Source organism: Peromyscus maniculatus, chromosome 16 (genome assembly GCF_049852395.1).
Source record: "Peromyscus maniculatus bairdii isolate BWxNUB_F1_BW_parent chromosome 16, HU_Pman_BW_mat_3.1, whole genome shotgun sequence".
NCBI classification, from domain to species: Eukaryota; Metazoa; Chordata; class Mammalia; order Rodentia; family Cricetidae; genus Peromyscus; species Peromyscus maniculatus.
In genome coordinates this window covers 25,053,869-25,198,047 of record NC_134867.1, presented here as the reverse complement: position 1 = coordinate 25,198,047, position 144,179 = coordinate 25,053,869, and the positions used below count along the sequence as shown (strand labels likewise).

Genomic DNA, 144,179 nt, shown 5'->3' with positions numbered 1-144,179 from the left:
CTAGGGTGGGGCACCTCACAGTTTGGGTGAAGGAAGAAAAGCTACATAATAATGCTGGTGGCATGTGAGAAATACATACGGATGTAAAAAGCATGCAGATGATTTGGTGTTTGTGATAAACGCTAGAAAGTGTATTCGGTCTGTGTCTGAAAACCCTGGGAATATCCTGGGAGGGGGAAAGAGTTAAAAAAATGGTGAAACACCCTAGCAGGAATCATGAGGGCAAAGACTCCAAGTCTTTCAAACTTTTAGAGACTCAGTGGATCAGGGCTGCAGTCTCAGTCACCTTTCAGTGCCTGTCTTTCTTTTTGTGATCCTCACACACACTAACCTTGTCTTCCAACTTACTCAGCCACAGGGGTCTATAGACTTACTTTTGTGAATATTACTTTATTTACTGCTTTAAATAAAAGCTATCACAGTGCATGCTTACAGAGAAGATAGTGTGGTGTTTGACTTAAATAGAGAATACCAATCAACATTTTATATATATATATATATATAAAACTTTAATCATTTTTATGGTGAGACATTTGAAGTTTGCTCTTAGTACTTTGGAGACACCCTTCATGAACTCTTATCACTATGCTCGTCAACAGATCTCAAAACAAATCCCTTCTAACGTTAACCTTGTGTTCTTTGACTAGATTTCCCATTCTCCATTCTCCCCTGGCCCTTGGTAGCATCCATTCTGATCTACTTTTGTGAGTGTAACTTTTTAGATTCCACATGTAACTCATGTGACATTTTCTTTTCAGTACCAGCTTTTTTCACTTAGCAGGATGTTCTCCAAGCTTACTGATGTTGTTGCAAATCACAGAACTTCCTTCTATAAAGGCTTATCAATATTCCACTGTGTCTGTATGCCACATTTCCTTTACCCATATATTTGTTAGCACTTAGGTTTATTGGCTTGCGTGACTATTGTGAATAATACCGCAATGAATATGGGAGTACAGAAATCCCTTCAAAATATTGCATATTTGTTCATATGAAGACACACCTAGGAGCTGCATTGCTGTATCAGTGCTATTTTTAAAATATTTTCACAGAACTTATATGTCATTCTCTATTTCTCTGATGGCTACACTAATGTAAATTTTCACCAACAGTTTATCAGGAGTTATTTTTCCATATCCTCATCAGCAGATAACTTTCATTTATTTTTTAACATTAAACATTCCAACCAGTATAAGTGGCATTCGTTGTGTTTTAAATTGTGCTTCTCTGATGATGAATGGTATTGAATATTTATTTTTTTCTCCTGTGCATGTTGTGGTGCTTCTGTGTGGATGTATGTTCACAAGTGTGTACCTCCATGCGTGCGCAGGTGTGGCATACACACTAACTTGGACATGTATGTGGAGGCTAAAACTGATCTTTGACGTGTTCCTCCATCACTCTCTCCCTCTCCTCCTTATGAACTGGGAGAAGTGTTCTAGTTTGGTTTCTTTTGCTGAGATAAAACACTCATCAGAAGCTATTTGGGGGATGAAAGCATTTTTGCTTGTTAGTTTTGGGCTTTAATTTCCATGTCATAGTCCATCACTGGGGGAAGTTAAGGCAGGAACTCAAGGTGGGGACCTGGAGGCAGGAGCTGAAGCAGGGAATGTGGAGGATCACTGCTTACTGACTTGCTCTCTGTAGCTCACTCAACTTTATTTCTTGTATACCACAGTGCTACTTGCCCAGGGATGGCACTGCTCATAGTGGAATGGGCCCTCTTCCACCCATCTCTACTCAAGAAAATGTCATGAGGATCTACTCACAAAGACAATATGATGAAGACCACTTTCCAGTCACAAGCCCCTCTTCCCACATATGCTGAGGATTGTCTTAAGTATGCAAAAACCAAGCAGCATGAACAGGGTCTCTCAATTGAGCACAGAGCTAATTGATCTCTGGAGATTCCCTGCATCCACATTTCCAGATCTGGATGTACAGGTTACCATGTTCACCCGGCAGTCATGTAGGTCTGAAGATCCCACTTCCAATTCTCATGCTTGCTACTTGACAAGCTCCTTAACTGTGGAGCCATCTACCTATCTAAATGATGAACATCTTAAAATCTTCAGTCATCTGTATCTCTGTCTCTCATTTGCTTCAGAAATATATATATATATATATATATATATATATATATATATATATATATATATATATATATATACACACACACACACACACACACACACACATACACAAGTATCTTTCTTTCTTTTCTATTTTTTTTTTCAAGACAGGATTTCACTCAGTAGCCCTGGCTGTCCTGGAACTCACTCTGTAGAACAGACTGGCCTCAAACTCACAGAGATTCACCTGCCTCTGCCTACCAAGTGCTGGGATTAAAGGCATGTACCACCACATTCCAGCTGTTTATTTCTTTTTACACTGAGTTATTTTCTTGCCATTGAGTTATTTGATGAGTAACAATGACCTGTTTACTCTTGATTGGGTAGATTTAAGGATTCTTGTACTCCAGGGACAAATCCCATTTGATTCTGGTAAATGAGTCTTTAAATGTTAAAGTAGAAACATTTTATCCATTATTTGGGGGAAATGAATAAAAATTCTAAATGGATTCTTTTATAATCCAGAGTGAAAGCCAAACTTTCTTTCTGTTGTCTGTTAGCCTTTGTGTGTTAGTAGGGAATAACAAAGAATTTACCTGTGAAACCAGAGAAAGTTTCAAAGGCCGGTATGATCATTTTGGTTTCTGGTTTGTTTAGAGCAGTTTTTATTCTGTATTTAATATATTTGCCAATATTGAAAAATTTTCTGTCAAAGTATTTTAACAGTAAAATATTATCTATGAACAGAAATTCTGTGAAGATGGAAATGTAAATAGTTTTATTTATGAAAGTCGGGTATCAGTGTGATGATTAATGGACACAGAGAGACACAAGAATAAACCATGATAAGAACTGGTCCGGTTTCTTCTCGGCTTTCTTAAATCCACTTGCAAATCTATCATTGGGCAACTGTGAAAGGCAATAACACGCAGTGAATCCTCTGTATTACTCTTGCCCAGAGGAGCCAAGGCTGCTCTCAGATTCTGCTGGCCCAGCCTACTCAATAAAGCAGAGCAGCCGCGTGACACAGCCCCAGCTAGCCTCAGAGTCCTTTCATATCAGAGACGACAAACACAAATCACATGAGAAATTGAGACACTGACCCTCCACTCCGGGTGACAGTACATTTCAAATCCGTACATTCTTCCTTGAATGCAATTCACACTTGCTCTCCTAATTTTAATGAAATCGTAAGGGAATAAGTATTCTTCCTGAAAATAAGATTTCTGGTTAGGTTTGACATTTGATAGCCTGAAGGTTTTCTGAAAACTGCTAAATATTACTCATCCATTGCTTTATGAGTCTTCGGGAATGATTTGACAAGTCTTAAGCCAAGTTCAGTAGGATTTCTGCATTGTAACCATTGGTTTCTTTTTTTCCTTTTAAAAATAATGCTAGCAGTTACTTGTAACAAACACCTTTTTAAATGTGGAATCAATTGCTAACAATGACTTCTTAAGGAGGCATGGCATCTTGAAAATTCACTGACATTCAATCATGAACAGGGCTCTTCGATTTGTATATTAAGACTTTCAGAGAATTCTAATGGATGGGTTCACTTTCTATTTTACTGTAACCATTCACAGGTATTTGGACTGAACATGTTGTCACCCTCTTGTACAGTTTGAGAAACCACCTAGCATGGGACCTTGCCAGGCTGTATTTGGTTTGCTCTGTGAAACCCTAATAAGAATCTCTCATAACTGTTCTTTTGAAAACATAGACCACCTGAAGGAACAAAGTGGGAAAAGATGTGAGATTTCATGACATCATCACCCCATAAAGAAAAGCAGCACCATAATTTGACAAGGATCAATGTTTTAAAAAATAGATTTATCTCTCTATATCTATCTATCTATCTATCTATCTATCTATCTATCTATCTATCTATCTATCTATCATCTATCTATTTCATATGTGAGTGTTTTGCCTGCCCACATACCTGTGCACTAGACATGTGCCTGGTGCATGTGCGGGTCAGAAGGGGGTTAGATCTCTTGGAACTGGTGTTAGGACTCTTATGAGCCTCCATGTTGGGTGCTGGGAACTGAACCTGAGTCCTCTAAAAAGCAACAATTACTTTTAATCACTGAGCCATCTCTCCATCCTCTGAAGGACCAGTTTTTAAAATAAGATTTAGAAGCCCAATGAAGATTAATCTCCCAGAACAGTATACACAGATGTTTACAAAATATGCATTTTAACTACCTTCTTTTGAGAAAAAAACAATCAAACAAACCTCCTTAAAGTAGGACAAGTAAATGCAGAAAAAAAAAATATGTTTTTCTTGGGGAGGGACCTGATAATGGTGTATGGAATCCAAGTCCTTTTAGGGATGTGTAGAGTTGCTGAAAATTCTCCACATAATTCTAAACGTAGATCCCGAAAGCTGACCTGGGTCAGGGGAACAGTTCACCAAGAAAATTGCAATGCAGTGGGAGAACATGCTGGATCCTGGCGGCTACAGAGAGCCAGCCAGGCAATTTATAGGAATAGCAAAGCAGAGGGCAGACCAGGAGCCACCTCTTACCACCAGGCTCCCTCTAAACTTCTGGGCAGTGTGAAATGGATACCAGCTGTTAGTTTCTGTGAGCATGAATGATGTTATTAATTAAAGTTTAGTTTAAAACTATATAAAACACTTGGAAATACTAAGCCAATAAATAGAAGGCTCTGCACTCCCCATCACAATGATTACTACTGTATTATTGTATTTCCTTTCAATAATTTTCTATCATTGTGGTTATAGCTGGATATATAAATGGATGAGTATATATGCACCTATTTTATCTTTAAAAGCAATGATTTTATATAACTTTATTTCCATATTAAAATTACAAAAGAGTCTTAACTCTGGGCTTTTCCTGTCAAGAGAAAGGTGATCTGGAAGGGTCTTAATAGTACATGAATATTTTAAACCTGTGTTCCATCCTGGGAATATAAGTATACTCAAAAGAAAAAAACATGCACAGAACAAAAACATTCTAAGGGTTCTGCAGCATGAGGTTGGAAAATTTAAGTTCTTTTTTTTTTTTTTGGTGTTTCTCTGGTGTGGACCACATGATGACCAGTGCTGCTTGACAAAGTTCCAGCATTTTGACTTTGTAGATCACAGTTCTCCAGCACCCTTTTACTTTTGTTTTTAATGATGCTCACTATGTGTTATGGGAGTTCCCTCATACCTTTTCCTTTGGGAAATTTTTGTGCAGGCTTTGAAGGATGAAAATGTATAAAATGGCAGCTTCTCTAAACAACAGAATTTTTTGGAAGAAATATCCACTACTGTGGAATCATATAGCATAACTCTGCCTACTCCCATACAAGTTAACACCAAGCTGCTCAAAGATTTAGATAAGGAACATATGCTTGATATATAAGGTATTACAATATACTACGTGGGGATCCCAAGGGTATCCTGAGCATGCAGGGAAACATGCTGGCATGCTGGGCAGATGCAGTGGTGGGCTGGTGGGTGATGCACTCCATGCGGGCATGTCTACTGGTTGGCGGGTAGACATTCACAACCCAGATGCTACATCCATGCAGAAATGGTTTATTATAATAGAAAGACAAAGAGAAGACAGGAAAGAAGAGAGAAAAAGAGAGGGGTCGAAGGGTGTACACCTTGTGGAAGTGGAGGGAGGGAAGAAGGGAGGGAGGGAGGGAGGGAGGGAGGGAGGGAGAGAGAGAGAGAGAGAGAGAGAGAGAGAGAGAGAGAGAGAGAGAGAGAGAGAGAGAGAGAGAGAGAGAGCGCTGAAGTTTTTCCTTAAAAAGAGGCTTTTATGTCAGGACACTTGGCAGTGCCAAGGGGTGGGTCAGAATATTAACATAAGGTGTATTTGATAACCAGCATTTATAAATTCCTAAGGTCTATTCAGGTTCACAGTAATATTTGTCTAGATTCATCTTTGCTCACTTTAAAGCTTTAGCTTTTGGATAAACTAAGCCATACCAAAAAAAAAAAACCCAAAACCAAAACCAAAACTGCAGTGTTTTATAATGGAGTGTCTGATCCCCCAAGAAAGTCCTGTTCCCAAGGTCAGGCATTTAGACAAACACCTCACCCCTCATTCTCTCAGGGGCTTGAAAACAGTTCCTACTTGCCAAAACCGGAGACATTCTTACCTCTGGCAAGAGGAATTTGTGATCCTCCATTAACATAAGGTGCCTATTAGCTTGTCCAGGTTAGTGCTAGCTAGATTCCTCTCCCCATTCACAAGCCACACTCCAGCTCACAGGTCCCCTTTCTCTCATTTAATTCTTTTATTTTTATTTTTATTTTTATTTTATTTTATTTTATTTTACAATACCATTCAGTTCTACATATCAGCCACGGGTTCCCCTATTCTCCCCCCTCCCACCCCCTCCCCTTAACCCCAGCATACCCCCCATTCCCACCTCCTCCAGGGCAAATCCTCCCCTGAGGACTGCGATCAACCTGGTAGACTCAGTCCAGGCAGGTCCAGTCCCTTCTGCCCAGACTGAGACAAGTGTCCCTGCACAAGCTCCAGGTTTCAAACAGCCAACTCATGCAATGAGCACAGGACTTGGTCACACTGCCTAGTTGCCTCCCAAACTGATCAAGCCAATCAATCTCACCTATTCAGAGGGCCTGATCCAGCTGGGGGCTCCTCAGCCTTTGGTTCATAGTTCATGTGTTTCCATTCATTTGGCTATTTTTTTCAATAATTGAGTAAAACCAAAATTTATTATAAGCCACAGTCGTCCTAGGGACCTCCATGCTATGTATATAGCCTCCATGGTTCTATGGGTTGTGGTCTGATTGTTCTTTATTTTATTACTAGAATCCACTTATGAGTGAGTACATACCATGACTGTCTTTCTGGGTTTGGGTTACCTCACTCAGGATGATTTTTTTCTAGTTCCATCCATTTGCCTGCAAATTTCATGCTTTCATTGTTTTTCTCTGCTGAGTAGTACTCCATTGTGTATATGTACCACATTTTTTCATCCATTCTTCCGTTGATGGGCATCTAGGTTGTTTCCAGGTTCTGACTATTACAAATAGTGCTGCTATGAACATAGCTGAGCATGTATCTTTATGGCATGAATCAGCATTCCTTGGGTATATGCCCAAGAGTGGGATGGCTGGGTCTTGAGGTAGTTCTATTCCTAATTTTCTGAGAAACCGCCATACTGATTTCCACAGTGGTTGTACAAGTTCACATTCCCACCAACAGTGGAGGAGTGTTCCCTTTGCTCCACATCCTCCAACATTGGCAACATTGGTGTTTTTGATCATAGTCATTCTGACAGGTGTAAGGTGGTATCTCAGAGTCGTTTTGATTTGCATTTCTCTGATGATTAAGGATGTTGAGCATTTCTTTAAATGTCTTTCAGCCATTTGTGTTTCTTGTTTTGTGAATTCTCTGTTTAGCTCTTTAGCCCATTTTTTAATTGAACTGTTCAGTATTTTGATGTCTAGTTTCTTGAGTTCTTGATATACTGTGGAGATCAATCCTCTGTCAGATATGGGGTTGGTGAAGATCTTTTCCCATTCCGTTGGCTGTCTTTTTGTCTTATTCACTGTGTCTTTTGCCCTGCAAAAGCTCCTCAATTTCGAGAGGTCCCATTTATTAATTGTTGTGCTCAGGGTCTGTGCTGTTGGTGTTTTATTTAGGAAATGGTCTCCGGTGCCAATGCATTCAAGAGTGCTTCCTACTTTCTTTTCTATTAAGTTTAGTGTAACTGGATTTATGTTCAGGTCTTTGATCCACTTGGACTTGAATTTTGTGCATGGTGACAGATATGGATCTATTTGTAATCTTTTACATATTGACATCTAGTTATGCCAGCACCATTTGTTGAAGATACTTTCTTTTTTCCATTGTATAGTTTTGGCTCCTTTGTCAAAAACCAGGTGTTCATATGTGCATGGATTAATGTCAGGGTCTTCAATTCGATTCCCTTGGTCTGTATGTTGGTTTTTATACCAGCACCAAGCTGTTTTTATTACTATAGCTCTATGGTAGAGTTTGAGGTCAGGGATGGTGATGCCTCCAAGGGTTGCTTTATCGTATAGGATTCTTTTAGCTATCCTGGGTCTTTTGTTTTTCCATATGAAGTTGAGTATTTTTCTTTCCAAGTCTGTGAAGAATTGTGTTGGGATTTTGATGGGGATTGCATTGAATCTGTAGATTGCTTTTGGTAAGATTGCCATTTTTACTATGTTAATCCTACCTATCCATGAGCATGGGAGATCCTTCCATTTTCTGATATCTTCTTCAATTTCTTTCTTTAGAGATTTAAAGTTCTTATCAAAAAGGTCCTTCACTTGTTTAGTCAGTGTTATCCCAAGGTATTTTATATTATTTGTGGCTATTGTAAAGGGTGATGTTTCTCTGACTTCTTTCTCAGCCCTTTTATCATTTGTGTATAGGAGGGCTACTGATTCTTTTGAGTTGATCTTGTATCCTGCCACTTTACTGAAGGAGTTTATCAGCTGTAGGAGTTCCCTGGTAGAGTTTTTGGGGTCACTTATGTATACTATCATATCATCTGCAAATAGTGAAAGTTTGACTTCTTCCTTGCCAATTTTTATCCCTTTGATCTCCTTTTGTTGTCTTATTGCTCTAGCTAGAACTTTAAGTACTATATTGAATAACTATGAGGAGAGTGAACAGCCTTGTCTTGTTCCTGATTTTAGTGGAATCACTTTGAGTTTCTCTCCATTTAATTTGATGTTTGCTGTTGGCTTGCTATAAATTGCCTTTATTATGTTTAGAAATGTTCCTTGTATTCCTGATCTTTCTAAGACCTTTATCATGAAGGGGTGTTGGATTTTGTCAAAGGCTTTTTCAGCATCTAAGGAGATGATCATGTGGTTTTTTTCTTTCAGTTTGTTTATATGGTGTATTACATTGACTGATTTTCGTATGTTGAACCATCCTTGCATCCCTGGGATGAGTCCTACTTGGTCCTCATGAATAATTGTTTTGATGTATTCTTGGATTCGGTTTGCCAATATTTTGTTGAGTATTTTTGCATCAATGTTCATGAGGGAGATTGGTCTGTAGTTCTCTTTCTTTGTTGCATCTTTGTGTGGTTTGGGTATCAGGGTAATTATAGCCTCATAAAAGGAGTTTGGTAGTGTTCCTTCTGTTTCTATTGTGTGGAACACTTTGAATAGTATTGGTATTAGTTCTTCTTTGAAAGTCTGGTAGAATTCTGCACTGAAACCATCTGGTCCTGCGTTTGTTTTTTTTTTTTGGTTGGGAGACTTTTGATGACTGTTTCTATTTCATTAGGGGTTATTGGTCTGTTTAAATGGTTTATCTGGTCTTGATTTAATTTTGGTATGTGGTATTTATCCAGAAAATTGTCCATTTCTTCCTGGTTTTCCATTTTTGTGGAGTACAGGTTTTTGAAGTATGATCTGATGATTCTCTGGATTTCCTCATTGTCTGTTGTTATGTCTCCCTTTTCATTTCTGATTTTGTGAATTTGGGTGCTCTCTCTTTGCCTTTTGGTTAATTTGGCTAGGGGTTTGTCTATCTTGTTCATTTTTTCAAAGAACCAACTCTTTGTTTCATTGATTTTTTGTATTGTTCTCTTGTTTTCTATTTCGTTGATTTCAGCCTTCAATTTGATTATTTCCTGGCGTCTATTTCTCCTGGGTGAGTTTGTTTCTTTTTGTTCTAGAGCTTTCAGTTGTGCAGTTAATTCATTGGTATGGGATTGCTCCATCTTCTTTATGTGTGCATTTAGAGCTATGAATTTTCCTCTTAGCACTGCTTTCATAGTGTCCCATAAGTTTGGGTATGTTGTACTTTCATTTTCATTGAATTCTAGGAAATCTTTAATTTCTTTCTTTATTTCTTCCTTGACCCATTGATGTTTCAGGTGGGCATTATTCAGTTTCCATGAGTTTGTGGGTTTTCTATAATTTTTGTTGTTGTTGAGGTCTAAATTTAAGGCATGGTGGTCTGATAAGATACAGGAGGTTATTCCAAATTTTTTGTATCTGTTGAGATTTGTTTTGTGGCCAAGCATGTGATCAATTTTTGAGAAGGTTCCATGGGGTGCTGAGAAGAAGGTATATTCTTTTGTGTTAGGATGGAATGTTCTGTAGATATCTATTAAGTCCATTTGAGACATAACATCTGTTAGGTCCTTTATTTCTTTGTTAAGTTTCAGTCTGGTAGATCTGTCTTTTGGTGAGAGTGGTGTGTTAAAATCTCCCACTACAATGTATAGGGTTTGATGTGCGTTTTAAACTTTAGTAGTGTTTCTTTTATGAATGTGGGTGCTTTTGTATTTGGAGCATAAATGTTTAGAATCGAGACTTCATCTTGGTGGATTTTCCCCGTGATAAATATGTAATGTCCATCCTGATCTCTTTTGATTGATTTTAGTTTGAAGTCTATTTTATTAGATATTATGAAATCTACACCAGGGCCTCTATCATCTTCTTAAAGTCATTTTTTAGGGTTAATTTCCTCTGTTTCTTCTGTCTTGATATGTTCAGGTCTTGCAGGTGTAGAATCACTACATTCTGATGTTGCCATATAGGTCTTTATGTTGTTTCTTAGGTCCATTTGCTTGGAAAGCCTTTTCCCAGCCCTTTACTCGGAGGTAGTGTCTGTCTTTGAAGTTAAGGTGTGTTTCTTGTAGGCAGCAGATGGAGGGGGTCCTGTTTTCTTATCCATTCTGTTAGGCTGTGTCTTTTTATAGGTGAGTTGAGACCATTGATATTGATGGATATTAATGACAAGTGATTGTTAATTCCTGTTATTTTTTGTGGTTGTGTTGTGTTGTCCTTCTTTGGTGTATGTTGGTGTGGGATTATCTATTGCTTGATTTTTCATGGATGTGTTTAGCTTCTTTGGGTTGGATTTTCCCTTCTAGTGCTTTCTGTAGGGCTAGGTTTGTGGACAGGTATTGATTAAATCTGGTCTTTTCCTGAAATGTTTTGTTTACTCTGCCTATGGTGATTGAGAGTTTTGCTGGGTATAATAGTCTGGGTTGGCATTCGTGGTCTCTTAGTGTCTGCATAAGATTTGTCCATGATCTTCTAGCTTTCATAGTCTCTATTGAGTAGTCTGGTGTTATTCTGATGGGTTTGCCTTTATATGTTACTTGGTCTTTTTCCTTTGCGGCTCTTAATATTTTTTCTTTGTTCTGTGTGTTTATTGTTTTGATTATTATGTGGTGAGGGGACTTTTTTTTTTTTTTTTTTTTTTTGGATCCAGCCTATTCGGTGTTCTGTAAGCTTCTTGTATCTTCATAGGTATTTCTTTCTTCAGGTTAGGAAAGTTTTCTTTTATGATTTTGTTGAATATATTTTCTGTGCCTTTGAGTTGGTATTCTTCTCCTTCTTCTATCCCTATTATTCTTAGGTTTGGTCTTTTCATGGTGTCCCAAATTTCCTGGATATTTTGTGTTATGACTTTTATGTCTTTAGTGTTTTCTTTGACTGACTAATCTATTTTCTCTATTGTATCTTCAGTGTCAGAGATTCTCTGTTCCATCTCTTGCAATCGGTTGGTTATGCTTGTTTCTGTAGTTCCTGTTCTTTTAGTCAGGATTTCTATTTCTAGCATTCCCTCAGCATGTGTTTTCTTTATTGTCTCAAATTCATTTTTCAGATCTTGGAATGTTTCTTTCATCTGTTTAATTGTTTTTTCTTGGCTTTCTTTGATTTCTTCCCATTTTTTGTTTGTTTGTTTCTTCCATTTCTTTAAGGGAGTTTTTTATTTCCTCTTTAATGGAGTTTTTCATTTTCTCTTTAAGGGAAGTTTTTATTTCCTCTTTAAAGGAGTTTTTCATTTCCTCTTTAAGGGAAGTTTTTATTTCCTCTTTAAGGGAAGTTTTTATTTCCTCTTTAAGGAAGTGTTTTATTTCTTCTTTAAGGGCCTCTATCATCTTCTTAAAGTCATTTCTAGAGTTAATTTCTTCGGTTTCTTCTGTCTTGGTATGTTCAGGTCTTACAGGTGTAGAATCACTACATTCTGATGTTGCCATATAGGTCTTTATGTTGTTGCCTGTATTTTTGCACTGGCATCTACTCATCTCTTCCTCTGCTCAGTGCAGGTGGTGTCTGTGTCTGAGAATGCCTCTCTTGTTCTAATTTTTAGTCTTGGTTTAGTAGGAGTTCTTGGTTAAATTGGTGCTATTGGGCTGTTTCTTCAGGGGAAGCTGATGCTGATCTCAGTCGGTGAAGTATACAGTTATGATTCTGGTGTTCTGGTTTGGTGGCTGGGCAGCGCCTTCTTCTGTGTTCCCAGGTCATGTTTTGTTCGTTTGTCAACTCCTCAGCTGATCTTGTTTCTTCAGACTTCAAACTGTAGGCATCTGAATCTTCTCCCGGATGGATTTCAGCTGAGTGGGGTAGTCTCACCAACACTTCCAAGTTGTTGGGTTTCGCAGGATCAGCAGCTGGGTTGTCCTCAGACGAAGTGTTCAGATTCCTTCTGGTTCCGTCCCACGGAGATAGCTTCTTCCCCCGGTGTTGGGGTTAGAGGCATCTTTGTTCCAAGTTGTGTCTGCTTGTCTCTGTTGCCGGGCCTGTCTACCTCTGCGGGCTGCCACTGGGCCTGTATGTCTCTGCCGGCTGCCGCGGTGGGCCTACCTACCTCTGCTTGTCACTGCTGCCGGGCCAGTCTACCTCTGCGGGTCACTGCAGAGGGCCTACCTGTGTCTGCTTGTCTCTGCCGCCGGGCCTGTATGTCCCTGTCGGCTGCCGCTACTGGGCCCGTCTCTCATTTAATTCTTTATGCAATTGTAGAGATAAACAATGTAACCTTTTTTTTACCCTCCCGATTCGCCCTCTCATGCATCAGTCTCCTCCTTCCCTTTGCAGACTCTACAGGTCGTCCTCTTTGGGACCGAACCACTCTGGAGCTGGACTACAGCATTTCCCAGAAACATATTTCTTCATGCACTTCAGCAGGCACAACAGCTTACTACCTATTACCATGACATCATAACAACAACATAGAAAGTTTACAATACTCGATTGTAAACTGGACAGTGTGTAAGAACAACTGAGTTGACTTTCTCCATCCAGCATGTTAACTATCTCTGTAGATGTATCCAACCGTCTTATTAAATAAGAAACACAGAAACAATGTAAAAGAGAAAGCCAAGAAGTCAGAGCTCAGAGCTAAAATCTCACCCTTCCTCCTGCTGTCCCAGCTTCGCGAAAAGAGACCTACTTCCTGTCGGTTCGTTTTTTTAAAGTATGTTGTTCTGCCTTCTCATTGGTTGTAAAACCAAACACATGACTGCCTCGTCACTGTCTGAATGTACAGCCCCCTAGGTCTTAAAGGCATATGTCTCCAATGCTGGCTGTATCCCTGAACACACAGAGATCTTATGGGATTAAAGGCGTGTGCCACCACCGCCACACTCTTGCTATGGCTCTAATAGCTCTGACTCCCAGACAACTTTATTTATTAACATACAATCAAAATAATAATTCAGTACAATTAGATTATCACCACATATCTCCTTGAATGAAAGCTATATGGACTTGTGGGCTTTTAAAGAACATATTGTGACTCTGATTAAATGTTCTTTTCCTCGTCATGAGTCAGAATATAGTTGTCTGATTTCCTTTCCAGAGACTGGTCACCCTGTCCCTTCTCATCTAGCAACTCTCCAGCGACAGTGAGAAAGTAGAACTCCTAATTTGGCTGTTGATTGAGTAGAGGTTTCTAAGCATAGGCTACTGCCTACACTTGTGATTTATGAGCAAGGTCAGGCATGGCACTCCAAGTATGCCAGTGCAATTAGAAAGGTATTGGATTTGTCAGCTAAGTGTAAAATACCCCGTGCTGCAGAGTGAAGCCTTCATTTTCTAGGTAAATTAACTGTAATAACTATCAAGCTACAGCTGGTGAGTAAGTCAGCCATCTGTGAAAAGGTAACACATCGACAGCAAAAGCCTTGTTAGACATTCCTTAGCGCTAGGGAGAATTCGAAGAGACAAAAAGAGCCCACGAAAAGCAAAGGACGACACAAAAATTTCACCCTATTACTTTACCTCTACACAGAAAACCAGCTTGGAGATGAGAGAGTAAGTGGCATGGGGAAGTTGTTCATCTAGAGCTCGGTGCAAAGAGAAGGAAACAGGAGGTGAGGGATGAGGACAACTCAAGTTCGTGGTTGCTGGAGACACAAGACTCACATAAGGAACTCTGCACCAGTCCAGTTTGTAGGGATTCTATGAAGTGTCCGGAGCAGTGTAATTATTTGCATATTTTAGTAGTAGGCCACAGAACTTCATTTATGAAGCTTTTTTTTTTTCTTTCCAATTTTCAGCACAGAAATTTAATGCAATACCTTGTCTTTTTCTTTATCTGGAAATGCCTTAAGGTGATATTCATATTTAAAGCTCTTCAGCCTGAATGGATCTGAAACTGGCTCTAACAGCTTTGCAGAAGAGGACATGCCACATTTTTATTAAGATGCTTAAAGAGATTTCTTATCCAGCAAGTTGGATGGCACACTCTACTAAAAGGAAGAAAGAGTTATTTCTGCTCATGGTTCCCAAGGACTTAGTCCAAGGCACAACTCCCTCCTGTGAGGCTCTACCTCCTACAGTTTTACCACCTCCCATACATGGCGCAGACGGGCAACCATGAAGCCTGTAGCATATGGGATTTTAGGGGACACAAAAGGCAACATTCCTCTAACTAAGGAGACATGTCTTACCTAAAGGACTTCACTTAAGGGCTCTTAGAGAAGAGTACAGACTAAGAATATGAAAATCAGGATCTCATTTGGGTCATGTTCCAATTATCTCAGTTGGGTCATTTCCCAATTATTAGGTCAGACACTTAAAGTGATTCTTACTTCTGCCATTTTTTTTTCCTATTCATGAAGAAACATAGTATGTCTTTTACAGGACAGCCATGAAATCATGCTACTGCTGCATGGGGGACTGGTCAATGGCAGGTTGTTTGTTCTATCTTTTTTTGGAAACACGACATAGTAGATTAAATTTCCCTACTCCCGAATGGCATTCACTAAAACCTTCCTAAGGTGTTTCCAAAAGGAAGCCATGGTAACACGTGGAAAATTTCACAACTGTTTAAGTGAAGACACTGTCAGGAAGCCAGTTATTAGTAAGGCATTAGAAACAAAAAGATGTAAGGGAAAGATTGGAAAACTCAAACCAGAGAACTATCATAAAGGCAAACATCTACACCGGCTACCAAGTGGAGAACAGCCTTTCCTAGAAGAATTTTCCAGATTTGATTTTATTAAGGGCGATGTATTTTCACACACAATGAGTCCCACCATAACAAAGCTCTTTATTTCTGCCTATATTACAAGATGTGCTGCAAATCATTGATTGAAAAAAGTCCTTGAGGCGTAATAACACTAAATAAATACATAATTATTATTTGGGGCTGTTTATTTCACTTGAGCAAAAAAATGTTGACAGCTTCATTATGTCAGGCCTGTAAAAGCTGGTAACTTATTCTGTGTTCTTTGAAGTTATTTATTTATTTTTTTTTTGGATTGTACTTTGCATGAGTTAATGAATGATGACTGGAAGCATTGTAAAAAGTGACACACAGTGAACATACCATTTTCTCCATCAAATTTCGTGTAAGGAACTTAGGCAAATAAAATGGCAAGATGGGAAGCCTGGCTGGGGAGCTGAATGCATGAAAAACACACAGAGCTTTTGAATCTCACAAGGCCAAGCTGACATATTTGTCAAAAAGCTAATTCTCAAGCACATTGTTAAAAATGGAACATCTTATTCCTGCAAAATGCTTGTCCTGCAGAATCCTATACCTGAAATGTTGCGTAAATTCCAAATTCCTCTTTCAGAGACTGACAAGTAGGTCTCCATTTCATTTGAAAAGCAACTCAAGCACCCATGAGTACAAAATCAGAGAAACCAATCATTTATTTGGACATGCATGATCCTAGCCGATGAAAGCCGATGAAATACTTCAGCTACGTTGTTGTAGATAGCAACCCTTTGACAAAAGAGAAATGTTCGGTTGTAGGAAGGGGGCACATGCCTGCCACTCCAGCATCTAGGAAGCAGAGGAAGGAGGTCTGGGTATTGTAAGACAGCTTGGGCTAAGATGCCCCCTCCTCCTGTTGGCAAAATTTGGGTCGAGAGAGAAAAAAAAAACTCCTAAGCCAGATGTTAGCAGGACCTTCCTGATAACTAGTTTTCTAATATTAGATGTATAAATTAGAACATTCTAGCAATGGTTCTTTTCTAGGTGAAAGGATAAAATACATCAGATTTTTAGTCTTAAATTTTAGATGCATCCTTAGTACATTACATTCATGTGTGAAAATGTGTTGAAATTAATTATTTTATGTAATGATTTATGTCAAAATATTTGAACACATTTTAATTTACCTGTTCTCTGTGTATGTGTGTATACCTGATTTTTATGCGTGAATGTGTGTGCAACATAGCATACTTTTGGAGGTCACCGAACAACTTGTGGGTTCCACCATGTGGACTCTGGGATGAAACTCTGGTTGTCAGCATTGGTGGCAAATATCCTTACCCACTGAGCCATCTCAAAGGCCCTAAAATTATTTTTAAATTGATTATAGAATACATAAAGTTTGCAACTCACCTGTATTGTTTGGGACCAGAAGTGGTTCAGACTGCAGATATTTTCAGGTTTTTGAATATTAATGTGTTATAACATGAATTGCTAAATGGTCTTATTAATTAAAAAAAAAAACCTGGAGCCAGATATTGAGGTGAAAGCTGAAAGATCAGAGGGATAGAACAAGCCAGCCACAAGTTCTTATCTTAGGAAATCCTCAGCCCAAGAGAGCTACTTCCTGTATACTCACATCAATATACCTTTCTGTGTCCTGTCATCTTACTTCCTCTCTCTGCCCAGCTCTATCACTTCCTCTTTCTGCCCAGCTCTATCACTTCCTGTCTGTCTGTATAAACCTCTCTAGACCTCTATGGTTAACTAGTGCTGGGATTAAAGGCGTGTGCCACCATGCCTGACTGTGTTCCCAGTGTGGCCTTGAACTCACAGAGATCCAGATGAACCTCTGCCTCCCAAAAGGTGTGTGCTACCACTGCCTAAGCACTATGTTTAATATAGTAGCTGGCTTTTTCCTTTGATTCCCAGGCAAGTTTTATTTGTTAGAACACAAATGTACTATCACTACAATGTATATGCTAAGGTATCTTAGAAATGAAACCTAAATCTAAATACAAGTAGACTTATTCATAACTACCTTGCACACACATGCTGAAGCTAATTTTGTGCAATATTCTGAGAAGTTCCTTGATTTGACTGTGGTCAAGCATGGGTCACTTATATAACCTTTACTTGGGCTGCTACATTCACATAGTAAAATCACAGATTTTGGCTTTCAGATTTAGAAGGGTTAACTGTTATTATATTTTTATATTCTGTAATTACCTGGTTTTATAATTTTAAAATTCAATTTTATTATTTAGATAAGCATAAATTTGCATAAATTGCAACCAGATTTAATTCTCTCTCAGGTCTGTCATAGAAGAGAAAGGTAAAGAGACCTTTTACAACTTTAATTATTATGAAAACAATGTATGAATAAGTGCACTCTTATTTATACTTTCATTGATTATTTAAAAGGAATGCACATATACAGCAATTTCTGCCCCTGTTCTTTCTCCAAATGCAGTTCAGTTCCATGTCAAATAAATAAATGAATGAATGAATAAATAAATAAAGTATCCCATAATAAAAGCAACAAAACATGAATATTTAAGCCAAGCCCTTCCCCTAACAAAAACAAATAAACAACAACTACAAATACCCTGACCAAACCAAACACAGGGGACTTTAGAAGAAATGTAATAAATCCCTGGCTTGGAGGCACATGTCCATATTTCCAGCACTTCAAATGAAGAGGAAGGAGGATTCCTGAGCCTTTCTTTGCTGAAGTGGGCAATAGTGTGAGTGCCAGATCAGCTAGTGCTATGTAGTAAGACTTTATCTCAAATAAATTAATAAATGAATAAGTAAGTAAATAAGGGAAGAGGCTTAAACTTAGAATCTCCAGCATTGTAAACCTTCAGCAATTCTATTTTATATGTCCTTTGGAATATTTTTACACCAGAATATAGTGACAATGATTTATTTGGTACTAAGTGTGCATAGTGAGACTTTTAGTTGTTTTTTTTTTTTAATTAAGTACATTACTTTAGAAAAACTGAAATCAGAAATGAAATGTTTCTTTCTAAAGCCAGGGCAAGATTGGGAGAACTGAAGGAAGAAAGCACCATTTCTCTGTAAGAATATTTCATTTTCCTTTTGTATCATATTTAACTGTCTAAAGTCAATCTGGTGACTACAGCAAGTTACCAGGGAAAAGTTTGAATCTCAAGGTTGAAGAATTGCTATTTGATGACTGTGATAAGAGGCAATGATACCAAACAATGACCAAATATGGACACTGTGTGCATCCTGATAAGCATGGAAACCACTCCCTAGGGCTACCTAGTTAAGTAGCAAGATCAAACTGAATCTTCTTGATTCTATGCAATTTGCCAAGGAAACATGGAACATTTGAACTATGTTATGAACTTAGTGTTGTAGAATATTAAGGTGTGTTATTTTTGTTTATGTTGTATTTGTTTAACTCTGTGAAGCTGTATTACTTTGCTTGTCTAAAACACCTGATGGTCTAATAGAGATCTGAATGGCCAATAGCAATGTGGGAGAGAGAAATAGGTGGGGCTGGCAGGCAGAGAGAATAAATAGAAGGAGAAATTTTAGAGGGAGAAGAAAGAGCAAGATAATAAGGAGAGGATGATACCACCAAGCTACACAGCCAGCCACAGAGTAAGAGTGAAAATAAAATTTATAGAAGTAAGAGAAAGGTAAAAGTCCAGAGGCAAAAGGTAGATGGGATCATAAAAGTTAAGAAAAGCTGGCTAGCAACAATCCAAGCTATGGTCAAGCATTTATAATTAAGAATAAGCTGGGTGGCAGGCCCCCCAAAAGAGCAAAAATAATCAACAACATTATCCACCACGTCTGGCCCTTTATTCTTTCTGCCTCCTTTTCTGCATAGATGCCTGAGTACTGTGAAGAGGGGTTTGATGAAGACTTACCTATTAAAACTGAGTGCTTCAAAGTCTCTTACTTCCTGCACCTTGCCCAGGTCTTTTCGATACCAGATTGATTTGATGTGATGTTCTGACCTATGGGTATAGTGATATGTCATCGGGAGTAATATTTCTGCTATTTTCCTTTAGTAGAATAATAATAGTGGGTTTTCCCATAGGGATCATGACCAATCTAGGCTCAGGTTCTTGGCCCCTTTAGCAGTGTCATATATGGGTTCCATCTCAAGCAGCAGGCTTTCAATCTAATAAAAAATGGTCATTTACCCCCATACCACTTTTGCCACTACTGCAGCAGTGGACCTATATTGCAAGCATAATACTATTTTATCTCACAGGATTTGCATCTAGGTGAGGTTGATGATTACTTTTCCCTTGCAGTAGCACTATGAATGCTAGCCAGTAGGGCTGAAGCTTCCATTTATGTACCAGATCCATATTCTATGAGGTAAATATGTGAGTTTTCAGCAATAGGATTCCAAAGGGTAACAAATATCTTTGACAATAACCTGAAAAGTTTGAGGCAGTCTATGGGACCTCTTTGGCCAATGATTGAAAAGATAACCCATTCTTCATACTATTTTTTGGGGGGGAGGGGTAGTATATGACAACTAATTGGGGTATTGGCTTCCCTATTATATGGTGACTCCAATTTTTTTTTTTTTCGAGACAGGGTTTCTCTATGTAGCTTTGCGCCTTTCCTGGAATTCACTCTGTAGCCCAGGTTGGCCTTGAACTCACAGAGATCCACCTGGCTCTGCCTCCTGAGAGCCGGGATTAAAGGCATGTGCCACCACCGACCAGCATGGTGACTCCATTTAAACTCCTTTTATATCTGCCTATATTTTAGGAAGATTCTACAGTAGTAGGTTTCCATAAGGCTTTTCAAAAGGCTTCTAATGTTAGTAATCCCTCCATATATTACCTCCTCTACTCTGCTCTCTCATCCCTCTCCCAGTTTAATACTTCTGTTCTAACTTGTCCTGTGTCCCTTTATAATACTGTATTCTATCTCCCCTTCCATGGAAGATCCCATCCTTCACCCTGGTCCTTTGCTAGCCACCTGTCTCAGTTATTTTTCTATTGCCATGACCAAAAACCATGGATGAGCAACTTATGGAAGAAAACAATAAATTTTGGGCTCACAGCTGTAGAGGGTTTGAGGGCAGACAGGCAGTCACGGCCCTGGAGCAGTAGTTAAGACCACATATCTTGAGACAACAACAGAGAGAGAGAGAGAGAGAGAGAGAGAGAGAGAGAGAGAGAGAGAGAGAGAGAGAGAGAGAGAGAGAGAGAGAGCTAATTAGAGATGGTTTGGGCTTTTTAAATCTCAAAGCTCTCCCTCAGTGACACACCTCCAACAAGGCCATACTTCTTAATCCTTTCCAACATTTCCACCAACTGGGGGCCAAGTATTCAGATATATGAGCCTATGGGGAACCATTCTCATTCAAGCAACCATACTACCTAACCTCTGTTTCTAATTGAAACAGACATCTACAGCTTAAAAGTTGTTATCCACATATAAGAAAACATGCAAGGTTTTTCTTTCCGGATCTGAGTTACCTCATTTAGGATGATCGTTTTTAGCTCCATCCATTTGTTTACAAATTTCATTTTTCTTAACAACTGAATATTCCATTGTGTAAATGTAACACATTTCATTATCCATTCATTAGTTGGTGGGCATGCCACCCTGAACATGCTCCATTTCATTTGGACATCCTTGACTTTTAGTCTGTATGCCGTGGTTAGACATTCAAATATTCTTAATCCGGAAGTCTAATGTCACTAATTTTTCCAATATTTTGTCATATCCTTGTATCACTTGGTTTTCTTACTATAGAAAACAGTCACTGGTTCATGGTGATTTACTCAGGAAAGTCAGGGGTAAATGGGTGTTTTGTGATCCAGTGTGCAAGTCTAAAAATGAGATTAAAAACCTGGAGACTACTAATATGGAAAATAAAGCTAGTGGTCTAACTAATACTATTCTACAGGAACAGCCGGGTGCAATCACAGCCACCAGCAGACTCTGGCTGTACTCGACAATGTGGATTCAGAAGTAGGCTCTCTCAGGTGAGTCGGAGAGCATGCTCAAACCACCTTACTTGCCATGTAGCTTAGAATCAGAATTCTGGGCAATACAAGCATGGATAAGTCATGTGTTCTCGCTCTCACTGCTTGGTATGGGCTAAACAGACTTCTTTTCCTAGTTTTTAATTTCATTACCTGAGATTTATGGGTCAGAACTCCCACAAGCATAGGACAGGGCTAGTATGCTGGACTCTCTAGAGCAATTCAAAGAAAATTAACAACATATAAAAATCATTAGAGCAACATACTATACCTTCTGTACCTCTCAGCAGATCCCCTTTCCCTTTCCCTTGGTAAATCTTAACCCCCATATCTACATTTCAGCATAGTTTGCAGCCTGCAGCATCATTTCCCCCTCTTCATTGTTATGATGTGCTTGCATAGCAAATGCTACCTAGCTGAAAATCACAGTGCTCAGCATCTCCCATCATTTTGTACTTTCTTATCTTTCTTGGCTTCCGTGTCAATGTTCTGTGCAAACCTTTCACTGTTTCCTTCCTAACCCTCTTTTGATTTCGGAGCATAAAGCCCCAAGGCACGCTCCTCGGCTTTCATTTCCCATATTATTTTCTCGGCTGAACCACTTATTGACACAATTGCAATTAAATTATTGTGTATTCATACAAGTATACCCATTCAATTTGGCTCTTGGGTTCCACACTCACATTAACAATCAGTGAGTACGTTCGAACAGATTTCATCCCTTTATCTCACAGCAGTTATATCCATAAGCAAATTTGTTTTTCCCATGAAATTTTTCTTGGTTGAGATTTTGCTAAGTTATTGGCCTTATTTCATTTTTTAAAACTAGACATTAAAATGTAAACTTAATCTTTAAAGTTTCCTTTTTCTCTGAAACCAAGCTTAAGAAATTACTAAGAAAAGTCAATTCTGCCTCCCAACATTTTTTTTTTTGCATTTACCTCCTCCTTCCTGTTAACATTGCCACTGACATGTCACAGACTTTGATTTCAATGGTTCAGACAACTGTAATAGCTTCCTAATTGTTCTTCCTACCTCTGGCCTCCAGGCTTCCCAATCAATACTTCCCACTGCTTTAAAAGTTTCTAAAATCAAATGCCTTATCATCTCATTTTCTGATTCCATAAACTTCAGTAACTTGCTCTTTATGTTCTTTCTCTCATCAGAGCTCCTTACAATCAGATCCTAATTGTCCATGTCAGCCCTACTTTTGCCCTTCAAATGTCCTCAGAAACGAGATTCACAGCCACTAGCCCCCGAGTCTCCATCCCGAGCCTCCATCCGTTTTCCCTGAAACTCTTCTTGCTCGTGGTTCTTTTCTCTAATTTTTTTTTGTAAAATTATGTCTATTCATCTAGAGCAGTCTTGCATTTTTCTGACATTTGATAGTGCTATATTTTATTTTCTTAGCTTCTAAATATAAGCTCTAAGTTTGCATTCCATTCGAGTTGTCTTTTACATAATTGATTCTTAAAATTCCACAGAAGCGAACCTTGGGTTCTTTTCCCACAGACCCACCCACCTACAGGATCTAGCTCAAAGTTTTCAAAATAGAAGGCATTAAATAAAGGTTGCACTGGACTGAACCTCAAAATGTAGACTGAATCTTTGCCTATTCAGAAGCAAAATCAATAAAACAGAAACCACTTTAAGTGTTTTGTGTATACTACCCTATTGTTTCCTTGTACTATTAGAGTTTTAAAAGTATTCCTCCTGCAATTTTCTCACCATTTACGTCATGATCAAGTAGGCAACAACCTTCTCATCGAGTGCACTGAAATATATGGGATTTAACATCAAGACATGTTAGAATATTAATCCTTTGCCTATTAGACATTTTGGTAAACAATATCCACAGCATTCATATAATTGCCAAAATTGGGCTGTGGAGGAAAATTGCACAAAATAATGACTAGTCGTCAATGCTGGGAAGTAAAGGTCTGATTGCTTGGGATTTAGCTTCTATCTTCATCAGTTACTTGTTTCAGCTTTTCAGCTTGTTTCTGATGGTGGCCAGCTGTCAATCCTTATGCTCTACCTGAATCGAAATTATGGGTGTACCAAAAGCTGTTTAAACACTGCTCTTGGCAGTCAGTGTTGAGGGTCTACAGTTGGAAACGGCATCCAGGGATGAGGGTCTGCAGTCGGAAACAGCAGCCAGTATTCTCTGATATTTACAAAGTACTCTCTGATACTTATCGGACTTTGAGCTTGCTTTGGAGGCCAGGACCCATAACTAAATGTTACCGTCTTCCTGCAGGCCTCAGCTACTGGAACTTCTGACCTCTGGTAGTGGCCAGTGTTTCAGCATTCAGCCTCGGGTCTGAGCCCTTTGGTTATTAAGACTTGATGATTCTCTGGAACTCTTCCTGCAGCCAGGGCCTGCAGGTTCTCTGGGTGCTTTTTATCAGACTTTTGCTCTCCTGTCCCTCTCTGTTTCTACTTCTACATTCCTTCTTCCTCCTGCCCATGGGAAATGACATGAGAGAGTGTCTCCCTGTGGGTGAGCCTGAGCAACGTACTTACATGGTTCCAGAAGTGTGCTCCTTCTAACCAAGGTGTAAATGGTCCATGAGGCTCAGGATTACAACTTGTTCAGCGCCCCAGTGGAGGCTGTGCCTTCAGGAGCCAATCAACTGCAATCTTTGCATAATTGTTTCAAGGCTTCAGGAAACGTTCAGGATGAGTGCTGCAGGTGATAGGGTAGTCTGTCCATCTGTATTGACTGACATCCCAGATGCTCAAGGAAGCCCAAGCACCAAGGACGAATCCCTGGTAATTAGAAAGTCAAAGTGGCCCATACACAGTGCTTCCTTATTTACAGGGGATTGAATATCAGAAAGAACAGTTGCAGCATAACCTTTGAAACTCATCATTAAACACCAGCAGTGATGCTAACAGGTTTTTAGCAATGCTTTATTCCTGCCCAGTGACCAGAGAGAGGCGATCCCTCCCATCTGTTTCATATGCATATATGAAAAATACTAATATAACATTTCTTATATATCATTCCGCACATTGATAGAATAAAGAATAATAATAACTAATACCCTGAATTCTGTTTTAGTCGTAGATGTTATATTACTAGGGAGGTGCGTTAGCATCTGGATATAGGAGAGAACATGGTTAGGATCCTATAAGAAGCAGGAAGGGCTATTTGTGATGGGTTCTTTCTCGGCAGAGGCCACTTCCAGGGTCAGCATCCATGGGCAGCATGTTGTTAAAGTTCTATGCACAGCTCCATCTCTCACTAGTGGTTTGATTTTGGACCAGACATTTCCTCTGCAACTCTTATTTCCCCCAGCTATAAAATGAGGTAATAATAGCACCTGCCACATAGAGATGCATAAATTAGTCGACAAATTTAGCAAAATCTGTCAAAGATTGGTTATTGAAGCTATGTTTCCTATTGTTGGTCTAAATATTAAACACATTTACTGTTTTTATTAGTTCAGTGACATTTATTTCAGCTTTTGAATTTGTTTTCCTGCCCGAAGCTTTATGAGAAGCACAAGAATCAATAGGGATTATCTCAACCAAATTTAGAGTTGGCTAAGAGTACTTCAAGGGTTAGGAGACCAAACAAAACAAGAAAAGAGGATTTGAAAGAAGAAATTAGATTTCAAAGTTTAAGAGATTAAGTGGGTGGATAAAGGCACTCAGCATGTACTTTAGATAAAAGCTGGAAAAACAGTGGTACTACTCCTCTTAGTCAATGGCTCCTGACCCCATTAGCAGTAAACGCTTCATCTCACTATCACTGAGATTTGAATTGAATTATTTAAATGAATGCATAAAACATAAAATTGTGCATATTTATGGATACCGTGTCATATTCTGATATATACTTCTTGCTTGTTTGCAGCAGGCCAAGAATGTGTATTTCCTCTTATATTTGATCATTCTTTGTGGAAATGCTTGTTAGACCCTGTCTCCTAATTTTCTCAAGTATACAGTGTACCATCAGAATCTCTGCTCACTTTTCTGTGTACAATACACAGGAAGTCTTGCTTTTGTCTAACTGTGATCTGGTACCTTAACTTTTCACCTTGCTCCCTTCAGCCTTGGGCTATTGCTGTTTCATTACCAACTTACATGAGAGCATTCCATGAATCAACGCACATATTATTTATCCTTCTGTGTCTAGCTCATTATGCTTAATGGTCATGTTGTTACAGATGATGGGATTTCAGGCTTTTAAATGGCTGAATAGTATTCCATTTTCATTATCCTTCCATCAGGAGACAAATGCTTAGATTATTTTCATTTATCGGCTGTTTTGCCTTAATGAACAGGAAAATGTAGATGTCTCTCTGATTCACTGATTTCTTTTCCAGCTTATATATCCATAGATTCGATTGCTGAATATACCATTTTTCCTATTTAAAGAGGCTTGGTTCTGTTTAGTTGTGATGGCTCTATTAACTTGCATTCTCACTAATGAAAAATGGACAGGTATTTAAAAAAACATATTATACATACAATTATGATTTCATCTTAGGAATAAAAACAACCTGAAATGGGGGAAGAATGGATATGAGGAAATAAAAAAATGTGTCAAAGAGCTTTTTTGGATATCAAATATAAATGCTATTTTCCATGGCAATTATTGTTGTTAGCATATGAAGGGGGTTAAATTTCACTGAAAGCTAGTCAATTCCAAAATAGAAATATAGAAACTTTTAGGGGAAGATGATGGAGAAAATAGAGAAATGATATCAGAGACAAATGTTGTTTATTTTGAGCACTGTTTTTGCAAGATTGGAGATTTCAGAAAGAAAGCTTTCTCTCTTGTTGAGAGTTTAAATCCAGCAGTAAATTTACAGCTCAACTTTCACAACTTTCGGGTTGTGTTATTCACAGGCTCTGTGTATGTAACCATCTCTATATATTGACCATCATCAAAATCATCTTCATCTGTGGGCTAAGTCTGCTTTACCTTTTCTTCCAATCTTTATTTTTCTTAACCCTTATTTCTCCATTAATTTTTATCTTGTTATACCGTAGTTGTGTTTACTAGTATTTATGGTGGTATTCTAATTGTACTGAAATGTGATTTTGATTGTATGTTAATAAATAAAGTTGCCCGGGGGTCAGAGCTATTAGAGCCATAGCAAGAGTGTGGCGGTGGTGGCACACGCCTTTAATCCCATAGATCTCTGTGTGTTCAGGGATACAGCCAGCATTGGAGACATATGCCTTTAAGACCTAGGGGGCTGTACATTCAGACAGTGATGAGGCAGTCACGTGTTTGGGTTTACAACCAATGAGAAGGCAGAACAAAATACTATAAATAGACGAACAGACAGGATATAGCTCTTTTTCGGGAAGCTGGGACACTGCAGGCGGAAGGGTGAGATTTTAGCTCTGAGCTCTGACCTCTCGGCTTTCTCTTTTACATTGTTTCTGTGTTTCTTATTTAATAAGACTGTTGGATACATCTACAAGTATTGTTTCTCATATGAAAACAAGGCAGAGTGTCAAACCCACACATTAACAAAAGAGATAAACATGTATTTAATGTTCTCTTCAGCTTTGGACTTGATCAGTTGCATTGGGGCTAACCAATACATCCAGGGTTCACTATAGAATAGTGGCAGTTATTTTAATATCAGTGAGAAGACATTTGGGGTAAGGTATTCCGTATTTTACTTTTTGATCCCCACATGAGGTTTTTGTTTTCTTCTGGAATTCTATAGAGGGAGGTTTCTCTGTGTCCCGCCCAGCCCTGTAGTCACGACAAATCTCTCCCACTCATGGTCCTGCAGCCACTTATAAAATAATTACAAAGAGGCTTATTTTAATTACTAACTGTATGGCCTGTGTCTTCAGCTTCTTGCTAGCTAGCTCTTTGATCTTAAATTAACCCACTCCTATTAATCTATATGTTGCCACGTGGCCATGGCATTACCAGTCTGCTGGCATCTTATTGCTCCTTCGGTAGCAGGCTGATGTCTCTCCTGACTCTGCCTTTCTTCTCTCTGTGTCTCTGCTTGGATTTTACTGCCTGGCCTAAGCTTTCCTGCCATAGGCCAAAACAGCTTTATTTATAATCCATTGGGAGCCACACATATCCACAGCATACAGAAAGACATTCTACAGCACTTCCCCTATTCTCTCTATTCAAAAAGGAAGGTTTTTAACTTTCACATAGTAAAATTATATATAACAAAACAGTTATCAAGCAAGAATTACAGTTACAATATCTAGTCTATTTGTACTTGGCAAAATTAAAGAAAATATTTTATTATCTATCCTATTTTTGTGAGTCTAAAGTTTCATATCTAATTTAGCTTTTACAATGACTAAGAAAAACTATAATTATAACTATCTAGGCTTCAATTCCATCAAAGACCCCAGAAGGATGTAATATTTCATGAGTAAACAGGAAGTGCATTGCAAGCAGCTTCCATAATTCTAGAAAGGACAGAGACATCTGGCTGCCCAGACAGTTATCCAAAGCTCCTATTGTAACATTGGGGCATCTATTTTCAGCCTACAGGTCTAGAGTCTCTGGCATAGCTTTCAGTGAAGCAGGGAATTTTAAGGACTGTTCCACCCATTCTGGCAAAGTTCATCAATCACTTTTCCCTGTGTCCTGTAGAATGTCTGGCAGTTTCCTCTGGGAGGCAGGAACCTGAGGGACCATCTCACCTTGCAAAGTTCAGTGGTCACCTTCTTATGGGTCCTGCATGTCCCATACTGTCAAACAGTCCAGACAAGAGCAGTTTCTCACCCAAATGGCTAACTTTTGCCATAAAGAAAGCAAACTCCATATGTAGTTTCTTAGATGCCCATCATCTTCTCTGAAGTAGATTGGTGCTGCCAGGAGCAGACATGTCTCAGTATCCAGAAAAGTCTAAGTTCTTAAAACATTTTAAATGCCATATTCTGTAGGTCTTTGAAGTGTTTGAAGATTACCTACCTAATTGAAATATATCTATATATAACTAGAAAACTTAAATAACATGACTATACGTTTGATTATCATAGATGACTAATTATTAATCTGTATTTCTTAATTATATATTACAATTTTTAATGAGTTGCATAAACATAATATCTTAAACAAGAGTAGAAATATATATGTAGTATAGCAAAATTAATGTTAAATTTGTAACAATAAACCAAAATACATAGCAATGTAAAACATTTCAAACAAGTTGTTGCTCTTTAAAAGTAGATTCAATAATCTACTCTTTTATCCTATCATATCTATATCCCCTTTTCTTTGTTAGAAAGAGATTGCATTTATAATCAACCCACTTTAAATAAAAATAAACATTCATAAACACTATTTTGGGAATTTGGGCATAGCTTCCCATACTACTTTCTGCTGATTGGGGGCACTGGCAATCTTATGGCGATACTGAGAAAATTAAGAATTATGCTTAAATTTTGTCTATAGTAATCTGTGAGGCTGGATCACCTCAACTAGTTGCTGTGAAGCTGTTTTGGATGTTGGATCATCTGGGCCATAACTGTCATTGGAGACCTTTCAGGGGATCTTGGTTGATCAAACCATATTAGCCTGAAAGCAGTCTATAAGTTCTCACCTTCTGTGGAAACAAAAGCAGAACCTCTTTTCCAAAGCAACATATCCTTAGACATAAATTTTGAAGTCACGATACCTTTAAAATATACATATTGGGTTAACTGGGTAGCCCCTACAATCAAATGTCTTGTTGTAGTTAAAAATCCCCCAAACAATATAATATGTAGTATCCAGATTCTTTGTGTAAATGTAATTTCCATCTTTATGTGGCTTAACTTTCATATTCTTATTGTCTCTTTAAAGATTTTATTTTTTAAAAACTGTTTCTTTATATAATTGTCTATATTTTTCTCTCTCTTTCAAGCCTACGTATATTTTTACATATATTGTAAACTGTTTAGAAGTATTTTTCCATCTGAATCTGCCTTATTGTGTTGATTTAAACTGTAGTGTGGCTAGGATTGAAGCGGCAGCCTCGGCTGCTGGCTCTGCCCACCTCAGCTTCCCAACATGGTGGAGATACATTTATCTCCAGCTCTGGGAGCCGTGCTCACTGCTAATTCTGGGAAGCAGTGGGTCTACACCTCCATCATCAGCATGTAGCCCCCCTTTTTTTTCTGTCTGTACTCGTAAAAGCTAAATCAACCATGCAGTGTGCTGCATGGCTTAGACACCTCTACGTACCTCGGCGGAAATCTGCCATGGTGTGCTCAAGTTTAAATTCCTTATCATCTCTGTACCGAGACCTGCATGAGAGACTGTGGGGGCCCGTTCTGGGGTTCCTCGTGGCTTTGCCCAGCGGGTCCGAGTGGAGGATGGTCGGGACCACGGGCCTGAGTGCAGGTGTCTGAGATGGTCTGCACTTGGCTGTGCTGGGGGAGGAGGTCTTTTGCTCCACCCCTTGGCGTCTCTATAAAAACCCTGGACCAGAGACAGTCGGGGCCCGTTGGAATAGGTTCCAGGCCCTCTCGAGGCTATCCTTTAATTTCTATCTGTTTATCTCCGCAAGATGCTCCGCTATAAATCCTTCTATCTAATATCTCCTGCTGATCGCACTCAAGAAAACTCTGGGAAGCTGTGGGGGTGGTGGGTAAACGCCCCACAGAATGGCGCCCGAACAGGGACTAAAGAAAAAAAGGGGCTAAAGAAAAAAAGGGGCTAAAGAAAAAAAGGGGCTAAAGAAAAAAAGGGGCTAAAGAAAAAAAGGGGCTAAAGAAAAAAAGGGACTAAAGAGAAAAGAACAAAAAAGAGGGGACTAAAGACAAATGAACAGGGACTTAAGACAAAGTAATAGGGACTAAAGATAAAGGAAAATAATAGTTTTATTACAGAGTTTTTGGTGAAAGTGCTGAGTCAGCCCTGCCAGTGGAAAGGCATGCCGGTGTTATGGAATATATATATTTTTATATATATTTTTTGGGAAGGCAGGGGTTTTATCCTCGAGAGAAAAGGAAAGCGGACTGGAAGGATGTCCGATGCTGCAGCGAAATTCTCTTCTGTCAAAATTTTCTATCTTCTATCCCTTTCTCAATTTCTATCTGTGAAAAATAAGTAAGGTATAGGGTAGTAATATAGTGTAGGAAAAACTTAGAAGTGTAAGATTGTGTAGGAATAAGTAAGGCAACTAGACAGAAAAACTCTTCAATTTTCTAACTTTGGGGGCTTTGAAAGCAAACTCGGGGAAAAAAAAATCTTTCTTTGGGCTTTACGGGAAGTAAAAAAGCTCTTTGAGCTTATGGGGAAGAAAAAGTTTCCTATGGAAGCTTTTGACCTGGGGACAGCTGAAATGCTAAGTCCAAGCGGCAGGAGAAAATAATTTCTCCCTGAGGCAGAAATGGGGGTGTAAGAAGTCAAAGTTTAAAGTTGGGAAGTTTTGGGAAAAGTTGCTCTTTCTCCTGGGGAAAAAGAATCTTTCTCTTAAACTAAAGTCTTTCTTGGAAAATTTGGGGAAAAAATCTCTCTAAAAAGCCTTAATCTTTCTCTCTTAAGAAACTTAAAAACTAAAGCCTCTAACCTTCTCTCAGAAAGACGAGAGTAGAATCACCTGAAGATATTAGTATGGGGACCACCTGTGATTAGCTCTAAGGGAAAACAACAAACTTAAGACAGCAAAACCTCTCTAAGTTCTCTTTCAAGCTTTAAAAATCCTCCCTGCAATGCAGGAGGCAGGGACAAGTTCCTAAAAACCTCTTCTAAGCTCTGAGGGAAACGCTTGGGAGAGTGTGGGTGAAGAGCTACAGAGAGCAAAAAAGGGCAGGAAACTTTACCTGAGAAAAGGCAAAAAGCCAAGCTTTTCAGTTACAGCCAAGCTGAGGCATCAAGGGTTTTGTTTGAATGAGCATTTCAGAATGAAAAGGTGCTCCTAATCATCCTATGCAAAGATCCCCTGAAGCAATGCAAACTGTTAGCATTGTATCCTCGCTTCTGAGCAAAAACCCAGAGGTGACTGGCCAGTGTCTCTGAGTTGGAGTGCATTTCGGGGATACTAGGGTTCCTGCAGTGGTAAACTTCCTGGAGCACAGAGATGAGGCAGGAAGGTGCAGAACCAGGGGGAAGATTGCTAATGAACAAACAAAGCTAAAGCCGGTGGGAATGGCACAGTTATCTGCTTTCCTACAAGTCCCGGGGTTGATAGGTCCACAGCTGCAAAAAGAAATCTGAGAAAAGCTTTCCTATCAGAGAAAGGACTTTTCTGAGAAAACAGTAAAGCTGAACTGTGTCTGAAGCAGTCGTGCTGCTGAGTCAGAACGCTGTCTGGGGAAAGAGCCCAGCCAGGGCAGAAAAGAACTATCCAGGAGTAAAGCTTTCTTTTCTGTCAGAGAAAGCACCTCTTTGAGAAAAGCTTTGTTTCAACTGACTCCCTGAGATGAGGGAGTGTAGCCCTGAGGGGTGATTGCCTCTGGCATAAGCTCTGTCCTTGAGCACCCAGACAAGCAAACACAACCCACTGGGGGACTGGGCCAGGTGAAGGCCTGATGAGGCAAAGCACCTGTCCTAATGGGAGTTTAGAAATGGCAAAAACCTCCCTTGTTAGATTTTCAGTCTGTACGCAAACCACACAGACCCTGAAAACAAACGGACAAGAACCCCTACCTTCAGTAGCAGGGAAAACCGCCTCTCTAGTGTCGGAAACTGTTTCTGGGGTAGAGGGGATAAATTGAGACCAAACTGGGAACTGTCTGGGAGAAAGACTCTGAAGAAACAGAGAAGGGACATAATCCTCCCCAGAAAATATGACCTGAAAAAGCTGCTAGAATTTGAGGCAGATTCGGGGGAGAAAGTCCCTACCTCCAAAGGCAGCTAGCAGAGGTACAGAGCCTCAGACAGATACCTGAAGCTCTGCATCTGGGGGGGAAGGAACAAGCAAAATGAGATAAATCAGTGGGAGAAAATCTCTGAAGGAGCTATGGAAAAGCTGTTGTACGTGATCTTGTTTTTCACTGACTGGCTAAGGCAAGCACAAGCAAAGTTGCTATCAGAAATGCCAGCCTCAATGCCGGCTAACGAGGCAGGTGTAGTTCTGATTCGGGGGCCAGTGTCTGATGAAGGAGAGACACCTGTTGAAGCCAGCTGAGGAGAATAGAAACCTCCCAATGTGCCATAGCTGAAAATGTAAGATGCTTGTTCAAATCTCACATTGCAAAAGCAAAAAAAACTTTGTTCAAACCTCCCGGGCAAGAATTTGTAAACAAGTCTGGTAAAAGAGAACCAGTTGACTCCCAGACCCAAAAAGAACTATGGGAAATGATATAAGGGACTGATATGGGACTAATATTATTATGGACTGATATAAGGGAAATGCATTCTGGGAAAGGTAGTTTTTCTGCTAAAGATGGCAACATTGCCCTGAAACACTTTTGTCAGCTCGAAAATACGTTCATGGTAAACTTAAAATACAGCTTTTTTAAGAATAAGGAGGAAAAATCGTCTAAGGGTTTAAGTGTCAATTCCAGTGAAAAATTGAAAGGGTACAGAACTAGGCGCTTCGCGGTTTGGGGCTCTGTTGGTAAAATGCCTTATTTACCCTAATAGTTGTGCAAAGTTTTTACGGTAGTTGGATGACAAAAAGCTACCTATAAGAGCAAACAAGTCACTTTAAAATCCTTAAAATATCACCTAATAGCTGTGCAGTTTTTGGCGAAGAGCTTTACAACAGCTAAATATGATAATTTCACCCTCAGCATAAAGTTTTTCAGTAGAACAAACCAAAAGTACTGCTGTGATAGAAACGTTTGTTTGAATTGAAGTTCTTAGGGGAAACTATTATGAATTTGGGTGAAGGGACAGCCTCTAGTTAAAAACTGTCTACCGCTGACAGTGCATCTCTGCCGGTCCGGAACGGCTGAGAGAACTGACAACTTTGGGGTGTGGCTTTGTCCGGAGAATGTTACAGTACCCTAGCAACAAGTATCACAACTCTATAATGACAACAATCACTAAATCCCAGTGCTTTATAACAAAGCTAACTATAAACTGTAAACTTTAGAAATGATGTACGTACTTCCTGTCTAGTTAAGAGAATCTTTCTGATAGAGATGGTGATGATAATTAAGAGTAAGAAGTAGAAAGACGTATATAAGATATGTGAGTTTGTAAAAATTCTGTCTTGTTAGATCTGTGTTAAGAAATCTTTAGGTGTTTGCTAAGTTAGATATATGCTAATGGTAGCCTATATAAGTTTGTAAAATAGATCTATAGAGTTCCTTTAAGAATATAAGCTTGTAAGAAGTATCTAAGGTAGTCTTAAGACATGTAGTAATAAGCTTGTAAGATGCTAGTTGTAAATGTAAGTTTAAATAAGAAATAAGATAGAATGGATATAAGTATATAAGAATTAATAAGAAATATACTTGCTAAAGTAGTTCTATAGTTTCCTTAAAGTATAAATAAGTAGATGTTAGTATGTTGTATATGAGTTTGTAAAAACGTGTAAATGTTGAATATGAGTCTAAATGCTTTGCAAGGCAAAAAGTGTTATATGTGAGTTTGTGAAAACGTGTAAATGTTAAGTGTGAGTCTATTAATGTATATGGTGAAAACACCTGAGACACAGGAGATAGTGTCCTAGTAGACTGCAAAGCAGGCAACAGAGTGATTTCAAAAGCTCCAGAAGCCGCTAAGAATGGCGGACGCCAGAACCAGCACAAGGCATCTGCAGCTGAGATCCATAGAATATCAACGCACCATAAAAAAACCTGAGTTAACAGCAAAAACGGTGCGGTTTAAAATATTACTATAACTAAAAAGGTCTGTCTGTGAGAACAAAAGTTGCAGAGACGCTTGTTTGAACTAAAATTGTTAACTGCAAAAAGTCTTGGTTGTAAAACGTCTCTTCATATTTGGAAGTGAAAGCCTGATACCAGAATTTATTTCTTGTTTAAACTTTTTGAACTTAAAATGAGATAAAATTACAAAAACATTTTGGTTATGGATTTCTTCAAATTTGGAAGGCTAGTACCAATATTTATCATTTGAATTTTGGTACTTAAATGAAATGAACAATAGAGATTTCATTGCAATGGGACAATTTTGAGCTTACTTATAGTAATGACCTAGGAACGGTTTTCTGGAATTGGGTTAAAAATGAAACTGTTTAAATGAAGAAATGTATTTCTACTTAGAATCAAGATGCAATTTTGTGTATGTGTATATGCTTTATTAACTGGTGATTTATGAGTTGTTTTGTGAAACTGTTTATGTAAAAATGAAATTACTTATGGAACTGGTTTTATGTTACAAATGGAACTGTTCAAACAGATAAGTTTGGGTTCCTCTAACTAGGTTTGAGACTTTGTTTAAAAAATTATAAAGAAAAGGAGGAGTTATGAGATTGAATTATGTTCGCAGAAACCACATTGGGCACCGTATATAGAGGGGAGTTTCTCTGTGTCTCACCTGGAAGTTGGGACAAATTTCTCCTGCTCATGGTCCCGCAACTACTTATAAAATAATCACACAGAGGCTTATATTAATTACAAACTGTATGGCCTATGGCTTCAGCAGCTTCTTCTTCTTCTTCTTCTTCTTCTTCTTCTTCTTCTTCTTCTTCTTCTTCTTCTTCTTCTTCTTCTTCTTCTTTTGGTTTTTCGAGATAGGGTTTCTCTGTGTAGCTTTGCACCTTTCCTGGAACTCGCTTTGTAGACCAGGCTCGCCTGGAACTCACAGAGATCCGCCTGCCTCTGCCTCCTGAGTGCTGGGATTAAAGGCGTGCACCACCACCACCCAGTGGCTTCAGCTTCTTGCTAGCTAGCTCTTTCATCTTAAATTAACCCATTCCTATTAATGTATATGTTGCCACATGGCTGTGGCACTACTTATCTGCTGGCATTTTGTTGCTCCTTCAGTGGCAGGCTGATGTCTCTCCTGACTCTGCCTTTCTTCTCTCTGTGTCTCTGCTTGGATTTCCCACCTGGCTGTAAGCTTTCTTGCTATAGGTCAAAACAGCTTTATTTATTATCCAATGAGAGCCACACATGTCTACAACATATAGAAAGACATCCCACAGCAGAAATTCCAGTTCATTAATTCTGTTTTATTCAGAAGTTATTTAAAATCTTTATCTTTGTTCATTTATAGCAAACAGTTTGATAGACTGTCATTCATATTTATCCCAAAGTTCACTTATTTACTTTTGAGTCATCCTTTAGGAATGTAGAAGTTCATTAAATGATAACTAATGATCAAAGACATTTTCCCTTCATTTAATTGAAGAAAAATTTATTCTAAAATTCAGTATCTTGAGTTTTCATTAACTTCCACATATTTATATGCTCCAATTAGGTCCTTGAATTTTATTGTTAATGTCATGACATAGAGAAAAGTGATGTATGCCAAAACTGTGATTATCTTGGCAAGGCTGGTAAATCAATAATTTTCATTTTTGTGATATGGAATATCATTTCTTTTATGACCAAGAGCCACAGAACCTTTTAAGTTCTTTAAATCTATAACCATTTTTTTCAATAATGCTCTATGCTTTCTGCTTATCTATGGATGGCCAGGATAAACTCTACTCCATATTCAATTCATTATTTTGACACAGATAAATTCTGGTTTTAATATTTTATTTTGTCTAATTGTATTTTAGTCAATAATCACTGTAACAATATTTGAAGTAAACATTTTAAAAACTTTACTCTGAATTAAAGTAGAAGTTACAGAAGATTGGACTCTTTTACTATGGTATGAGCTCAGGTTAATAGTGTCATTGTCACAGCTGTGTGACATCATAGCTGTGTGACATTGAAGCATGATCCTAATTAGTCTTATCAATAAAAACCAAGAGTCAAATATAGGGTAATAACCTGAAAGATCAGAGAAGCTGAGCAGCAGTCACTGGAGACTTCTTACCTCTACAAATCCTCAGATGCAAAAGGGGATGAGATCCTGTTACCAGCCATCTTTTATTCTCATCTTCACCTCCCAATTGTGCTGGGATCAAAGGCATGTGCCTCCCAAGTGATGGGATTAAAGGTGTGTGCCACCACTGCCTGGCCTTCATGGTTAACTAGTGGCTAGCTCTGCCCTCTGATCTCTAGGCAAGCTTTATTTGTCAGAACACAAAATATTACACAACGTGACATCATAGCTGTGTGAAACTATCTCAGGACCACAGAGCAGGGACTTTGACATCACTGATTTGTGTCAAAGTATTTTCATACTTTTGAAAGTTGGGTATGCTTATGAAACACTTTTACACATTTATTCTTAGTTGTGAGACTCTTGAGTTTATAAGATACATGGAGCACAGTTATATTATCATTTTGAATAAGACTTTCTTCCTGGGAAAATGAGGCTCTAAGAAGGAAGAGACTTGAGCCAAGGGTTTAAGAGTAGCAGAGGAAACAGATGTTGCCTCTTGTGCAGGCTCAGCAGGGTAGCTCTCTGTGATATCTTGTGCTCATTTGAGAACTTGTCTCCACTTTCTTGTTTATCAGGAACTGTAAATAAGAGAGAGAGATATACATGTGAGAATCTCATTTTTCTCAATCAAGCTATGCTTTAGAGCGAGGCGAGCACACTAACTACTTTCCAGTCAGAACTGCACTCCATACTCTTCTTTTTTTTTTTCCATCCATCTCTGTCCACAGCCCCTTTAATCTTGCAAAACTTCAAAAGATGGTGGCTGGAAAAAATGATTTTGATTAAGTCGGAAAACACACTTAATAGGACAATGCCAGTGGAATGTCCAGGCTGATGGAGAAACGGAAGATTTTCTCTGTATGTTGGCAAGTTGAGTTTAAAAGATTCAGCTGCACATCTAGTTAGTAAATCAAGAATAACACCATCGACTCGGGCTCTCTGAAGTGCTCTTACTTTGATTTTTGATGTAATTCTCTATGACACTCCAAAGCTTCCCTTCATTTTATCCCAGATTTCCCTTTTCAGAAGTAACACAATAGGGAGTTATATGTAAAAGATTACAAATTGTACCTGTGGCTAAATAACGCACAGAGTGAATATATGTCCCAATGCCACGTGGCTTTGAAACGGCACTATTTGGGGTGTTGGGGGGCGGGATGTTGGCATGAAGTTGATCTGAATACCACAAAGGGCAGGGGTGGGGAATTCTGACACTACACAATGAATGAAGAAAAAAATGTGATTTCCTTTCTATAAATGTAGGGAGCTACCGGGATTTTTTATCTGCAAAGCGGTGTGTGTGTGATTGTGTGAGCTTGCAGTTTGCAAATTGTGGCTTCCAGGGGGATATCAGCTGGAGAGCTGAAGATGCAAGTTATCCAGCTTTACCCCATATTTGCTATCAAAGATATAGGGATGAAAACTGGCCACCAGCGCTTTAGCCAACTGTTCAGATGGCTGGCTGTAAGGAAAGATCAAGTTTGAGACCTCTACTATCAGTCACTCTTTTCAATAGCAAATTTGTCCCTAAAGCCTTTGATGAAGTCTTACTATTTTCACTTTTTAACTTGCAATGAGTTTGTTTTTATAGATCGTCAGTAGCATGTGAAAAAAAGCTCAATTTGGTATTATTTTTATTTAATTTTGTTTAAAATGATTTCTGAGTGTAAGATATTTTAGAACAGCAGATATAATACCATGTCCTTAAAATTTATATGCATTTTAAGATAAGCATGCCAATTAGGTGCTGTGATCAACTCTTAAAGGAATAACGAATATGGGGCTGGAAAGATGGCTCAGCACCTAGGAACTCATCCTGCTCTTCCAGATGACTGGAGGGCGCTCAGTTCTCAGAACCCTTGGTGGCTCACAAACACCTTTGACACTAGCTCCATGGGATCTGATACCCCTCTGAGCTCCATGGGCACCTCATATATGTGCACATACATGCACACATGTAGACACATACATAAATAAGAAAGCAAATTTAGAATCCCAAATAAATGGAATATACATTTTATGATAATTACTAACCCACTTTGTGTTTCTATTAAGCTTAATAAACACTTCTGTTAAATGTACTATCTTAGCTTGGGTTTCCGTTGCTGGGATATAACGTCATGATGAAAAGCAATTTGGAAAGGAAAGGGTTTATTTCATTTCTACTTTCATATGGCTGTCCATTATCAAAGAAAGTCAATGGGGGTACTCAAAGCCAGATCTGGAAGCAGGAACTGAAGCAGAAACCATGAAGGAAGGCTGCTTACTGGCTTGCTATCCATGAATTACTCAGTCTGCTTTCTTATAGCACCCAAGGCCACCAGCCCAGGGGTGGCACCATCCACAGTGAGCTGGTCTCCCCATATCCATCATCGTTCACCAATCATTAATGAATAAAATGTGTGTCAGACTTCCCAGTCTGATCTCAGCATTTTCACAATTGGGCTTCCCTCTTTGAGAATGACTCTCTAGCTTGTGCCAATTGATAGGCAACTAGCCATCCCAGGTATATCATGGTATTTACTAGCTATTATTTATAAAATAAAAGCTTCTGTGTCCATGGTGGAAAATATCAGTTAAAATAGCAAAAATATTTAAAAGATGCTCTAGGAATATAATTGACCCTATAAATGGGTGATAGCTTCAATAACCTATTTTTCCTGATTCTAATAGCAACTGGCCTCTGAAATACCATGTGATAGAGTCTTCATATACTAAATACAAAGATATATATATATATATATATATATATATATATATATATATATCAAAAAGAGACTTTTTATTATGAGTTATGAGTCAGTCACTGTTCTATTGCTATGAAGACACACCATGACCACAGCAACTCTTATAAAAGAAAGCATTTTATTGAGGGTTTGCTTACAGTTTCAGAGGCTGAGTCTGTTATCATTGTGGCAGGAGCACGCTGGCACTCATGTCGCTGGAGCAGTATCTGAGAGTTACATCCTGAGCCACAGAAAGCTAGCTAGCTAGAGACACTGGATCTGATGTACATTTTTGAAAGCTCCAAATCCACCCCCAGTGAAAAACTTCCTCCAGCAAGGCCACATCTATTCCAACAAGGCCATACCTTCTAACCCTGCTTTTTTTTTTTTTTTTTGGTTTTTCGAAACAGGGTTTCTCTGTGTAGCTTTGGTTGGTGCCTCTCCTGGATCTCACTCTGTAGACCAGGCTACTTTCTGATGATTAACCACTCAACTATATGAGCCTGCAGGGGCCATTCTTATACAAATCACTCCATTCCACTCCCTGGCCCCCATAGACTTGTAATCATATCATAATACGAAATTGCATTCAGTACTATTTCAAAAGTCCCTATGGTCTATTACATTCTCAACCCTGTTTAAAAGTCCGAAGTTCAAAGTTTCTTCTGAGACCCATGGCAATCTCTTAACTGTAACCCCTTGTAAAAATCAAAATTAATAAGCAGATCACATATTTCCAACATACAGCGGCATGGAATACACATTTCCATTCTAAAAGGAAGGAGAGGAAGCATAGTCAGAAAATACTGGGCCAAAGCAAGAATGAAATCTAGCAGGGCAAACTCCAGACTCCCCTTTCCATGTCTGATGTCAAAGTGCTCTTCAGATCTCCAACTCCTTTCAATTACTTTGTTGACCAACATACTTCTCCCTTGGGCTGGTTCTACACTTGGTCTTCAGCTTTTCATGGCAGGTATCCATTGACTCTGGCACTTCCAACATCTTGGGGTCTCCACCTCAGTCAAGTCTTCATCGTCACAGCTTCACTCAATGGCCTCTCTGAGCCTCCATACAGGGGCACCCCTGACATGTGCCTAGTCTCAGAGGCTTTCCTTAGCTGAAGAGGAAGATTCTACAACATTGTTTTTGTATCCTTGACTCTAAAGCCAGAACCACATGGCCAAAGCTGCCAAATTCTGCTGCTTGATTGGGCTGGAACCTGCCACATCCCCTTCAATTACATATGTGTAAGTTTTCTCTTGTTGATGGTTTCCTTCACTGCTTAAATTTATTTTTATTTTATTTCCACAAGTTGGAAGCTTAGCTGGATGGGGTCTTGCTCCGAGGTCACCCACTCCCTTTATTCCACTTAGCATCAGGCTTTTCATTAAACTTTTTATCTCCTTGAGCACTGGACTTAACGCCATTATATTTCCTTGGTGCTCCTTTTCTCTCAAAACTGTGCATTTTGTATTTTTCTTTGTCTAGCTTGGTCCTTTTCATTATAGATCTTCATATGACTGATCACTATTAACCACATGACACTGTTTTATAATCTCCTCTGTTAATGCCATTAATCCAAAACTCCTTAATTTAGTCTCAGGCATATTTTTTTAGAACAAGGGCAGAAAGCAGCCACATTCTTTGCTAAGATACCATAAGAATGGTTGGTCTCTAGGCTTCTTACTAATAGTCTTCCCCTCTGAAACTTCTTGAGCTGGGTCCATAATGATTTACATGGCTCTCAGTACCTCTGTCTTCAATGCTTCTACTACTATTGCCCATTAAGCTGCACTTAAATCATTCAACTGCTTTCCTAACCCATAGTCCACATTCCACTAAAAAAGGCAGCAAGGTCAGGCCTGTGAGAATAATACACCAGGCCCCAGTACCAACTTCTGTCTTAGCCACTGTTCTATTGCTGTGAAAAGAACCATGACCAAGGCAACTTTTGTAAAAGAAAATATTTAACTGGGTGTTTGCTCACAGTTTTAGAGGGTCAGTCCATTATCATGATGGTGGGGGCATGGCAGGAGCATGGAGGCATTGGTGGAGTTAGAGCAGTGGCTGAGAGTTACACCCTGTTCTGTAGGCAGAGGGACAGATAAGGAAAGGGAGAGAGGCGGGAGAGGGGGGAGAGAGAGAGTATTGGATAAATTATTTTGGCCACTTCACGTAGTTAAAAGGATATTTATTTAATGGTGTAACTCACAAATTAAGTGAAAGGTAGGTCGCAGGGTCTGGGGAAGGTGTATCGCAATCCAGCGGTGTTCTCCGGAGCTCTGCACAGTCCACCTTCACGGTTCAGTGTCCAGGCACAGAGAGAGCGCACCGAGAGAGCGCTGGCCCATCCAGCTCTCAGGTCTCCAGACGCCTCCCCTCGCCCCGCCTCATAGGCATGACACATGACAGTTGCCAGAGTCTCAATGGGGGTTGGAACTTCCAGATCCAAGCTGGAATGGCTACCCACTACAAGAGAGAGAGAGAGAGAGAGAGAGAGAGAGAGAGAGAGAGAGAGAGAGAGAGAGAGAGAGAGAGAGAGAAATTGGTTGGGCTGGGCATGGGTTTTTAAAACCTCTAAGCCCACTTCCAGTGATAAACTACCCCCAATAAGGCCACACCTACTCCTAATTCTTCTAAAATAGTGTCACTTCTTAATGTCTAAATAGTCAAATATATGAGCCTACAGAGGCATTCTTTTCAAACTATCACAGACTATTTGAAAAAGTATCTTAAGGAGTAGATGAAATGAGATATGCAGACATCTAGAAGAGGAATCTTGGAGAAAACGTGGTGGGCAAATGCACTGAGCAAAAAGGAACATGCCTGTCTTGTTGCAGAGTCACCAAAGACACTGGTGTCATCAGGGCAAAGTAAACCAGGGAGAGCAGAGCAGATATCACAGGAACCACAAAGAGCTTTTCCACCAGTCTAGGGCAGAGATGATTATGGCATGACCATGGCAGATGGGAACATAGTGGCAAGTGTAAAGGTTGAAGGCAGAATTAGGGTGTAGAAATACTCCACAGGCTTGTCTAGAGCATGAAAGGTTAACCAAAAGCACAAAACACAATGCTGGGCTTCTATTCAGATCAGCTAAGTCTTGCTATTATTAAGATATAGAAATATATTTTGGGAAAACTACTACGGGTTTATTTTGGGATGCTTACTAGATTTGAGATACCTGTGAGGTAGGGTAGTAAATATGTCAAGTAACTCTTAAAGTCATATAGGTCTAGGGTTCAAGGTAGAGACATTTCATAGTACTGTAAATTGGGAAATAATTTCTAGATGGCATATAAGATTCAAGGTTAGCCGAGATCACCTAGGAAGTGAGAAATGAGAGCAGAAATGTAAAAGGCTTGACTGGGTCCTGCTTGCTTAGACTTTAGGAAGAGGAGGGGCAGTGAAGGAGGTGCCCACATAAGGTGAAGGGACTGTCACTGGTAAGTGTTGGGATGGCTGAAGAGTGACCACACACAGAGAGAGGGCTTTGGTGACCTTATGAAGAGTTCTGTTGGAACGATAAGGAGAAAGCCTCATTGGTTCAAGTTCACAAGACAATGTGGGAAGGGTAGGATTGCCCAATGTTCAAAGGAATTCTGCTCAGAAAGTGAGCAGATAGTTCAGGTAAGCTAAAAGAGATATAGAATCCTTTTAGTTTATTTGTTTAGCTTTTTTCTAAAGATGATAAAAGTATGTGTTCATAGATGGGAAAATATAACATGAAGGGATTCATTACATTGATGAAGAAACCTGTGAAATTGTCAGAGCCAAGTCTTTTCTCTGGTGAAAGGGACATGGTCAGTACAAGAGCAGAGACTGGCTTTCGACATGGCCACAATGGTTTATGTTTTGGGAGTGAATTAAGAGAGACAGTTAGGGAGAGGCGTGGTAATTAGCTGTGCTAAGAAAGGCTCTCTTTGTTGCTCGTGTACTTCAGTGACTGTGAAAGTAACTGCTGATATGAGATGAGGACAAAGAAAGAGGTTTAAGAAATATGAGAAGATGGGAAATAGTATCAGATTCATGACTGCATTCAAGCCCAGCTGAGGTTTATTATAGCCATAAATTTAAAAGGTCACCAGCCAGCATTATGCACAATTTTCCCAAGTCACTTCAGCTCTGTGCATGGAACAGTCAGAGTGCTGATTTAACCAAACTTGATACTGAACCTGGCACAATTAAAGCCCTTGACGTATATGCAACCAATGTTTCAAAAGAGAAATGGGGATCAAATCTGGATAATGGGTGAAATGGAAATTTATATAACACATTTGTCATACATCACAGATGAGATTGTTAAATGTGTTTGAGGTTGTAGTACTGAAGGGACTCAGGAAAGAACTACAGACAGAAAATTGTCTGGGTCTAGGACCACAGCATGAGTATGAATATTGCTAACAATGTGTAGAAGACTGACTGATATGGTTATGTTTGTTTACTTTTTTGATGTTGTGTGTTTGTATCACGTCTCATAATACTGAGCTCCAAACAAGCTTTACCTTAGAAAGTTATATTTTTCACAAGAAAATAAATAGTAATTTATTTTCAAACAACACACAATGGATTATAACATTTGTTTCTGTCCTGGGGCCAAGTGGAGAATTAATATAAAAACTAATTTTCAAATATTCTCACATTTCTATTGTTTGGACCTAGGAAGTAAATGAAATAGCATTATGTTTACACAATCAGATGTACATTTCTGACTTCAACTTCCCAGAGCTAAGTAACAGTAAATCTAAATGAAATTATTCAGCTGTTTTCTGGAACCACATCTAAGCCTGGAGCCTTTCTGTTCTGATAGAGCAGTTGTTCACTTGAGAACTTGCATTCAGTTGTGACCTTTGGATGCTTTGTCACTCATTATTCTATCCTAAGAAAAGTAATAACAATAATAAGGAAAAAAGCTCAGTTCCACATACTTGTGATTAAGTGTAACTGTGAAGACCATTTACAGTTTCGTTGAATAGATGGTTATTCATGTAACTTGGGAAAAAAAATCTGCATTTTTTTTTCTGCTTGGCAAATGAAATAATGAGGTTGAGATAGTTGCTTATGAGGCAAAGCTAGAGACGTTGACATGAATTCTCCTGATCCTTGCCTTAGCAATGTCAGAGGCAAACATATGCACCCACTAATTGCCTGAAAGCAACATTTTTTTAATGGATTGAGGATACAAAGCATTTAGAGTAGCCTAAAAATTAATTTTCATGCCTGTATTTCCTTTAACCCAGTGAAATAATAAGACATCTTGGTCTGAGAATTCAGTCTCAGTAATAATTTCCACATAATAATTACACAGACAGGTATGGAATTAGCACCTGATCAAAAATGTTAATAAATCAAAGATGCCCAATATGATGCTTGTGCTCTATCAGCTCCTTTATCCTTGTCAAAAAGAGTTTGTGTGACTCATTATTATTTTGCAAAGTGCAGCATCACCCTGAGGTTTGGTTTCAAGACATCATCTAGACTGCCAATACTAATAAGCAGTCACTGGCATGAATGAAGACAGTATTCCCATTTAAGCTCTGCAAATTAGTTATTTGATTACATCTTCCATGCCTCCCTCATGTAAATGGGGTTGGGGATTTAGCTCAGTGGTAGAGTGCTTGCCAACAAGCGCAAGGCCCTGGGTTCGGTCCTCAGCTCCGGGGGGCGGGGGGGGGGGGAGAACAGTGTAAGTATTAAATGTCTTGGTTTAATATATGTTAACATATGTAAAAATGATGGGGTATTGTTATTTACTAAACATAAACTATGTTGAAAACACAGGCTATATAATATAAATAAAATTGAAATAGCATCTTCCTTTAGGGTGTCTGATAGTTTTTTGGATGGTGGTGAGTGTGGGCTGAGATTGGGAAAAACATGAAGGAATTATATCTACTAATAACATGATAATGTTTATATATATATATATATATATATATATATATATATATATATATATGATATTATGAGCTCATACAGAATTTAATTCACACACACAGAGGTGTAGAACCATAAAAATCATATTAAAATAGGTAAGTGCAATGTGAAATATTGTGCCAACAAGACTGTGTGCAGGTGTGTATGAAGGTGAGGCTGATGGGTGTGAATGAAAAGTGTCTTTTTAACAGAGCATTGGATAAAATCATACTTGGCATGTTCCAGGAACAGAAGGAAGGCCCATGTGAGGAAAGATGCCGAGTAGAACAGAAACCCATGTAAGAATATCTGCGACCTACTTATGAAGCCAACTATAGTGCACATGACTTGATGGGTCATAACAAAAGCTGTTCAGCTCGGTCTTCATAATATTAAGTAGCATGGTATAAGGTACATTACAGACTTTTGATGGTATGAGGTGAGCAAGTGGAGACAGCTGATGGAGACCATTTTTTAACAATCTTGTCTGCTGGGCGGTGGTGGCACACACCTTTAATCCTAGCACTCTGGAGGCAGAGGCAGGTGGACCTCTGTGAGTTTGAGGCCAGTCTGGGCTATCAAGTGAGTTCCAGGAAAGGCTCCAAAGCCACACAGAGAAACTCTATCTTGAAAAACAAAAACCCAAAAAACCAAAAATCTTGTCTGTGCAGGTGATTCAGTTAAAAATCTGAACCACAAGAAGCAGATTGAATTCTGTTAAGCTTAGTTAAAAAGAAAGGTCTATAGAAGGCATTGATGTGTTCCAAGGATTGAGACTCACATAAGAAACAGGCTGGAACCAGTGATTGGAGCCCTCTGTGGATTCCCACAATGACTCTTGAATCTCTTTACTTCCTTCTTAATCGACTTCTGCTGTGTTTTCTTTTGCTTAATGAGCTCTGAGATTACAGCTCATCTCAGAAAATGTGATGTTGCATTTTAAGTAGAAAGTCACATATTTCAAAATGATATAATTACACAAGAGTCAAAAATCACATGTGAAATGTCCACATGGAAGCAATATAATGACACGAGGGTGTAACTAGTCAAGTCAATCATATAAAATTCAGAAAATAATAGCTTATTAATAATAAGCATTTGGCTGACATAGAAGTATATTTAAATATAGACTTTTAAGCTAAAACTGGTTCATAATTTTTCTGTACCAGGTTGTATATCTCCTTCCTAAGACACATGTGCAGAAGTAATTAAGCAAGGTCACAAGCATATGGTGCTAATCCAAATCCTCGACTTTACTATAAAAGAAAGATACCATTGAACTTTCTTCTCATGAGCATACAGGAACAACCCCTGCGAAAGGTGCCTGTCCACAAGCCAGGAAATGAGTTTGCCTGGTACCTTGATAATGACCTCCCAGTCCTTAGATATTTGAGAAAATAAATGTCTCTGATTTAGCTATTCAAACTATGGTGCTGTTATACCAGTCCCAATATAATAGTACATAGTTATTTCTTGAAATAAAAATAAATGAGCTTTCACAGTAAAAGTAAATTGGCAAAATTCAATTAGCTCTCAAAAATCAAACATGCATAGCTATCCATAGATATAATACCTAGAAGGAGGAGGTTGGTATCAAGTGCATGCAATGTGATAGCTTAGCAACTTCAATATGCATATCTAATAAGCTCTTGTTTTGTTTTTGTAATGACTGTTCCAAATTCATTAGTTCTTTTAAAAATTCTGAATTATCCTTTCCTGATCTCATACAAAGAAGGTTTTTAGATTAGTATAGTCCCTACATATCTTTCTAGCTCTAAACTAAGAAATAAATATAATATAATGCTTATATTATAGATATAATAGAGAGACTAATGGGAGGGAGCTGTTAAAAATAAAAACATTTTTTAATGATTGGAAAAACTAGAAACTTTAAATGTTTTTTAAAGATATAAGAACTAGTAAAACACAGAAGACAGATGATGCAGGAGAGAGAAAGGAGTATTTAGTAGAGTGTGGTTGTAGAGAAGATGGGGGAGAATGAGATCTTTGGCCTATGTATAAATATTGGTCTTAACTAAAATTTATATGTCTTTTTTGTGTCAAAAGAAAAAGTAATAGGTTTTTAGACTATACAAAACTCGTACTTTGTGGTTCAGAAGTAGAAATGACATTTGTTAACCTTTTTCATTAAAAACAATCCTCTCCTTCATATTAATACAAGTCACTGGTATTTTAATTGACATGATGAATGCGTTTAAATACTTTGAAGTGAAGACATACACAACATACAGTAAAAATATCACTCCCATTCACAAGACTTTGTGTGGCCTAAAATTTTACAAAAATCCAAGTGGGCACAAGTGTAATTAAATTAGCTTTTCTATCTCCTTGTATTATTTGTTTGTATTTTTATGACACCTTGTCCATCACAAATGTTTTAAGGAAGAAGGAAGGTTATTACTAATTAATTGATTTGACATAGTAGCCAGTAGTTATCTTCTAACTATATTTTTGAGCTATTATAATTATTAATGGCATGAAAATAAAATTGAAATGAAATGTTATCAATAACATGTATTGAAGAGCAAGACCACATTAGTAAATTATTATTAGAGATCTGTTTAAACTATAACTTCAAAATCTTAATGCATATTTTGAAAAGTTGATTGATTACAGCAGCTTTGAAAAGAACCCATGTACAGTTTTGTGATCAAAGATACCTTTGCAAGTGTACAATAATGATGTCACCTTCAGAGAAGGCACATCAAAAGTCACTTTTGCAGTTTCTGTTTTCTGTGTGGTCAGCAGAGGTTGTAGTCAACATTCTGTACAGAATATACAATAGAATTTTATTTACCTGGTATTTTTTCAGCTCATGGCCTCCATTTGGTTAAATAATGAACATAGGTAATTGTGAACATAGGTTAGGATATTACATATTGCATATGCAATTTTGGTTTATCTCTAGGTTTGATCCTTTTAATGGATCTGTATTTTATTCTTAGCAAATTATCGTCCTCTACATTCTTCTCAGTGGCCTCCCAATCATTCTGTGATTGATTTATGTTGATAAGCTATGACTTGGAGAGTTCATGCAAATGCGATCTGTATTTTTTTCTTCTTATGTATTTTCTTAAAAGGAAATAAATATCAACTTTTGAATATGGGCTTTAAAAAGTGTTCAGTTTGCTAACAACTGGGAGAAAGTATGTTTTAGTCAGTTCATTGAACCAGAACTTACTGTTAAAGAGATGGCTTTAAAAAGGAAAGGCTTGAAGCCAGGCTTAAATATTTACATAAGCTGTACAAATCAATAATTTGAAATATTTCTCATTCATTATAGTTTAGTAAAAATGTACTATACACTTTGTGTAATAACTGAAGTTAAAATTCCTAGTTAATCTTAAAAGTGATGACAGTATAATAAAAAATTGATCAATTGATTCTGTTTCCTCACCCTCTAGTACCAATGAAGTTCCCTGATTACAGCCCCTAAATATATAATCATAGCAGTATCTTTCAAAGTCTACTTCTAGATGAAATATTTCTAGTTTATGAGTATGCTTGGACAGTCATGGGACTTTCATTTATATACATGTAAAACAGACACAACATTAATTTTTATGCATTTTGATAAAGAGTTTGGTTGAGGTTTCTTATAATTCAGTGAACAAGTAGATTTTGAACTGTGAGCTAAAGAATATGTTTATTTTACACATTAACACAAAGCTGTTTCTTCTTTTACTCTATGTAAATATTGAGTCACATGACAGATAATTTAGTTACTTAAAAAGCACACAAATTAGTTAAAAGTGTTATTAGTGATTAATCAGCGAATCTGTTATTGCTGATGATATGGCTGTATCTTTGACTCATGGTCATAAACAGTACTTCCTAGATACATGGCAAATGTCTACTGGTGAATATTACTATTTGATAATTACTTCCATGAGGAGAAATAGCTTAGAGTAGATTCCATTTCCTTTTCCAAGAATGTGTGTTGGATGTTCCTCACTCACGTTGTGTACTCTTTTTCCTTTCATACTGACATCAACTGTTCTGTGTGTTCTAAAGAATGATCCACAATAGCCACATTTAACAGTTTTAAATAAATCTATTAAGTAAATAGCAAGCCACAATGAAACACTAAATAGCAAGAGATAGCTAGTCAGGTAGCTAGAAAATACCAAATTGGGTGCTCAAATTATCCAAAGAAATCAATGGAGGAAGCCCCTTTATGGCAGCCCGTAGATGTTTCCAATAGGGAGCCCTCAGCAGAAAAGAGTGTTCCCCTGGGTAGGGTTTCCAGCCAAAAGAACAATAAAATAGCAGTAAGGTGACACCATCAAATAGATGGCTTATAAACAGCCAGCAGAAACCAAATGAGCCCTGTTGAGGCAATTAGTTGGAATACTCTATAGAGAGTCCCTGGCAGAATAGAGTATCCCTTTGGGTGAAGTTTTTAAAAAACTCCAAGAAACAAAATGAACAGATAGCACAGGTAGAATCAACATGCGAAGACCTTATGCTCACAGTGCCCATCAGAACCTACTGGAGAAATTAAGACAGTCTGCCGGAGTTCTCAGCTGAGGTCCTATGGCTGACTTTGCCATGGATAAACTTCTAGCCTCTTTTTTTTTTTTTCCACTGTAAATACTTTTATATCATGCGATAAGTGACATATGTTGAAAACAATTTACCTTTTGGTTGTTTTTACTGGCAATGTTTTTATTCTTGGGATGCTTTTCTCTTCTTTTTCTTTCTGGTCACAGAGTTAGGGAGGGCAGCCCATCCTCAGCCAATGGTTCACGAAGGACAGTTTGAGACAAACATGCTTGGGCTCACGTGGGGAAGCTCACTACTCTTCCAGAGCTGGCTTCTCAGTGAGCTCAAACAGCATATGACAATTTACCAATGTAATGTGTTGCTGGATCCTCACGGCTCCCTTGGGGAAGGGGGTGAGAGGCACAGTGTCAACAGCATAGACACTGGGAGTCAGTTGAAGGCAAATAACAAAAACATTTATTTAATAACAGGGAAGGCCTTGTATACCCTCCTCCCAACACGCAGTCTGTGTCCCAATCTGGTGGCATTGCATGGTCATCCCTCAATGTCAGGAACTCTGACATTGACCAGGAACTTTGACAGCAACCAGGAACTCTGACAGCTCCTGTTGCTAGGCCCTCAGGCAGACTCCAGGTTGCCTCATAAGGAGTATGTTATGTGCATGCCTTGGCAACTGGTCTGAGTCAATTTCCTTGACCCTATGGGCCTGTCCTACTACAGTAATGCACACTGCATGCTTGGGGCTCAAATGGGGAAGCCCACCACTCTTCCAGAGCTAGCTTCTCAGGGGGCTCAAACCACATGTAACAATTTACCAATGTATTGTACACTACATGACCCTAAAGTCCCATTAGAGAGAGAGAAAGATGTAAACATGTGAGCTAAGCATGCATTTCAGTGCTAAAACATTAGGTTCACATTGAAATTTCTCTTTTTCTGATTCTTCAGGGCTTAGTCATTATCTATATTAAAAAAATACTTTAGCATTTTATCTATAGCAGTTTCCTTCTGTAAATAAAGTTAAAAGCTGTTCTTCAGTTGACATTTCTGAAAGATCCATCAACCAGTTTCTGTTGTGACCTTAAAATCACAACCATGAACATACTTTAAAAGTCATATGAGTCATTTTTCCAGTGAGTCACTAATAACTTTGTGTATCTTCACATCATAATGTAATTATTTCTCCCACATCATTTCAGTTTTCTCTCTGCACAAAGAACAGCTATACTGATAGATAATTTTGTGGTAGTTGAAATATTAACCTTGTTTGGCAAGTCACTTTTATTTCTTTCTTCCCTACAGACTACATAAAAATATAACAAATACAATATCATTATAAATTCAGAATTTTCATTTATTTTAAGCATGCAATTTAAAACTAAGAAAAAGTTGTTACCTCTTCAATATTGTTTTATTTTATTTAGTTTGTGGGAGGGTTTTGGAGTTTCCAAAACATGACACATGAAAGACATATGAAAGATGTTCGTTGCAACCAATTGCACATGAATCTATGGTGTGAATACCATTTGCCTTGGGTCATGGAAAGCTAAGACCTGGGAATTTGTGCCACAGACAAATGAAACTGCCTTAAGTTGTGAGCTCTCAGGCTACTTCTGAATATTCAGTAAATTCAGTTCTAAAGTGCTGGCACCCTGGGACCTACATGAGTATGAAACCAATGGCAACAAAGGTGGTCATTGATACTCCAGGATTATTGGAGTTTAACAAATTTATAGATACTTACCAATAACCAACCGTTCATGTGACTGAACTTATTAAACTGCCCTGAACCCCAAGAAACAATAAGGAAACAACATATTGTTGACTGAATTTTTATCAAGATACTTCAAAGGACACTTGGAAGCTAGCATAAGTAGTCACATGTCATCAATTCTACGGTTATCCTCTGAACTTTCTGTGCTAAATTTGTGCTTTTACTTTAAGATTTAGATATTAAGACATGAACATAGCCACATACAGCTTACTCAGGATCAATGATGAAAATGATGGTAATTTGCATCTTTATATATTTATTGATAAATCACCATTGTTTTCAAAATAAGAATGGAAGTAATTTATCACAGACAAAAATATGGTATTAGGTATCCTTTGGAAAACTTCTCTTGCTTATCTAACATTGTAGGCAAGCAGCACAAAGTATCAATTTGAGGGATACTTATTAAAAAGGGCAGTCTCTACAGTTGTATGAAATTGTCATGATGTTAGTTTCCAATGGAGCATACTAGAAAGTATAGCCAAGACTTTATTTAACAAAATAAAATCATATGGCTATATTCACTACTTCTGATTTATCACCACTATTTCTGACTTGGGCTATACCTCCCTCAACAAGGGTGTTTTATGCCTTGTGATTCAGAATGCCCTTTTATAGTGTGGTGTGGTACTTTAGGAAGGAGAAGGCCTGGATTCCTAACAGGCCCATAAATCACAGAGTTTGTAGCTGTGGCAATGCTTGCAAGGTTACCCAACCCTCTAGTCTTTGAAAAATTTTTTTCTTTTATCACAGAAGATGGATGCAGTTACAGTCCTGTACTGGAGGTATAGTGGTGTCTTACAGGTCATTTTCTTAAATGAAAAGAAAAAAAAATAGAACAATGCTGCTTGCTTGGTCCATAATTGCTTTAGTCTTAGATATGATCATTTCTGTCATCTATTCTTTTAGCTCAATTTCTCATGTAGACACAACCTGATATGGCAGAAATGTTTCCTGTCCTTGTCAGAGTCCTAGCCTTATCCATAGTGCCTTTCTCTGAAGGAGCTTTAATCAATTGATCTTACTTTTTGCCTGATAGTAATAGCTTAGTATGTGTGCCCCCCCCCCATACACATTGATCCTTAATAGAGAACACAAACACAAAACTAAGGGTGACATTTCTAGCTGCCTGGCAGGTAACAAAAGAGCAGTTTTGAGTCTGAACTTCTCACTGGCTCCATTCCACACCAGATTAGGGATTGTATAAATCTTGGGACATGCTCATTGTGTTCATTTCTGAAGGAAAGAAGGTTCTAATTTTGTAGACATTTTTGTTGCTTTTCTTATGTACATTCCTTCTGTACCCACCTGCCTTCATTTTGATTTGTGCCTTGAACACAGTTTATTGACATTTTTTCCTTTACATGTATTTTCCCATTTACAGTGCAAGGTATATCTTCCCCTTGTCTACTGTTAAGTACATGAAGCAACTGTATTGATGTTTCAACAGTGAAGCATAGTGACCATTACTTTCAATCTATTAAAGTTGGAGACTTATTTTGGTTTCTATTACTGTGATAAAACACCATGACTGTGGTGATATATTGTGCACCCCAATAAAGCTTATCTGGGGATCAGAGGACAGAGTCAGCCACTAGATTAGACACAGAGGCCAACAGTGGTGGCACAGACCCTTTATCCTATCACTTGGGAGGCAGAGATCTGCCTGGATCTCTGTGAGTTCAAGGTCGCACTGGGAACAGAGTCAGGCAGTAGTGGCACATGACTTTAATCCCAGCACTTGAGATCTCATGTCTTTGCTTAGAAAGCACACACACCTTTAATCCCAGGAAGTGACATGGCTGGGTGGAGAATGGTATAAAATGATGAGGAGACAGGAACTAAGTAGCAGTTCAACTGAGACCCTCAGAGGTGAGGACTCAGAGGCTTTCAGTCTGAGAATTCATGGAAACAGGATCAGCTGAGGAGTTGGCGAGGTAAGATTGGCTGTGGCTTGTTCGGTTTCTCTGATCTTTCAGCTTTCACTGCAATTTTTGGCTTCAATTTTTTTTATTAATAAGACCATTTAGCAATTCATGTTATAGGCAACATATAGAAGGAAGGTTTTATTTGGGTTTATGATTCCGGAGGGCAGAGTACCTTACCAACACAGTGGGGAAACACAGTTGCAGGTAGGCATGGGTCCAGAAGCAGCTAGCCAAGAGCTGACATCTTAAACCACAAGCCTAAAAAAGAGAAAGCAAATTGGGAATGGCACATGTCTTTTATATACTAGAGTCCACTTACAGTGGTATACTTCCTCAGTAATGCCACACACCTCACACCTACCAAACATCACTATGAAATGGAGACCAGGTCTTCAAATACCAGAGACACGTATGGGGAGCAGTCTCACCCAAACCACTGCAGTTGGTCTGTGTCACCAAAACACACAAAGTGAAATTTTCACAAATTTTGGCCAACTTTAAAGGAAGACTACGTGAAAAATATTTATATCCATAAATAGCACTCCAGGTTATCAATTGATAGTAAAAACTTTTAAAATAACATACTAATTAATGGTGTATTTCTTTATAAGAAAACAATGATTAAAATAGAACCCATAAAGGATTTGCGAAGATCATTCCAGGTCAGGGTTCTCTGGCTCTGTTTCTGAAGTGCATGCTATCTTCAGCAATAGGGACTTACCTTCCACCTCCAGGGAGTAACCCAGTGCAACAGCAACAGGCTATATGTTTTGGAAGTCTCTTGGAGTCTTGGTCAACAACTCAAACCAAAATTCTCATGTTGGATTTTTTTTTAGATGGTCTTTGGCTCTCAGAGGGATTACCATTAACCCAGATGAGAAAGGTTCATTAAAACTATGATTGTATAATTATACATGGAGTTATGTGTATTACAGAGTTGGTTTTTTTTTTTTTGTTTGTTTGTTTTGTTTTTTGAGACAGGGTTTCTCTGTGTAGCTTTGTGCCTTTGCTGGAACTCACTTGGTAGCCCAGGCTGGCCTCGAACTCACAGAGATCCGCCTACCTCTGCCTCCCAAGTGCTGGGATTAAAGGCGTGCGCCACCACTGCCCGGCGAGGTTTTTTTTTTTTTTTTTTTTTTTTTTTTTTTTTTTTTAAATAAAACAGTTAATAGTGTGATTCTTGGTGGCTTTTTCAGACATCGGGTATTGTTATTTTACCCTCCTTCCTTTTTCTTCTGAATTTACTTCCTCCCTCTCCCTAAAGAGCCCTCCATTTCCCCATTTCCCCTCTCAGATCACTTGTGTCCTGCTCTTCTCCTTTACCCCTTCCCACTTCCTTCTGTATTATCTCTCTCCCCTCCCTAAAGAGTTACCCTTTCCCATTTCATTGATCACGTGTACTGTGATAGTGCTCTTTATTTTGCTTCCCAACCCCCTCTCCCGGGATTGATCTTGTTTTACTTTCCTAGTTTCTGTAGTTATTATGGCAATGTGTTCATATCTGAAGATCTGGACCCAGAAGCCTCCAGTGAGTGAAAATGTGTGATGTTTGATGTGATGTTTGCCTTTCTGGGTCTGAGTTACCTCACTCCATACAAATTTTTCTAGTTCCATCCATTTACCTGAAACATTCATGATTTGATTTTTCTCTACAGGTGAATAGTCTTCCACAGTGTGTATGGAAGGTAAGTCTCAATTGCTGAAGACAGGATATTTTCATCAGCCATTCATTGGTTGTAGGACATTTAGATTTTTCTATTTCCTAGCTATTATGAACAAAGCAGCAATGAACAAGTCTGAGCAAGTATTTCTGGGGTAGGATGTCAAGTTGTTTGGGTATACGCCAAGGGGAGGTGTAGCTGGGTCACATGGTAGATATATTTTTAACTTTTTAAGAATTCTCTACTCTAATTGCCATAGTGGCTGCACCAGTTTGCAATTCCACAACAGGAAATGAGGTTTCCCTTTCCCTTGCAGCCCCTCAAGCATTCGTTGTCAGTTGTTCAATTGTCTTTGCCATTCTGACTGAGGTGAGATGAAATTTCAGAGCTGTCTTGATCTGCATTTCCTTAATTACTAGGAATGATGAACATTTTTTGAGATATTTCTTAGCCATTTTTTAATTTTTTTCTTCTTTTAAGAACTCTCTAATCAGGTCCCAGGCCTATTTTTTCTTTTCTTTTTTCCTTATTTTTGTCCCTTCTTCTCTCATATATTATTACATCCTGACCACAGTTTCCCCTCCCTCTCTTCCCCCTAGGTTTCCCCCTCACTTACCTCCCCCAGATCCATCCTTACTCCCTCTGTCTCCTTTAGGAAGAGAGCAGGCCTCCCAGGGACATCAACCAAACATGGTATAATAATGCTACTATAAGATCAGGCACATACTATCAAATCAAGGCTGGATGAGGCAACCCAGTAGGAGAAAAAGGGTCACACAAGTAGGCAAAAGAGTCAGCAACCTCCCTCACTCCCACTGTTAGGAATCCCACAAGAACATTAAGCTACTCAGCCATAACATATATGCAGAGGACCTAGGTCAGACCCTGATCTCTGTGAGCCCCCATGAGTCATAGTCAATTGATTCTTCTGATGTCCCTGACCTCTCTGATTTCTCAGATCCTTGCTCCCCCAACACAATTCTTTATAGACCTTAAAAGAACAATACTCAACTTCATATAGAGAAACAAAAAACCAAGGATAGCTAAACCAGTCCTATACAATAATAGAACTTCTGGAGGTATCATCATCCCTGATTTCAAGTTGTACTACAGAGTTGTAGTATTGAAAACTGCATGGTAATTAGTATAAAAACAGACAGGTCCATCAATGGACTTGAATCAAAGACCCAGATGTAAATCCACACACCTATGGACACCTGGTTTTCAATAAAGAAGCCAGAAATATACAAGGGAGAAAAGAAAGCATCTTCAGCAAATGGTGCTGGCATAATTGCATGTCAGTATGTAGAAGAATACAAATAGATCCATATCTATTACCCTGCACAAAACTCAAGTCCAAGTGAATCAAAGACCTCAATGTAAAACCAGATACACTGAACCTAATAGAAGATAAAATGGGGAATAGCCTTGAATGCATTGGCACAGGAAGACAGCTTCCTGAACAGAACGCCAATAGTGAAGGCACACAAGCCCACTTTGAAAAATGGGTCATTTGTTTTTCACTCTTTGTCTTTTGATTTCTTCCTGAGGACTAGATTCCATGCCACCAGAAGGTACTATGGGAGCTTCCAAAGAAGGGAGGCAACCAACGGTTATACCCAGGTATGATGCCTATTAACCACACCAATGACCAGCATGGCACATCAACTCTAATGTTGCAGTCATGGCATGAATACCTTGGTCATCACTCTTTAATTGGACTCAGTTTCCCACTCAAGAAGGGGGAAACCATGCCTGGTACTGGAAAACTACTTAACTACTCAGTGCTCATGAAGTAGTAGATATTGGAGGAGAATATAAACTACTAAATTATTAAATCAACATAATCCCTAACAACAACATGTAACTAATTTTTCTTATATCCATAGATAAGTTCAGTTGTCACTCTTCATCAAACAAACTTCTCTTTGCAATGGATAGAAACTCCAATCAATCAGAGGGCCAGTTGTGGAGCTCAGTCCCAATGGATCATCTACAAAACACTCCTGTACCTAAGGCTTAGGTAACATTGTGGAAGAGGGGACAGAAGTAAGAAGTAAGAGACAGGATCAGAGTTTTCTGTGAGATTGTGTCTCCTAGTAATGTTCTAAGCTCCACCCATAAAGTCTCACTAATAGGGGAACTGAACAAGGATGGAACTAAGGGACATGCCAAAGTAGTTGGGTAAAAACATAGGAGGCCTCAATCCTACACAAAGAACTACATGCATCTATGGAGAGACCTGGGAGTAGGCAAGGTTGTCTTCCCTAAAGAGGGGTACACCAATTGATTTTTCAGTGCCCAATGGTCAGCTCTGAAAACATATAGACATATAACATTACCACTGAGCAGATTATGTCTATTAATACATATGTATATACCTATACCTATATCCATGCAATAACAATTAGTGAAAAAAAGAGATCATGAATATGAAGGAAAGTGGAGAGGAATATGTGGGAGGGTTTGGAGAGAAGAAAGGGAAAGGAGAAAATTTGCAATTATATTATAATAACAAAATAAAAAAGAACGTGGAAAAAGTTTTATTTATTATATGTCCATTTTTATGCCAGGCATTATGCTAAAGTATATGAATGAATCTAATAAAATTCCATCAGTGACCTGTGAGAAGCTATGATCATTCCCTTTCACAGATGAGGCTAAAGATGTTGAGTAAAACCAGCAAGGTTACTTACCTGAGAGGAGAAAGAGCTGGATTTAAGTTCTAAGCTTCTTCATTTGCATTGTCTAAGTAATCAGGAACCAAGTTATTGCTCTGAATGAACACTCTTTATACAGTATGTAAGTTCAATACCAGAGGCAACCTGGATACTAGTGGACTAAGGGCTTTCTTCACAAGTAGACACCAAAAGTCACAATTGAAGCCCACTTCTTCCTTTCAATGAACTCAGAGTGCAGCTCACAGGAAGTCTATTAACTCTGAGGACTGGCAGAGCACAGCCAGCAAGTAGTCCCACAAGCTTGCATTTGCTGCCAATCCTCTGCTCGCTAATTCCTGTGAGACTGTTTTTCATCATAAGTAGCTGTACTCTGTAACACAGAAACCTCAAAACACGTTTAATATCATTTAAACTTTCAGAAAAATTAATATAATGCATACACGTGCATCCTCACAATGAGCTATGATGCTTGCTGTTTCCAGCTAGAGACTGCTTCTTTGCTCCTGTCTGGATTGGGATATGCAGCTCCAACGCTGAGGCATGGCAGAGCTAACACACACACACACAGAAGGCCTTCTATCAGCATCTGAATCAGGTACATGCTCCCTGCTTACTAAACCCGAGAGCGTTTGACTTTGGAATAGCCCAGGAAGGGGTGCCAGATGTTGATGAGTAAACCAGAGAGAACATGATGGAAGAATAGAAAATACCAGCAAATGTGCCAGTGTGAATGGAGCAAGAGAACATTCGCCAGTAGTGACACAGAGCAGGTGGATGGAGTCGAGAAGTCTAAAGTTGCGGTGATTCCTATGTCTTTGCTGACCCAGCTTTTCAGATTGAGATATTAATTTTAGAATGGCAAGTTTTAATAGTTACCCAGAAAAGTTAGGAAGATTAGCAAAATCGAAAACAAACCTCCAAGACACGACACATGAAGTGATCTCAGTTTTGTAAAGACACATTTATGTGTATGTTTTTATATTCATATAGAGGAATAAGGACGTGATTGAACTGTGGAGAAAAATTGGAAACAGAAAGAAGTAATGGAGTACTTTTATGGTTTTGTATGTGTGTGCTTTACTTCACCCTTTTTTAATATAGAATGGACCTATGCATTTCTTTTCTAATTAAGAAAGAAGGTAACTGAATTCAGAGAAAAGATGTCAAGGTTAGGAACATTTTTCTAAATTTACTGAGATCAACTTCCATTAGTCACCTGGTAAAGATCAGGATGACAATAAAGTCTCTCATCAAGGACAGTAACAATACAGCTTGCTTTAAAATCAGGTTAAATAAGCCTCCTCTGTCCTTTCCTCCCCTCCTTACCCTACCCCCTCCTACTTTCTGACATTTGCCATTCTAATCAATTGCTGACAAAAGAAACAAAATGCAAAAGCATAAAGAAAACAGTCAGCAGTCAGCGGTGGCTACCTCCCTATCAGCTTCAGGGGGATGACTTGTGCTCTCCCTGTAATCTCACTGAAGAGGAGAGCTTATTCCTTTAATTAGTCCATCATTCGCTCCTGCTGTTAATAAAGAATCAGAGGAGTAACTAGAATGCTTTTTATCATCCTTACCATTCTTCAGTGGTATCTCACAATACATTTTTCATAGTTATCTTTCATAGTATATATACTTTTATTCAGTAAAGGGCATGTGTGTCTCCTGAAGATGTGGATTTATTTAGTGGAGATAGTTGCAGTTATCTGCAGACTGTTGTGGTCTTGTGGCATTTTATCAATTAGGATTCATTCCAACAACCTTGAATAGTGGGAACTAGGCCAGTATTAAGTTGTTTTAGCCTAATGCCACAGTAGGAACAATAGTGCTGTTTCCACAGCCCATTTTCCTTTAGTATAACATCTGGGTTCTAGTCTTCAAAACAAAACAAAAACACAAAACAAAAACAAAAACAACAACAACAACAAAAAATATCAAGAGATGTTGTCACTTCCTTAAGGACCTAATGAATATCTTTTAAAATAAGAGAAAGTCATGAAAACATAGTTAGGGTTTCAGTGTCCGCTATCATATGGTACACTGTTGACTCTTGCTTTAAGAATACATTAACAAGTCTGACTGTGATGAAGGCCACCCTAAGAGAACAATGAAGACAGCCTGGGCAGCTGTAGTTTGGCTTCATTATTCTACAGGGAGAGCAAGTCAGATCAAGTGTGATGCAGCTTCTATCCGAGAGAAAATACCCTGTGCATTCTGGAGTGCATGTTGAGAGAGGCGATGTGGAGGACCTGTCAGCTCCTCTTAAGAAAGCAGTGACAGGGATGCAGCCGGCGGAAAGGCCTTGACACCCCAGGAAAGATAAACAGAGCCACATGCTTCTTAACAATGCGAATAGAAAAGAAATTCAGCACAGGCTCTGCATCTCTTTCTTTCTTACTTAAAAACATCCCATTGGGCAATGCTATTGAAGACTTCCTCAGTCGCCATTACAGCTCCTCAAGCTGATTTGCAGCATGGTTACCATGGCTTTCTTCTGCTCACTTACATTAGGAACGGCTGAGGAAATGCTCGCTGCTCTAAACACGATCAGAGATACCCAAAAATAGTACATTTTGAAAATGGAGTTCTATAACATGAAAAAGTATGAAATGGATACCAAGGCACACTGTACAACATACATAACTTAATCTATAATTTAGATAAAGTTGTATGGAGAAGAAGACCATCACTCCAATGTATGGGTCAGTTTGTTTTTTTTTTAACCTGAGTTCAGTCAGGTTATGAGAGAATAACATAGGACGTGGGTAGCTATCCATATTCCAAACTGAGATTTTTTTTAAAATAAAAGATGAAATGATTAATAACTATGTCAGGACAATAAGCATGAATGAAACTCTTCTAGACTAAGAGGGATAAACAGTCATCTAACTTCAGGAAAATCACTCTGTGGGGCTATGGAAAAGTCTGGGTAAGCCACAAGTCAAAATTGAGTCTGAAGGGGAGTTAGCCCACCCATTTGGTTTATGAACCTTCTTTTCCCCATTACAAATCTGGAAAGCTGAGGCTCATGTAAGTAGATTTTAAGTAGCAAAACATACATTTTATTCCAGAATTATTGTCAGTGGTGCTCAGCTTTGGGTGAAGCTTAGCATCAGTGGGATTGCGAAAATACCAATATCTAAACCTCTTCTGCAAGCTATGAAGTCAGAATGCTTTGCAGTTGGGTGAGAAAAGTGTGTTCAAATCTCACCTGATGATGCTGTTATATATATAACCTCAAGAAGAAAGAATGTAGATGAGAGCTGACTAGTGAAAAATTGACCACAAAGGTCCTTGGATAGGAAAGGACAGTGGGATGTTATAAGGCCATATTCCTTACATAGACATCAGGAGGCCTAGGAATCTATAGTTTTAGCATATGTTTCAAATAATTCTTATAAGACGAGTTTAGAAACTGCCGGCCTGATCCATTTTCAACAGGTATCAGGATAACACTGGCTTTGTACAGTGAATTTTGTAGAGCTGATTGCTGCATTAGTCAAACAGATTAAAAAAAAAAAAACCTCAGAGGCAACATATAAATAGATAAAATAAAAAATAAAAATAAAAAACTCAATAGCCTGTCATATCTAGTTTCCATATTAATGTGTCTTTAAAAACTAATTAAAGTACCTTTATAATCATATGGGCTTGACATTCATTCATTCAAGGACATGTGGGCTATTTCAGAGTTCTGACGCCAGTGAATGAGGCATCTTTGGACATTTCTGAAAAGCAGTAGGTGTGGCAGGTCAGCTGTCCTACATTTTTCATGGACACTAAGAATAAAAGATGGAGATCATGGTTCTTTTAGATGTTGCACCAAGTATCAGTTGTTAGCAAGTCCTCTGCCTTGCTTGCTTTTTGTGTAGCAGGAAAACTCAAGGCCATCAGGTATTTACGAATAGTCTGTCCAGTTACCTGTCTTCCCACTGGAGACAAGGGACTTCCTGCTACACGCCTACTCAGCTCATTCTCTTCTGGAAGGCAAATATAATGCCTTTTAAAGAAGCACACTGATTTTTCTATGAAAATGACCACCTTCAGATGCTTTTGAATTTCATCTTCATGTAGACACGTATTTGTAGTTGTGGAAAAGAGATATAGACATACGATTTAAGGCAGGAAGTTTAAAAAAATGTGTCCAGTTAAAAGCACAGTGTGAAATTTGGGGAGGAAGTAACTAGCTGGCCTGTAACTTGGCTAGAGCAGCAGTTAATGCTCCCAGCCATATGAAGTAAGGAAACGGGAAATGAGTAATTCTCTGGTCCATGCCCTCTTGTCTCCTGTGTTGGAATGCATTGCATTTATGTTCTTGTTGCCATGGACAACTCAGATGGGAAAGGAATTTATTACCAGATTTATTGAAAAAGACACGTGGGTAGTTTGTGCCTCGTAATTCAAAAGCCACAGAAGCCGGCAGAAAAAAAATCCCCACACAGAAATTTTTACTCTGTCCCAGAGTGTTTAAATGTTAAACAATATATGACACATTAGCCATCCATCAGGCGTCGTGTGTTGGGGTATCCACTGAGCGCAAAAAGTATTCCATTCAACATTCAAGCAGCGTGCATGCTCTCATTTGATGACCAGAGAAGTGGAGTTTGCAAATATTTAACCTTAGAAGTCATACTTCAAGCCGTCCCTGGATATGTTTTCTTTTACTTCTCACATCCTGATCTTATCAGTCTTTATCTTCAGCTATTCTTTTTCTTTTCATAGATTTTAATGCAATAAAATTCACTCGTTTGATATTATGAATTTCAATGCATGTAGAGGCCGGTGTAACGACCAACACAGTCATGACAGAGAGTTTTACCACCACCCCTCCAAAACTTCCTTTTGTATCTTTGTATCTATTTTTATGCCGGACATGGAGTTTAGAAGATCATGCATCTAGAGGCACTGTTCAACCACTGAGCTGAATCTGAGACCCGTGTGTGTGTGTGTGTGTGTGTGTGTGTGTGTGTGTGTGTGTGTGTTTGTGTGTGTGTGTGTTTGCGACACACTTTTATCACACCAACTCCTTGCAAACAACAACCACAGTTTGTCCCTTAGGAAATATCATAGAATGGGGTTGTTAGATGACAACTTTCTACAGCTGCCCTGACTCATGGTCATAAGGTTTTGGATCCACATGTGTTCCTTTGCGTTGCTGACTGTCATTCTACTGTGGAAATTAACCAGAGTTTGACTTTTCATTCCAGGACCGGTAGGCTATTTCAGAGTTTGGACAATAATGAATAAAGCATCTTTACACATTTCTGTATCTGGAATTCTGGATCCTCTGTTAAGTGTGTCCTTACCTTCATAATAACCAGCCAGACTTTCCAGAGTGGTGGTATCATTTTGCATTCCTAATAGCACCGTAAGAAAGACCTAGATTTTGAGTAACATTCCCAGTCCTTGTTATTGTCAGTGTTATTAAGTTTTATATTTTTAGTTGTGTGTGTGTGTGTGTGTGTGCATGTGTGTGTGTGTGTGTGTGTGTGTGTGCATGTGCGCACACACGTGTGTGTATGTGCATATGTGTGTACTCTGGGAATGTGGGTGTCTACAGAGGTCAAGTGTTGTATTCCCTGGAGCTGACGTTACAAGTAGTTATGAGTTCCCTGACCTGATGTGCATGCTGGAATGTAAAATCAGGTCCTCTGGAAGAGCAGCAAATACTCATAACTACTGAGCCATCGCTCCAGCCTTGATCGCCTATGCCTTGTATGCTAGTCATTGTGACAGCCTGTGGTGCCACCTCATTACTTTAATGTTCATTTCTGTAAGAACTGATGCTGGGAATATCTTTTCACATCCTCCTACACTCTCTCTGGTGAAGAGTCTGCTCCTATCTTTTAACTATTTTTATGTCGTTCATGATTTTACTTCTGAATTTGAGATATTAATATATATTATATTATATCTTACATATTGCACACTATATAATTTTATATGTAACACACACACACACACACACACACACACACACACACACACACACACACACAGTTTGTAGTTATGTGATTTGCAAATATTTTTCCAGTCTATAGATTGTGTTCTGTTTTAGTGACTTTTAAGTTTAATGTAGACTAATTTATTTTTTCTTTCTAGTGTGTCTAAGCTTATTGCCTAACCCCAGGTCATAAACATTTTCTTCTAATAAATTTATACATGAAGTTTTACATGTAGTTTATATATTTTGTGCTAATTTAGGGCCAAGCAATGAAGTCTGAGCTAGTGTTCAATTCTTCACATCTGATTGTTCAATGGTTCCAAGTCCTTTTTTTGGTAATAATAAGACTTACTCACTGAATCATCTTTTAATGTTTGTGGAAATTTTATTTACAACAGACTCATGAGGTGTGTTTATGTGGTCTATTTCAGAATATTCTGAACCGTTCTATTGGCCTATGTTTATACTCTTTGCTGATATCACACTGGCCTGATTATAGTCATCCTAAAGTAAACCATAAAATTGTATTGCAGACTTTCTCTTCATTTTAGTTTTCTTTTTCGAAATTATTTTGTTTTAGTTCCATTTATTTCCCTTATATTTATGATCAGATTGTTCATATCGGTGTAGCTCTGTGAGAGAATTTGCTTGCAAATCAATTAAATTCATACAGTCATGTGGGGGATTTGAATACCTCTGCTATATTCAGATTTCTAATTCATGAAACTCTTGTGTCTCTATCTACATCTCTTTAATCTCTACTTAGTTTTGTGTTTTCATCACACAGATTCTGTGCATGCTGTGCTTATGTATATGTAAGAATTTTACTTTTGGAACAATTCTCTTATTAGTTCAGGAAGTTTTTCTAAACATTCTTTTAGACTTTTACAGATAATACATGATATGCAAATAGAGAAAGGGTTTAATTCCTAACTGTATCATTTTTTAATTTAAATATTAAAAAATTTGACAATATGGTACCTTTGTATACTGCATTGCGATTACATTCATCCCAACTACACTCTCTCATCTCCTTTACACCCCTGCCAAATCCTGTTTTCTTTCTAATTGATCTCCTCCAGACCTTCATATTCCTCCCTCCCTCCCTCCCTCCCTCCCTCCCTCCCTCCCTCCCTCCCTCCCTCCCTCCCTCCCCTTGTCTTTCTCTCCTTCCCCACCTTCTTCCCAGTGTTCCTACTGTTTCTTTTTTTCACTCTTCATGCAAGAAATCACAGTTGCTGTATGTTCGTGATTACAACAGGCATGTCGTTGTACCCCGAAGATGGTACCCCACCACACTCCTCCCCATTCTTTGGCCCACTTCCACCTCTTTTTCTACAGTGTTTCCTTGGCCTTGGCTGACATAGATGTACTGTTTGAAGCCGAGCCTTCAGTAGTTGCTTTGGGCACTTTGAGGTTTGACTAACACCCCTGCTGAAAGAGGCTTACCTGATAAAGACTAAGAGCTGCACTAGTCCATGGGTAGGCACATTGACTATTTGTCCCTTTGGCAAACAGATTTCTCCGTAGGGCTTGTTCTTTTCGTCTCCCAGACACAGACTTTGACCAGTTCTATAGAGCCAAGCATGCATCCCATCCCATGGAGGTCCCAGTTCCAATCAGGAAGTAGTTGGATTTCCCTGGAATATTCATGCCACCATTGTCCCAGTGGGCATCTCTCCAGTCAATTCGTTATTGGAGCACACGGGATCTACAGCCTGTGATCGTTTGATGGCTTTCCCTTTCAGCTAGCCAGAGGCAGAGAGCTTCCATATTAGTTCCAGTTTCATTTCTCGGTGTCATTTATCGAGTGTGTGTTGTGTGTTCAGCACTCAGGCATTTCTGTCTAGTTTTGGTGGGCATTCGAGAGCAGAACAATAGCCAGTGTTGTGGGAGCCTCCGGCAGCTTCCTCAGTCAATAGTGCATAAACAGAGCTCTTACATCAGACACTGGGAGCAGCATTCACTACCCATGTAGAGCACTCCCATCTTCCTAAAAAAAAACTATATATATACACACACATACACACACACACACACACACACACACACACACACACACACACACACACATATATAAAAGCTAGCTTATTAAGTAGTAGGTTTCTATTGGCTTTTTCATACATCTTTAGTTTTGGTTGACCATCCTACATTTTCACTAGTCCCTTACCCTTATCTCCCTTTAAATCTTAGAGCTTTTAGTTTTCTCAGCTTCCTCTTCCATAGTCCTTATATTTTCCATCTCTTCTGCTTCAGACCCTTTTTCTTCCACCCCCAAGCCCTCCTGACTCCTTTCTTATTACTTTTCTTCCACTGATTCTCCAGCCTAAAACCCCAGCTATCCAAAAACCGGAGTCTAAAATTCACAAGAGAACACTTAGTGTTTATTTTTCCGATCATGTGTTACCTCACTCAGTACATTTTTCAGTCCCATCCATTTTCTTATAAGTTTCATAACAGCATGTTTCTTTAGTGCTGAATAGATTTTATTGCGTGAATGTACCATACAATACAATCATGTAGACTTTCTAAATTTCCAGGTATGGTCATATTTTTCTTCTAAAATATATCTATGCAACAATACAAGTCTTAGGAGGTTTTGATATTTTAATATGTAAAATATTGATAAATTGTGCCCAGATATATACAAACACACTTGGATTACATCTTTCTATTTATTGTTATTTTCATGTATTTCAATTTAATAATCCTGCATTGAAGGCCCAGTGAATCTATAATAATCAACATTCTCTAAAGGAATATATTTATACTATATGATTTATTAGGGTGTGGTCCTGGTAGTCCAACAATGGGTATCTCACAAGGGAAAGGCAAAAAGTTTGATAGTTTTTTTGGTACACAAAGCTGGATGTCTCTGTAGTCCCAATCTGCTGCTGGGATCCTGGAGGAGTCCTAGAGAGATGCTCGTCTTCAGTCTGTGTTGGGATACCAAGAAGCTGGTTCTAAGAATGGCTGAGGAACACAGCAGCAACAGGTCAGATGAACACAATGGTGAGAGTGAACGGAAACAAGCAAAGAGCTGAGTTAGTTCCCTTGGTCCTGTCCTTTGCCTGCCCTGTCACCAGAAGGTGTGATTGAGATTGAGGGCGGGTCCTCCTGCTTCAAATAATATGAGAGGATCCCTCACTGCAGTGCTCAGCAGCCTGGGCTTTAGTTTATTGCAGTTGTTGTCAACCTGAAGAACAACGATTAGCCATCACGGCCTCTTTAGAGTACACCGTGGCGCTCTAGAGCTGTACTATTGTTTTCATTGTTTGATTTAATTTTTATTGGGTCATCTTTCATGAACATCTCGTCTTTCTGGTTTTAGTCTTTTATTTTGACTGTATAGTTTTGCTTATCTTTTAGTGACTGCTCTAGAAATGATTAATATTTGACAGTTTACTTAGAATCTGTTCTTTACTGTTTCAAATGAATTGTTGGTTTTACACTGGATAGGTCTCTTTAACTATCATCCTCTTATCTCATATGTATGTTTTAGTTACCCCATACCATGTACAATGCTGATAATAAAATTCTTATGAGACAATGTGGTATTTTTTGTGTTTAATTGACAAACTGATATTTAAAATTAACTAAGAAGAATAAGATATTTTACTGTCTAGTTGACTATTCACTGCTGTAAACACTTAGCATAGATAAATATATGAGTATTAACTATTTTTATTCTATATTTATTAGTTTTGTTCTTTTCTCACTAACCACATAAGTGGTTTAGAAATCTTTTAACAGTAAGTGTGCTTATTAGAAGTTATCTTAGTTCACCTGAGTTCAAAACCCAGAACCCACATAAATGAGGAAGAGAAGAACTAACTGTACAAAGTTGTCTTCTCACCTCTCCACATACTGTGGCACATGTGTGTGCATACACATGGACATACACAGACAAAATAATAAAGTTCTCTGAGTTCCCTTTCATCTGAGAACAAGTATCTTTCAGTTTCACACTGAACAATACAGAATGGATTCAATTAATTTCTTAAATCCCTTCCACTGTTCCACTTCTTTCCTGTTTGCATATTTTATAGACAAATCCACAGTCATGTGTACTGTTCTTGCCATGCAAATGACATTCCATCTCCTATGGTTGCCGTAAAGATTGTTTTTAGTTTTCATTCATTTGATATCATCTTTGTGTATAGACTTAAGGTTATCCTATTTTTAATAATCTGTGTGCTTGTGTTTTGCACAGATTTTGCAACACTTGTAATCATAATTTCTTCAAAACTTTTTTAAAACATCACATCCTTTTTCCTCTTCTACATTTTGAAGACAGAGATGGAACAGTTTATCAAGTCTCACAGGTCCTTGAAGGTGTGCTCATTTTTGTTTTCAAAATGTGCTCAAATTTTGAATGTGCTCAAAGATTTTCATTAAGGTTGAAGTGATTTTCATTACATGAAAAAAATAGGTTTCTGGGCCTGGCAGACTCTGGAGGACAAATGCAGCTCCATCCCAGATCTCTAGACCTGGGGTGGAAAGAATTCACCTACGAGCCTGTCTGACTCCAGGTCCTGGGCAGTCGAGCACCATTATGGTGAGTACGGGGTGGCCAAATGGGGAAGAGAGAGAGAGAGAGAGAGAGAGAGAGAGAGAGAGAGAGAGAGAGAGAGAGAGAGAGAGATCATGTGATGGGGAGAGAGGCAGATTTGAAGAGGTGAGATTGGGGTAAGGAACGGGCTAAGGTAGATGCCCTGCTTGCCTACAGGGCCTGATGTCTGGGTCTGGGCTGCCGCTAAGGGCCATACTTGGTCCCTGGTCCTAAGGCAGTTGTCGGGGGTCTGTGTTGATATCTGTGGTTCCATTTACTACTGAGGGCCCTGTGGACACCTGAAGTCTGGGTCACTACCTGTGACCATGTTGATGTACAAGAAAAGTGCCCCCACAGGAGCCATGTTGATGTCCGGCCCAGACTGCTGCCAGGGGTCATTTCTGGGTCTGTGACCCTGCTGCAGCTGGCTCTGAGTTGATATCCCATGGCTCGTGTTTCCACCAAGGGCCATGCAGAATTCCACAGTCTGGGCCTCCACCTGAGACCATGTTGGTCTTAGAGGGTTAAGCTGCTGCCTGGGCCCTACAGGCCTGGGTGGTCGGTGCTGCCACTTGGGACCATGTTGTCATTTAGGCTGGAACTGTGGCCATGGGCCATGTCTGAGTTCAGGACCCTACTCCATCCAGGGTCTGTGTTGATGTCCGTGGCTCCTGTTACTATCAAAAGCTGAGAGGATGCCCTGGTTCTGGGCTGCCACCTGGGGACATGTTGGTGTTTGGGGACCACACTGCCACTGGGGCCATGGTGATATGGGAAATCTGCAACGCTAACTAGGGTCACAATGACATCTGTTCCAGGTTGTTGCCAAGGACCATGTCTGGGGTCCATGGTCCAATCACAGCTGAGATCTATATTGTTGTCCATGACCCATAGTGCAACTAAGGGCCATTCGGAAGTCAGGGCCTGGGCTGCTGCCTAGGGCCAGGTTAGTGTTTGAGGATTGAGCCTCTGCTGGGGCCATGTGGATCTGAGCAGCCTATACTGCTACCCAAGGCCGTAGTGTAGTTTGGGTCTGGGCTGCTGCCAGGGGCCATGTCCGGGGCAGGGAAAACAAAAACCAAAAACCAAAAAACAAAAGACAAGTCCAGCCAGGACATCTGGTCAACCCGTGTCCAGGAGAAAGAAGAAAGCAGCAGTCTTGTCTGCAACTGCAGTTTGTGTTGATGTCTGTGGTTCCTGTAACCACAGCAAGCAGCGAGGCTAGGGCTGCATACAGTAGGCACCACCCCTCACTGGCTACAGCACTAGGGAGAACTGGCCCTGCCTGTCACAACTGCAGGACTCCAGAGAGAGGACCCTGCGCCTCCCCAGGGCATCATAGTAGAGTTGTCCCTCTTTGCGGGGGGTGGGGGGAGGTTGAGGTGAGCCAGCACTGAAGATCCAAGAGGAAGAGAGCTAGCCCCACAGTCTGTCATGAGGTGGCTTGGGTGAGGGAGAGATAACCCCCCTTGTACCTTTACCCCTTGCCACCTACTGTGGGCAAGGAAAGCTGGTCCCAGGGTCACTTGGGTGAGTGAGCCCTGCACCTAGCCTGGGCAGCACAGTAGAGCTGACTCTGTTGACTAGAGTGGAGGTGATCCAGTGCTTTGAAGGTGTGTGTGAGATCTGGCCCCACCCTTCATCGGCTGTTTGGTGCGGTGGGAGAGGGAGTGATGACCTTCCATCTTCCCTACCTGTGGTGGGTAGGAGAGCTGGCCCTGAGATCATGAGAGTGGGAGAACTGTCCCCCCCCCACAGCAGCAATCAGGAGAGCAGGTCCTCCACCTCACCCGGCCAGCACAATGGGTGTGCGGGTGAGCTGGCCTGAGGAGTGTGAGACCAGGACAACTGACACCGCGCCCCGAATCTGCCCTGTGGTGGCATGAATGAGGAAAAATAAATACCCTCCCTTCCCTCAGCCCTTGCCACCTGCACCAGGTGAGAGAGCTGGCCCTGCCCCTCACCAGCTGCAACACATGGAATCCAAAGCTTCAGGATCTCTATGACACAAGGCAACAACAGGATATCCAAGAGACATACCAGTGAGGGCCGAATATCCATTGTTTAGTAGAAGCAAGAGGCCCGAAACCAGACCAATTACTCATTGCAATGAACACAAACAAGTATATATATGAATTAAGAGTATACTGTGTAACCCACTGAGACAAACTATACCTTCTATGCCTAGAATTTTTTTTTTATTTTTATTTTTTGTTTTGCTTTTAAATTTTGTTTTTTGGGGGACGCTTCAAGGGCAGAGGACAGAAACAAGGCAATGGGGAGATGAATGGGATCAGGATGATTGATGTGAAATCTACAAAGAATCAACCAAAAGTTAAAAAAAAATATTTCGTGTGTATGTGCGAACTCACCTGTATGCTATGGCATGTATGTAGGTGAAGGTCATAGAGTAACTTAGAGGAGTTGCCTCTCTCCTTTTCATCATATGGGTGCTGGGAACCAAACTCAGATCTTCAAGATCAGTGGTAAGAACACTTATCTACCAAGTATCTCCCCATCCTAGTACCAGTGATTTTTTGTTGTTGTTGTTGTTTTTCGAGACAAAGTTTCTCTGTGTGGTTTTGTCCTGGATCGTGCTCTGTAGACCCAGCTGGCCTGGAACTGACAGAGATCCACCTGGCTCTGCCTCCTGAGTGCTGGAATTAAAGTGCGCCACCATCGCCCAGCTGGTACCAATGATTTTTAAAAGATTAATGAAATTTAGTTTTCATATTCAATTGGTGATTTAAATATTACATTTGTAGAATAGAGTAGTTTATGTTAATTGTAATATAAGAACAATAACAGACATCAAATTGAGTTGTGTTTTTCATGAAGCTTTGATATACATTAAAACAACTATAATAACAACAATGTAGCTATTTAGAGATTTCTGTAAAAATCCATCACACACCTTGTTTCTTTAAATGTGTAATAAAGTACTCTCATAATTATAAAGTAACTAAAGGACAAGAGAGCACCATGAGCATCTTAGGAAGAAGATCATACTTTTTGGCATTGTGCATCCAGGTCTTTGGCTCTGATGGGACCAGAAAGCTTCACAGGACCGGGCCTCCAATGCTGGCTCAGGTGTGTCTAGTGACCACCTCAAGAACAGGCCTTCTGATCTTCTGGGGTCTTCAGTACTAATGACCCCAGGTATCAATGTGGGGTCAGAGCTTCAGCTCTAGTGGGATCCTAGTCTCCTGAGAAACTGAGGCCTTGGTTCCAGGTTCTGGTCTCAAAGATCAGTGTGAGACTGAGGTTTCAACTTCTGAGGTCGTGGTTACCACTGCAAGAATGGGGGCCCATACTCCTGCGGTCCCCAAGGTTACTTTGAGTTGACATTTGCTGGGACAGCTCTAGACAGTATATAGGTGACAGAAGGTCTGGCATTTGGAGTTCTGTCCTTAGCAGGTTCACAAATGCAAAGAATGACCAGGAATTTGATAACATCTGCGTTGGCAGTAAGTAGTTCTATGCTTGGTCCTGTTGGTACATAGCCAAGACAAGACCACTACAGTGACTCCATTTTATAATCAACACCAACTTTCAGCAGTTCTTATAGCTGAACTTTATGCAGACATCCTGTAGAAAGAAGAAGTCGAAATTGAAAGACAAAGCCACTCCAGCAGATTCACAAAACATGGCAAAGAAACAGACTATGTCACAACCATTCTGACTTAATTCTGATGAAGAATTAATACCAAAGTGAAAATGAAAATATGAGAATGCCTATTTCTACATTGAAATGTTTCTTGGTGAAATTTTGGAATTTCAAGGAATACTAGAGAGGGCAACAGTATGCCCAAAGAATAGAAGTATTAATATTTGAACTTTGAGGGGAAATAAAAACAAGGAAGAGCAGCATGTAAAGCAAGATGACAAATACAATCATGAACAACATATAAGTCACATGTAATGGTTTGGCAAATCTCATGCTGTATGTCAGCATGGAAAACATCACCAGTACTTCCATGGAAACAAGAAGTGTTCATGATTAGATGGATTTATCAATTATAAGACGCTTCACTATAATTAGAAGCTATGTTGAATATAACTCCTACTTGAATATTGGTGGTTTAGATTTGCAATAATTTAAAAATTTATAGAGAAACAAGAAAAATAAATGTAATAGCCACAGAAACTGATATAATTAAAAGTAAAGCACTTGACTATAAAACCACTGAAAGGTAAGAAAATGTTGTCATAGCAACAGAACAAAGATCTGTTGAAAAAAGAACTTTAGGAAAAGAAGGAAAATATCCCACATAAAGACTTAACTGGCAGTTGAGAAGAAAAAAGACACTCATGATTGGCAACATGTAACATATCAATAATTATTTCTTTATTTTCACTATTCTTGTGTTCTGTCAGGGCAGGTGTAAGACTCTCTAGCTAAAGATTCCACCATGTAGACTTTTGTATCTACATTGTGACATGTGAATAATTCCTAGACAAGTGAAGAGAAGGAAAATTGGGGTGAAATACTAGCATGTGCCACTCTGGATCTTGCCATCCTCATGATTTGGAGTGTGCTTTATGTTACCTTTTCCTTTTTTATTGAAACCCAATGACTCAGAAACGAAGCTATATATATAAGTGACAGAGATGCTCCTTCATATCTCAATGAAACATTGATTGCATCTCTTTATTTCCATATCTTAGTTTGTTCTTGAATTAGTACAATGTTTAATGTACTAAGTGATGCAGGCTTCTGATCTATAATATGGTAAAAATATATATTTTATAACATTCATTTAAGTTACAGCTAAAGTCTAAATGTTAAATGTTATGCAAAATTATTTGGTCATTGTTATTTATTATTTGGTTATTTGAGTATCCTTGAGGAGATGAGGTAGAATAGAAAGTTCTGAAACTTAAAAATACACAGGTCATAAAAGGTTGATACATTCAAACACATATATCATAAGCACTATGAATCAAAAATAAAGCTAGCACGAATGAAATCACTACACTATTTGTAAAAATTGACAGATAGATTGAGAAAATTAATATAATTAAAATGCAATATTGTTAGGTTGATAAGATCAATAAAACTGATAAATTATCCAGGTGAACTCAGAAGAAAACGTTCATTAATATCAGAGGAGAAAGAGGGTATCACAACTGATCCTTCAGATATTAAAAGGATAATAAAGATAATGAATTGGTAGCATGGATGCAACGAATGAATTTGTTGAAGTATGCAAACTAATGTTTCAAATAACTAAGCTGATGTCAATGAAAGAATTTATATCATCAATTTATAATCTTGCATATTTGAGTTCCCCAGAGAAGCAGAACAACTAAGATGCAAACACCAAAAAATGGATGATAAGGAATTAATCATAATTGTTATTGTTTAATAACTCAATATCTAGGGTCAGAAATCTGTAAACGCAGGAGAACTGACTGTGAAACGCAGTTTGGAAGGATTCAGGCTTGAGTCCAAGGAGGAGCTCGTGTTTCTGAAGTGAAGGAAAGTCCAAGATCCTTGGCAGCAAAGTGTCAGGAGTAGTTCTTCTTACTCACAGATGCAAGCCCATTGTTCTATTCAGGCTGTTAACTAATTGGAAGCAATCACTCTGCCAATTTAAATACTATTCTCATTTTACTCCATCTTCACAGACAACTCAGAATAGTTCTTGTGCCCTGATCAATCGGACACAAAACAGTTATATCTACTAAAATCAAAACACTAGGTCTAGATGCTTTCACTGGTAAATTCTTACAAAAAGAGAAAAATGATTACAATTCTATACAGTATCTTACAAAAAACCAGGACCCAAACAAAATAATTTCTAACTCTATGAGGAGAAAATAACCTTATACCAAAATCAAATAAGAAAATTACTCAAGGAAAACTACGTATTAGTGTATCTTATGCACATACTTGTAAAACTTCTTGATAAAGTATTGGCAATTTGCATAGAATATATAAAATTAATTATAAAACATGACTAAATGTTTGTTTCAAGTGGGTACTGTTAGTTCAACATTTAAAAATCAATAAATGCTATCATTTATAGTAGTAGCCTGATGAAGAATCATCCAATCATATCAATAGAAACTGAAAGATTTGAAACAATTCAATATCAAATCAAGACTTAAAAGAACCAGAACAAGTAATACATATAAAGGAATTCTTCCAGCTTGGCAAAGAACATTTACAAAAGGCCACAGCTATCATAATTATCACAAATAAGTTATCTACCTTCAGAGATGTGTAGCAAGTCAAGAAGATTTCTTCTCACAACTTTGTCCTCAACTTTACATGAAAGTCTAGCTAATATAGTGAAACAAGAAAAGGAAATAGAAGATACATAGACTGGAGAAAAATAAGACCATCTTTGGCCACAGAAAACTTGATTATTTTAGAAATCCAGAAAAATCAGCAACAATAGCAAAATACTCATTGTGATGCAAAATTGAAGGACACAGGATGCATAATGCCCCAAATCAATGGTTTCTGAGACACTTGAAATGAAGACTGGAAATTTAATAAAAACATAATGCCATTTGAATTAGTATGACAATTAACCATAAAAGATCAATCATAAACTTGTGTGTAAGATTTATCAGGAAAACTTGAATAGCCAAAACGCCTATAAAAGAAAAACCAAATAATCTCCATATTCCACTTCCACAATCCCCACATAATCTATTGAATATTTTTTTTTTTTTTTGGTTTTCCGAGACGGTTTCTCTGTGTAGCTTTGCGCCTTTCCTGGGACTCACTTGGTAGCCCAGGCTGGCCTCGAACTCATAGAGATCCTCCTGTCTCTGCCTCCCGAGTGCTGGGATTAAAGGCGTGCGCCACCACCGCCCGGCTTCTATTGAATATTTTTGACACAAACTCTTAATATGTAGCCATGATTGTCTGGAACTTACTGTGCAAATCAGGCTGGCCTTCAGCTGATAATCCTCATGCCTAAGCATCTAGAATAAAGGGATAATAGAGATGTTGCACCAAACCTGGCTCATCGATTGATTTAAATACCATGCTAGTCCAATCTTAGGAGTTATTTTGTAGGTATCAATGAACTTATTCTAAAGTTTAAGTAGGACAGGAAAATTATCAATCCACAGAAACAAAAAATATTAAAGAAGATCAATGGTTGCAGATGGGCATTGCCTGACAGATAGGTTTCCTGTAAATCTACAGTAATCAAGACAATGTGGTGCTGACAATGTGGTAGACAATATACCAATGGGATAGAAATGAGATTCCAAAACAAACCTAAACATAAAGGAACAAGTAACGAAGAAACATATGCTTTTCCTCAGATGGTGCTACAATGATTGGACACTTACATAAAAATGATTATAGATAGAAACATCACATGCTTTACAAACATGAACTCAAAGTGAGTCCTAAGAGCCCAAGGGCAACATGCTAAACATAATTTATACTTGGAAAGTAATAGGAAAATGATGTAAAGGATGGATTTTTAAATGTCAAAAACATAGTATAAGACTAGAGAGATGGCTCAATAGTTTTGTTCCCAGCACCCACATGATGGTTCATAATTATCTGTAATTCCAGCTACAGAGGATTTGATATCCACTTCTGATGTCTGTGGGCTCATACACATGCATGGTACACCTGCAGAATAATACACACATACACATACCTATACATATAATATTTTTAGAAAGCATAATATTTGAAAGGAAAATAATGTTTATATTACTAAAATTATATCAGCTGTCTTGATAAAAAAGCTTTGGTAAGACAAAGAAGACAGACCATGGTCTAGGAGCAAATATTAGCAAAACATATATCACAAGGAATTTGCATCCAAAATGTGCAATGAATTCTTGTGAGACAAAAAAAAAAATAAAAAAATATGCACAACTAAGACATGGCAAATAATCTCTAATCTATCAAGAAAAATATAGCAAATTAGCATATGAAAATGTTATGCCATATGTTGTTAGGACAATGCAATTAAAACCAAGTGGTTCCACTACACATCTACTTAGAAAGACAGTAGGAAAGATGAGACAATAGGAATCCACATTCTTTGCTGACGAGGATACAGAATAGTGCAGCCATTTGGGATATAAGTTTGGAAATTTATTATAAGGCTAAACAAAGCATTACCTTTATAATCTATGAATTGTACTTTTTTATGTTTATCAAACTGAGTTGAAAACTAATTTAAAATAAATGTTATTTTGAAGCTTTATTCCTACGTACTAAAGACTAGAAGTAAGCAAGATTTCCTTTAGTAGGTGAATTCATAAGCAGTTTTTAGTATATGCATATTATTTGTGATAAAAAGAAATGCACTTTTGAGATGTCTTAAATACATAGTAGTAAGTGGAAAAGATAGGTGGGGAAGGTAACTACTGTGTGATTTCTATGATATGGTATTCTTGGAAAGGCAGAACTAGGGAGGTAGTGATAAGGTCAGTGGTGGCTAGGAATTCTAAAGAAAGAGAGAATGAACTGTCTCACTTATCCAGAGGGTCTGATCTAGTTGGGGGCTCCTCAACTATTGGTTCATAGTTCATGTGTCTCCATTCGTTTGGCTATCTGTCCCTGTGCTTTCTCCAACCTTGGTCTCAACAATTCTCACTCATACAAACCCTCCTCTTTCTTGCCAATTGGACTCCTGCATCTGCTTCCCTCAGTCATTAGATGGGGTTTCTAGCACGACAATTAGGGTGTTTGGCCATCCTATCACCAGTGTAGGTCAGTTCATGCTGTCTCTCGACCATTGCCAGTAGTCTATTGTAGAGGTATCTTTGTGGATTTCTGTGGACCTCTCTAGCACTTTGCTTCTTCCTATTCTCATGTGGTCTTCATTTATCATGGTCTCTTATTCCTTGTTCTCCCTTTCTGTGCTTGATCCAGTTTGGGAGGCATCCAGGCAGTGGGACCAGGTCCTGTCCTCAGTGCATGAGCTGGCTGTTTGGAACTTGCGGCTTATACAGGGACACTTGGCTCAGCCTGGGAGGAGGGGACTGGACCTGCCTGGACTGAATCTACCATGTTGAACTCAATCCCCAGGGGACTCTTTGTCCTGGAGGAGATGGGAATGGGGGGTGGGCTGGGGGAAATGCTGGGGGTGGGGAGAACAAGGGAATCCTTGGCTGATATGTAAAATTAAATTAAATTATAAAATAAAATGTAAAAAAAAAAGAAAGAGGGTATGATGTAGCATTAAAGTACAGGAAAAATTTAAGACTGTGAAGTTATTACATATGATGCTGCATAATTATATCACATAGTATAAGAATATGATATTCTGTATGACAATATAGTGAATACATGACTACACAGCACAGTGGATACAATTAAATACAATAATAAAAAATTTAGACTTTATTTAGTAACAGAGCATTTCATTAGTTGAGTGTAAAATATATACCACATTAACATAGGATAACGACAGGAGGAATTGTTAGGGACATATATGAGAAGCCATTATTAGATCCTTTGTTTCTCAATGAATCTAAATATATAAAAGTGTCTATCAGGAGACAGAGAGATGACTCAGCAGATAAGAGCACTGACTGCTTTTCCAGAGTATTTGGTTTTGATTCCCTGCAGTAACATGAATATTCATAAACACCTATAACTCCAGTTCTGGGTAATAGACACTATCTTCTGGTCTTGAAACACAACAAGCATGCACATAAAGCGTAGATAAATGTGTGAGCAAAACATACATACACAAAAATTAAAGTCTATTAATAAATAGGTATTCTTTTATACCATGAATTATACAAATCTTGAAGCATTTTATATATACACATACTTCTATCAACCACACAAAATGAGATTTTAAAGACTTTTCTCAACCTGATGGATTCTCACTTGTTGATTCCCAATGAAGTGTAACCAATCCTTGGCTGTTCTTGAATTTAATGTAAATGAATTATACTTTCTGCTCTCTTTTACAACTGATGTGTGTAGATGTATCCAACAGTCTTATTAAATAAGAAACACAGAAACAATGTAGAAGAGAAAGCCAAGAGGTCAGAGCTCAGAGCTAAAATCTCACCCTTTCTCCTGCTGTCCCAGCTTCCCGAAAGAGAGCTATTTCCTTGTGTGTCAGTCGTTTCCATAGTCATTCTGCCTTCTCATTGGTTGTAAACCCAAACACGTGACTGCCTCGTCACTGTCTGAATGTACGGCCCCCTAGGTCTTAAAGGCATATGTCTCCAATGCTGGCTGTATCCCTGAACACACAGAGATCTATGGGATTAAAGGCGTGTGCCACCACCGCCACACTCTGTCTATGGCTCTAATAGCTCTGACCCCCGGGCAACTTTATTTATTAACATACAATCAAAATCACATTTCAGTACAATTAGAATACCACCACAGATGTGTGTGTGTGTGTGTGTGTGTGTGTATGTGTGTGTGTGAGAGAGAGAGAGGAGAGAGAGAGAGAGAGAGAGAGAGAGAGAGAGAGAGAGAGAGTGTGTGTGTTACAGTAGCCTCACTCCTAACACATTTTTCTACACAATCTACTTGTCTAGCTCTAGGAAAAAGTGAACTGGTGGTAATTTTATTAAAATTGTGCTAAATTAATCTGCAGTGAATTGGCATGCCTAAGTAAGACTTTTCTCACTCTTTGTGCCTTAGCAAATGTTTTTTCTTGTTTAGACTCTCCCTTTGTTTTGTAAATATTTTACCTCTCATAGTTTCTACACCTTTTTAAAAATTTTACATGGAGTCTCTCTTTTTATTGTCTCTCCTAATGCATTATTGATGTTATGTAGGAATGTTATGTAGTGGGTAGCCATTCCAGCTTTGATCTGGAAGTTCCAACCCCCATTGAGGCTTCGGTAATGTCATGCCTACAGGGCGGGGCCAAGACAGGGCCCTGAAGACCCAAGATCCGGATGTGCCAACTTCTCTTGGTTCCTGGACCCTGGGTGCTGGAAGTAGACCAAGCAGAGTTCTCCAGAGAACACCACCAGACTGCACTATGTCTTCCCCAGACTCTGCAACCTACTTATCCCTTCATTTGTAAGTTACGCCACTAAATAAACCTCCCTTTTAACTTATTATTATTAAGGAGTGGCCTTAATAATTTCACCAATAATGTTATTTGTCTCTTCGGGTTACATCTTTACATGTAATTTCCTTATTCAGATTTTTTCCTGTCAACATTTTGGGAAAAGATTTCAATGATTTTCTCATAAATAAATGTTGATATTATCTGATCTTTAAAAAATTTTTGAATTCATTTTTACTCTCTTCATATTTGAATTTAATATTCAAAGGAGTCAGTAGAACATTTCTTGATGTTTACTTCAATAGGAATAACTTTAGTTGTTTTACACAGTGTGAAGCATTGCACTTTCTCTTTCTCTCTTTCTCTGTGAAAGTAGGTAAGGAATAACTTACTATTTATTGGCTGCCTTTTACATGAAGAGACTCTCAGTGTTGACATGTATCAGAAGTTTTAAAAAGACACTCAGAAGGCATCCTGTCTTTAGATTTACTATAATGGTGGGTTAAATGAATGATTTTAACACTGATCCACTCTTTCATCTCTGGAATAAATCTTTATGATCCTTAGATATTAATTTTTAATAAGATTATAGACTCATGTGGCTAGTATTTTAGATGTCTGTTTTATTATCCATGAGGAAGATTTATTAGTAATATATTTTGTGTGACCTTGTTACAGATTTGTTGAAATTTATTTTCATATTAGTTTCATAACTTAAATTTTGAAGGTTTTCTTCATTTTATATTACCCAGAATTGTTATGAAGTAGTCCAATTATTAAGTCTTCACAATTTTGTTAATTGTGCCATCCACTTTTTTTCTCTTTTGAGAGGTCAGGTTTTCTCTTTATCTATATCTATATCTATATCTATATCTATATCTATATATATCTTCTTGCATTATGTGTTATATTTAATGTTAGGAGTTAAATTTTCAAAACTATATGTTACATATAGCTAGAGTTGGTTTTATATAAATCCCTAAGACTGATGGATTTTTTTTTTCTTGGAGTAAAAGAAGAGTGCTTGGTTGGTTACAGAAATTTTATTTTTTCTTTAATGCTTTCATTTCTGCTCTTTGAAATTTTATTCATAAATAATAGTAATTCAATTTTACTGCATTAATAAATAATAATCCTTTATGCTAATTAGTTTTAGCACTATAAACTGTCCTTGTCATTTTTGTTTTGTTGAAATATACTCTTTCAAATTGCCAATTGAGCTGAGTTGACTAAAGGGTACTGGAATTGGTGGTCGTATTTCATATTTTCCTTTTGTCACTGTGTAAAGTTAGGTCACCATCAATGGTAAGTGGCTGTCAACAATTCTTTTCAAATGTTCCACTAATTTGTATTCTCAGTGGTCAGTTCAGTCATACACATTCACTCAAGTGAAAGTATATTTTGTCATTAAATATCCTTAACTACCCTTCAATAAAGAAAAAAAATGTGGAAGCAGAGTTCAGGTCATCAACTCTGAACATGAAGCTTATGAACAATTTTGTTTTCTTTCTCTCATTCCATTAAACTTCTGGGAAATTTAAATCATAATAATTAACCAAATACAGGTTTGTGTGCATCTTCTTTTCAACGCTCCTTATGTTGACAAATGATTGAAAACCACAAAATATCATTCATATTCCATAACCGATTTTCTTTTATAAGTGACAAATACAATTTTTTTAGTAAACTTATTTATTTATTTATTTATTTATTTATTTATTTATTTATTTATTTTTGCTTAGACCAAGACAATTTTAGCTGGAAAGATACTTTAGAGAACATGTGCATTTATTTTGTATGTGAGGATGCTATGTTTCATTGAGGGGTACAGTTTGGATAAATGTATTTATGTATTTCTATTATCACAGTTTATGTAGCTTCAAGTTGAATCAGCCCTACATCCGGATTTCTTACCTGGTCTTCCTGGTCTTGGGATGGGCTTTGACATAAGATAGAATCCTTTGGCTGTGTATCATGTGAGTGAGTGTGGTTGTTAGCCTGTTTATTGGAACAGCTCTTATTAGTGCCCTCTGCTGTTGATAAAACCCAGGGCATTGTCCATGCTAGGTAAGTGCTTTCTCAAGGAGGCATAGCTCCAGCACATGACCTTCTAAATAGTGCCCAGCAAATTTAAAATGACGAATAAAAATATTTCTCTATATGCTGTGTGACAAGATGTTTTCTGAGGAGACACAACACCTAACAGAGTAAAGTAGAGATATCACCAAAGTCCAATTTGGTGAACCAACAAGTTTTATTGGGATTACTTACAGGAGCAGAAATGAATCAAAGATAGTGGTGTCACCAAAGCCCATACCTGTAGCATGAATTGTTAAAAGGTCTTATTAATAAAAACAAACCTGAAGCCAGGTATTGGGGTGAATGCTGGAAGATCAGAGAAGGAGAACAAGCCACAGCTTACTCACTTCACCAGTTCCTCAGCTGATCCTGTTTCCTCAGACTGGAAACCTCTGAGTCCTCATCCAAATGGATCTCAGCTGAACTGCTGCTCAAAAGTCTAAAAGCTTAACCAGGCTCTAGTTCCTGGTCCTCATACCTTATATACCTTTCTGCTTCTTACCATCATTTCCTGGGATTAAAGGCATGTGTCACCATGCCTGGCTGTTTCCAGTGTGGCTTTGAACTCACAGAGATCTGGATGGATCTTTGCCTTCGGAATGCTAGGATTAAAGGTCTGTATGCCACCATTTTCTGTCCTCTGTGTCTGTCTAGTAGCTGTTCTGTTCTCTGACCCCAGATAAGTTTATTATGGTGCAAAATATATTGGGGAATGCAATATCACCTTACATACCAGCATAGATGACAGTGAAAAGGCCAGGCAAATATGACAGGCTCCAAGTAATTCAGTTAAGAATTGCACCTCAGTTTCTGCTTCTTGAAACTGAACAGGCCATTTCTGAGGAAGCCATGAAAAAAGGATGATCAATCTTCATTGCCCCTGCTGTGGGTGAGGGAGATAGCAAGTGCCTCCACGGCAGCTCAAGGTAATAACCAAATAAAGACAAAACCTGGGACTTGTCAGGCCTCCCCCAAAATGGAAAAGCCATAGACTTAGCCAGCTGCTGCTAGCCCTAGCCAATTAGGATTGTACTAATGTGATTGCTATTCACATAAGCCAGTCATATATGAGATGACCTAACTGTCCCTGAAACTCCCCTTAACTGTGCATAAAATGAGCCTGCAAGTCTCTCTCCTGGTCGCCATTTTGCTCTTCTGTTGGATGTATGGCCCCAGCATGCTGGTACCTTTATTCTCGACATAATAAATGCTCTTGTTGATTGCATACATGGATGATGGTCTTTTGTGGGACTTTTCCAGGACCCTAACATTAGCTCAGAAAATCTGGGAGTGGAGCATACTGCACAGCCTGCAGGTAGCTCAACAGGTTGGAGTGTCCTTTCCAAGTAACTCAGTTGGTCTAATACCCTTGTAGGCAGACAGACAGGTTTCTGCTTCTTTCAGGCAGTTTGCGTGGTCTCAAGAGTCTCTGAAGTTTGGCTTGTCTGAGAGTCTCTCATCTGTCTTTATTGTTTACTCTAGAGAATCTGGTCAGTTTCAGAAACTTCCTGAAGCTATTTTGAGTTGTTTATTTTCTGTCTTGAAGAGCTTCCCTGAAGACTACAATGTTTCAATTTTGGAGGAAACTGCTATTCAGTACTAGTGTAATAAAAGACCCGGCCAAAAAACAATAGTTTTAAGAATGTTTTACAAAATGGAAAAAGGAGTTAAATAAAAGAAGGAACACATAAAGAAGTCCCAGAACTCTAAATTTATGTATTTGGATTTTCAAATGTACTTATACATAAAAAAGAAAAAATTAAATACTGGCTATAATATTGTGTAGGAAATAACTGTCTTTTAGAAATATTTCTGATGATAAAGTTCACTATTCAGTTATTTATCTGAAAATAACTTTAAAATTATTTTATTTTATCATTTTATATGTATGAGGGTTTCATCTGTATGTATGTGTGTGCACCATGTCTATGCTTAGTGCCCTCTGAGGTCAGAAGAAGGTGTTTCTGGGACTGGAGTTATAGAGAGTTGCGAGCTCCCATGGGGGTGCTAGGAATTGAACCTGGGTTCTCTATAAAAGCAAGTGCTTAAGCATTGAGTCCTTGAACAGCTAGTCAGAACAAAGCCTTCCTCCCTTAGATGGCTTCTTGTGACGTGTAGAACACACCAATGAAAACAGTAACTAAAACAGACGAATTGCTACTTTTTCTAAGTAGAAGCATATTATAGTTCCGTATGAGAATAATTTAAAGCAGTGGTTCTCAACCTTCCTGATGTTGGAACTCTTTTTTATTATTAATTAATTTTGCTCATTTATTTTACATCCTGACTGCAGTCTTCCCTCCCTCCTCTCCTCCCATTCCCCCTCCCTACTTCCCTCCATTCTCTACTCTACTCCACTGTTTCTGTTCAGAAAGGGGCAGGCCTCCCATGGATATTATCAAAACATGGCATATCAAGTTGCTGTAGAACTAATCTCCCCTTGTAGTAAAACTGGGCAAGACAACCCAGTATGCGGAATAGGTTCCCCAAAGCCTGCCAAAGCATTAGGGACAGCCCCTGTTCTCACTGCTAGGAGTCCCACAAGTAGACCAAGCATTACAACTGTCACACATATGTAAAGGACCTAGGTCAGTTCCATGCGGGCTCCCTGGCTGTTGGTCCAGACTCTGTGAGCTCCTTTGAGCCCAGGTTAGTTGTTTCTGTGGGTTCTGTTGCAATGTCCTTGACCACCAGGACTGGTACACTCTTTCTTCTCTTCAGCAGGATTTCCCCAGTTCAGCCCAGTGTTTGGCTGTGGAACTCTGCATCTGTTTCCATCAGTTACTGGTTGAGGGCTTTTTGATGACAATTGGTGTAGTCACCAGTCTATGAGTATAGCAGAATATCATTAGGCATTGTTACATTGACATTTTCCCTGCTCCAGTCATGTTTGGTTCCATCTTAGGTCTCTAGGCCATCCAGCCTTGGGGTCCTGGCACTCAAGACAGTGTCAGGGGTGGGCTCACTCTCATGGTATGGTTCTGAGGCTGCACCAATGATTGGTTGGGCATTCCTGCAATCTCTGCATTCCCCCCTACCCCCCTCACACACACAACACACACATCGTACCAGCAGGACAGACTGTAGGTCAAAGGTTGTGTGGCTGGGCTGGTATCTCATTCCCTCCACTGGAAGTTCCACCCAGTCACAGGAGATGACAAATTCAGGCTATGCACCTGCCATTGCTACGAGTCTTAGCTGGGCTCATCCTTGTAGATTTCTGGAAGTTTCCTTTGCACCAGGTTTCTACCTGACCCTGAAATGAGTGCCCCCCTTTCTAGTCATCTCTTTTAGTATTCTCCCCCTCAATCTGATTCCTCAAGTTCCAAACCATTTCCTCCCACCCCCAGTCCACTCGTGAGATCTCTTCTATTTTCCCTTCCCCAGAGATCCATGTGTATCCTGTTGGGCCCTCCTTGTTACCTAGCCTCTCTGGGTCTGTGGTTGCACGGCTATCCTTTACTTTTTAGCTAATATCCACTTATAAATGAGTACATACCATGTTTGTCTTTCTGAGTCTGGGTTACCTCACTCAGGATGATTTTTTCCAATTTCATCCATTTGCCTTCAAATTTCATGATGTCATTGTTTTTAACAGCTGAATAATACTCCGTTGTATAAATGTACCACATTTTCTTTATCTGTTCCTTGATTGAAGGGCATCTAGGTTGATTACAGATTCTGGCTATTATGAATAATGCTGCTATGAACATACTTGAGCAAGGATCCTTGTGGTATGATTGAGCATACTTTGGATATATGCCCCAAATAGCTGGGTCTTGAGGTAGATCGATTCCCAATTTGCTAAGAAAAATGCCATACTGATTTACAAAGTGACTGTACGAATTTGCACACCCACAAGCAGTGGAGGGGTGTTCCCTTTGCTCCACATCCTCTCCAGCATAAGCTGGGACTCTTTAATACAGTTCCTCATGTTGTGGTGACCCCCAACCTTAAAATTACTTTTGTTACTACTTCATAAAATTAATTTTGCTACTGTTATGAATCATAATGTAAATATGTGATATTCAGGATACCCAATATGTGACTCCTGTGAAAAGGTCATTCGGATCATGACTCACAGGTTGAGAACCACTGTTTTAGACTCTTGGCCTTGGTCTATGTATTCTGTTTTAAAAAATGTTGTTCTGAAATATAAATAAATTCCTTAATGAAAAGAAACAGTAGGCAGTTTTTTTAAAGAACTGTAGTATGACCCTTTAGATGGTACAGAAAATGCCCAAGTGTCATTTACAGTCCCTTAATTTCTGCTCCTCTCATCACTATTTGTATCATTTCCTAAAAGGTCTGCCAATATTTAATTCAAAGTAGTAAATGTAATAACTTCAGAAATCATTGCTTTTCATACTAACTTGATCTTGTATAGCAAAATGTCCCCACTATGTTGTTTAAACCACATATACTTGATTTTTAAAACTTGGGTGCCTGGTAAACCATGAACCAAGTAAGAAAAAGCCGATACCTGGAGCTAGTTTAAAGCTGAAATTGGGTTGTGTCCTCACAGGTGGAAAACAGTGGAAAATGAGATTTCCAATGCCTTCCCTTTTAAAAGCTGTCCATCAGCTGTACCCTCATTACTTAATTACCACCCAAAGATCCTGTCCCCAAATACCTTTACATTGTTATGGTGACGGTCAGAGTTCAACATCTCAGTTTGGCAGAGCGGGGGGCAATATTCAGCCCTCAGCAGTCACTTTGACATGGCGATAAGACCTAATATCTGAGACCTTATGTTATGATTAGCACTTGGTGCAAATGGTTTCATTTCATTTTATTCTTTGAAGAAAATACTATCATTTTTCCCTTTTAACTTAGAAAATTGGGGTTCACAAAGGTGGAACTTTTTGCTATTGTCAATTACTAATAAGAAGAGAATTAGGTACTCGTTTATTGTGGATATATGAAATTGCCCCCAGTCCCAGTAAATTACAAGAGATACATTTACCTGTTACTAGTTCACATAATTAAAGTTATTGCTGAACGTGGAGTAACGACGTCAAAAGTTCCAGGAATGGATGATCTATTTTGTCTTGTGTTCACTTTCTTATTTTACTTTTATTTTATTTCAGCAAAGATACTTAAGTGGAAAGGAGGCCAAAAAAGAATTTATATGCAAAATTCCCATCAAGCATATATCTAAAACCATCTTACTCCTGAAATTAACTGAACAGAATAATTCTTGGTCAGTGGACTCTTAATTATTGACTGTGGCAAAAGGCAAAAGACGTAGTATTTAGTTTCTTGTTTATAGAATTATGGATGTCACACAACTGCATAGATATTTTCACAACACAATTTTAGTTTTGATTAGTTGGATCTACTAAATAAAATAATGTATGTATTCAGGGTTGATCTGTGGGTGAGGATACATATACAACTTCTTAGTTACCTTGCAAATGCAGTTTATAGTTATTAGAGAGAGTGAACTAAACAAAAAATAATTTCTACTACCCAGTGAGGAAATGCCATACTCAGACATAGCAACTAAAACCTTTAGAAGATTCATAGTTTGCAAATGTATGCTTTCAGCAAGTTATGAGAATTCACTTCTATTTGCAAGTGAAAATTTCAGAAATCTTTAAAATGGCTATGTGTTCATAGGTATTATTTGACGTGTTTTAGTTAATGGTCAATGTTTCAGCTAAAAATAGCTTATTGTAATGGCCTTTGCCATTTTCTGTACCTTTCCCTGTGTGTCTTCTGAAAAATGAAGACAAAATTCAAGTGAGGTATTTTTATATGTGTGCTAATTAGTATGTAGCTGAAGAACAGCAGTATGCTGCTAGCAATATATGTTAGTGCCTCAGCCACTTTCCTAAACATTAATAAGCATTTTAATATTTTATAAGGCAAGCTCTAAATTTTGGAAAATAAATCTGAACTCTATTATTACCCAAATGGGACACACACACACACACACACACACACACACACGAGAGAGAGAGAGAGAGAGAGAGAGAGAGAGAGAGAGAGAGAGAGAGAGAGAGAGAGAGAGAGCACAACATGAACTACTGTGTAGCTGTATGTTTAACTCGGGAAATTATAATTTCTAACTCATCCTGGTGACCTCAGTGAGGTTTAGGAGAGCACTCAGGCTTTCTGGAAAGCTCACACGGCATGGTTGTATGCGTGCACTGTTGGAAAGGATAAAGATCCATGCTCGATTCTGCTCACTGGTGTATCAAAGATAAGCTGTTGCAGGGGCTCCCTGAGGATCAGGAGAGAGCTAACTAATTCTGTGCTTTAATCCATCACGTGTCAGGATTTTCTCTGAGCCTTAATACTCTATCTATCGCTGTTTCAATCATATCCCGACAAATGCCAGGAAGAAGGGCAATACACGGACAGGAAAGTATTTGAGCATGCATTTGTTTCTAAGTGGCTGGAACAAGTGGAATATGATAATGGTCCTTCACTCATCTTCTGGATCCCCTTTGTGTTTATATGCTTTATGCAAAAGTATGCTTAAATCCCTGTGGGTTTCATTTGCAACTGATGGGTTGAAACTGAATATTTAAGTGTGTGCATGAGTCTTTGAGTGTAGAAACTCAACTCCACACAAGTGACTCACTGAGACTGAAGGGAAGGCTCATCCACAACCTTGTAATATGAAATAACAGCTGTGAAAAATGAAGTTCCTTGATCTTATCTACTTCTATCAGATGTAGAAGAAAAGCTGTCCTTTGATGCTTGAAAATATAAAGTAATATTCCAGTGAACAAGGTTAGATATGAAAATTAAAAGTATGTTTAAATTTTTTTCTTTTCACTTATCTGAATCTATCAGCAGACATGCTTTTGGCCGTATTGTTCCAATCTTTATATAAATAGTACATAGTACATGATTTGTAGTACATACTACACTATTATATATATGTATATATATATGTATATATGTATATATGTGTGTGTGTGTACTACAAATGTATACAATGTATAGTATGTACTACAAATCATGTACTATGTACTATAAAGTGTACTATGTACATTCTTTTCCCACTCAAAATGTTTATGGCATAATATCTATACTACATCGTAACTATACTCAGCATGAACAAGAGTGGAAGTGTGAATTGAGAGAAAGAAGTCATACATAAAGTCACACATAAAGAACATTTATGTGTATTCTCTTACACAATTATTTGACTTTTAAAACTACTTTAACCTGAACCATACTATTTGAGGACACATAATTGGGTACTATAGCTAGGGTAAAACAATGGAAAAATCTCACTCAAATACTAACTAATAGTAATAGTCTGTATTTATCAGTATTTATAGGCTCGATAGGCAGATTAATGTTAAAATCTGCTAAGGAAAATCTGTTTGTTTTTTTTTTGTTGTTGTTTTGTTTTGTTTGGCCTGGAACACACAGAGATCTTTCTGAATCTGCCTCTGGAGTGTTGGGATTAAAGGAATGAACCAACATGCCTGGCTAAGTCCATTAGGTTTTTTTTTTTTAATTTTTTCTTTTAGAAAACAGACATTTCCCATACACATAATGTAGCCAGATTAAGGTTTCCCATCCTTCTACTTCTCTCAGTACCTGCCTCTCCCCCTGCAACTCCCTTCCCATCTTCATCCACTCCCTTGCTGTCTCTAACTAAAAAACAAACAGGCTTCTAAGGGATGATAATGAAATAAAATATACTGAGGTAAGACAAAATTTAATACATCAGAATGGAACAAAACAAACAGAAGGAAAAGAGCCCAAGAGAAAGCACAAAAATCAAAGACTTATTATTTGTACACTAAGAAATCCCATAAACGCACTAATCTGTAAGCCATAATACATATGCAGAGGAGCTGGTTCAGACCTGTGCATGCTGCTTCATCTCTGTGAGTTCATATGAACTTTGATCATGCTGATTTAGAGGGCCTTGTTTTCTTGGTGGCCGTGGTGAGGGATATGATGGAGACAGCCCATTTAGTGCTGTGTGTTCCAAGACCTCTCTCTCTCTCTGTGTATAGTGTCTGGCTGTGTGTTTCTGTATTGTTCCCATCTGCTGCAGGAGGAAGTTTCTCTGATGATGGCTAAACAAGGCACTATTCTGTGAGTATAGCAGAAAGTCATTAGGGGCCATTTTGTTGCTATGTTTTTGTTTTGTTTTACAACAGAAATATTTGACTTTAGCCTAGGTTCTTGGGCTATCAAGTCTCAGATTCTTGGTCCCTTAAGCAGTGTCAGGAATGGTTTCCAATTTGTGAAGTGGGCCTCAAGTCAAATCTGATGTTGGTTGGTTACTCCCACAAATTTGGTGCTCCCATTGAACTTGTATATCTTGCAGTAATGACAGCTTTGCAGATCAAAGGTTTTGTGTCTAGGTGTTGTTTCTGTTTCTCTTTTGGAAGTGTGCAGAGTACCTGCCTGTATTAAAGCCACTAGAACAGAGGTAAAGGCTCTATGTAGGTACCAGCTTGACTTCTGTGTGTTCAATGAGTTGTGTAGATGTGGTCTTCAGCAATAGGGCCTTGCTATCAGTTTGTGGATAGCAGCCTCTAGTCTTGGCAACAGGCTGGGTTGTTTGAGGATTCTCATGGGAACTCTTTGGCCAACAACTCAATTACATATAAACCAGTCACCGAACTGGAAGCTTTATTTAGTGACAATAGATGGCCTGTTGGGATTCTATTTCCCCCATTATTTGGAAATTTCATTTAGATTGCCTTCATGTATGTATATATTTTGGGAAGTTTCTACTGTATTAGGTTTTCAAGTTACCTTTCAAACAGCCTTTAATTTTAGCTGTCTTTCCCTGTATTCCCTCAATCTCCTCCCCCTGTTGATTTTCCTGTTCCAGTCCTCTTTTCTATTCATAACTATTCTATTTCCTTTTGCTAACTAGATTTATCCCCTGAACCCTGAGCCTCTTACTCTCTACCTAACTTCTACAGTTCTGTGAATTGCAGCTTAGTTATCATTGACATAACAACTAATAAACACACATAAGAAAATAGATACCATATTTCTTTTTCTGGGTCTGGGATACCTCACCCAGGATGATTTTTTTTCTAGGTCCATCCATTTTACCTGTGAATTTCATTTTTTTAAACAGCTGAAAAAATATTCCATTATGTAAATGTATCACATTTTCTTTAACCATTCTTTGATTGAGGGGCATCTAGATTGTTTCCAGTTTCTGACTATTATAAATAGAACAACAGTGGACATATTTGAGCAAGTGGTGAAGCATCCTTTGGGTATACGCCTAAGAATGGTATAGCTGGATCTTAAGATAGATTTATTCCTGTCCTCCTGAGGAACCACCACACTGATTTTCAAACTGACTGTACACCTTTACACTCCCACCAGCAATGGATGAGTGTTCTCCTTACTCCAAATACTTGCCAGCATGAACTGTTACTTGTGTAATTGATCATAGCCATTCTGATGGGTTTAAGATGAACTTTCAAAGTAGTTTTGATTTGGATTTCTCTGATTACTAACAATGTTGAACATTTCTGTAAGTGTTTCTCAGCCATTTGAGTTTTCCCTTTTGAGAATTTCCTGTTTATATCTGTACTGCATTTTAAATTGGGCTATTTGCTTTCTTGATATCTAGTTTCTTTATATATTTTGGATATCAGCCCTCTATTGGATATGTAGTTGGTTTCCCCATTCTGTAGGCTGCTGCTTTGTCTGAATGATGGCGTCTTTTGCTGTGAAGAAGTGTTTAAGTTTCATAAGACCACTTCTTTTAATCACTGATAAACCAAATGATAACAGAAATGAAATTACAAATTCAATGCTAAAAATACACAATATGACATCATACCTAAAATGGCAGGATATATTTTCTATAAAATTGTACAATGAACATTATGAAAACTATTCACTCACATACCATAAACTATAAATAATATCAAGAGCCTGAATCATACAGGTCTTTGGTTTGTGATGCATTTACATTTGGTACAAATTCAAATAGCAAATGAATATTTAGATATAATCACACAACATATGGGAAAAATAATAGCGAAAGCCATGAAATGTTTCTAAGGTAAACGATATTTAAAATAAAGTTTAAATGACAATTGTATAAATTTGTAATCATGAATCATGGAAAAGCTACAAATAATATAGTCTTGGCTCTTAAACACTCATAATTGAAAGAAAGTTAACCACAGAAATGAAGGGGAAAATGTCAGAATACAGCTAAAGAATTACTAAGGAGGAAATAATAAAACAAAAGAGCTATCCACATAAAACTTTCCAATGGACTTTGCTTTTAAAAAACATATAGTTAATAAATCTCTAGATATTTAGGAAAGAAGAAAATGGAGGAAGAGAAGGACACTTGGAGAGAGGTAGTGTGAAGACAAAGAGTGGAGGTAAAAGTGTATAATTATAAATGCTTCATGTGTTAATTGTACATCAAAGAAATTTGTAAGCAAGTTTATGCAAAAATGTAACATTTGGAAAAATTAGACATATTCCTTTAAAAAATAAATAGAACAGAAAAAAGAAATAGAACTCCCCTCAACTTTAAGAGATAGAATGATAATAAAATTGAAAAGATTTGAGCATGTACATCAACATGAGAAATGTACATCACAATCAGAATTTGAGCATACTTCACAATCAGAATTACAAACACAAATGAAAATCACAATGAAGTATTACCTAACACATAATAAAAGGACAAATGTAAAAGTCCAGAAAACATAATGTGATAGGAACTATGTTCAGTATGCCCTTGTGCAGTTAATTTGGTAAAACATTGGGATTTTGGTAAAACTTAGGATGACTATTCCTATGAGCTGGGCTTCTGAAAATGCACTGAGACTTGTCAAGATGCTAATTTATATAAGTAGCATTAGAAAAAAAAAACCTCAAAATGAATTCACTTGTCTATCAATAGTTTGGCTTTTTTGCCTTTTTGAAATAGAGCTCATTCTAACCTTGAACTTATGGCTGTCATTTTGCCATAACCTCCTATGTTAGGATTACAAACACAGAGTGCCAAGCATAGCTTATTAATAGTTTAAAGAATGAATAAACAGATTATATAATTTTCACAGACTGTAATTCTATGGTAAAAGATGAATATTTATATATTCATAGGATATTTACAAAGTGCATTTATAAAGTAATGATGACTCATAAGCAAAAGAAGTAAGCAGAAACCGAGGAATATAGTTCAAGGGAATTTAAAATGAAAGCTAAACAGCGGAATGCCATGAGAAACTCAAGAGCAGAAGAGCAGTTTCTTTCAAGAAGATTAAATGAAACACAAGACCCATTACCTCTTACCTATTATGAAGATAAGTTCATAATATATTCAAATCAGACCTGAAAGATGTGAAAATATGAAAACAGGGAAATGTTTCAGGACATTGAAATTGGCAAAATTTTTCCTTCTTCCCTCCCTCCCTCCCTCCCTCCCTCCCTCCCTCCCTCCCTCCCTCCCTCCCTCCCTCCCTCCCTCCCTCCCTCCCTCCTTTCTTTCTTTCTTTCTTTCTTTCTTTCTTTCTTTCTTTCTTTCTTTCTTTCTTTCTTGAAGAATAGTCTTAAAGGATAGGAAAAGACATAATGCAATAAAAGGCAGACATGAAGCCTGGCGGTGGTGGCGCACACCTTTAATCCCAGCACTTGGGAGGCAGAGCCAGGTGGATCTCTGTGAGTTCAAGGCCACCCTGGTCTACAGAGTGAGATCCAGGACAGGCACCAAAACTACACAGAGAAATCCTGTCTCAAATAACAACAACAAAACTAAAAAGGCAGACATGATATCATGAAACTTAAGAGCTATTTTACAATAAACAACACAGCAGTAGGGTGTGGTGCCTCCCTGTAGCACAAGAGTTTACAAACCACATACAACAAGAGGTCAATATGCACAATATGAAAGCACAGTTTTCAAAGAAAACCATGCAAAGGCCCCATAGGAGCATGGAGAAAAATCCAGTATCATGGATAATCAGGGAGAAGCACATTAAATTGTTATGTCACATCACCTCACCCTCAAAAGAGTGGCAGTCATAAAGAACTAAGATGGAAAGCTCTGGTATAGATAAGGAGATAGGGGAAGCTCTAGAGTACAACAGATGTTTTCGAATTAGTTATTAATATTAATGTTGATTAGGTAGTGTGTGTGTGTGTGTGTGTGTGTGTGTGTGTGTGTGTGTGTGTGTGTGTGTGCGTGTGTGTTTAAAACCCAAGGCACTGTACAGCATCTGACTTAGAATCTCTGGTATTCATTAGCTATGGCTGTACCTTCCCAGAGATGCACACACATTACTCCATGAGCATACACATCATTTTCTGCCACCTCCCCTTCTCCTTAAAAGCCTGCTCTTCAGGCTGTGATGGATTTCTCACTTTCTGCCCAGCAATGAGTCCCAGAGGTCACTTTTCATAGACTCACATATGTGATTTTCCCATTTATATTTAGAGCTATATGAGTATCCAACAATTTTTAGCCACTGATACTGAGATATTTTAATTCTACCTTTTGAAGCATAAGGAGATGGAAACTGAGGTAAAGCTGATTATGTGAGTCTCATCATAGTTCTTAGCTCTTCTAATATATGATGAATAGAAAGTGCCAGGTTTATACCCAACAAAATTCAAGAAATAATGTCCAAGGGCAGGACTAGAAAGTCATCATCCAGTGGCCTCTGATTCTACTGTTGCCACACTCTTCATGTCAGAATAGTAAGCATAAGTGGAAATGTATCCCAGAATGGAGAGATTTAGACAGACTTGGAAGGCATGGTGCAGAAAGTCAAATATGACCCTTTAGAATAGTCTCAGCTGAACTGAAAAATGATCTTAAGAAATGTTTTTCCCCAGTAGGCAAAGTATTGCCAAGCAGGAAATAGAGCAGGTTATGTGGTTTTACTCTTTAAAGTTATTCATGACTCAGTTGGTAGAATGCTTTCTTGTAGCATGAACATTGTCCTGCATTTGATCTCCAAAATTAAATATAGCAGGAATGGTGGGATATTCCTATAATTCTCAAACTTGGAATATGTAAACAGGAGGATCAAAAGTTTGAGGTTATCTTCTACTGTGCAGTGAGATCCTGTCTCAAAAATAAAATTCAACAAGGACATTCAGAAGAGGTTGGAAGCTAAGATGGAGGACCATTGTTTTATTAGAACCTTCTTAGAAGGTTTGCATTTATTTTCAGGTCTACTTTCTTGGTTTTTAACACAGAAAAAGAAATGACAGTTTAAATGTACAGAAAACAAGATCTTGCATTGAAGCTGTAGCATGGATAAGTGTGGCAGTGTCAAGGAGAAGTCACTCTCAGAAACTCAGAGGAAATTAACGTCTGTAATAGAATTATACCATGACCAACAGAATGGTATTCAAAAGTTCCTAGTTGCTGGACAAATGTACAATAGCAAAGTAGAGGAGAATAGAATATAGCAGTGTCAGACAGATGAAGTACACAGTCGGGAAAATATATTGTCTAAGAAAGGAAAATCTTTCCAAGTGTGTTTTGAGCTATAAAGAACTTAATAAAAATACAAAATCAATAAAACAACAGGTCAAAGACAAGGCACTAAACGAGAATAAAATGAAAGGGGAAATTTCAAAGCTAGTAAAACAAATCAAGTTCAACACATCAACATTTATAGCTCTAATAAATAAATTAGAAACAAGACGAGACCAGAAAGAGAGAAGAATATTGAATTTCAGCCCTGGGGGAAAAGTTAGGATGATAAATTCGATAAAGAATTATAAACATAGAGACTTAAAAATTATAGAAGATGGGCAATTTAGAGGCCAAAGATGATCTAATATAAGGATCATTGCTATCCTTGGAGGAGAGAATCTATTTAACGGGGGAGAAAAACTATTGAGAAACATTAAATGAGGAAGTGTCTACCAAATTTAGACAGATGCAAACATACATTTTATGCAAATTATAGGTACAAAATCCAGAATTCTTCAGACATGTAGAAAAGGAAAACATTCTTTCTCCTGTAGTGGGAGGAGATGAGGAAACCGTAAATATCAGCAAGCTCTTCATAACAGCTTTAAAGCCATCTGGAAAGTGTTTAAAACTCTGAGAGGAAACGAAAATGATCTAAGAATGTTTATTCAGCTGAGCTTTCATTTATGACCTTTGGCAGACCGTCCTAAACAAAAAAAATAACTCAAGGACAGACAATGACTCTTATAATGTTTCCTTTCTTTACCCTTCTTATGGTTTTGAATTTTTAGTTGTCTATTTTGTATGTGTGTATATTTGTGTGTGTGTGTGTGTGTGTGTGTGTGTGCCCATGGGGAAGACAGAGAACAGCTTGCAGGAATGAGTTGTCTCCTTTATCATGTGTGTTCCAGGTATTGAACTCAGGTTGTTAGGTTTGTCAGCAGGTTAGTTTATGTTTTTGTTTGTTTGTTTGTTTGTTTGTTTCTTGATAAAGTTTTACGATAAAATACAAGTAATTGATAAGTGAATCATGTGAGGAAAGGGCCAGGAGTAGAAACAGCTTTGTAGTGAGTTTGGTAGACAAAATTCTACCACAATCCCAGTATTCCTATCACCTGATTCATCTACTACATGCAATACATGCAATCTCCTGCTCTGGAGTGTTGGTTTGACTGTTAAATATAATCATATATTTCTTCCTTAAGTTACTATGTTCATCTACTTTCTGTTACTATAGAAAATACCTAAGATAATGAGGCAACATTATAAAGAAAAAAGGTTCATTTTGGCTCACAGATTTAGAGGTATCAGTGCAAGATCAGTTGACTGTGTTATGACTGGGCCTGTGGTGAGGCAGAGAATCATGGTGGTGAGTGGTGACTATATTATGTGTGTGTGTGTGTGTGTGTGTGTGTGTGTGTGTGTGTGTGTGTGTGTGTGAGAGAGAGAGAGAGAGAGAGAGAGAGAGAGAGAGAGAGAAGCTCAGGACACTACTAACCTCTGTTCCCAGTGACCTCAAAGAGTCTGTTACATCCTAACAGTTCCAACATCTCCCCAGTGGTACCATTGTTTGGGGACCAGGCCTTTAGTACCCAGGTGGTTGGATCACTTATGCAAGCTGTAACCATTTTTAATTAGTGACTTAATCACACAGGAAATTCCCAGATGGGGTTGAATTCATCACAGTACTAGGTTTTGGAGAGGTACTGTCTGACTGAAAGCAGTGATGCTGCATGCCTTTGGAGGGGAATGCTTACTTTTTGTCCAACTGCTAGCAATACATGGGGGGACCTTAGTTCTCCAATCAGGAATCACTGAGTTCCACTGATTATATGGTAAGATTGGAAAGTCCTGCCTCCAGCTCAAGACAGAATTCATCCTGTCAATGCTGCTGGATCCTAATCTTCAGAGATTCTGAACTGAATCATTACTATTTTACCTTGCTCATGGCAAAATAGTAATTGTGCACTAAATATGTTATGGGTAGTTAAATTCATCTTGATTTGTTGTAGCCATTCTAAGGAAATGAGTAAGCTTGTAAGTAGTGCATACTGGAAATTTGTCCAGATTTCAGGTTATTGTGCTACAAAATCACATTGTGAGGAGACAAACATTGATTTTCTTGACGATAGTAAAAATTTCATGTCTGTAATATACAAAAGCATTATATTGTAAATAATAAATGTTTAGAGTAATTACTAAAATAAAATATTTACATATTAGTATTTTAAAAGTATAAACATACACATAATTGGAATGTAGTTGAAATATACATAGGAAAGAAAGAAAGAATCTAACTTTAAAGGTAGAGAAATATTCAAAACTGTCATAAAAAACTTTGGCTGAAATGAAATGACTTGAAATTTTTAGTATTTATATAATATCATTGTTAGTATGGAGAAATACTTAGGTTTATCACATGTGGATGAAGTATTCAGATTTATCACATATTGAAATATTCAAATTTATCACATATTGATGAAGTATTCAGATTTATCATATATAGATGAGCTACTTAGGCTTAGTACATGTGGATAAAGACTATGAAATCAAGGAGTGAACAGATACCATTCATTAAGAGAAGATCCATGAAACCAACAACTAGTGATCTCTCTCATAAAATGCCTTTTAGGTACGTGGAGCATGTTTCAGCATCTCTCAGGATAACATCATGCTGTTAAAGGAAGTTGAAACTGTGGATGCTACACTAGCCCAATTTAAATTGAGGCTCGGATTCTAAACTTTTGGTCTTTATCCTTTGGCTTGTTATTCCATGGGGAAATGCAAAGTCACAATCCAAAACAAATCTGGAGAATATTAAGTCTGTGGACTGAAAAATAATTTAATTTTGTGTCCTGTGACAGAATTTTCCTGGGGAGATTGCATGCACGTGCATCTGTCACACAACACAACATGAGGTTTTATTGGTGTAACCAGCAGGAGTTAAGGGTGAGGGGTTACTCATAGAATCAGAGAGATGCAGAAGCAACCCAAGGATGCAAACGAGATCAAGTAGCTTTCTTTTCTACCACAAATTTATGAGAAGACAAAAGAGAAAGCATTATCTAAAATGGGGGATCAAGGAAACATTTTTTAAAAATATTCAAGTCAAGTGGTCTTCATTTACCATGGTCTCCTATTCCTTGTTCTCCCTCTCTGTTCTTAATCCAGCTGGGATCTCCCACTCTCTTTCCCTCGACCCTCACCGTTCATTGCTCCCACTCATGTCCAGGCTGTTCATGTAGATCTCATCCATTTCTCCGTCATTGGGTGATCCCCATGTCTCTCTTGGGGTCCTGATTTCCAGGTAGCCTCACTGGTGATGTGAGTAGCAGTCCAGTCATCCTTGTTCCACATCTAGTATCCTCCTGAGTGAGTACATACCATATTTGTCTTTCTGAGTCTGGGTTATCTCACTCAGGATGATTTTTTCTAGATCCATCCATTTGCCTGCAAACCTCATGATGTCATTGTTTTTCTCTGCTGAGTAGTATTCCATTGTGTATATGTGCCACAATTTATTTATCCATTCAAAGTGCTAAAGAGGCCCACAGAAATCCACAAAGATATCCCCACAAAAGACTGCTGGCAATGGCCGAGAGACAGCCGGGACTGACCTACTCTGGTGATGGGATGGCCAAACACCCTAATAGTTGTGCCAGAAAACCCATCCAAGGACTGAGGAATCTGGATGCAGACATCCACGGCTAGGCCCCGGGTGGAGCTCCAGGAGTTAATTAGCGAGAAAGAGGAGGGTTTATATGAGCGAGAATTGTTGAAACCAAGGTTGGATAAAGCACAGGGACAAATAGCCAAACGAATGGAAACACATGAACTATGAACCAAAGGCTGAGGGGCCCCCAACTGGATCAGGCCCTCTGAATAGGTGAGACAGTTGATTGGCTTGATCTATATGGGAGGCATCTAGGCAGTGGTACCAGGTCCTGGGCTCGCTGCATGAGATAGCTGTTTGAAACCCGGGACTTGTACAGGGACGCTTGGCTCAATCTGAGAGGAGGGGACTGGACCTGCTTGGACTGAGTCTATCAGGTCCATCTCAGTCCTCGGGGGTGGCCTTGATCTGGAGGTGGTGGGAATGGGGGGTGTGCTGGGGGGAAGGGGAGGGGGGCAGGAAGGGGGAGAACAAGGGAATCTGTGGCTGTTATGTAGACCTGAATAGTATTGTAAAATAAAATAAATAAATAAAAAAAATATTCAAGTCAAAACCTGCAGTAGTAAAAGTTGAATATGTGGAGAATAGAGTGAATGGAGGTTGGGTTGAATACACTGGTTTATAGAAAAGGTCAAATGTGGAGGTCTTGAGGTTAGTGTGGCTCAGTTTGGAGGGTAATAAAAAAAGGGTGAGAGAAGTAGGAAGGAAGTGAAGTAGGTAGGGCTTGGAGGATCACAGTGTAGTACTGAATGTCGATGTAAAAGCCTAGTGAGAGAAGCTGGCGAACTGTTGTGAGTAGCATGACACCAAAGTCCGATTCAGTGGCAAGTCCTCTTGGTGAAGTAGAGAGCATGTGATTAGAGGGACAGAGAGAGCAATGTGACATGGTTATCATACCAGAGAGGAAGCCAAAGGGAATGGTGCTAGTAGTGCTAGCAAGATGAGAGATGGAGGCAGCATGTAGATTCAGTTTACGGTGGACGTAAAATTAACAGGACCGATTTCAGAATTGATGCAAAACTTGGACTCGAGGAATAATCATAATTTCTAGGTTTTTAGATTTGGCATTACATGCTGGAAAGTTCTGTCAGATGGGAAAAGGATGGAAGAAGACATTAAATATATATTTTAATGTTACAGGATTTAAAATGATGATGATGATGATGATGATGATGATGATGATGATGATGGTTTATAGATGTGTGAGTACACATGTGAGGTCATCAGAGGAAACTTTGTGCCATGGGATCCCAGTGATCTCTTGGATAGAAAGGAACAATTGACGTTACTATGATGCCAAGGTACATTTTTACCTTGTTTGATTTGAAAGATGTTGTGGAGTATTAGTGCCATTAGATTTTTAACTACTTAGTGGAATTCTTCATTGAAATGCTACACACCCATTGCTTTCCTTTTGAAAAGACTTCTAGTTGTGGTTCCAATTTACTTGCTAGGTTTAGGACAATTTTGTTGGCCCTTTTCTTTTTTAATGGGTTGTCTTCTAAGGATTGCCTATTTCAAGTGGGTTTATGTATTTGTGTGTATAATTTTTCATAATTGTTCTTTATTATCTTTTTAATGTTTGTAGAATCAGCAGTCACAATCCTTCTTTCATTCCTGATGTCTTCTTTTTCCCCTTAGTTTCTTGATTGGACTTTTGTTGTTGTGGTTAATCTTTTGAAAGAACTAGCTATTGGCCTCATTAATTTTCTTGGTGGCTTTCTTCATTTCAATGTTATCAATATTAATTTTGCTATAATTTTTATTTTTTTTATTTTCTCCTGCTTCATTTAGGCTTATATTAAGTCTTCTTCTTCTTGTTTTTGTTTGTCTTTCAAGTCAAGGTTTCTCTGTGTAGTTTTGGTGCCTGTCCTGGATCTCATTCTGTAGACCAGGTTGACCTCAAACTCAGAGATCTGCCTAGCTCTGCCTCCTGAGTACTGGGATTAAAGGTGTGTGCCACTGTTGCCTGGCTATTGAGTCTTCTTTTACTTAGATAACTGGTGTCAGCAACCCCACTCCTGCACTTCTCTCTTTTTCAATGTCAACTAGATTGATTTCTATGGTAGAGTTGTTAGGTTTTAGGTCAATTAAATTCTTACTTTTTTACCTTCTTTATAAAAAAAAGCAGGGACCCAGATGTAATTGTCTACTTCTCCTTCTGTTTGCGGAGAATCTAGTATCCCATGTTTTTATGTTCTCTTGTTAGGTACAGATATAATTATTATTGTCTCAATCAGTCTTTACCTCTTCTATCATTACATCATAATCCTTGTCTCTGATAATGTTCTTTGATCTAAAGTCCAATTTGTCCAACATTAACATAGCTATTGCTACTTTCTTTTGTTTATTTGTGTTTGTGTATTTGTGTGTGTGTGTGTGTGTGTGTGTGTGTGTGTGTGTGTGTGCGCGCACAAGTGTGAGCAGACACAGGTGTCATGATGTGTTTGTGGTGGGTGTAGGATGACTTTCAGCAGTTGGCTCTCTTATTCTATCACGTGAGTCCTGGGGTTTGAACTCAGATTTTCAGGCTTGGTAGCAGGTGTCTTCATCTGTTGAGCTGTCTTATAGGCCAACTTGTGCTTGCTTTTGGTGCTTGTTAGTCTGGTGTACCTTTTCCCATTCCTTTATCTCTAGCTTATGAAGTTTTATATTTAAAGTGAATTTCTTATAGAGACCGTAGAGGCAGATGTCCACTTTCTTTTCTGCAGCTTGATTCTCTCTCTTGTCTGGTGTGCTGTCAACAGTCACATTCAAAGTGATTACTACTATAACTGGAGTAAATTCACCTGCTGTTACTGTCTTATATTTGTTTCATTTTTCTCTTTTATCATCCCATTCTTTTGGTATCAAATATTATATGGTTATATTTTGACAGCTTTCTTTTTCTTAATAGTTGTGACTCCCTCTAATTTCTTTTGCTATTTTCTAGAATATACATTTTAATTGAAATATATTTTGAAATAACATTATAGCACTTCACACGGAAAGACATCCCATAAAAGATTACTCCTGGCTCCTTCCACTTATCTTTAACAATATGTCTGTTACACATTACTCTTGATTGTATACCATAATTGCCCAATATAGTTTACTATTATGGTTTTAAAACTATTTTATATATATATTAAGAATAAGATAAAGCCTTTATGGGCCTTTATGTATGCCTTCTCCAATGTTCTTCTTTTCAAATAGATCCCATGTATTCAGCTGTTTCATCTTATGCTGCAGGTGTCCTTGTGCATATTTCCCTGAACACCCCTCATAGAGAATCTAGGCTGCAAAGCTCTTACAGATTTAATGAAGAATTTATCTACTGGAATTCTGTTAATGTAGTAATAAGGTGTTGGGGAGAGAAAGTGTTCCATGATCGAGGCATAGACAATAGACCGTGTGGTCTTTTTGCCCATCTTCAGTAGAATTTCCTGCTTTCACACACCTCTTTTCAACCAGACAGGAAGGGCAGAGGGGCCGGAGATGGACACATGTCATTTCCCTCACTGAGATGGTACCCTTGTCAGTTTTTTCCTATAATATACAATACGTTGTTACCAAGAGTGCACTTGACTGATTTCACAGCAGTCCTTCCTTTTGTGTCAAAGCTCAAGAGTCAGTTTTGTTGACTCTTTGTAACTCTCTGGTGGTGGCTTTAGCACTGTGCCTCCTACATGTTTCTAACCCTTGATCTCTTCCGCTCTTGACTGATTTCACAGTGGTCCTTCTTTTTGTGTCAAAGCTCCAGAGTCAGCTACTCTGTGCCACCTACATGTTTCTAACCCTTGATCTCTTCCTAACTCAGCATCCATCAGTTGATAAAAGTAGTGATTCAGGTTTTACCAGTTTATTTTTTGTTTGTTTCCAGTGGTTTCTGTTTCAGGTAAGCAACTTTAGGTTAACCTAAATTTTTCTGTTTCTTCATTGTTTAGGGTGGTAATTTGCTATGTGCTCTCTGTTCTCTAATAAATTCTTGCAAAATTCTTCATGTTCAGTGTGTTCAGCTTTCTTGGTTGTAAGGGAATGATGACTCACAAACTCTACATCTCATAGATGAAAGCAGAATTTCTTCTGGGGGTTATTATCAGAAAATTATCAAAAGAGAAACTGAGTAGAGAGAAGTTGTGAGGCTTTGGAAACTGTAGTATTTATAGTGCAACTGGACTAGGACAAGTATAATGCATAATAAGACAGGGGTAGCTCTTCAGAGACAGACTACATTGTCCCAGGCCTGTGACATCACAAAAAAACTTGAAAAGTATGTTCTACCCCAGGGAGTGATGACATAGTTGAATGTGGCTAAAGGTCCTGACAAACCAAGCAAGGTGGTCCACAGTTAAAATGTCCAGAATGAGTATAGATGTGGTTTTGTGTGTGTGTGTGTGTGTGTGTGTGTGTGTGTGTGTGTGTGTGAGTTTAAAATGGAGAGCATCTCTAAATTTTATTTTCACAGTGAAATCTGAACAAAGAACATGTATATTTAAGCCTGAATTACTTAGGAAAACATTAGAAAAACTTGCTAACATTCTGTTGATTGCTTATAAATATAATTTGAGAAATAGCAGCAAATATGATGAAATATATTTACTTATGTGTCAATGATAACATTACAAAATATCTCTGCAGAATAGTGTAGTTGGATATGACTTCTGTGAGCAAAAATTATGAGGTATGAATTTAGACATTCTCATGTTGATAATTGATAATTTTATAGAATAAGATCATCTCTGTAAAAAGGAAGAGCTCCAATCTCTCCATGTAGCTGAGACTCTTATAAAGACTAACATGAGTTGCCAGTATATATAAAATGTTGTAAAACTATAGCTGTCTCTGGAGAAATAGTCCTATTATTGTTCCAGGGCAAGTTATACTTTGTGGCTGCATTTCCTACTTGGGGGAGAAACAGTTAAGCTACTGTACAGGAGTCTTCTTTTGAGACTAGAACCTAATCAGGCATTCTGCAGAGGCAGACCATCAAATCCCAGGTAGCAGGTCTAATTGCTTTTATTTGTGTACTGTGAGCATTTTGTCCCAGGGTAGAGCTGGGCTTCGGATGAGGTTTCTCAGTTAAAGTGAAACAACTTAGCCTGGCAACTTGAGCTTCATAGTGATATTCTGAAGCTCCACTTCTTAGTGTGAAGCTGATGCATCATCATAGAACAAATTTATCATTCATTAACTCAAAATCAAATCACCATTTCTTTCTAAACCCAGGAGCAATATCTTCCCCAAACTAGCAGTGTGAATTCTGCTTCAAGTACAACAGCATTATGTCTGAAGAAGCTAAATCTGAAATGTGTGCACTGAGCAGTCTCCACTGAATTCCAAGGTCAGCTATCACCCCAGATGGCCAACTGGAGATTAGAACACAGCAGGGCATAATGGGGCGGGAATTAGGAAGTGTGATCAGGCATCATGCCTCTGAAGCAGGTTTCCTCAGTAGCAAACAAAATAGGTCTGGCAGTGATGGCAGGGAAGAAATGAGAACATGTGGTTAAGCCAATAATAATATTCTTTTGAAAGTGTGCTCTGGCTTTTCTCTTAGAAATGTAGTACGAATTTGTGTGTGTCTATAGTGAGCCATGGCTTTCCCCTTGGATGATTCTTTCTTCATATTTTAATATGTGTCAAGATAGTCTTTTTGTGTTTTTACCCTCTTATGAATTTTTTATAAAGGACTCCCCATGCATAGTGGCTAATATTTCCATGACTCTTATTTTCTCATTTTCTTTATTCATCTTTCTTCAAACTTTCTGAGTGCTTTGTGTTCACACATAGCTCCCTTTTCACTACGTAACAGTGAAGAGACACTAACACAAGCACTGTATTTCTTAAGAGATTAAAAAAATCTATACAAGTAATTCCTCCACCTAAAACATAACTCTGACACAAGCTAGATTTTATTTCACTTTGGATGCACAAGAGATAAAAGCCTCTACACAATTCTGAAGAGAGGATTATTAATTTTTTATCAGCTAAAATCAATAGCAGAGGTAACACCAAAAACCTCGGGGCCAGGAGGCATGGCTAATCCACTGGGAAGAAAAGAGATCATTTTATTTGAAGAAATTCAGCTAGGTAGCATTTTAAACTTGTTTGCTATATAATTAGTTATTGTTCTCCACATATGGTATACAGAAAGCAATCCATTTACTATCTGTCTTTCTGATTGTTGGTTGATATCTGTGTGGCCATTGTGCCTTGTGAGTTAAACACTTTTATTATTTAAATCCTTAAACTGTAAAGTAAAGCATTTGAATTCAAAAACAAGGATTCACCTAAAAACAAAGCTGGAAGGATATATAACACAGCCACCTTGATATTAAATCTTTCTTTTGCATTCATTTATCTCTCATTAATAAAATGGGCATATTTTATCAATCCTATCTTATAAAGGCACATCTTGAAAGGCAATTAATAACCTAATACTGATTACTATGTGTAGCTCTGAGTAGGCTTATCAAAAGAAGTTTCCCTTATAGAGATAAAGGTAAATGTCAGCAATACATAAAATAGCTGAAATTTCATAATTCAGACAAACAGAATAGAAAAACTTCTGTTTTTTTTTTTTTTTTTTTTGTTTTTTTTTTTTTTTTGGTTTTTTTATTATTATTATTATTATTATTATTTTACAACACCATTCAGTTCAACATAATAGCCACAGAATCCCCTGTTCTCCCCCTCTCGCCCACCCCTCCCCCCAGCCCACCCCCCATTCCCACCTCCTCCAGATCAAGGTCTCCCCCGAGGACCGGGGTTGACCTGGTAGACTCAGTCCAGGCAGGTCCATTCCCCCCTCCCAGACCGAGCCAAGTGTCCCTGCATAAGTCCCAGGATTCAAACAGCCAACTCATGCAACGAGCCCAGGACCTGGCACCAATGCACAGCTGTCTCCGAAACAGATCAAGCCAAATGACTGTCTCACCCGTTCAGGGGGCCTGATCCAGTTGGGGGCCCCTCAGCCTTTGGTTCATAGATCCTGTGCTTCCATTCATTTGGTTATTTGTCCCTGTGCTTTATCCAACCTTGGCTTCAACAATTCTCGCTCATATAAACCCTCTTCTTTCTCACTAATTAGACTCCCAGTGCTCCACCAGGGGCCCAGCCGTGGATGTCTGCCTTCGGATTCCTCAGTCCTTGGATGGGGTTTATGGCACCACTATCTGGGTGTCTGGCCATCCCATCACCCGAGTAGGTCAGTTCCTGCTGTCTCGCGACCATTGCCAGACACTTTATGCTGGAGAGGATGTGGAACTAGGGGAACTCTCCTCCACTGCTGGTGGGAATGCAAGCTTGTACAACCACTTTGGAAAACTTCTGTTTTTATGAAGAGACAGGGAAACAATTTCTTCTCAAAACATCTTTAGTTTGAATGCCCTTTTGTGTTTAATAGCATGACCTCAGCATCAAAGCCTCAGCACAGCCTTCATGAACACATTTGTGATGCCATTGACCTTTCCTTTACAGCTTCAGGACTTTGTTAAGTGATCTTGGATAGCTAAAAGGGTTGAAAATCATCCATCTGTCCAATCTTATTTCACACTGACTTTATGGTTTTCTATATCAAGAGTACAATATTGGAGTTTTGAATTGGAGAAGTCTGTTTTGGAAGAGCATGCCAGTCCACAGATATCCTCCTTCAACCACTGAGGACCTGTGCCTAAAGAAGTACCCAGGAACCTAGAGCCTGTCTCCAAGCCTAGGTGGTTTATGTTGGATAGGAAAATGTGTGCCTCACAAAGTACAAACTGGCATAAGTATTTATTTATTAATAAAAGATAGTGATAAGTGTTTCAAATATATTCCCTCAAAGGATCCTCAAATCACTCTTCTCTGATGCTTTCTTTGCTACCCCTGGGTAAGGTTAACACTCTTCTTTCAAGTTTTCTTCATTTTTCATAACTTAGTTTATTTTTCTTGTATGTGTATGAGTGTTTACCTGCGTGTATGTATGTGTATCAAATGAACCCCTGGTGTCTTCAGAGGTCAGAACAGAACATTGGATTCATGAACTGGAATTAAAGATGATTGTGTGTCAATGTCTGATTACTTGGAACCAACAAGCCTGGGTCCTCTCTAGAATCACCAAGTGCTCTTAATTGCTGAACAATCTCTCCCACCCTCTCTTCAAAATTTTCTTATATGGTAGCATGTTTTAGGTTAGGAATATAGTGTTAGGAATTTTTTAAGTGTATAACTTATTTAAAATAAAGTATTAATCCAACACTTTTTATAATCCCAGAGACTGGTAAATAATGAGCATACAAAGATGCAAATGTAAAAATTAATAAGTACACCAGCATAGGAAATAAGAAACCCACATTGCTGCCTGATCATAATAGAACAGACTGACTTTAGGAAATGTTTTTCTTATTATTTCCTCATATTCCTATCAAGATTCTATGAACTGGTGTCTTGGCATACCTTTGACTGATAAAATTTAGAAAGGTTACTATCAGAAGAGTTAAATTGCTCTGTGAAACCTAACAGCCCATGAGCCAATTCTCATCCACACTTTGACTAATCAGGGTTCATGCATCCATTTCAGAAATAATATCTTGGAATAAGGATGAATACTGTCTCCTCAACTGCCAAATAAATAGTCACCCAGGAAACATATTATGTCTTCTTTTACAGAAATCTCAAAGAAGCAGGTACTATTGTTATCACAATTTTATAGACCATGAAGCAGAGATTTACAAAGATGAGGTAGCTTGTTGCGAGTCACGTAGGTTATAAATGTCAAACTGGGATTTGAATGAGTTTTGTGCTGTAGTGTATGAGGACTGATGATTTCAGCACTGCAGAGACGGACAGTTCCCTACACTTAGTTTCCTTGTGGTTAGTACAGAAGAGTCTGCTTTGTCAAATACTACAAAGCCTACACAGTTGGACAGTTATGATTTGCTAGGCATGGATGAGTTAACTTTCTCAAGGGGTAAACTTTAATGAATAAAAAGTCAAGGGGTATCAATTCCTACTCTGAAGATCTCTCTCGATGGTTCCTCATGGAGCTCTTTGGAGAATTGAGCTCAGTAACCCTCCAGAATGGGAAACAACTCTTTGACACTTCCTTAATTGACTTCTCTTCCTTTGATCTCTAAATTATTCTGCTGCTTCACTCAATCAAACCCTAACAAACTCATCAAACTTAAGCTGTTATCTTATTGTTTGCTAGGGGTGAAAACTATGGCAATATGTCTAACATCAGAGAAAATAGCTCTTTAATTAATGAAATATTTTTATAGTTTGAGTATAGGAATATGTTGTACACTATAAACAACTAAAATTATGTATATGTGTGTATATATACACATATATAGATGATGTAGATACATAAAGACATAAGCCATCTTGATTAGAGTTGCCAAAGATATTTTCTAATAATTAATGTAAGAAATATACTAATTTTTGAGGAGGACCATTCAAGTTATTTCTTGCCAATAGCAATAACTTGGCAATAGCAAATATGTTATTAATTTTTTGAAGAAGTATTTTAGAAAACATAAACTTGTTAATGACAAAATGGCAATGAAAAGAATAATTAAGTCTTTTTTGTAGTTTTTTCAAATTTTATTTTACAATACAATTCAGTTCTACATATCAGCGATGAATTCCCTTGTTCTCCCCCCTCCCACCCCCTCCCCTTACCCCCAGCCCACCCCCCATTCCTACCTCCTCCAGGGCAAAGCCTCCCCCAAGGACTGAGATCAACCTGGTAGACTCAGTCCAGGCAGGTCCAGTCCCCTCCTCCCAGGCCGAGCCTAGCGAGGTGACCAGAGACAATTTACACTGTGATTTACTTCATGCTATAAATAAGATGTCAAAATAAAATGTTCTACTACTGAAAAGGAAATGGGAAGATGTGGGGATAGTTAGCTTTGATAACATTTGTTATGCTGATAATATGATCACATTTATGCTGTGTCCATTTATGTCTCAATATAAGACAACAGGTTCTGAATGAATACATATCAAAAGATATGTACAGAACATATCTCAGGTACAAAACACAAGCCTTAACATCACACTTTCCAAAATGAAGACCTACTGTGCATTATTAGAATCTCCTTCAAATTCTGAAATTTTGTATTATTTAACAACTGACAATTTTTAAATGTAACTATGTTCTCCTCACCCACACTTTACCAACATGTGTCTACTTTTAGACTATCATCTAGTTTATGAATAGGCTATGATTTTTTTCTTTTCTTTGAATGATGCCTTTGGTCCTTTTCCATGATGTCTTCCCTGTCTGTACTTTAAATGTGTGATTAGTAAATTTTTATATTACAAATAATAATGTGTGCTCTTATAATTTAGTTTTTTTAGAAAATAAATAATAGACTGCAATAGAAAAAATACTGAATATAGAATATTATTTTTACTTTGCTGTCTATCTCAACTTTTCTACATTTTAAAGGAAAATTATATATGTTACTCTGATAAAATGCCAACACCAAACAACTTATGAAAAGAAGGATCTGTTTGGCTCAGTTTCAAGGTTCAGCCCATTAGGGCAGTTTAGTCATGGCATCAGGAGCTTGAAGCAGCTGGTCATACTGCATCCACATTCAGGAACAGTAGATCAGCACAGGTAGTTGTTTAGCTACCTTTTGTTTTATGCAGTGTAAGAACCAAGCCCAGAGAATGATGGAAGCCTCATTTAGGTGAGCATCTCACTTCCATAACTTAGTTAAGATAATCCCTACAGGCATGCCCCCAAAGCAGCCTAGTCTAAATAATCCCTCAAAGGTGTTCCAGAAGGCTTATCTCCAGGGTGATTTAAGATCCTGTCAAATTCACAACACAAAGCTTTACACTATAGAACACATTTCCTGATATATTTATGTGAATCATTGAAGCACTATGAAATTTAAAATCATTAAATATCTATAATTTTCTGATATCACTATATTTATATGTGTAAATTTTACCTTGAGCTTTTGGATAACAGACATATCCAAGTATACATTTATTGACATTTTCTTCAATGCGTTGAAAGAAACACATTAATTAATCAGTACTAAATAACATTAATGAAGTATAATTGTAATAACTATTTAATACATGCCATTTCACTCAATTTTTTCTCATTATTTTTATAGTTGATAAAGCTGAATTTTGGAGAGCAAGTGGCTTGCTTAAGTTCACTAAGTAATTAGCAGATAGCTGAAGGGTAGGAATGGGGTTATAACCCAAGGTCTTTAAAGTTCAAACCCTACTCTTACTGCAAGTCTAAAGAAGAGGGAAAAAAATTCTGAAGAAAAAGAATGAATTGATTGGCGAATGACACTTTCTATGGATTGAAAATAGCTAGCACTATGACTATAATTCTGAGCTCAAACCCTGAATACAACTCAATTATTGTTATGCACAATAACAGATGGACATGGAAACCCAATACTAAGTCCAAACCTGTGTCTCCATAAACAGTTTTTCTGTTTACATAAAGCTACTCCATAGAGCAATTTGCTTTGAAAATGCATGGCCATGACTATTCAACTTCACACCTGACAAGGCAGTGAATTCAGACAAGGTAAATTGGAAGAGCTATGTTTAGAATACATAATCAGTTAGCAGGAAATTGTGGCTACTAGCTTAAAAAATGAAATAAACACTGAGAACTGTGAAAGTCATTTTGATCAAGACTGAAGTTGTACATACATTTTCATAAGCTTCAAATAAAAACATTAATTGGGAAACTAGAAAAATACTCAATGTTTCTATGTCTGTTTAGATTAAATAAAAAACAATTTTATATGTATATTTGTTTTCCAAAATTTCTTAGGTATAATTAACTAATGAAAACCACATATAATTATATTTAGTGTGATATTTTGATATGTGTTTGCATGGTTAGATGCCTAAATTGAATTGGTTAACATACACAGTGCCTCACAGATATAGCATTTTTAGGGCAAGGTATATATGAGAACTCTAAGATTTTTTTAGGCATTTTTAAGTATGCAATAGATTATAGTAAGATAGCATGGTGTGCAAGAGATGTCTTGATTTGTATTTGATGTAATGAATCTGTCTACATTAATGTCTTTCTACCTGCTGCCCTTCTGCAAACCACAGAGACCACTATTTTACCTTTCATTCATGCAGAATTAACCTTCCTAGTTTCAACATATAAGTGACATCGTGATTTTTTTTGTCTTTCTGTTGTACCTGGCTTAAATTTTTTTCAGCATAATTTCTTTGAGTTCTTCCATATTGTGGCAAAATGTAGGAGTTATCTCTCTCTCTTTTTTCAGACTAGGGCCAATGCTGTACATGATTCATTTTCTTTATCCCTTTTTCCATTGGCAGACATTTAACTTGGTTCCCTACACCAGCTATTGGGAGCACAGCTACCTTTTCCACATATTACTTTCATTTCTCTTCGCCATATGCCCACTAAGGAAATTGCTGAATCATGTGGCAGCTTTATTTAGTCATTTTTGCTGTTTTCCATCTGGTATACATTAAGATTTCTACTAGCAGTGTGTGAACATTCCTTTTTTAAGAGTTTCTGTCACTTAGTCTCTTTTGCTTTTTTTTTTTTTTTAAATCAAAGCCTTTTAATGAATATTGCTTAAGGAAACGGAATGAGACAGAACATATTACAAAGCTATTTAAGCTTTTTTTTTTGACATTTTTTCTTTCATTTTGAGATTATGATTTCTTTATTTCTTCCTTCCCTTTGCTTCCTTTAAAGATCTTCTGTATACCCTTTATTAGTCTCTTTCAAATTCATGGCCTTGTTTTATTAATTGCTGTTACACACACACACACACACACACACACACACACACACACACACACACACACACACCCCTTCTTAGTCTGTAAATGTTACTTGTATGTATGTCTTCAGAGCAGATCATTTGATATTGGATAACCCACTGGTGTGCTCTTCCCCGGAGAAGATGATTTCTCCTGCTTTCTGCATCCCTTTGTTGCCTGTGGCTGTTTGTTGCAGCCTCATGGTCTGCCCCCCCATCCACTTTGGAATGTCCATTGTTCTTGTCCTTGTTCAGCTCATAAGGGTGATTATAACAGTGATGAGATCAAATCTCATAGTGGTTTAAAAAAAAACTCAAATAACAGCTAATTAATAAATAATTGATAACTTGTAATATTGAATGTTTTCATATACCCATTGGCCATTTGTAAATTGTCTTTTGAGAAATATCTACTTAGTAATTTATAATGGTACTTTTTTTTCTTGCTGTTCAGTTTTTGGAGTTTCACATCCATTTTTAACATTATCCCTTATGAAATGTGTAGTCTATGAATATTTTCCTAGACTCCATAGGCCATCTCTTACTTCAGTGGTGGTTTCCTTTGCTCTGAAGATTTATTTTTAGTTTGATGACAGCCTTGTTTGCCTAATTTTGCTTTTGTTGCTTGTACTGCTGTGTTCAGTTCCAAAAAAACAGTGCCCACATAACATCAAGGAGCTTCTTCCTGTACCATCTTTCAGCAGTTTCATTTCAAGATTTATGCAACAAAGCTTTTAATTCTTTTGAATTTGATATTTCTATGTGATGTCAAATAAAGGTCCAATTGTCTTTTCTTTGTATTTCTGTGTATGTGGATGTCTAGTTTTAGCAATGCCATTTATTAAAGAGATCCTACCCCCAGTGTTTTCTTGGCTCTCTTGCTGAAAATCAATTGACCCATAATGGGCAGATTTATTTCTGAGCTTTTTAAAAATCTGTTCCTAAGTATCAAGCTGTTTTGATTATTATAACTTTCAATATATTTTGAAATTAAGTGCTATGTGCCTGCAGCTCTGCTCATTTTCCTCCAAATAGCTTTGGGTATTTGGAGCTTTTCTAAGTAAAAAATGAATATGAAGGTTATTCTTCTGTGTTTGTGAACACGGGGCACTAGAATTTTGATAGGTGCAGCATTTAGTCTGTAGATGGCTTTGGGCAGTGCTGATAGGGTGACAATATATTTGATTCCAGGCTATGGATATAGCCTATCTTTCCATTTATTTGAATGTTTTCTAGCTTATTTCAACAGTGCGTGTGCTGGTTAGACTTTGTCAACTTCTAGAGTCACCTGGGAAGAGAGAGCTTCAGTAGAGGATTGCCTTCATTGGACTTGCCTGTGGGCATGTCTATCAGGCACATACATGACTAATGATTGATATGAGAGGACTCAGCATTCTCTGTGCAGTGCCACCTCTGGGAACTTCATCGGGGTTGTATAAGACAACAGGCTGAACAATCCATGGGGAACAAGCCAGTAAATAGCATTCTTCTGTGGTTTTTTGCTTCAAGCTCTTCCGTTGAGTTCCTGCCTTTGTTTCTGTCAATGACGGGCTATCACCTGTAAAGTTAAATAATCCCTTTCCTCCTCAAATTGCTTTTGTTCAGCATTTTATCACAGTAACAGAAAGCAAAATAGTGCAGTGCATTATAGTTTTCAGTGTATAGATAACTTTGTTCCTTAAGTGTAATATTAAGCATGATATTTTACTTGGTGATAATATAAGTGAGTTTTTTTTTTCCTTTGATTTTTTTTTTTTTGAGTCAAAGTTTCTCTGTGTGGATCTGGCTGTCTTGGAACTTATGTTTTATATTGAGCTGAACTTGAACTCACAAATATGCCTATACGTCTGCCTCCCAAGTGCTGAGATTAAAGGTGTGTATCAGTCAACACACCCAGCTTAAATGAGATTTTTTTTTTAACATTTCTTTGTTGTCCTAATCCTTGGACCTAGAACTTCATACCTTTGGAAGGAGTTTCTAGCTTGTGGTCTTGTAGGCTAATCCTGTGTTTAAGAAGGCCAAGACATTGTATGTGAGTCTGGGGTCCACAGGGGCTATCTCATAGCCTGAAGCCTCAAGTGCTGTCCTACAAGCTAAATCAATAAAGCCCCATGGATCTGGGGTCTTCCACCATGAATCACTGGAGACTGGGAGCATGTCGACTAGACTGCCCGAGGGGCTTGTTTGGTTGTGATATGCATGAAACCTGAGTGCACAGGGAAGTCTAAAAAGGCTAATTTGTTGTTTCTGGCTTGGAAGCTTGTTAGTTGGAGCTGATAGGGTGACTAGGACCATGAATTCTGGCCCAGTGGGAACCGGGATCATCAGGGGTCAGTTCTAATCTGGATCTACTGGATACACCTGGGCCTGGGTCTCTTAGAATTTGAAGACATGGGCTTGGAGTCTGGTGTGGGCCTGGTACTTAAGTATATGAGGGCTACTATTGGGGCTTCTGGGACTGATTTGTCTCTTAACATGGCTTGGAGGATGGGGCCCCCGGGCATCCTTCTTGAGACCGTGGCTATGTGGTCTAGCCTGTCACTGGTACAGAACTTAATGATGAGGCTATAGGTTCTAGCCTATTTCTAGGGTGTGCCAGTAGTCTGTCTGCCAGGGCCATCCTGGAGACACGAGGAATGGTCTGCCATTGGTTTTGATCAGACGGAATATTATAGAAATGCACTTGAATCTCAGTTCTAACAGCAGGTTACTCTAAGTCAGGCTTGAAGCCAGGTCCAAGGCCAGGTCAACTGCTCATATCATCCTTCAGCCTCATGTAAAGGCTTATTTTTTTTCCTGTGCCTTGTTGTCAAGATTTGGAGGATGGATCATGCACAGCTATGGTTTGGATATAGTTTGAAGGTGTCCTTCATGGATTCATGTATTGAGAGTGTGGTGTGACTTTAAGAATTCATGAAATCATTGGGGACATTGGTATCTGAAGTGATTAAGGTAGTTCTCATGGAATCTCATGTTAGTTCTCTTATAAGTGAGTTGTTCCATGCTCCCTTTCATTCTTCAGTTTTCCAGTCTTCCTGTGTGATCTCTCCCTCATGTATAATCTCCTGCACTAAGGATATCTGCCATCCCACACTGGCCAAACCTATGGATGCACCTAAGTTTAGACATGATGGCTCCTAAAACTATGAGTTCAATAAAGTTATTTTTCATGAATACTTAGGCTGAGAAAGTTCATTGTAGCAGTAGTAAACAGAATGATACATGCTAGTCAGTGATTCCATCCTTAGCCTTCTCAACATGTCTTTTATTATCCCTTTGATAGATTCTGGTCATGTCTTTAGGGTTGTGAAGGTATATCTAGGCATGGATAGCTGTTGGAATTCAAAATTACGAAGGGCTGAATGTTGAAAAGTCTTATTCAGCCACCTTGTTGATAGACTCTTCCAGACACAGATTAATGTTCTAAAGAAAAAATGTCACTTATTTTCTGAGCCAGACTGATATATTTCTTTGAATTAAATCTCCCATATCAACCCTTCACTATCACTTAAGGGCCACAGTATTCACTAAGAACATTATGTGTGCTTGTAAAGGAAATGTTTTTAAATAGATTATAGTAGGTTGATTATTTACTAGAAGGAGTAATTGTGCATTATGTGCCAAGTTTATTTATGATACAAATAAGAACAATCTTATAATACTAATATTATATAAGAAGGTTAAATAAAGTTTTCTCTTGTTAGTTTTTAAAAGTATGTATTTTATAAGTAAGTGTATATGTGCATATATAAAATTGTATAAGAAATATTTGTCAAGAGTAAGTATTTATATGGAAACAAGCATGGCATACTTATAGGCATACTCTCCTTATTTACATGTAACAATATATTTGACAATTAAAATAACTTTAGAGGCTAACACTTTTCTCATCTGGGTGTTTTTCAGAAGTAAGGTATATGGTGGTATTTCATTTGTACTGAAATGTGATTTTAATTGTATGTTAATAAATAAAGTTGCCCTGGAGTCAGAGCTATTAGAGCCATAGCAAGAGTGTGGTGGTTAGAAGAGCTAGGTAGATTTCTGTGTGTTCAGGGATCAGCCAGCATTGGAGACATACGCCTTTAAGACCTGGAGGGCGGTACTTACAGGCAGTGACAAGGCAGACATGTGGTTGGGTTTACAACCAATGAGAAGGCAGAACAGAAAGACTATTTAAAGACAGACAAACAGGAAGTAGCTCTCTCTTGGGGAAGCTAGGAGCACTGCAGGAGGTAAGATTTTAGCTCTGAGCTCTGACCTCTCGGCTTTCTCTTTTACATTGGTTCTGTGTTTCTTATTTTAATAAGACGGTTGGATACATCTACAAAGGTAGGTATTTGTTTCCTGGTAAGAAGCACACATGGATTTGAAACATTCCAAATGCATGCTGTTTTATAACAGCTGGCTTGTATGTAAATCTTTCACATACTGATTCTTCTTTCTAAAATAAATATGCAAAATATGAAAGATTAAACTTTGAATGTTTTTATGTAGAAAATTAAAATGAACAACTGGCATCAACCATTCTTTTTTATTTATTCCCTCATTTTCTTGGTATTTGAAATAACAGAGTGTCCTTTATCAGCAATTGCCTCTGTATATAAGCCTCTGACAATTGCCATGTTAGCCTAAGGCCATTGACTAAATGCAGCTTTATTTTAGCAATTAATTTATCATTTTTGTTTCCCTTGTAATTTTTTTTATCATACACACCTTCTTTCTCCCAACTCTTCCCAGATCCACCTCATGTATCTTTCTTTCTAACTTTGTGTCTTCTTTTGCTAGTCAATGGCAATTTAACTGCTCAAATATTCCATCCTTAGCCTTGGATGTGTGGCTTTCTCCTGGAGTACCATTAGCTTATCAGGTACTGCACTATTAGAAAAAAAAAATTTACCCCTTTATCTCTCAGGAGCTAACAAGTGCCAATCATTCCACTGTTAGAGTAGAACTCTGTGCCCAATGCCCCTCTCCATGTGGGATTTGGTTTTGTACAGGTTATATTGTAACAAGGCTTTTTGGAAAGAATGTCTGCTCCATATTATATTTAAAGTCAAATTTTGTCATTGCTAGCTGTTTTTTTCTGCGCTACAAGGTAAATGTATATTATATTTTAGTTACTCTTCTCATAGTTTGTGTGACAAAATGCTTAACAAAGAGCAACTTAAGGGAGGAAGGGCTTATTTGCAGTCACAGTGCAGAGGGAAAGAGCCCATCACAGCAGGCAAGGTGTGGCAGCAGGACAGTAATGCAATGTGACCACATTGCATACAGTCATAAGGCAGAGAGAGACAATGCTGATGCTTGCTTTCTCCTTCATATTCATTCCTGGACCCCAGCTCATGTTCAGGGTGAGTCTTCACACCTCATTTTCCCCAATCTAGAAAATGCCTCATAGAAGCCCAGAAATTTGTTTTATAGGGGTCAATAGATCCTGTCAAGTTAAAAATCAATATCAACTGTCAGTGGATATGAGTTCACAGTCATTTATAAATGTCATCTGAGTCCCTCTTCTTTGGCAGATACATATCTTTCAAAATTTCATGTTCATTCACCATTGCTCACTTCTGTGCCATACTTATTCATCACAACGATATCTGTTTTCAAATGCTTTGATGTCTTTCTTATAGGTGACACTAAGACTATGTTAAGAAACATGAAACAATTTCTTGTTGAACTTGGGCTAAATGAGACAATAGAAAATTTTAATCAAATATAGTATCTGGTTCTTACACAGGTCATATTGGTCTTCCATACATTTTTATATAAAAATAGAATTTTACTTTATTTCTTATTATGTTTTACTTTTCAATTTTAACAATATTTATACTAGAACAGACATGTCCTAATATAAAATGTTTAAAGACAATTATGGCAAAGATACAAATTAAATATTTTTCTTCTCTGTTTCATATAATCATAGAAATCACCAAATATGTTGGGTAACACATGTTTTATCAAATACTTCATAGTTAATATAACTACTTTTGAACTTAGGAAAAATTAATATTTTCTTCATTTTATTGATATGAAACCTGAAACTTAGAATTTGACTGTTTCGCATTGTAATCATGTGAGCAGTACAATTCTAATTTCAAACCAGGATTACTTTCCTATAAACCTATGTGAATTTCCCTTTAAGAAACTCAAAAAGCACTTTAGTAAGCAAATTATGTATATAACCTAGCAGTTGTAGGAAATGTCCAAATTACTCACTAATCAGTATTATATGAAGAAGATTACTTTTGCTTCAGAAGATCATTAGAATAATTGAGACACTATGTTGTTTGGCTGGAATAATGAATTATTTTAATGCCCATTTGCTGTACCAGTTTTATTTTCTCTCAGAAATTTTCATCACTGCACCCATTTGCAGAATACATAGTGTTTGTCTTAGAAAGATATGCTAGGTTAAACTCCTGGTGTTCCACCCAGTGTAGTCTATATTTCAACAGTGGATGCATTATTCAAAAAAAAAGATGTCTACTGAGGGTCTAGTCAACAGTGGAGTTGAACTGAACTCTCTTTAGGAGCAGCATACCAGCTATCCTTGTTCAGAAAGATCAGAGTGATCTTTCTGACCAATATCCCATAATCAACACCAAGTTATGCTTAACATTTTGCATGCTATTCCTCAAGTAACACATTTGCAAACACAATGCATAAATTCCATTTAAAATTTGCTTGTGAAAAGCAAGATACTGAAAAATCAAACGAATTGCTTTCCAGCTAGATTTTGAGTGAAGGGGTGGGATTAGGATGGAATGCATTATAAGGGTAGAAAATTTTGTTCCCCATTAACTATTTTATTAAAAATAAAAGTTACCCATGTACTACTTCCTTTCTGGAGTATTTTATAACTCCATCACCAAGCAGAGCTATCCATGTCAGTGGATGTTGCATCGCCTGTTGAAACTCATCAGTCTTTGTCTAAAAAAACCCATCAAAATGCATATGATTGGTTTGAAATTCCTTTTATTAACAGGTAACAACAGTTGATTGTTTTGTATGTTTGTGGTTTTTGTTTGTTTTAGTTTTCATTTTGTGTTTTGTCTTTGTTGTTTGTTTGTTTTGGTTTTGGTTTTTCCAGAGAGGGGTTCTCTGTGTATTTTGGTTGTCCTGCAACTCCCCCTGTGGACCAGGCTGGCCTGGAACTCAGAGGTCCATCTGTCTCTGCCTTCTGAACGCCAGGAGAGTTCAGTCTTGGAGATCAAATTTAATGGGACATTATATGGATCTTGTTCACATTCTAGTTGGCAGTGTCAACCTGGGAGAGTGCAGCCTAAAGATGAGGCAGACTTCTGTGGTGATATTTTATTTGTGCTCTAACAAATAAAGCTTGCCTGGGGATCAGAGGACAAAGTCAGCCACTGTATTAAACATAGAGGTCAGGCAGTGGTAGCACACACCTTTAATCCCAGTGCTAGTTAACCATAGAGGTCTGGAGATCTGTACAGACAGACAGAAAGTGATAGAGCTAGGCAGAGAGAGGAAGTAAGAGAGCAGGATACAGAAAGGTATATTAGGCATGAGTATACAGGAAGACTCTCTCTTGAGACTCTCTTGGGTTGAGGATTTCCTAAAGTTAAGATGTAGCTGGCTTGCTCTCTGATCTTTCAGCTTTCAGCCCAATACCTGAAAAAAAAAAAGTACCAAGTTTTGTATTAATAAGACCTTTTAAGATTCATGTTACATTTGGTGACCCAACATTTGTGGCATGAATTCATGAATAAACCACTGGCCTGTGGCCTTGCAGTGCCTAGCTCAGGTCCAAGCTGCACAGTCCAGTTGTGGTGGTGTACGCTGGTAGGATTTGCTGAAGGAGATGGAGTCAGGAAGACCCTGAGTTCGAGGCTAGCCTGGGAGGCTTTCTGAGGAGAAGCTTCAGCCTTGGCCAGGCCTGGCCACAAACAGTGGCAGTGGGACCATGTAGGTGGTGGCTGCTGCTCTGCATTGCAGGCTGCTTCTCTTCATGGTGGCAGGGGACAAAGGGTTTACTGCTGCTTGTTCAGAGAACAATTGCCAGGACCACTGTGTTGTAAGAAAGCACTGACAAAGGTCAGTTTGAAGAAGTTTGGTGAGGCAACTGACAGGGAGAAGAAGTTACTGTGAAGATATTCTCTTCCAGGGAAGAATATTCCTGGTTCCAAGAGGTAGAGATTTATCAGACTGTGATGTTATGACATGAAAACATCCTAGGATTTGTAGCAGCAGACCACAAAGACAATGAATGACACGTGGTCTCAGCTGTGGCTGGTGTTGGGTTATCATGAGCATGGATCCCTTCTTGATTACTTGAATAGATACACTGTAACAGTGTACAGGGATGATCAAACTCACTTTGTCCATGGCAAGTGGTCTTGCCCATCTTCATATGGAGATTGTTGGTACCCAAGGAAAGTCAGCTATTGCTCAGAGATTTGAAATCAAAGAATACCCTGGTGAAGAAGACTGGAACCTGTTGTATTACAAACTTGGGACTGGTTGTGAGACATGGTTCTGCCACAGATACAATTGATATTGCTCCAAACCACAGAATAGGCACTAAAAGTTTTCTGCAGGGAACCATGACCATACCTAACAGTGACTTGGAAATCTCCAAAAAGATGATGGAACCCCACAACAATGACTCCATCAGGATGATGATAATACCACTAAGATGACAAACACTACCCTAAGATGGGTTTTGGACTACAAACTGCTCAGGACAATTCCGATATAGTTATCTGAGATGATCCAGCCCCACAGACTATTCAAGCAAGGACTTGAAACAAGCCCTGAACTTTCCCATTACACAGAGACTGGACAAATGATACAAGTAACTCTCCCAGCACTTGACAATTAACCCAAAATTTTTCTTTTCAGGATCCCCTAAAGATGCCTTCACCATCAGACAGCAGGAAGTAATTTTAAGAATATGACACCCACATTCTCAAGAGATGGGGATCCATGGTTCTTGGTCATTCATTGGGTTATAGATAATTTTCATTGTTTAGGATGGTTGGTTACAAGTTGTTAACTGATAAGGGTCAGGAAAAAAGCTAAACAAAGCAGATTAGATTCAGGGTTCTTGTGTTAAAAAAAAAGAAAAAGAATAAAAAGAGAATACAGATAAGAAGTAGATTATTGAATCTACTCTGAAGGAAAAAAGAGGATATAGATATGATAAGATAAAAGGTAGATTATGGAATCTACACTACACTAAAGGAAAAAAGGTATAGAAATGATAGAATAGAGGGTAAATTATTGAATCTACTCTGAAAAGAAAAAAGAAAATATGGATATGATAATTTAAAAAGGTAGATAATTGAATCTACTTTTAAAAAGCAACTACTAGTTTTAAATATTTTACATTTATTGGATTTTGTATATTGTATACAAATTATATTGATACAAATTTGATATTGATTTTGTTAGAAAATATTGTACATGAGAATGGGAATCTGAGTCACCTGAAGTTAACTTTTCTCTTATGTGAAGGACTAGTGGACCTAACCTGGAAATATCACAACAATAAGGTACTTCCTGAAGTAAAGGACTTTTTAATTCACTTGTTTTTATCTCCATAATACCTAAAATAGTATTTGTCATATTGTAGTAACTTGATAAATATTATGTTTAAGCTTCTTTATGTCTGTAATAAAGTCATAATTGAATATCAAAAAAAGAAAATATTGTACAAATATTTCTAATCTTATTCAAGGTATTGTACCTATACAGTTCATTTAACAATGTAATGCAAATTGCTAGTTCTTGAAAGTCATTGTTAGCAAGTAATTAGGATATAAAGAAATGAAAGTTAGTAGTCTTTGCAATCAAACTGTAGTCATATTAGGTATGTTTTCAAGGTCAAACAGAGGTATATTTTAGATAGACAAGTCATCTTCAAACACTTCAGAGATATACAGAATATGGCATTTAAGATTTTTTTTTAATTTTTTTCTTTTATTTTACAATACTATTCAGTTCTACATAACAGCCACAGATTCCCTTGTTCTCCCCTTCCTGCCCCCTCCCCTTCCCCCCAGCCCACCCCCCATTCCTACTACCTCCAGATGTTTTAATAACATAGCTTTTTCCTTTTTTTTTTTTTTTTATGACAATGAGAGATATCTGCTCCTGGCAGCACCAAACTACTCCAAAGAAGATGATAGGTATTTACTCCTATCCTATGGAGTTTACTTTCATAATGGCTAAAGTTAGTCAGTGGGCAAAGAAAGTGCCCTTACATCAACTGCTGACAGCATGCTGTCCAAAATGGACAAGCAGGACGCAAAAGAAAGGACTGCCAATCCTTGCCCAGACAAGGTAGGAAAACTCTTTAGAAAATCCTGCTTCACAGATGAGTCTGTCAGATATGCTAGGCCTGTAAACTGAAAATGAATCCCCCAACATTGTAGAGAAACCCTGGGTGACTGTCCAGACAGCCAGCTGTTTCTGTCATTTCTCATATTTTTTTTGGAAGTCATTTGTTTGTACTTTCTGCTTACTCAGTTAAAATTATTTCCTTCTTGGGTCTCTGAGGGAGTTGAAGATTAGATAATTATAGTTTTCCTTATTAACAAATTCAGAAAAGAAACTCACTAAGAGGTGTATAAGTTTGAAAGACATCAAAAGATAGTTTTGGGTTGGTAATACAAGTTAGGATAGAAAGTGAATTAGGTGCAGCATTTGGACTCACCAAGATAGGATAGCCAATAGAGTATTTTCTCTGAATTTGTCAAATGCAAATGAACTAGACATTGTTGATGTATTTATTGCCTGTATATATTGTATATAGCTATTGTACTTATTGTATATAGTTTTTCTTATATTAGTTAGAACTTTTTTTTATTTTATACAAAAAAACGGAAAATGCGGTGGTATTTTATTTGTGCTCTAGCAAATAAAACTTACCTGGGGATCAGAGGACAAACTCAGCCACTATATTAAACACAGAGATCAGGCAATGGTAGCACACACCTTTAATCCTAGCATTTGGGAGGCAGAGATCTGTCTGGATCTCTATGAGTTAAAGGCCACACTGGGAACAGATCCAGACATGGTGGCATATGCCTTTAATCCCAGCACTAGTTAACCATAGAAGTCTGGAGGTCTGTCCAGACAGACAGGAAGTAATAGGATTGGGCAGAGAGAGGAAGTGATGTAGCTGGACAGAGAGAGGAAGTAAGATAGCAGTGTACAGAAAGGTATATAAGGTGTGGGTATACAGGAAGTCTCTCTCTTGAGACACTCTTGGGCTGAGGATTTCCTAGAGGTAAGATGTAGCTGGTTTGCTCTCTGATCTTTCAGCTTTCAGCCCAATACTTGGCTCTGGGTTTCTTATTATAAGACAACCTAAGATTTGTGTTACAAGACTATAGTTTCATGCAATAGCTGACTTTATTCAGAGCACCAGACAGTTTATACTCCGTGTGTTAAGAAAAGTCACTGACGTGAAATATACAACCACAAGGACAAACCACATGTAGTAAAAATATGTTTTTCTAGAAAGGAATATGCGTAACAACAGCTGAAGTAAACTCACTTCTATGGACCACACCTGGGAGGAGCACCAAAGCACATTCCAAGAACAATTCTGTATTTGGAAGAAACTGAGGTCAAAGAAAACCCTTGTCTTGTTTTCTTTGAGTGTTCTCACAAGCACGCAGGATTCTCACATGAATCCATTCTTGTACTGTATTCTGCATTTCTTGAAGGGAAGAATGTTAGAGACATGTTTAAGTTAGTTTTGAAATTAGTGAAATTTATTTGCATTTTTTTCTACAGTATCATAAGACCACCTCCCACACTCAGTATCTCCTTGCTAGAGCAACAAATGGAAGTGTTGAAGTATCCCATTCCAGTTCAGATATAGGTGAGCATCCGCAAGTTTAATATTCTTTGTCATGTAGGTATTTTTTATCAGAAGATCTGTAAATTAAATGATCTATTTGTATCTCATCCCTTACCTAAAATGCAATGTTAAGATACACAGATCATTATACCTGGATTAGACAACTAAATTCAATAGCTGAAAGCAATGGGTGCCTAGCAGTCACTGATCTGTTGAAAGTCTAGAGTAAATGTAATCATAATCCTTAACTTTGGCTGGGGATAGTTCCTGAGAATGACTCCCCAGAACTCCCTTGTGGTTTGATTCCAGGTTTTAAACCCTCAGCTACTTCCCATAATCTGCTTTAAGCTCTTAAAGCTGAGCTATGTCTTTGGGAAACTCAGAAGTTCAAAGCAGCTTAATTTTTTAATGGAGGGGCACACGTGGAGGATGCTCCTTCTGCAGGGATCATTGAGAAGTTCAAGGTCTGAGGATTTGACAAAGAACTTTTCCCTTTAGACAGTCACCTCAAGAATATTTTATCGTCTGCCTGGAGATATAGATCACTGGTAGAGCATTTGCCAAGAGTATTTTGTTGCTGGGGGAATCTTTTAATGCAAATAGTTTTATTTGGGTAAATAGTGATTCCTATCTCCTTTATATGAAGAAGTTACTTTTGAGTTCATCTCTCTTCTCTCATGTTTTAACAGCAGGAAGAATTCAAGAAGCCACTGCAATATTCTGACTGAAAATCCCACAGTTAAATAAATTTCTTGTATTGTACATTACTGCAGGCAACCGCTGGAGTAAAATTTTGACATTACAGAATAAAGATCTATTCTCCTGTAGTTTTCAAAATTTATTTACCTTCTTTAAGCTCTCAGCAGTAACACTGACAAAGTTGTTTTGTTTCTTCTTTTGATTGCTGATAATTTAAAATCATACCTCTTTTTTTGAAACTGTTTATTGCCTCTAAATGTTTTGTAATAAAATCCTTACAATTTTCTAAGGATCATATAATATGAATAAAGGGATAATTTGACTCAACCCTTTCCTATTTGTTGAAGCATCATGCTGTTGGTGATTAAGCTACTGGAGAGCCCTCCTTTCCTATGCTTGTGTCTTTCTTTCTTTTTATATTGCTCTATCTAAGACTTTGACCACTGTAATGATTGGAAGCAGAGAGATTGGAAACCCTTCTTTTGCTCTGATTTTAAATGCAGTGTTTTCAGTTTTTGTCAGTGTAAGTTCTCATTAGCTATAAGTTCATGTAAAACTGTCTTCAGGACACCACAGAGATACCACACTCACTGATCCAGCAGCTGTTGTTATCTGTATAAGTCCTATACAAGTTAAAGCCAATCACCATTTCAGCCTAGTTTTTGGGGACAACATCTCAGGTTGTTGGTATTGTTGATTATTTATTTTATAAAACTCACATTTGCTCAGCTCTTATGTATTAGAACTCATAACAGTGCCTTGTCAATTTCATGTTTGTTATTCTTCATGTTAGTTTCATGCAACAGAAAGTCCTGTTAAACCTATTTTACAGGTGAAGATACTGAGTAAGAAAGTTTAAATAACTTGCCTAAGAACCATGTAAATAATAAACATTGGAATTTATATCCCCTGCTTTCTCTTGTATTAATAATATACTTGCCATTTTATCTAATAAATTATCAAGCTACCAATAACCTTTATTATGCATGCAATATAGCTATAAATTATGGATTTGTGAAAAGAATTATGAATTTGAAATATAAATCTTGTGTTGAGCACAGAAAATTTACTAGTATGTCTTGTCTTCAAAAAGTTCTACTAATATTGAAACCAGAGATATTTTCAATTAATTGTGATTTGGGTAACACACTCTTCAACTACAGGAGATGAGTAGAAACTGGGGATTTCGTTCCCTTGATCACTTTACTATTCCCTGAAGATTCCTTTAAGGGAAATTGCAATTTCGTCTAGATAAATATGCACTACTATCTTGTCTTGGGAATATTTTTTCTCCCTAAAATTGTTGATAAAAGACACTGTTTTTAATGCGGTCTTATATTGAATTTTTTGTCACCTATCAATGTGTCTTTCTGTTTTTAAAAGTAACTTTGAAGAGTTTCAAGTGCTACCTAAGATCAGTTTTGTGTTTGATTAATGTAACAGCGAAACTCAGCCCAACCAATAGCAATGCATGCTATAAATAACCGGCAGCCACTATTATCATTTCATTATGAGTCTAATGAAATATTATCTTAAGGAGGGAGACACCCCCGACAGCAATGCAGAGCAATCACCGAGCTTCCATGTAAGTGCAGGGGGCTGAGTTATTTACTGCCATGCACCCGTGCTGCTGCCAGGCTTCCTAAATTTACAAAGAGGAAGTATATCTCCTCAGCTCATGACAGCTGAAGGGGATGCCATATCGACGGAAATACAGTCTAATAAATGACCAAATAAGACTTTGTCTTCTTCTTCTGTTGAAATTACATAAAATTGTAGAGGCAGAGCATTATTTATTCTGGAAAAAAAATCAGAATTCAGCAATTCCAAAAAGACTTCTTATAAGTACTTTTTTTTTCTTCATTATTTTCTTCATCTTAACTTTGAAAAATCACCACCATCCAAACCAACATCACAAATCAAACTTTTCGTTTCTGTAATATTCTACTTATACATGCTCTTGTGCATATGAACACCCATATGAGTGCACGCGCGCGCGCGCGCGCACACACACACACACACACACACACACACACACACACACACACACACAATCTAAGCAGGAAAATAGCACATAGTATTCCCAGGCAATTTCCCATATAAGAACTAACCAGGCCTGATCCTGCTTAACTTTAAGATCAGATTGCGAGCATTTGGGTGGTATAGCTGTAGACAGACTCATGTGTGTGTGTGTGTGTGTGTGTGTGTGTGTGTGTGTGTGTGTGTAATTTTTTTAGCTATACTCTTCCTTTTAGCATAATTATTATTGATTCTTCAGGAATTTTACATCATGCACCCCAATTCTACTCACCTCCCAATCCCTCCATATCCTCCCTTCACCCCTGCAGCATCCCCCCAAAAGAACCTTCCCAAACCAATTAAAACCAAAACCAAGACAAACAAACAAACAAACAAACAAACAAGCAAACAAAAAAACCACCTTGATTCCCCATCTTTCTAATATCCTTTCATCCATAGTAGCGGCATTGGGTGCTGTGGTGTATCATGTAGTATACCCTTTTGTCCAATCATCCCCACCCACAAAATGTTTATTGTTATGAGTTATTGCTCTAGTTCAAGGCCTCTGGCACACCATCATCACTGGGCCCTCAATGCAACTCCCTCAGATATCCTGAGTTGTTGCCTGAGTCATCGGGATCCTGCAGCTAACATTCAGCAGTACCAGTTCCCTCATACACTCCAGCAGGTCATAGATGGGCTAGATGCTAGAGTGGGCGAACCCAAGGCCCATGGTATGGGTCTGGGTGGTAGCTAAACTGGTCAGTCAGAGTCATTGGGACTATCTCCCTCAGGCAGGGGCAGAGCCAGCTCTCCTAGGCCCTTGCCATCAGGACCAGCTCTCCCATACCCATGGTGAGTGAGGGGCCAGCCTTTTATGAAAGCTTAAGGAAGCTCTTGTGTTGCAGTGTCCAGATATCCCAGGGCCAGTGAGGGGTGGATCTGGCTTAGCATGGCCCTCAGATTTCAACACATGTGGTTTCTATGACCCGTTGTGGCAACATGGGCCATGGACAACATCACAAACCCCAGCTGCAGCAGGATCACAGATCTGGACATGGTCTTGGCAACAGCTCAGGCCTGGATATCACCATGGCTGAGTGTGGCAGCACAAGCCACCCGGCTCACCATGGTCCCAGTAGAGGCACAGCCCTCAGATACCAACATGGCTACAGGTTGTGGCCTAGACCCTGGGCATCCTTGTGGCCACCAGGGTCTGTGTTGATGTCCATGGCTCCTGATACCATAGAAGGCCATGCTGATGCTAGGGGTCTGGGCTGCCACCTGGGACCATGTTGGTGTCCTGGGGCCATGCTTCTGTGGGGCAATGCTGATCTGAGTGGCTTCTGCTGCCACCTGGGGCCATGGTGTCATCAGGCCCAGGCTGCTACCAAGGACCATGTCTGGGTCTGTGGTCCTACCACAGCCAGGGTCTGTAGTGATGTCCATGGCTCATGATAACAGCAAAGGCCACAAGGACGCCTGGGGTCTAGTTATCCTTCTGAACCAAATTTAGATATAAGATTTTTATCCACATTTAAAAGTATAGTTATTTCTTCCTAATACCATTCCTGCTAGGCTAAGGAGGCAAGTAGACATGTTAGTAATACTTTATGATGGTAGATTACCTGCAGGGCAGTTCAGAAAGATAAGATGCCCTGAAGAGAAAAATATATAGTGTGGTGTTTCCCAAACAATTTGTCTGATAATAGATAGTAAAGGCTTTTTGTACAGAAAGAAGCCATAGTTTGACCTGTTGTTTATCTTGGTGCAGGGACACAAGAAGTGTTAAGATACACTGTGCCCATCCTAGTGATCAGCTTTAGAGATAGATACTCAGAGCATCTAGTAGACAGGAGGGAGAGCTCTGCAAGGCAAGCAACCATGGTTTGTGGCAGGTGTTAGGATCTGGAGTCACTGTGGATCATCTGGAAGAGTTAATGTCCATTTAGCAGAACTATGTGAGACTTGAATTGCCTCACTGTGACAGTGCACGTTTGAAACTGACCTTCAGGGACACAGGTAAAAATCAAATTCTGGGTCCAAAAGATATTGTTTTTGTGCTACCAACCTAGTTTAGAAGAGAGGTTTTCTAGGAATCAACAAGAGGGCTTGTTAAAATAGGCAGTGACTGCCTTCCCTGAGTTTCTGATTCACTAGGCCTAGCGATTGGGGGCTGAGAACTCACACATCTAGCTGTACCACAGATGCTGTTGCTGGACTGGGCTAACATTTGAACAGCACTGAGTTCGTTTTTTTAAAACCTGCTTTTCAGTAGACCCACTTCTGAAGGTCCTCTGAGAAAATGAAATAGCCAAAGGGAAAATATGTTTAACGTGGTTCTTAGATGAATTAACGTCTGAATCCAAAATTTATTTTCATGTAATTTATGTAATATAGCAGCAAACTGTTTTGGTTTGAATAAGAAATGTCTCCCATGTGTACTCTCAAACATGGTCCCCAGTTGATGACATTGTTTGGGGAAGTTATGGAATTGTTGAATGCGGATCCTTGCTAGAGGAAGCACATCACTTGAGGTGGGTTTGGTGGAGATTATAGCATTGTGTCTCTTACATTTTTGTTCTCTCTGCTTCTTGTGCATAGACAAAATATGATCATTCAGCTTCCCATCCCCCATTCCATGCTGTCCCCATCATCGTGGATTTCATCTCTCTCAAACCGTAAGCCCAAATAAACTGTGTTCCTTAAGTTGCTCCTGATCGTGTTATTTTACCACAGCAACAGAGAAGCAACCAATACACCAAGTATGTCTGTGTTTTGTTGTTGTGGTGGTGGTGGTAGTGGTGGTGATGGGGTGGTGGTAGTGATGATGGTTTGGTTGGTTTTGCTTCAGTAGGGATCAAACCCAGGGTTGTGCACAAACAAGTTGTGCAAGACAAGCATTTTACCACTGAGCTATATGCTCAGCCCTTGTATTTTCAAGTGTTAAGTGTATGGTACAGAGTGCTTTAAATTTTTTTTTCCTATGTGCTCTTTATTTATATTTTACAGATCCAGCGTTTAATTTGAGTGACTTATTATTTCAAATAACTCTTGATTCTTACAATCTATGATTCAGAATTTCTCTGCCAATTCAGAAAATACCCAATAAAAGGCATTAATAAGCAGGATGTCTGGGAGATAGGTCAACAGGCAAAATGCTGACATGGCAATCACAAGGACCTCAGTTACATTCCTTAGGATCCATGTACTATAGATGCCGGGATGGTGGCAGGTGCTTGTGATCTCAGTGCCAGGGAGGGGAGGTCACAAGCTGAGATTGCCATCTGGCCCCTGTATATATACAAATACATTTGTGTACCTGCAAACACACACACACACACACACACACACACACACACACACACACACACACACACAAATCTAAGCAGGAAATTTCAAATTCTCAAGAGAACATCTTGTTCTGCTACTTTAGTTACTTAGCATGCTTCCTGTTATAGGAAATCTGCCTCTTGGAGTAGCAGAGTGGCACTCAAGAAAATGTTCTTGGGTCTTGACTTGCAACTTTTCCATTCCAGCAAAATTTACATGTTTCTGAAACATTACTCACTTTTGAGTATTATGTCTTTGCTTTGTTCTTTTTCTTCTATTCCTACATGCGTTTGTCTGCCTGGAGATTCTGCATTACATTAACATTTCCTCCTTCAGGAGGTTCCTTATCTATCTAGTCTTGTTTATCTATTACTTTACTTATTTATCTCTTATTATCTATTGTCTTATACTTATCTATCTAGTCTCTGCAGCTGTACCTAACACTCTTATTTTTCTTTCTCTTGAAGTACACTGTATTGTTAATATTTTAATCTTTTTTTTTCAATGCTTGCGCTCCAAACCTTGGGCTCATGCCTCAGATTTGCTAGTCCAGTGCTTTTCCACTGAAGTATATTGTTAGTTCCTTTATTTCATTTTGAGACTCGGTTGTCCAAGATGGCAGGTTGTCCAAGATGGCACTGACTTAGAATCCTCGTCCCCAGTCTCCTGAGTAGCTGGTATTAGAGGTATGTTCGGTATGTGCCACTGCACCTTGCCTTTGGACTTCTTTTAAAAACAATGAAGTGTTCTTTTTCCCTGTGTCTTTATGTAGTGAGAGCTGTATGATGATACACACTTTTGGTAATATAGTTTTTGCAAATTCATTCCTGCAGAGAAAGACATTTTGCAAATTTACTCAAACCATCAAAAATTCATTTACTGATTTGTCTGGCAGACTAATGGTTGAACAAAGATATCAACAGCCCAATCCTAGACTTGTGAATATGTTGCCTTAATGTTGGAAAATAAGTATAAGAGGGGACTAATTGAAAGGATTTTGAAATGGAGAGGTAGGATCATCCAAATGGACCTGTTGGAATCACAAAGCCAAAGGAAGTGGTTTCATTGTAGACACTTTTGTGGTGCAGCATGGGAAATAGTCAATTGGCTTTTTTTTTCTGAATTTGATGATTGAAAATATGCTGGGAACCAAGCAATGCAAGTGTCCTCTAGGAGGAAACAAACGGACTCTTGCCTGAAGTCAGGTTCAAAGCGATATCTACACTCATATAAAATGTTCTGTGATTCCACAAGGTGCTGAACAGAAGTGTTGGGAAATATTATGGAAATTAGTTCCATTTTTATGATGACTCAGCCAGAAAATCAACTTTTCTTTCAGTAACTCCTCTAAAACCTTGGCATGTGCCTATATTGTATTATTTTGCTCTCTGTTGTTGAGATAAGCACCATTTTAAAGAGGAAAGCATTTTAAAGATGAAAGGATTTATCTCACTTTACACTTCCAGGTCAGTTCATCTTTGAGGGAAGTCAGGGAGTAGCTGGAAGCAGGAACCATAGAGAAATGCCAGTGCCTAATTTGCTCATTGGCTCACATTCATCTAGATCTCTTATACAGCACTAAACTACCTGCTCAGGGATTGTGCTTCCCACAATGAGCTGGATCGTCTCACATCAAGACAATCTCTCTCAGACGTGGCCACAGGTCAGTTTGATTTGGAAAAATTCTCAATTGAAGTTTTCTCTTCCCTGTTGATTTCAGGTGTGTTGAGTTGACAATAAATGCTGTGGGATAATGCTTTTGAACACTGGCTTAATAAAATGCTGATTGGCCGGTAGACAGGCAGGAAGTACAGGTGGCATAAGCATATAAGGGAAATTCTGGAAAGAAAAAGGCGGATTCAGGAGATGCCAGCCCGCCGTTCAGGGAGAAGCATGTAACAGCACACAGGTAAAGCCATGGAACATGTGGCAACATATAGATTAACAGAAATGGGCTGAGTTTAAGTGTAAGAGCTAGTCAATAGTTAGCCTGAGCTAGTGGCCAAGCACTTTTAATTAATATAAGTGTCTGTGTATTTACTTGTGTCTGAGCGGCTGCAGACCGGATAGGACACAGGAAAACTTCTGGCTACAAAAATACAACCCAGCACAGTCCATTGAGTACTCAGAGCTTAATAGAGTTGTTACCTGGAAAGTAGGGTATTGCTGTGATGGGCTTGACCAAGTTGGTTTTTTTGAAAGCAATTGTGAAAACAATTGGATCTTTGAGCTAGAAAAGCTAATGAGTGCCCAGAGCTTAGTTGGCTCAATAAGTAAGAGACTGGAAAACAAGAATATTAAGAAAAATGCAGACAATGAAGGCCTGGCTTGCGAAGTTGCAGAGGAGATCAAGTACTTAAGAATCAGACTAGGGGCTCTTTGTGTGATATCCTGTGATATTCTGTGGTCGCTGCTGGTCATTTGGGGCTGAAGACCATTAATGTGAAACCTTCTGTGCTTCACTAAGACAATGGATGCTAGGGAGCTGGTGTTAAGGAATCATCTGTGATTAATATGAGATCAACATCCTTGAGGTGAAATATTCTGGGATATCTTTCAATAGAGTCAGCATACAGAAACTGTGATCCAAGGTGGCCAAGGCTGCATTTCAAGCTGGCAGCCAAATTTGATAGTATTTAATAGTCTCCCACATACTACTGGTTTTGAAGACATTAAAGCTGGAAGATTGAGAGGAGAGGGGAGCATAGATAATTGCTAAAGCCTGGAACCATGTAGCAGGGACAGAGTCCCTGAAGAGAGGCTGAGAGAGGCCATTGTTGAAGGCACCTCTGTTACAGTGGATGCCCCAGTATAGTAGAGATGCCAGGACCGTGGGAGATCTGCCAAGAACAGTGGTAGATGTGAAGAGGAGCTGGCCTGAGCCTACAAGATAAGCTGTGTCTGCTGACGATGGCCAAGCTAGAGAAATGTGGCCAAGTAAGTTCCCCAGAGCTGCAAGATTTACATTTATACTGCCAGATTTTGTTTTTGATAGAATGTGATTGTTTCGTGCCTTGGTTCTTCATTTTTGGAATAAGAAAGTATATAATTGTTTTATTATCTTATAGGAGATCATAGTTAAAGGAATGAATTTTCAAAGAGACCTTCGCCTTTTAAAATACTGAAATTTTGCAGAGTGTTGTACTGTTAAAGGTTGCACTGTGTTTTGTGATAGTGACATGAGATCTTAGGGCCAAGAAAAGACAGATTATGGATCAGCAGTAGTTTGTGCATCAGTTTGACACAGGGTGTACTGTGCTAGTTACTTTTACTGTCAATCTGATGCAACCTACATTCACTTGAGAAGAGCAAACTTCGGTTGAGGACTTGCCTAGACCAGGCTTGCCTGGGGCCATGCCTCTGAAGTTTGTCTAAATTGATGATTTACCAATCATCAATAGAACCCACAGAACTCTAGGCAGCACCATCCTTAGGTAGACGTGGCTGGGATGTACAAGCAAGTCAGCTGAGCATGAGTGAATGAGCAAGCCAGCAAACACCATTCCTCCATGGTCTCTATTTTAGTTTCTGTCTTTAAGTTCCTGCCTGGGGTTTCTGGCCTGAGTTCTCTCAGTAATGGACTGTTACCTGGAAGTGCAAACTTAAATAAACTTTTTTTTTTCCCTATGTTGCTTTTGGTTAGAATGTTTTATTAGCTTAGCAGAAACCAAACTAGCACATATATATATGAATCATGTGTCTTGATAAATTTAAGGATTGTGTTACTACAGTTTTGATAAGATTAATAAATTTTACATGCTAACAGCATTGAAATCTTTAGAATATAATTTTGATATTTTTTCATGAGTGACTTGTATTAACGAATTTAAAGGTTTTTTTTTTTTTTAATTTTTTTTTTTTGGTTTTTTGAGACAGGGTTTCTCTGTGTAGCTTTGCGCCTTTCCTGGGACTCACTTGGTAGTCCAGGCTGGCCTCGAACTCACAGAGATCCACCTGGCTCTGCCTCCCGAGTGCTGGGATTAAAGGCGTGCGCCACCACCGCCCGGCAAATTTAAAGGTTTTTATTCCCAAGTTGTATAAATTATGATTAATGTTTAGGGTCAGAACATGTCTATTTAATAAAATATTTTCAAATGACTAAAGATGCACTGTTATTGAAAACAAGATGAAATCATGTAGTACAATGGCTGGAATACAGTAGACATCCAAATGTTATTTGCTAAGTCCCCCAAAATATTAGTCAAGATGAAAATGACTCCTGCTCCCCTCCTAGGCTGGTCTCTGTGCCGACTGCTTCTCTCAGCGTGTGTTTTCTGCTTCTGCTATAGGAACGGGCTGGTGTCTACTTTATGTTTCTACAACTTAGTGATGAACCTGTTTGCTGTTTGCTTGTTTGTCTTCTTCGGTGCTGGTATCTGAACAGTGCAGCATGAACTTTGTCCTTTCTGGTACATTTAGATATCTTTTGTTTTCTATGGGGTTGCTTCATTGTCTGGTGTAGGGGTATGCCGATGTTTTACTGCTGCCATATTGATTAGTGTTCAGATTGGACCCATATCTGTTAATTAATAAAAGCAACACTTTTACAAAGTGTTGTAGTGTACTTGCTTGCTTGCTTATATTCATGGACTGCATTCTTTGAACTAGAGTCCCTGATTTGAAGATGAAGACAGTTTAGAAAACTTTACATGTAACAAGAAAATTTCTTCACGAGAGATGGCAACAATTTATTTTCCAATCAAATGTAGACGAATTTCTAAACAGTCTTATTAAATAAGAGACACAGAGACAAATACAGAGTTAAAAGCCCAAGAGATCAGAGCACTAGTGAAGAGCCAAGACCACTTTTAGCTTACCACTCACTGCCATTGCTTCCCCAGAGAGCTTCTTCCTGTCTGACTTGTGTTTATATTGCCTTTCTGTTCTGCCTTCTCATTGGCTCTAAACCCACTCACATGACTTCCTCGTGACTGCCTGTCTATACAGACCTCTAGGTCTCTATGGTTGGTACTGGGATTAAAGGTTCATGTCACCACGCTTGGCTGTCTCCTTGACTACACAGAGACTGTGCCTGCCATGTCATCAGATTAAGGTCATAGGCTACCACCACGTGACTTCTGTTCCTGCTCACTAATGACCTCTGATCTCCAGGCAAACTTTATTTATTAACATACAAATAAAATCACATTTCAGCACAATTAAAATATCACCACAATCAAATTCCTTCATATTTGTACAGATTCTGGGTATTGAAACAAAATTCTTTAGTTTTCCAATTAGATAAAATTCACAAAAATGTACATATTATGTATTTCTTGACTCATGAATGAAAACACATATATTCTGTCTATTTACTATTCTGAATACTGCATATTACTTTGGTTCACATTCCCATTCTTATGGGAAGAGAATTGATGTACATTGCATGGAATAAGTATGACTCATTGTATGTATAATATTATAAATGATGGTAAATTTATAAAGCAAGACCAACATATCTAGCGGTAGATATGAATGGGCCAGCATGGCAGACACCACAAGTGTCTGAGCTTTCCTCCTTTTGCTACAACAATATTGCCATTTTCCCATGAAGTGTTCTGATGATGATAAAGGAGCAGTCTCACTGGTAACTTCAGCCTGGCTTTCAAAACTTCAGTATTTACATTTTGAGGCCTGACATTTCATTAATTCATATGAATGCAGGAGAGAAGCAGAAGTGTTGGAAGCTGCCACCCGCCATAAACAAGAGCTCTGGTGACAGGCAGCCAACACACATCCATCACAATTTAGCCCCAAGCTGTGGCTGCTGTATCTCAGAAGCAGCTGTAGTACTTCTGTCCTGATGAGTGCCTGAAAGCAAACAACGACAAAAGCTCAAGAACATCCCCTGTGTGGGGAAACACAACCATAGGCAGTGCTGTATGCAAGCAGCATATTTGAAACAGGAATCTGGAAACTATACCTGGGGGTCACTAGTTCTGAGGGATGCCCGAAAGCAAAGAGATCAGAGCTTGGAAGACAAGCTTGGTGTGAAATGCCCAGAGAGAAACTCATAAAGACATCTCTCTCCTCAGGCTCCAAACAAATCAGCCAAGAAACATCCTGCATCATAAAAAGGACAGATGCTCTGAACTCTAGGAAAGAAAAAACCACACACACGAATAAGAGTTGTGGCTCCCATAACCAAATTCTCCATCTTGCAAACTACTGTTTCAGTTGAAGAAAGAGATAAGCAGTCAGTCTGCTAGTTTGGTAGGATATTTAAATCAATGATTCTTAACCTTCCTAATGCTCTGACCCTTTAATACAGTTCCTCATGTTGTGGTGACACTTCCAAACATAAAATTATCTTTGTTGCTACTTCATAACTGTAATTTTGCTACTGTTATGAATCACAATGTAATTATTTTTGGAGACAGAGGTTTGCCAAAGGGGTTATGAACCACAGGTCGAGAACCACTCATTTAAATAAGCTCATCCATAAACAGCTTCATAAATTTGGTATATATATATATATATATATATATATATATATATATATATATATATAATCTCCATTAGAATTTTCCTAATGATGTATTTGTGTATTAGAGGGACTATAACTAATCAATAACAGAATTATTTCTTCCCTTTGATATCTAGCATATGGTTCTTCTGCTCTCTTTGAAGGATATAAAGTACCTTACTTCAAGAGTAAACCAACATGTTCCTGTTCTTGTTGCATGGATAGGTCCTGTGAAAGAGAATCTTTTGAATATTCTACAACTGCCAGAGAAACCACTAGTTGAGTGATATTCCTTTAGTTTAGGACTTTACTAATGTTAACAAAGTGAAGGTCATCTTAATATGTTTTCACTGACAAGCATGTGGGCTGGGGATGCTTCTTCATGGAGATGACAGGAGTAAGAAAGCTTTAGGAACAATCAAAATGTGCCAAACTAGATCCAAGTGTAAGCAAATAAAAAGGCTGGGCTTGAGATATTGTTCAGTAGTAGAGCGTTTGCCTGGCATGACGGAGGCCAATCTCCAGCAAAACACACACACACACACACACACACACACACACACACACACACACACACACTGCAATTCATTCTCAATGACATATGGCACATTAGATTATCTTAAAGTAGTACAGAAAATAGGAGTGGGGAAACCAGGAAGGATGGACATATATTCAATCTTATACTTACTGCTTCTGGGTAGTCAAGTTTAGTAGAGATCCAAAGTCCTCAACCATCAGCATGTGAAAGCTATTACATTGTTCTTAGAACAATTGAAAAAAAAAACAGTGACAGAGATGTAAAGTGCATGTTTAAAGAGAACATGACCTGTTAGGCCTTCAACAAGGTTACCTTCACAGGTTTCTTGAATCGTAGTCCACTAGAAATCCTAACAAATACTTTTCAGTGACAGTGGTATTGAGCTTTCCTATGATAGAAAAATGAAGCAGACTAAAGGAAAAATATCAAAGAAACTCTCCATGTAGCAGGCAGGCAGAGTCCAGAGCTGGTGGCACTCCTGGTTCTTGCCCTATTCTGACCTTACTAGAATATAGTGATGACATGGCATCACTTACTAGAATACAGTGATGCTTAATGCCTCCCATCTATCAAGTGGCAATAACAACAACCTCTTCTGTAGTTTTGCAGGATGCATTGAAAAACACTAGATAAGAATTTAGGCATAATTTGGTGGGGAGCGATTGCTTAATTATCTGTCATAATTATTCTTATCATTCTAGGCAACTTCTCAGCTTATACCAACCGTAGGTCCATGAATATGAATGAGTGAATATGAATAGTCATTTTGCTACAAAATCTATGACCAAATTTTCTTCTTACGCAGATTAGAAAACAGAATTCTTCAGTATTGGAATTGCAGATAACCTGTAACTGACTGTTCGTCATCCAGGCCAAGACAGTCCCCCACCACTACCCTTAATAACCCCCTTTCAATGGATTCATTTTTCTACTTATGATTTTGTTGGATCAGCTGCATAACTTACATTTTCCTTTTCAGCATGAAAGAGGCATATTTTATTTTGTGCCACTTAATCAGAAATACCATGAGTTTAAAAATTAGATGCTGCTGCTTGTAGCATCCTTGTAAACTTGGTTTCTTCCTAGAAGATGCCATCTGTTGGAAAGGAGGTTATTTTTTTTTATTACATATGTCTTCTTAAAAACTCACTGAAATCCTTGTTTACTGTTAAAAATGTATAATAAAGAAAAAACAAGTCATTTTCCATTTATTTCTACATTATTAATGGGACTGAAGTCTAGTAGGTGTCTTGGAGTGTTTTTGCTCCCTTTTGGTGCCTCCATCCCTCATGACAAGATGTCACAGTTTTCCCATGGACTTCCTTTGAGTTCTGCCCTCTTAAGTATCAGTCATTCTTCCAATTTCTTTCCTGGAGGATCTCACTAGTTCAATTTCTGTCCCCTTAGTGGTCATTTTCACAAGTGAAAAATGTATCACACCATGGAAGTTGCTCTGAATATGCATTCAGTATTGTGTTCCAGATCAGGGAGGTAAGGCACTCGACTCTTGGCAAGTAAGTCATTGCGTTTTTCCTCCACGACACACTGTATTCCTCAATGCCCTATTCCTCTTATCACCATTTCAAGCCATATTGAACAAAATATCAGTAATGTGCTGTGTCTTTTAAACTTTAGCATCCCTTTAGGTAAGATGAATTTTGCCTAGTAACACATTGACATGTTTGTTGAGTCAGTCACAGGTCTTATTTCTATGATTTTCTGATCTTTGTTCTTTTATTTTAATTAGTTTATTTATTCTTCTCTTATACAATACATCCTGATGAAAGTTTCCCCTTTTTCCTCTCCTCCCAGTTCCTCCTCCCACAACTACCCTCTCCCCAAGATCCACTACTCCTCCATTTCCCTTCAGAAAAGAGCAAGCCTCCAAGGAATATCAAACAGACATGGCATAACAAGTTACAATTAGACTAGATGCATACCCTCATATCAAGTCTGAGCAAGATCAACACAGTAGAAGGAAAAGGGTCCCAAAAGCAGGGAAAAGAGTCAGTGACAGCCCCAGCTTCCATGGTTATGAGTCCCACAACAACACCAACCTACACAACCATAACTCAAATAGGCTCCCTGATTGTCACTTCAATCTCGGTAAGCCCCTATGAGCCCTGGTTAGTTAATTCAGTGAGCCAAGTTCTTGTAGTGTCCTTGACCCCTCTGCCTTCTACAATCCTTCCTCCTCCTCTTCCACAGGATTCCCTGAGCTCCACCTAATGTTTGGCTGTGGGTCTCTGTATCTCCTATCAGTTACTGGATGAAGCCTCTCTGATGATGACTGTGCTACGCTCTGGTCTATGAGCAAAGCAGAGTATCATTAGAATCATTTCCGTGTGTGTGTGTGTGTGTGTGTGTACCAGTCATGTTTGGTTCTAATCTAGGTCTCTGGACTATTTAGCCTCTGGTTCCTGGTCCTCCAAGCAATGTCAGACATGGACTCCTTCTAGTGGCCTGGGTCTCAAGTTGAACCAGTCACTGATTGGCAGCTCCCACAAGTTCTGTGCCACCTTTACCCCAGCACATCTTGTAGACAGGACAAATTGTAGGTTGAAGGTTTTGTGGCTGGGTTGGTGTCCCAGCCCAACCACTGGAAACCTTGCCTGGTTACAGACGATGGATGGCTCAGGCTCCATAGCCCCCGTTACTAGGAGTCTTTCCTAGGGTACCCTCATAGATTCCAGGGAGTTTCCATTTCACTTGGTTTCTACCTTGCCCCAGACATCCCTCCATTCCAGTCTGCTCTCCCAGTACTCTCTCCCTCTACCGCCACCTGATCCTTCCTGTTCCCATCTGTTGCTGGAGGGCTTCTCTCCAGGTTCCACCAAGCCCTGCAGTCCCACAATCCATGTATAAAATAATCACTCAGACGCTTATAATACTTATAAACTGTATGGCCGTGGCAGGCTTCTTGCTAACTGTTTTTATATCTTAAATTAACCCATTTCTATAAGTCTATACCTTGCCATGTGGCTGGTGGCTTACCGGCGTCTTTACACGCTGCTTGTCCTGGCGGTGGCTGCAGTGTCTCTCCCCTTCTTCCTGTTTCCCCAATTCTCCTCTCTCCTTGTCCCGCCTATACTTCCTGTCTGGTCATTGGCCATCAGTGTTTTATTTATATAGAATGATATCCACAGCTCCCATCTCCACCTCCCCTTAGTCTACCACATATTGGCACAGGAGATAACTTCCTGAAGAGGAACACTAATAGTGCAGGCACTAAGATCAACAACTACTCAATGTCACCTCTTGAAACTGAAAAGGGATGAATCAAAAGGACAAAACAGCAGCCTATTGAACGGGAAAAGATTTTCTACTAACTCCACATCTGACAGAGGGCTAGTATCTAAAATATATAAAGAACTCAAGAAACTAGACATTAAAAAAATACAATTTAAAAACAGGGTACAATTCTAAACAGAATTCTCAACAGAGGAATCTCAAATGGCTGAGAAGCACTTAAAGAAATAATCAACATCCTTAGCCACCAGGGAAATGCAAATCAAAACTACTTTGAGATTCCATCTTACACCTATCAGAATGGCTAATATTAACAACATAAGTGACAACTCATGCTGGTGAGGATGTGGAGCAAGGAGAACACTCGTTCATTGCTGGTGGGTGTGCAATCCTATATAGCCACGATGGAAATCAATATCGTGTTTCCTCAGAAAATTGGGAATTGATCTACCTCAAGACCCAGCTCTATTACTTCTGGTCATACATCCAAAGGATGCTCCATCATATCTTAAGGGTACTTGCTCAACAATACTTGTAGCATCTTTATTCGTAATAGCCAGAAACTGGAAACAATCCTCAACCAGAGAATGGAGTATTACTCAGTTGTTTTAAAAAAAAAAAGTGAAATCATGGAATTTTCAGGCAAGCTCATGGAACTAGAAAACATCATCTTGATTGAGGGAAGCCAGACTCAGAAAGACAAACATGGTATGAACTCACTTATAAGTAGATGTTAGCTGTAAAATAAAGAATAATCATGTTACAATCCATAGACCCAGAGTAGCTAAGTCACAAGGAGGACTCAAGGGGTATTTTTCGACCTCCCTGGGAAGAGGAATAAACTGATCTTCCTTCGTAAAGTAGATGCAGTCTTGTATTTGTGCTACTTTGTACATGCCATGTCTTTCCAAATCTTCTAGGTAAAGCATTATATCATTTGAACTGTAATTTAAAAATTATTCATTTAGGAAAACTTCTCCAGATTTGTAGTTCTGTTTACAGACTTCTCTATGGCATTTTGAAATTTTTACCTTTTAAGGGATCTAAATTTTGTATGATAATTATTTATTCATTCACTTGCTTCAAATAGATTGAAAGAGTACTTTTCCTACCTCTTAGACAGTACATGGCTCTGAGTCACTACTCAGCTACTTCTTTTTAAAGTAAAATAATGACATCAATGAAAATAACATGGACTGTATTATTAAATAATTATTTTAATTTAAAAATATTTTCTTTAAGAAATCAAAAATGAACTTTTTTAATACAGACATCTAGAGTAATGTAGTCAAGTTTGGAAAATATTTATTACTTTGCTTATAGATTAAGGTGATAATTTTAATCTTGATTTAACAAAATTCTATAAAAATAGAACCTTCATGCTTAGGTTTAAGTCTTTATTTTGATTTGTGTCTAGGTGACCTCTTTTGAACTTTAGTTCCCCACTATGGGTTATTCAGATGTTAATCAGGCGATGCAACATTATATCTTAAATAAGGAGCTCAAATTATCCAAACAGCAACGAATCCATTTTTTCACATGAAGGAAGGCATGACTTTCACTTTAGTCAATATTTAGGTAGATCAAAGAGCATGTTGAGAAAATATGAAATCTCTTTCCTGAAATTACAGTCATGTTATTTATAAATTTTTTATCCTCTAGCTCATATAATATATATGGGTCATTTAGGGAAAAAAATAAGACTTCAGAGAGAATACATCCATTTCTTCAATTATTCCTAAGCCTCCCCTTTGAAGTAAACTCTATTTCTGTAGACATCTTTAGTTTTCCAGGAGAACTTTAAATTATGGAATTTTAGTTTAAAATGTCCTGATTGGCTTCTATTTTTATATTAATAATTTTGCATTAATTGTGGTGATGAATTATACAGGTAGAAAGGACAGGAGCTGCACATGAGGTGGGAATTCATGCTGTTTCCATATAATATAGTGATATGCCAACATTAAAAGAAATTGCAGGCTGGAGTGGAAAAGGAGAAATGATGACTTCCTTTGGCCGTAGAAAGTCACTGGCCTTATTTAAAAAGCCTTTCAGAAAGTGATTTACATTAAGTGATGTATCTATTATTCCTGGACATTTGAGGCAGTTATGGAGGGATGTAATTCTGAAAGGTGAAATCAGTCATTTCAGAGCTTCTGTGAAGTGTAGAGACTAAAGGATGCTTAGGATCCTGGACTTTGGAAATTGAGGTCTAGAGTCGAGATAGAGTGACATGTCATTGGCTTATTGTCTGTGAAGGAAAGACTTCTTTTTCACGGGTGGTTGTTATCTGGAGGCCTTCATTTTACAGCTCTTCCACAGGTTGCCTCAGCTGCAGAGACTCACCAACCAGGGCAATGCCCCTTCAGCATGTTCCACATGCATTGATTGACTTAATAAGTAGGTGGTTTCAAAGCCTCGATATTTTGATCCATTATAGAACAACTCTGAAGCTCCAATCATCAGAACTGCCTATGGTTTATTGAGGCTGGACTACCTGTATTTTAGTTAGCTCTGTTTTCCTTCTGTATCTCCCTTTCTATAGATATTAATTCCAGAGATTTCCCTGATAGGATCCTGAGCACTAGGCTGAAGCATTCATCACCCATCTACAATGAAAACTCGATCACTGGTGGAAGGTAGGCACAGGCAGCTCTTAGTATGTGGTTGATACATTGTGCACCCCAATAAACTTAGATGGGGGCCAGAGAACAGAACGGCCATTAGATGGACATAGAGTCCAGAAAACGGTGGCAAATCCACCTTTATTTTTAGCCTTCTAGAGGCAGAGATCCATCCAGATCTCTGTGAGTTCAAAGCCACAATGGAAACAGTCAGGCATAGTGACACATGCCTTTAATTCCAGGAAGTGATGGTAGGAAGCAGAAAGGTATATAAGACATGAGGAACAGGAACAAGAGCTGGTTAAGCTTTTAGGCTGTTAGCAGCAGTTCAGCTGAGATCTGTAGCTGAAGTTTTCTCCAGTTCTGCCAGCCCCATGACCCCCACAACTGCTTATAAAATAATCACTCAGAAGCTCACATTAATTAAACTGCTCAACCATTAGCTCAGGCCTACCACTGTCTAGCTTTTACACTTAAACTCAGCCCATTCCTGTTAATCTATATTCCATGGCTTTACCTGCTGCCTGCCTTTACATGTTGTTCCCTGGATGACAGGCTGGCTTCTCCTCTCCTCAGCCTTCCACCTCCCAGACGTCTCCAGCTACAGAGATCCATTTAGATGAGGACCAAGAGGCTTCCAGTTTGAGGAAACAAGATCAGCCAAGGAACTGGCGAGGTGAGGTTGGATGGCTTGTTCTGTTTCTCTGATCTTTCAGCATTCACTCCATTACCTGGCTCTGGGTTTGTTTTTACTAATAAGACCCTTTAAGATTTGTGTTACATCAGTGCATGGTAGCAGAGCACATCACATTAAAACTTCCATTGGAGGTAATTGCCACAATCTTCAATTCAAGAGTCACATTGACTGATGTGATTGTCATTATGATCTTTCAAAGTAGGAGGAAAATAAGAAAACAAGATTGTGTGACTATTGCTGTGATTGATATTGAAGCCCTAAAAGATTACAGTGAAAAGTCAAGAACAATTTAATGGTGAATACAAACATTTATTTACCCACTCACCCATATCAATGGTCATAGCTCCTATAAGCATTGCTGCACTGTACATGGGAAAGTTGGTGATTTCTCCCCACTGGTTTTATCTAGGAGAGAGGTACACTAGGTTATATGACAATCTGTTTTCAACAGTGGGAATAATCTCATATTGATTTCCATAATAGCTGCACCTATCCAAACTCCACTAAAACTCATTCATATGTTAAAAAAATACTAGATACTGCCATTTGTCACAACATGGATAGACCTGAAAACAGTGTGCTGGGTGAAATGAGTGAAATACAGAAAGAAAAGGCACTGCATTTCCTCATCTGTATAATCTATAAAGAGATAAAATGTACAGGGATAGAATAATGAACAAGCTGCCAGGGAGAATGGGGGATGCAGGTCAACAGGTACAAAGCAGCAGTCATCCGAGGCGCCATTTTGTGCTGGAACACTCAACTTTCTTCATCCAACTCCTGCATCTACAGCAGAAGCTAGCATTGGTCAGTTTCCTCTTCTTACAACAAAACCAATTTTTGTTATTTTAATCTTATCCATTCTGACTGGGGCAAGATGAAATCTCAAAGTCAGTTTAATTTGCATTTCCTAGAGGGCTGAGAATGTTGAACAGTTAAAATATATATAAAGAGAAAAGACTGGCCATCCTCCAAGATTCTGTGAGCTGATTGTTAGTAGATCTCTTTAGACACACACACACACACACACACACACACACACACACACACACACACACACACACACACGTATACCTATGTACCTGCAGTCTAATTTGCTTTGTTTCTCTTGAGGAGGGATTAGATAACGATTGTCATTTTACATATGTTAGTTTATTTCAAATCTATTTCCTGCAACAAGAATACAACAAATGGTGGATAGGATCAGAGAATACCCTGTAACACAATATTTAACAAGTACTTCCTTGTAAAGAGCATTTAAAATATTTAAGCATAAATTTCCTCTGATAAAATATTTTCAAAGTTTGGATTCCACATTTCCATTCCATTTATAGCATGATATTGACAGCACATTTTCCTTTATTTTTCCATGTGTCTGTTTACTACTTGGCACCACAAAGAGCTCAAGTTCATGAATGTTTCATCACCACTCAGATCATATTTTGATTCTCTTTTTTTTCCAGGAAAGCCTTCCTCATAGTCAACAGAATCATGGCCAAGGGAAGGATGTTCTGTTTGCTGAGTAGGCCAGAGATGTTGTTTTCTAAGTCCAAGTAAAAACATTTGAGACTTCATTGATTTATCAACATTGTGAAGAAAGAAATCAAATTTCTTCTAGTTTCAAGAGTAAACCTACAGCAAAAAGGAACGGGATTCCCTTAAAACCAAGTTGAGATATTGTCTGTGATGCAGTCTAGAATCACCATGGGAATTAATCTCAGTCATGTCTATGAGGTATCATCTAGATTAGTTTAGCTGAAGTGGGAACGACCTATCTTAAATGTAGGTGGCACTGCTTTCTGAACTAGAGAGTGAGAGTCTTGGATTTCATATAAAGGAAAAAGCTTACTGAGAAGCAGCAATCATTTCTCTCTAATTTTTCTGACTTTGGATGTAATGTAACCAGCTACTTCCAGCTCCCAGTGCTGGGCTATACCTTCTTTGACACATTGGAATGTGATGCCTAGACTGGAAGTCAAAGGGAATCCTTCCTTCCTTAA

General features: G+C 38.3%; 1 pseudogene; it reads left to right on the top strand.

Moving 5' to 3' along the window:
- The first annotated feature begins 29,385 nt into the window (after positions 1 to 29,385).
- On the top strand, positions 29,386 to 126,029 carry LOC107399412 (TGF-beta receptor type-1 pseudogene; annotated as a pseudogene).
- The last annotated feature ends 18,150 nt before the right edge of the window (positions 126,030 to 144,179 follow it).